Source organism: Scaptodrosophila lebanonensis, unplaced genomic scaffold (assembly GCF_003285725.1).
Source record: "Scaptodrosophila lebanonensis strain 11010-0011.00,11010-0021.00 unplaced genomic scaffold, SlebRS2 tig00000136-arrow-arrow-pilon, whole genome shotgun sequence".
Classification (NCBI taxonomy): Eukaryota; Metazoa; Arthropoda; class Insecta; order Diptera; family Drosophilidae; genus Scaptodrosophila; species Scaptodrosophila lebanonensis.
Genome location: NW_022060586.1, coordinates 1,136,886 through 1,281,064, shown reverse-complemented (window position 1 = coordinate 1,281,064; position 144,179 = coordinate 1,136,886). Strand labels below are relative to the sequence as shown.

The 144,179-nt window shown below is 38.9% G+C and overlaps 7 protein-coding genes across 9 annotated transcripts in view; 5 read left to right on the top strand and 2 right to left on the bottom strand.

Moving 5' to 3' along the window:
- Nucleotides 1-22,336, top strand: part of LOC115629177 (cytochrome P450 4g15) — a 23,631-nt gene extending 1,295 nt beyond the window's left edge. The window contains exons 3-5 of the mRNA XM_030525551.1: nt 34-216; nt 20,966-21,904; nt 22,042-22,336. Of these exons, the coding sequence (XP_030381411.1) occupies nt 34-216; nt 20,966-21,904; nt 22,042-22,253 (1,334 nt within the window). The 3' untranslated portion in view covers nt 22,254-22,336. The remainder of the gene's footprint in view (nt 1-33; nt 217-20,965; nt 21,905-22,041) is intronic.
- Nucleotides 22,337-26,231: 3,895 nt separating this feature from the next.
- Nucleotides 26,232-27,688, top strand: LOC115629121 (ubiquitin-like modifier-activating enzyme 5). The gene is made up of 2 exons (XM_030525458.1): nt 26,232-26,584; nt 26,637-27,688. The coding sequence occupies exons 1-2, from the start codon at nt 26,325-26,327 to the stop codon at nt 27,574-27,576; spliced, it is 1,200 nt and encodes a 399-aa protein (XP_030381318.1). The 5' UTR covers nt 26,232-26,324; the 3' UTR covers nt 27,577-27,688.
- A 64-nt stretch (nt 27,689-27,752) lies between these two features.
- LOC115629120 (signal peptidase complex subunit 2) lies at nt 27,753-28,820 on the top strand. Its single transcript, XM_030525457.1, has 2 exons — nt 27,753-27,884; nt 28,001-28,820. The coding sequence occupies exons 1-2, from the start codon at nt 27,846-27,848 to the stop codon at nt 28,541-28,543; spliced, it is 582 nt and encodes a 193-aa protein (XP_030381317.1). The 5' UTR covers nt 27,753-27,845; the 3' UTR covers nt 28,544-28,820.
- Nucleotides 28,821-31,408: 2,588 nt separating this feature from the next.
- On the top strand, nt 31,409-33,254 carry LOC115629131 (probable tubulin beta chain CG32396). 2 transcript variants are annotated; one of them, XR_003995867.1, is made up of 2 exons: nt 31,409-31,696; nt 31,759-31,903. XR_003995867.1 is itself a non-coding variant. In XM_030525473.1 (2 exons), exons 1-2 carry the CDS (start codon nt 31,640-31,642, stop codon nt 33,178-33,180), a joined length of 1,374 nt encoding a protein of 457 aa, XP_030381333.1. In that variant the 5' UTR covers nt 31,409-31,639; the 3' UTR covers nt 33,181-33,254. The 2 variants fall into 2 exon arrangements, 1 of the variants encoding a protein (XP_030381333.1); XM_030525473.1 differs by having other exon boundaries at nt 31,864-33,254.
- A 5,855-nt stretch (nt 33,255-39,109) lies between these two features.
- On the top strand, nt 39,110-111,705 carry LOC115629184 (death-associated protein kinase related). Of its 2 annotated transcripts, XM_030525568.1 has the most exons (6): nt 39,122-39,142; nt 39,832-40,221; nt 106,899-107,111; nt 107,196-107,371; nt 108,326-108,644; nt 108,707-111,705. In XM_030525568.1, the coding sequence occupies exons 2-6, from the start codon at nt 40,091-40,093 to the stop codon at nt 110,178-110,180; spliced, it is 2,313 nt and encodes a 770-aa protein (XP_030381428.1). In that variant the 5' UTR covers nt 39,122-39,142; nt 39,832-40,090; the 3' UTR covers nt 110,181-111,705. The 2 variants fall into 2 exon arrangements, with proteins under 2 accessions (XP_030381427.1, XP_030381428.1); XM_030525567.1 differs by having other exon boundaries at nt 39,110-40,221.
- Nucleotides 111,706-112,465: 760 nt separating this feature from the next.
- LOC115629205 (cubilin homolog) lies at nt 112,466-131,110 on the bottom strand. The gene is made up of 12 exons (XM_030525604.1): nt 131,037-131,110; nt 130,662-130,973; nt 125,909-126,092; nt 125,085-125,852; nt 124,278-125,024; nt 122,861-123,568; nt 120,998-122,710; nt 120,768-120,930; nt 119,664-120,713; nt 115,011-119,563; nt 113,337-114,012; nt 112,466-112,732 (listed from the first exon to the last, which is right to left on the bottom strand). Exons 1-12 carry the CDS (start codon nt 131,108-131,110, stop codon nt 112,485-112,487), a joined length of 11,196 nt encoding a protein of 3,731 aa, XP_030381464.1. The 3' UTR covers nt 112,466-112,484.
- A 1,967-nt stretch (nt 131,111-133,077) lies between these two features.
- On the bottom strand, nt 133,078-143,116 carry LOC115629113 (lysophosphatidylcholine acyltransferase). Its single transcript, XM_030525442.1, has 9 exons — nt 142,668-143,116; nt 140,054-140,199; nt 137,210-137,695; nt 137,007-137,144; nt 136,820-136,945; nt 136,603-136,753; nt 133,696-133,797; nt 133,494-133,635; nt 133,078-133,431 (listed from the first exon to the last, which is right to left on the bottom strand). The coding sequence occupies exons 1-9, from the start codon at nt 142,887-142,889 to the stop codon at nt 133,295-133,297; spliced, it is 1,650 nt and encodes a 549-aa protein (XP_030381302.1). The 5' UTR covers nt 142,890-143,116; the 3' UTR covers nt 133,078-133,294.
- Nucleotides 143,117-144,179: the final 1,063 nt, after the last annotated feature.

Sequence of the window (144,179 nt, the reverse complement as noted above, 5' to 3'; positions counted from 1 at the left end):
TGAAGCCTGATATTTTTTGTTTCTCTTCGGCAGGTCAAAAATGGCGTTCGCATCGCAAACTAATCGCGCCCACATTCCATTTGAATGTCTTAAAGAGTTTCATTGAATTGTTCAACGAGAACTCGCGCAATGTGGTGCGGAAGCTTCGTGCGGAGGATGGACGCACTTTTGATTGTCATGATTACATGAGTGAGGCAACTGTAGAGATTCTATTGGGTAAGTGACAGACAGTGGCTGTTGTTGTAGTTGTACTTGTAGTTGCTGTTGTCGTTCCTCGTTGTTCAATGTTGTGATTCTGATTGTGGATTGTGTGTGCGTGGAGAAGCAGCCAATTCACACGCACGCGCGCACATCAGTGTTTTTTTGGTTGTTTTTTTTTTTTTCGCATTGCAGACAAGCTAGAGGCAGACACACAAATGGACAGATGGACTGCTTTATGCGATTTATGTCACATAATCATATATACTATGTGCTCTACATACACACATACATACATATGTACATATGTAAATATGTACGGCATTTGTATCTGACCACTCGAAACCTACAATTGAGCACAGACAAAAAAATTTGTGTATTCATTTATACGCTCGTTTGGTCATTCATACTTTTGTCAAATCACGATAGTGAGTGGATCGTTAAAAACAAAATTATTGAATTTACTGCAGGCTGGAGAGAACGGTACTTATATATACATAGTGTGTATGTAGATAGTGTGTGTGTACATACATGTTTCAAAATGCGCTAAGATTCGAGCACATCCTATGTGTGTGTGCACATGTACGTGTACATACCCGTATCTATATATGTAAATACATACATATACTCGTACATACATACATATGTATTCAGAAATGTGCAGAACTTTTGCTTCAATGTAACTCGTGGTCGCATTCATGGGTGTAACGAAGGGGGCTGCTGCCCCATGCTAAAATCCGAACCAAACATTAATATTGTTGCCCATGAACTTAGTTGTCTCGACATTATTTATTAATAATTATTAGAACGAACTTTCATTTCAATAAGTACCTATTTCTTTATTATGAGGAAAATATTTTCAATGAAAATTCATAATGATTATGTTGTAATTTCTCGACATAGGGTTGAGGGACTATTTCGAACTACATACTTACTTGAAGAACGCTACAGTCGCGTAAGCCCGACAGTTAAATACCCTGTACTCATAGCAGAAGAAATTCCCAAAAATAAAATAATCTCGTGTTGCCTGGATATTAAGAGAGTCTATATACGTACTTTTTATTTTATACAGAGTATAAATATCTATAGTAGCAGCTGATAAAATGTCATTCTTCGTTACTTTAAATTCTATTTTTGTTTCAATAAATATTAATGATATTTTTCCCAACCTTTTAAACAACATATTGAACAGTCCAAAGTTATTAATCCATAATAATAGTTAAAATATAGAAGCCGCAGTTTCAGATCTTGCTTCTAGTACCTTTTGTTTCTGCAAAATTATGTATATCGAGCATTGTTTATATTGCTATTTGACGTTCTCCAGAAATTGCATTTTTTATAGCCTGTACCCAAAGGGTGAAAGGCTATACTAGTTTTGTGCGCATGTATGTAACACACAGAAGGAGGCGTGGCAGACCCCACAAAGTATATATATATTCTTGATCAGGATGAGAAGCCGAGTCGATATAGCCTTGTCCGTCCGTCCGTCCGTCTGTCCGTCTGTCTGTCCGTCTGTCCGTATGAACGCAAGGATCTCAGAAAGTATAAGAGCTAGAATAACCAAACTTGGTTTCCATATTCTCCAAAGACCGAGAAAGTACGAGTTTGAGTTTTTTTTCGATGCACCCCCCCACTCACCCGCAATTCGTGTTTTTTCTTATAACTTCCGTAATTCTCGGAATTTTGAAATCAATTTTGGTAGGTACATCCAGTTAGTACTAATGTGTCCGTATGCCAAATTTCATCATGATAGCTGTAGAAAGTTATAGCCATAAGTAAAATCGCTGCTCATGCGCTGCCTGCAGCTCTGTCGGCAGCGCTGCCCGCAGCTGTTGTTGTTGTTGCTGCTTTGGTTCAACTTTGTGCTGCATACATACACGCATATAAACACGCATAGGTACGTGATGTAAATGTATGCTGTTTAAACTGAACATTAACATGTATTCTAATTTAATTTAATTAATTCATTCATTCATTCATTTTTTTTAATAATTTAATTTATTTTTTTATTTTTTTTTTAATTTTTTTTTTTTTTTTGTGGAGAGTACAGGCTATTTTACTGTCGGACTTGCTCGACTGAAGCGTTCTATCTTGTTTTTTGTTGAAACGCATGAGTAATGGCAGAAGTGCAATAAGTGTATCCTAATGTTTTTTTATATATTTTAATGATATATGTACATATGTGTGTATATACAAGTAGTACTCAAAATTGCGCGATATTCATCCATTTATTTAAACATTTGTGTCTAAATAATTTGTCGGTCATACTGATGTACGATTATGTACATATGCATAATATTCAACGTGGTAAACTTATTCGGGAACTCCATCAGAACTTTTTTGTGACGTAACAAGTTTTGCTCTCATATTCGCAAACACACATATGTATGTCTTACGGTTCAAAAACATCTTATTTTCCCCTAAATGAAATCCAGTCCTCTCCCCTGATCACTTTTATTAATGCGGTGCATTAAAAGTTTGTAGTTAAGGTTATTTTTTTGCAATGAGATGTGACAGACCCCACGGAATATACTTATGTACATATGTCTGTAAGTCGATACATACTTACGAGTACAGACTTGTACGTACATTTTTGATAAGATTGACAATGCATGTCGATCTAGACATGCTCATCTGTCAGTAAAATCGTAAAATATTGAACTTGGAGTCAACAGTTGAAGGTACATACATTATTATTATTGTTATAGGAGATTGAGAAGCTTACAAATAGTGTTGTCTGAATATATTATATTCATATATATGAATGAGAGCTGGACATGAATTTAGATGGGATATGGTAGTGTTGTTATCTTTCTTATCTTGGCAAAAGGGTAGGGTGGTGGTTGTTACGGTTAAGATAATGCTGATGAGTTAAATTAGTGTGGTGTAGCCGAAGTCGGACTATTTTGGACCGATCCAGCCTGCTAAACTTTTGGTGGCAGGAGCCGAAGTAGTCAATGTTTGAGTTATCCAAATTTATGTTACGGTACCATTGACTTCCGTATGTAAGGCTTAAGATTTACATATGTATGTCTGTTGAATTTATGTTTGGCGTAAAAATAATAGGCATTTTATTTGCTGTGTTCGCAGCTATATCGGCTAGTTCATTCCCTGGAAGGTACATACATACATATAATTATTATGTATGTATTTTCATATGCCCAAATAATATTTGAAATATTTTTCAAATGGTGTAAAAAGTACTTTCAGTATCAAGAACTTTCTTGTTTCTTACGATGTCATGTTCGAAATTAGTATTTTTTATAACCTGTGCACAAATAAGGGTGTACTAGTTTTATGCGAATCTGTGGAATACACAAAAGGTAGCGTAGAAGAGCCCTTTAAAAATATACAGGTGGAAAAGCTAAAATTGGGTGTCTTGAATATAATATATGGTGTAGATGTGTGTGGAATAATTAAAAAAATTGTAAAATTTAAGAAAATTGAAAAAAATAACGAAATTATAATATTACAAAAAAAATTTGCTGATCGATTTTACCTCCTTGGGCTTACGAACTCACGTGTATATCTGCGCATTTAGAGAGGAGATGAATCCAAGGATATTGCATAACAGCTAAATTCACCCAACATGGCTTTCATAAACATTAAGCAGAAAAATATTCCTATAGTATGATTATTAACGTTTTGCAAACCTTGCAATGCCTCAAATTTCCAACAATTTCATCTTCTTAGAGCTTCTAAAGATAACTTTTTCTGTAAAATTTCGTGCCGCACATCTAAACATAGACACAAACCTGATAAAAAATGTATACCATTGTAAAATTATATTAAAAGATTATATATTATATTATGTCATTTTTGTCTGGTAGTTAGTAATATGATGCAGGCACTGCTATCGAATTTACATGTATTGCGCCTTATCCATTCAACAAATGATGTTACAAAATATTCTTTTTTTTTTTAATATTTTAATGAATGCATATATGCATTTAAAGACAGGTAATTAGTCCCTATTTTACATTTTGACATATTCAGGATGTTTAGGACTTATCACATTTATCTGCCAAAGAATCGATTTGAATTAAACATGTCTTTGATCGAAAAACTCTTTTATTTGCTGAACCAAATTGGATGCCAAGTAGCTGCTATTGCATCACTGATATACATACATATGTAAGTCTCCGCTTCGTCCTCAATAAATTGATAGATGTTTTTTGAGACATTTTAAGCTTAAACAAATTAGTATGCATCTTGAGAGCGGAGAAGAAAAAAACCAAAACACTATTTAGGCGATTAAAACAAATTGACTTAATTCAATATAAAAATTCAGTTATGAAGTTATGTAAGTACAAACATATAGCAATCGAAATTTAATTAATAAAGAAGATCCAAATTAATACCGATTTGAAATACATACTTGTATATAATACGTAATCATATATGTATGTATGTAACTAAATTTTCGACATTCTTATACGTTTTTCCCTTCTACATCAATTTTTGAGTAAGCGCACACTGTTAGGAGTGAAATAAATGGCTCTAACAATAGTAGAAAAAAAACTGACTTTAATATTGATCACAAGCTATTGTAAATTATTATAAAATAACATAATCATAATTATCCTTTCGCAACCTTTCTTGAGCTAAATGACCACACATTTAATTTTGTTGTTGTCATATTTGTCATGTGAAATAATCTGTGAAATAATTAATTAAAATAAGAGGATATTGTCTTATTGCCCTCTCATATAGTACATGGTGTAATTTATATTAGTGATTTTTTTTTCAGTGAGTTGCGTAAGATATTTTATTATTGTCCATATTAGTTTAACTGTTGTTATTTAATAACTTGCATAGGAGTGTCCGGATAAAAGAGGTGTCCATTAAGAGAGTTTTTACTGTGCATATAATGTGTACTATATGTTCATACGTTGGAAGTACGTTCCATAGCCTCAATTCAAACACGGCCTCGCACTAAGTGTTTCGTCTACGCTAGAGCTTGCCAAATGATTTTGCAATATTAGCATATCAAAGTGATATATTTTTATATGACTTTTCCAAATGAATAAGTATTGTGATGGAACTTTGCTGAATAATACTATCTATTTGATTTGATTAGGCAATATTAATATGATACAGACACAACCCTAATGCAGTATGTATCTGGCACACAAATGGGCAGGTCGTTTGTTTTCTAGGTCATTGCATAGCCTACCTTCAATGACTACTAAAATAATAACAAACCATGCGCTTACCTTCATCCATAATTGAAATGTTGCCAAAACGCGCAAAAGTCGCGATAAAGATAAACCCCGCTGCCGCTGCAATTAAAACGTCGCATTGCCATTAAAAACTTAATCAGCGAAATTTGAATGCAACTGCAGTGGCGTCTAGTCATTCAAATGACGCAAACGGTCGCAAAGGCAATCGCAATATTACAATGAAAATGGGAAAATGGACAAATTATTTATTATACGAGTACCTAATGACATATATACACGTACATACGTACATATGTATGTATATTCCCGTATGTATACATGTTATGTACGTACGATTTTCCGAAGCGAAGAGACAACCTAAATGTCATTTCATTTGTTGCATTACATAAGTGCAACTCAAGCCAGGTGAGCAGATAAAAAATGGCTAGCGTTGGCTTTCCACATCTGCAACAAGTTTTTCCAGCCGTCAGTCAGGCGGTCGGTCACTTGGCCAAATGCATCCATTTATGAGTGCCTCTCTCTCCCTGTGTGTTTGTGTGTGTGTGTACTTGCAATGATGCAGTAGGCCAAACCGAAAAGGAAAGTTTGTGAAAACTTGCATTTTCACGGTTGCATAACAACGCTGAAGAGTATTTACTTGTATGTGCAGCTGTGCGAAGCAAAAACTAGCACCGACATCGATCTCAATGGAAAGCCTACATCGTTATTATGGAAATTTTTTTTGAAGTTACGAGTAGATATGTGTCAGTAGATAAGTTTATCTAAACTTAGTATTATAAAGAGGAAAGATTTGATTGTTTGTTTGTTTATTTGAATTGAAAAGGCTCCAAAACTACTGGACCGATTTAAGGGATTCTTTCACTGTTGGGAAGCTACACTATCCCCGGTTAACATACAAAAAAAAAAGGGATGCTTACTAAAAGCCAATAATTTAGCCCAAGGTGGAAATATTAGGGAAATATTATTCAAAAGTTCGCAAACAAATAAAAAACAAGAAAGGAATGCTAAAGACGAGCAGGCTCAACTCTTAAATACCCTGTACCACCCCACAAAAAAGTTATAAATAATTAAATTTATTAATTAAATTAAAAATAAAATATTCAATACATGCATACAAACTTGAACATCAGAATCGTGTCAGTGCGTGTTTGTGTACTTGTACATATGTATGTGTGCATTACATAATTATGTCATAGCAGCAACAACAACAGCTTCGGGCAGAGCTTGGGCAGGGAATATTTTTATGGCTACAACTTTCTTTATAAAAGGCCTATCATAATGAAACTTGGCATACAGCATACACACAATCACTAACTGGATATGACTACCAAATTTGAATTCTAAATTCCAAGAATTACGAGAGTTATGGAAAATCGCGAATAGAGGGAAAGTGGGAGGGGGGGGGGGGGGGGGGGTTGGGTGTATCAGAAAAAATGAACAAACTTGCCTTTGCGGGCTTAGGAGAATCCACATATAAAGTTTGGTTATTCTAGCTCTTATACTTTCTGAGATCCTTGCGTTCATACAGACAGACGGACATGGATTCTGAATTAAGCGTCAGTACCAGCGCCCCAGCTAACAACCACCAGCAAATACAGTGGGAGCTTCGCCAGTACCAATTCGGAATGCATGTTTGTCGGACATGCATACCCTTCTTGGGTAGGGAACGAAGTGCATCTAAACACCTCTGCTGCTCTCTGCGTCGCAGCGCAGCGCCCGGTTGGAAATCGCAACTCCACTCCGGATAAAGGCCGAATCCATACCATACCCGCGATGTAGGTGTCAACCACAGCCATTTCGATGCTGCCATAAGGGCGCCAACCTCAATCCAGTACTCTAAGTACTGGAATCCGTAGTATCGAAACTTAAACCCATATCGTTCGGGTTTACCCGGTGCGCCCTGACCCTTTTGCCCGACAGCACGGATGGGCTAACCAGGTTTGTATCACATCAGTCGCCTCATACGAGAAGCCGTGACCGCTGTGATGGTATTCTAAGCCCCGCCATCACACAGGGGAAGTACCAGTTTTGGCTGATATTAGCCCGGGACTGGCCGCCCAACGTTCACTGGCTGTTCATCACGTTGCCGACGCCGTGCGAACACAGCACCAGCGAACGTTTTCAGCCTAGTTATTCTCTTTGGGGTCTCTAAGATCCGCATACAGCGGGCATGCACACAAGATGTGTAGTCAGTCCTCAGATTCAGCGCCGCATGAGCATGCCGGCGTGTCAGCAATACCTCTATTGTGGAGGAACTTATTCATGGAGCCATGACCATGAGTCCTGCGTAGATTGTCCTCTTTGCCTGTGGACTGAGGCCCCAGTCCACATGAAAATCTCTCGCCAACTGTCCGGCCACTCCCAGCATCCTCCCTCGCAGCGACACTATGTGTAGCATGAAATTCATCTACTCGCCTACCATTATGCCCAGATATTTACATATGGCAGGGCTGTTCCTCGATACCGCACCCAGGGAGGCCTATTGGACGATAATATGCCCTTGAGAACCATGATGCATGTCTTTGTGGTGGGTACAGAAACGCCTGTTTCTGCACCCCACTCCCCAACAATCTCCATCAGCTGTTCACCTTTCTCCTCCAGTTGACGTCGCGCGTTGCCCTCTACGGTAATGAGCAGGTCGTCCGCGTATGCGCTAAGCGCACAATTCTGCTCTACGCTCCGAAGCATCGCCATGAATCATATGTATGGACCACTGATGGAGCCCTGTGGGCAACCTCGTGTCACCGGAACAGATGCTTCACCGCAGCTGCTAATCATGCACGCGCTTCTGCCAGAGAAAAAGCTCCGCCACAAGCTTATTTCTCTGTACCCCACGTCGTCCAGGTGTCGCAGTGCGTAATCCCACTCCAAGTGGTCGAAGACTCCTTTGAAGTACATGAACATTCCAAGCACGTATCGGGCCGAGCTGGCCGCGATCGTACTTGAGACGTGTCTCCATGCGTTCTCTACACATCGTCCAGGCTTAACCATACTGCCATCTGCAGCCCTCAGGAAGCACCTCCTTCAAACGGTCCACCATGATCGCCTCCAGCACTTTACCTAACACCGGCAGCAAGCAGATACCTTGATATGAAGCAGGATCGCTTCAGTTTTTATCAGGCCCTTTGAGCAAAGCGACCACACGTGGCCGTTCTTCTGGGAAGCATCCGCTTGCTAAACGGCGGGAATATATCGCTGCCAAGTGCTGGGGGATAGCTCTCCAGACCGCCTTTGCCACCGCTCCAGTGATCCCATCTAGACCAGGCGATCGTCTGCTCTTCAACCTTGCAACGCACTCCGCCACTTCCGAAATCTCGAGAGCTGCCGAAGTTGCCCTATGGGACCTATGGGAGCTCCAGACTCCGCAACTGGGAAAAAGTTGCGGAGGAGCACACGCGGACAGTCGTGCCAAGACACGACTGTCTCGCCATTGGACCCATTCGACCCTATCTCGGCATTTCCCCTGTGTCGGTTGTTACATATCCGGTATACGTGTCCCCACGGGTCGTCTCTATGTCGTTCACGATTCGCCGCCAATCGTCCTCCTTTGCCTTTAGCATATGCTTCTTGTACTGAGCCAAAGAGATCCTTAGCTCAGTGGGAAGAAGCTGCTCATCGCCGGTGTTGTACCGACGAGCATACTGTCTTCGTCGCCTCAATCTCTTCACCTCTCGGCGCATGGTGCTCATGGCGGCAGTCATGAGATCTTCCATCTGGATGCATACGGCATTTGGGTCGTCGACGGTGACAGCTGCCTTGTTTCTTCTATCCGCGTACACCCGCATACTGGCTGGGAGTCCAGCAATGCGCTCCAAGCGGGGACTCACATAAGGTTCCTGGATTAGAGCGAAAGTATATCCAGAATTCCTTATCCTAACCCCACACTCCACAGTCGCGTCGGTGCTTTGTCCGCAGTTTGTTTGTAGGACGCTAAACTTATTAGTGCCTAGATTGCACCCTCGCTAGCACTGCTGCGTAAATCGGACATACCCCTGAGAGCGTGCGATGCCCCGAAGTCCACCGGCTTTTTACATTTGCCCGCATACCGTGGCTGCGCTGCATTCCGCCACTTTGTGGCTAAAACTCATGCACCTGTGGCAGGCATATGTGCGTATGAGTTTGAGCCATCTGTATGACTGGCAAGTGACAAATACTCTTCCAGCCTTCTCCAGCATGGCCGCTGTTGCCTCATCTACGTCGAGTGTGAGGTTAATCATCCCTCCGTCGGTGACAGACCACCTCTTGGTATCCAGCTTCACGGCTTCTTTGTACAGCTCTGGAGTCATTTCAGCTCCTCCATCAACTGATCGGGCGACATTTCTGTGTCTACGTCGTATACGATGATTTTCTGACGCGGTCCTTTATTGGGCTGGACGACCAATCCGGCTTCCTTGAATTTCTTGCTTCTTACAACACCCCACATGTCGTTCTCTGACATCATGCACAGCACCATTTCACCGCGCTTGGTTTGATGAATGCCGTGTACGCGGATATTCATCCCCGGCATCACCCCCCAAACCGACTGATCACGTCTCAGCTGGCTTGCTGGGACGTGGCTGGGCCGCGGGCACCACTTTGGCAGCAGCACTGGGCGTCTTTGGCATAGTTGATGGCAGTTGACGGCGCAGTTTGTTTAAGCCTTGTAGCTCCTCCGGCTCTGCTCTCCAATTGGCTGTGGCTGTGGCGTCCGCGACAGCTCTTGATTGCGCTGGCTCTATGCGCGCCTCAAACAACGCATTCCTAATCCTCCGCTGAATGCTGGACAGCTCTGCTATAACCGCAGAGGTGCCACCAGACACGATACTTACGGCAGAGCATCGTGGCACGGCGGGAGCAGCTGAGGCGTCAGCGCTCGCAGCAGTGGCTGCATACGTCGCGGCAATGCTAGGTGGCAGAGCAGTAGTGGCAGCTCTTTCAGCGGCAGCAGCGTAGGACGACTTCGCGACGGCAGTCATCGGGTATGGCTTCTTAAAAGTGGCCTCGTGTTGGGCGACGATTGAAGTCGCATTTTCCGCGGCATCGGCGGCAGTGGCGGCAGTGGCGTCAGTAGCCGGTTTCGCAAGGGACGAGGAGGGGGAAGCTATTACACCTGCCTACTCCTTGCTCCTTTTCTTGGTCGGCGTCACATCCTCTGCCTCGCAGTATACAGGCGACGTCGTTTTCGGGCGAGCGTTGTTACCGACCTTGCGACGGACTAGAATGCTAGTTGATAATATATTCGTACAAATTTTGAATCCTACAATATTAGGCTAGCCTATATAAATCATTTCAAGGACTGACCGTTTGTCCGTCTGTCTCTTTCAATCACTCTTCCCTCCACGTGGAGATATGTCGAGCCCAAAGGGTATACATATAAGGTTTGTGCAAAGTATGTAACAGGCAGAAGGAAGCAATACATATATTCTGAACCAGCATAAAGAGACGAATCGATCCAGTCGTGTCCGTCTTTCTGTCCGTCTGTCTGGATGAACACAAGGATCTCAAAAATGATAAAAGCTTCTTCCAGGTCTTCTAGGTATATTTTGTAACTTTCCCCCCTTACCCCGCTGCAGAACTTCAATACTGTCCACATTTCAAAAGCTATATAAACCGAACTCTGCCCACGTAATTAATATACAATTACCTATTTTTGTTTTAAGCTGCATCAAAATGGGTCAATTCTAACGGGCTGACTCTTCCTATTCTTCTATTTGCTTCTGACGTAGAGCACAGTGAAGAGTATATTTAACATTAACAGTGTTAAATGTTCAAAATTTTTTATTTTCCTTGAGTATGAGAGTATGACCTTCTTTTTCATATATATAAATATATATTTAATACAATAATATACCTGAGGATAAGAGTGCTAGCTACAGAGACCTATGACTGTACTTATTCTATGTGGAGACATATAAATCTCAATTCTAGGTTTAATCAGTTGTTACTAGCGGAAGTTTCTTTTAGAAAGTGAGATAGAGATCTCTGCACCTTAACTCAACAACGGTGTTGTGTCATACTTTCAGAGTTCCACAGGTTGACATAAAAGGCCATAAAAAAAGCGAGTACTCAATACGTTTAAAGATTTAAAATTTAGATTTCTGATTATCCTATTTACGAGTTTTCAATCTGTTTTTGTTAGTATCCTTCAAAGAGGTCTCTGTCTCGGGCAAGTAATCGCTGATCCTTCTGCCCGTTTCCCAGCGCTGAGCAGGTATCCTAATGACTGGTGAGAACGTGATTTGATCGTAGGGCCTTCGAAGCGTATGCACAGTGGGCCGTACTTTCGTTTAAGTACTCCGACATTAATGTAGGACTGATTAGTTCCTCTCCAAAGCTTATTGTTGACAATTGTATTGGGCCACTTGATTTTCAGTTTATTATTGCTACTTATGTAGTTTTAGAGGTTCTAGTGTTTCTTTCGTCACATACACACACATTGAATATTGTAATTTTGGAGATGGTGATAACGTTTTTGCAGAGAAGCTAAAGTCGAGTGTTCCTACTTTGAAATACTCTGTACATATAAAAAAAAAAAAATTAAACAAACTCGTATATCGTAAACACATAAGGCATCTTTGTTCAAAATTTGGTATCTCTGGCTCTTATAGACTCTAAGATCCAGGGGTTCATACGGACGGTCGGACAGATCGCTATAAGAATATATATACTTTGTGGGGTCTGTTCGCCTCCTTCTGCCTGTTCATTTTTCATGTATAGAGTATATAAATCCAAAAACTACACGAGTTATGGAAAATCTGCAATAGCGGTTTAGTAGGGATTGCATCAGAAAAACGCCCCCAATTTTGTTTATTTTTCTTAAAGTTATAATTATTGTACGCATATGCACAGCGTATTTCAAAGCTGGGACACCCGGCTGTAGCTTTCCCACTTGATTAGTATATAACAATTATAACATTTCCATGTTCAAATTGCATTTCAATTGTTTATTTTAGTTTCTTGGGAATTATTAAAGTTTTACAGGTTGTCTAACTTTTGATTTTAACAGAGATCGTCAGTTATCTAATTATGCCCTTACAGATGCAACACAGCCGTTTCATTAAGAACCAAGAAGGCACACCAGGATAAGTGAAACCATTGTCGACAACTTAATTTAGCATAATGATTCAATATAGCCATGTCCGTCCGTATGAAATCCAGAAAGTAAAAGAGCTAGAATAACCAAACTTAGTACCTAGCCTTCTCATAAGCCCGGGTAAAAATACAAAAATTTTGTTGTAAGAGTGAGTACAGAGTATTAACGAGTTCATTTGGATTATTGTTAAAATAAAGGTCTTTCGCAAACTTAGAGAAAACATGTAAGTTAAGTGATATTCCCACCTGCTTACAAATACAGCGAAATTATGTAAAAAGAAAACGAGTCGAATGATAGAGGCGTAGAATTATTTCGCTGATAACTTTGAATATAATTTAAAATAGAGGTTGACATACTTGTATAGTTTAAATTGTGCATGAAAAGTTAAGTTTTCGAGTATGTAGCTTTGGAATTGTGGAAAAATTTTAAAAATTAATATACTTTGTGAAACTCTACTTACCAAAAGTTGTCAGGATAAGCCCAGTCGTTTCCGAAACCCATCCAGGTAGAAGGACGGGCGGACATGCCAAACTCGATTTGCCTCGTCATGCTGATAATGAATATACTCGTATATGTATATCCTTCTGTGTGAGACATACACTGTATCCTTTTACCCTTTAGGAACAAGGCATACCTTTAAAAAAATGCTTAAAACATGCACACTTTGATTAAAAACATGTAGAAAAGCTAAAGTCGGATGTCCCGACTTTGAAATACTCTGTACATATGTTTAGAATAATTATAGAAATTAAAAAAAGAGAATTAAAAAACATTTTTTGATCGATTTTACCTCTTTTTGCATTCGAACTCACGTAAAGGGTGAATAATTGCACATATACAAAGCAATTGCGTCTATGTGAGTGTACGAATGCCTATGCGCATCTATTCGTGTCTGTGTAAACATGTTTGCAGTCAACCAAACAGCAACATCAGCTGCGGGCAGCGCTTGAGCAGCGCTGCAGCAGCAAATATATTTATGGCTATAACTTCTTGTTAAGTCGGTCTATCATAGTGAAACTTGGCATACGGACACATAATAACTAACGGGGGGTATTTGCAAAATTAGTTCGAAATTCCAAGAATTACGGTATTTCTAGAATTTGGTATTTCTAGGTCTTATAGTCTCCGAGATATAAGGGATTATACGAATGGAAAATCGGGAAAACCCCCATAGGGGGGAAGTGGGGGGAAAATCAAACAAATAAAACAAACTCGTATAGCGTATAAAATTTGGTGTCTCTATCTCTTATAGTTACTGAGATCAAGGTGTTCATACGGACGGACAGGCGGGCAGACAGACAGACAGGGCTAGATCGACTCGTCTTGTCATGCAGATCAAGAAAATATATACTGTGTGGGGTCTTCCATGCCTCCTGCCATGCCTCCTTCTCCCTGCAAACCTAATATACTCTTGTACATTTCATGTACAGAGTATACAAATTTAAACAATATAGAACGCTACAGTCGAGCAAGCCCGACAGTGTAATACCCTGTACCCAGGTAAACTTCCGTCACTGAGTTATATGCGCCCAAAGCAGCAGCAAAAAGAGAAAGAAGAAGAGCGAACTTTTTGCTGCAGTTTGTGGGGGTTGTACTGGCGAGAATTTGTTTCGCTAATAACTTTTCTTAGAATTGACAGAATTGAATAAAATTTTAAGCAACAGTAGATAATTATTTATAAATTATGTGTGCAAAGTTTGGTTTAGGTAGCATTTGAAATGTGGACGAATTTCTGCAGCGGGGGAAGGGGGGGAAAATTAAAAAAAAAAAATAAACTCGTCCTTACTCGGACCTAGGAGAATCTGGATGCCAACTTTGGTTATTCTAGCTTTTATAGTTTCTGAGATCCTCGCGTTCATCCAGACGGACGGACAGACGGACGGACATGTCTAGATCGATTTCTCTCGTCATGCTGATCAAGAATATATATACTTTATGGGGTCGGAGATGCTTCCTTCTGTATGTTACATACTTTGCACAAACCTAATATACCCTTTTTACCCTACGGGTACAGGGTATAAAAATGAATGAATTAATTAATTAATTAAATTAAATTAGAATACATGTTTATGTTCAGTTTTAACAGCATACATTTACATCACGTACCTATGCGTGTTTATATGCGTGTCTGTATGCAGCACAAAGTTGAACCAAAGCAGCAACAACAACAACAGCTGCGGGCAGCGCTGCCGACAGAGCTGCAGGCAGCGCATGAGCAGCGATTTTACTTATGGCTATAACTTTCTTCAGAATTGACCTATCATGATGAAATTTGGCACACGGACACATTAGTACTAACTGGATGTACCTACCAAAATTGATTTCAAATTTCGGAGAATTACGGAAGTTATAAGAAAAAACACGAATTGTATTAAAGGCTACTTAGATTTTATTCTGGCTTACAGCATCACAGTTCCCGATGATTTCAGTACCATAGAAAATAAAGTAAGTCTTAGCAATTACGAGCTTGAGTGGAAGTGCAAGGAAATGCTGCGTCAAAGACAGATGCCTTAGCGAACTATAAAGCTTTCCAACTGTTTTATATGGTCACGCCGAGATAATGTTTGATTCATGGTTATCCCTAAGTCGGTTACCCTCTCTACGTATTCAATGGGTTCGTTGTTTAGCCGCACTTTCTCTAAATTGAGTGTGTGTACTTTCTTTTTGTATATAACTAAGCATTTTTACTTTTTTGGGTTAACTTCCAATCTATACTCGCCCATTAATGTATCTTCGAAAGATCGTCATTACAGGCACTAACTATATACTATATACATCTGTACATCATCTTCATACATGTGTAACTCACAGTTTGGCACAGTTTGGTTTTTATAGCCTGTACCCAAAGGGTGAAAGGCTATACTAGTTTTGTGCGCATGTATGTAACACACAGAAGGAGGCGTGGCAGACCCCACAAAGTATATATATTCTTGATCAGGATGAGAAGCCGAGTGGATATAGCCTTGTCCGTCCGTCCGTCTGTATGAGCGCAAGGATCTCCGAAAGTATAAGAGCTAGAATAACCAAACTCGGTATCCAGATTCCCATAAGCCCTAGGCAGGTCAAGTTTATTTTTTTATTCTGATACACCCCCCACTCCCCCGCAATTCGTTTTTCCACAACTCCTGTAGTTCTTGGAATTTATAAAATTAGGTACCTAGATCCCGTTAGTGATTATGTGTCTGTATACCAAGTTTCATCATGATAGGTCAATTCTGAAGAAAGTTATAGCCATAAATAAATTCGCTGCCCATGCTCTGCTTGTACCGCTGCCGGCAGCGCTGCCCGCAGCTGTTGTTGTTGTTGCTGCTTGGGTTCAACTTTGTGCTGCATCCATACACGCATATAAACACGCAGTGTAAATGTATGCTGTTAAAACTGAACATAACATGTATTCTTATTTAATTTAATTAATTAATTAATTTTTTTTAATAATTTCTTTTTTTTAATTATTTTTTTTAATTTTTCTTTTTTGTGGAGAGTACAGGCTATTTTACTGTCGGTCTTGCTCGACTGTAGCGTTGTATCTTGTTTTATTTTATTGATATGTAATGTGTATTTTGGAATTTCCCTCCCTCCCCCCTCCCCACCGCAATTTGTGATTTTCCATAACTCCCGGATTTCTAGAAATTTTTCATTGAAATTCGGAAAATACCTCCAGTTAGTGATTATCAGTCCGTATGCCAAGTTTCATAATGATAGGCCGATTAAACAGGAAGTTATAGCCGTATACACAGATACACACAAACAAACATACACTAAAATGTGGTGTCCATAGGACTTATAGTCTCCGATATATAGGAGATATAACTTATATATCTTGTACATTTCATGTACAGAGTATAAAAATGTTTCTAATACTTATTACAATTTCGTTACTTTTTTCATTTTTGTTGTACCCTATACCCGTAGGGTAAAAAGGGTATTTTAGGTGTGTGCAAAGTATGTAACAGGCAGAAGGAAGCATGTTTGACGCCAAAAAGTTATATATAGTATTCTTGATCAGCATGACAAGAGAAAGATCGACTAGGATACGAGTTTATTTTATTTTTTCGATTTTCCCCCCCACTACAGAGTTTCGTCAATACTGTCCACATTTCAAAAGCGATAGAAACCAAACTTTGTACACGTAATTTATATACAAATATCTACTTTTGTTGTAAATTTAATCTAAATCGGTGAATTCTAAGAAAAGTTAATATTACCGCCCAAAAACTGCAGCATAAAGTTAGCTCTTCTTCTTCGTTTCGCTGCTGCAAGAGGCGCATATAACTCAGTGTGGGAAGTTTTTCTGGGTACAGGGTATTTTACTGGCGGGCTCGATCGACTGTAGCGTTCTCTCTAGTTAAATGTCTATAATTATTCTACACATATGTACAGAGTATTTAGAAGTCGGGACACCTGACTTTAGCTTCTTCACTTGTTTTTAACTCAAATTTGCAATAACATCCCGTTAATGCTTATGCATTCCTACTTTAAGTTTCATCATGATTTAAATGTAAAGGAAGTTAGTGTTATAAGTTGTTGCTGTTTTGGCTCAACTTTCTACTGCACACATATAGGTACCCTTAGATATTCTTTTAAAACCGTACAAATCTATGTTCGTGTTACATATTTCTACAAAATTAATTGTTTTATAATTATACCCTGTACCCGAAGGGTACAAAGGGTTTATTAGGTTTATGCAAAGTATGTAACAGGGAGAAGGAAGCATCTCCGACCTATTAAGTATATATATGTATATTCATAATCTGCATGACGAGACGAATCGATATAGCCAAGTCCGTCTGTCTGGATGAACGCCTGGATTTCGAAAACGACAGACCCCACATTGACTTAACTAGGTATGTAGACTCTCCTTATATCCAGGCAAGACGAGTCTATTTTCCTTTTTGATGTTTTCTTCCCTTTTTCCATATTCCCAAAACCATATAAACAAACTTTGTAATTTATACTATACACTGCGCGTCATCAGGTTAGCACACCTTCATCACCCAAATATAATTGCTTCTGATTTTGTTGTTGTTAAGTTTAGGCAATTTTTATACTCTGTACATGAAATGTACAAGAGTATATTAGGTTTGCGGGAGCTGAAAAATGTAACAGGCAGAAGGAGGCGTGGCAGACCCCACAAAGTATATATATTATTGATCAGCGTGACAAGACGAGTCGATCTAGCCCTGTCTGTCTGTCCGTCTGTCCGTCCGTATGAACACCTGGATCTCAGAGACTATAAGAGATAGAGACACCAGAGAAGGGTGAGGGAGGGAAATTCCAAAATACACATTTTCTGCGTATTCACATAAGGCATCTTGGACTAAAATTTGGTGTTCCTACGTCTTATAGTCTTTGAGATATAGGCGATTATACGAATGGAAAATCGGGAAAACCCCCATAGGGGGGAAGTGGGGGGGGTCCAAAAAATAAAACAAACTCGTATAGCGTACATATATAAGGCATCTTTGTGCAAAATTTGGCGTGTCTATCTCTTATAGTCTCTGAGATCCAGGTGTTCATACGGACGGACAGACAGGGCTGGATCGACTCGTCTCGTCATGCTGATCAAGAATATATATACTGTGTGGGGTCTGCCACGCCTCCTTCTGCCTGTTACATTTTTCAGCTCCCGCAAACCTAATATACTCTTGTACATTTCATGTACAGAGTATAATTAAATGGTTTATAATCGCTAGCATTTTTAGAATTTTCAGAAGTGTGCATTATAGCTCTCAACCGTTTGTGTTAAATTTCCAAATTGGTCAATTCTAAGAAAAGTTATTAGCGCGAAACAATTTCAGTCCAGTACTACGCCCACAAGCTATAGGAGTTCTTCTTCATTTTGCTTCTGCAATCGGTGGATGTTTGTTTGGGTACAGGGTATTTCATTGTCGGGTCTGGGAGATCTAAATAAAACAACTATAATTCACAGAAAATCTATCGGTATTGTACATTCTTTTCTTTGTTCCCGAAAGTCACCGATACAGTATACTAAAATTTAAAAACGCGAAATGTGTTGAAGACGTGTCAGTAGTTCTCTCCGTATTAACCATAAAGTAGAATGCCAAATAACTTGAAATGTGTAATAAGCAGAGGCATGGGCATAGGCAGCTTTTACCAAAGGGGGGCCAAAAAATTAAAATTTTGATAAAATAATACACGATGCATTTAAAAAACAAGTAAAAAAGCTAAAGTCGGGTGTCCCGACTTTGAAATACTCTGTACATATGCTTACAATAATTATAGAAAATAAAAAAATTAAGAAAATTAAAAAAAAACAAAAATTGATCGATTTTACCTCTCTCGGTATTCGAACTCACGTAAAGGGTTTATAATTGCACATTTACATAGCAATTGCGTCTGTGTGAGTGTATGTATGCCTATGCGCATCTATTCGTGTCTGTGTAAGCATTTTCGCAGTCAACCAAACAGCAACATCAACAACAGCCGCGGGCAGCGCTTGAGCAGCGCTGCAGCAGCAAATATATTTATGGCTATAACTTCTTGGTAAATCGGTCTATCATAGTGAAACTTGGTATACGGACATATAATAACCAACTGGGGGTATTTCCAAAATTGTAGTTCGAAATTCCAAGAATTACGGGAGTTACGATTTCCGGGGTAGAGGGGGGAGGGAGGGGAATTCCAAAATATACATTTTCTGCGTATTCACATAAGGCATCTGGGACTAAAATTTGGTGTTCCTAGGTCTTATAGTCTCCGAGATATAGGCGATTATACGAATGGAAAATCGGGAAAACCCCCATAGGGGAGAAGTGGGGGGGAAAATCAAAAAAATAAAACAAACTCGTATAGAATACACACATAACGCATCTTTGTGCAAAATTTGGTGTCTCTATCTCTTATAGTCTCTGAGATCCAGGTGTTCATACGGACGGACAGACGGACAGACGGACAGACTGACAGACGGACAGACAGACAGACAGGGCTAGATCGACTCGTCTCGTCATGCTGATCAAGAATATATATACTTTGTGGGGTCTGCCACGCCTCCTTCTGCCTGTTACATTTTTCAGCTCCCGCAAACCTAATATACTTCTGTACATTTCATGTACAGAGTATAATAACTTATGCATATGATCAATGAAAAAACTTCAACAAATCCATTTTAAGACGAAATAGTGCGTCATAATAATGAACGTGTGGTCGACTTTATGTGGGGGCCGTTGCCCCCTCCCCCACTGCCTACGCCCTTGAGTAAAGGTAATATATTAAGGACCATAGGCATTGTTTTATAAACATAGACTTACACGATAAATATGTTAAGAAAGCACATGCGGAATTTTTTATAGCTTGTAAAAGGCTATACTAGTTTTGTACCAATGTAAAAAGCATATATATTATTGATCAGTATGAGAAGACGAGCAGATATGGCTATGTCCGTCTGTCCGTCCATCTGTCTGTCTGTATGAACACCAGCAGCTCAGCAAGTTCAAACTTGAACTTCAGGTTCTCCTGAGCCCTAAGTCGACCAAGTTTGTTTATTTTTTCTGATACACCCACTCACTCCCCAGCAATTCATGTTTTTTCCATAACTCCCGTAATTTTGAACTCAAATTTGGTAACTACATCTCGTTATTGATTATATGTCCACTATAGGTTAATTATGAAGAAAGTTGTAGCCATAAATATAGTCTCTGCCCAAGCTCTGCCCGCAAATGTTGTTGTTGTTGCTGCTTTGGTTCAATTTTGTGCTACATACATACTTATATATAAATGAAATTGTACATAAACACGTATGTATGTATGCATGTGTTGAATATTTAATATAAAATTTGGTAAATTAAATAAAGTTTTTTTGTATTTAAATGTTGTGTCCGCTCAAGTCTAGCATTCCTTTCTTGTTTTAGTTTCTTATAATGCCTCACAATAGGTGAAAAAAATCACTCTCGCCAAAATCCTTTTTCATTCAATAAATATGTCTGGACCAAATTTTGTACTTGTAACAGTTTTGTAAGGCCTCATTATAATTTGAATTTTCGTTTGAATCGGTGCATTATCTTTCGTATATTAGCGGAATGGAAATTGTTGGACCTAAGCTAAGCTATGTTTTAAAACTCACAAAGACGTGTTTATTTTGTATACTGGTACAAACTATATATAAGAAGTTTTTTTTAAGTTAAGTTAGGTTAGTTTGAATGCATATGTATGTACATATATATAAGAGGGGTTACAATTTCTTGCTTCTGTACCCACTTCATTCATTATTTCGTAATTTCTTATCTGAGCTTTTTCTGACTGCTATGCTAATTATGCGGATATTGCACATACGCCACACTAGACGAAGTCTTATTTGGTTCTGGAGCGCTGCCTCGTTTACTCATTGTACCTACAATTAGACAGCCGCAAGTCAGCTTTTGTTGAATTCAATTGTCCATCTCTATGCCCTCATGGGTCAGTTGAGTGCATTCCACTTGAACAATCTAACCACAATAGCATTCCGTATACACGTACTTATAGACATACGTTCATATGTTTATGCTTTGACTTGCAGAGACCGCCATGGGCGTATCGAAGGAGACCCAAGACAAATCGGGCTTTGAATATGCGATGGCTGTGATGCGCATGTGCGACATATTGCATGCGAGACATCGCAGTATCTTCCTACGCAACGAGTTTATCTTCACACTGACACGATACTATAAGGAGCAAGGTCGTCTGCTGAACATTATACATGGCTTAACTACCAAGGTCATTCGCAGCAAGAAAGCAGCCTTTGAGCAAGGAGCACGGGGCTCATTGGCGCACAGTGAATTAAAAGCAGCTGCCCTGGAATCGGGAGCGATGGCAGGAACAGCATTGCCAGCCGACGATCAGGAGGGTAGCAGCGTTGCAGGCCTTTCGTATGGGCAGTCAGCGGGGCTGAAGGATGATCTTGATGTGGAAGACAACGATATTGGTGAGAAGAAACGATTGGCGTTTTTAGATTTAATGCTGGAAAGTGCACAGAACGGCGCTGTAATTACTGATACGGAGATCAAGGAGCAGGTGGACACCATCATGTTTGAGGGTCATGACACAACAGCTGCGGGTTCTTCATTTTTCTTGTCGCTGATGGGAATTCACCAAGATATACAGGATCGTGTGATTGCTGAGCTAGACGGCATTTTTGGGGACTCCCAGCGACCGGCCACCTTTCAGGACACTCTGGAAATGAAATACTTGGAACGCTGTCTGATGGAGACCCTACGTATGTTTCCTCCGGTACCTTTGATAGCACGCGAGCTACAAGAGGACTTAAAATTGGCATCAGGAAATTATGTTATACCACGGGGTGCGACCGTAACGGTGGCTACCATTAAACTGCATCGCAATCCGAAGGTCTACACTAACCCCAATGTTTTTGATCCCGACAATTTTCTGCCTGAGCGTCAGGCGAATCGTCATTATTACGCGTTTGTGCCATTCTCTGCAGGACCGCGGAGTTGTGTGGGTGAGTTACAAATTATTGGCCACACATTAAATCAATACCTCCTAATACGTTTACTATTAATACTTAGCTAACTTAGCTGCCGACTAACAATTCAATAACTAAATTGATGCTTTTCCTGATACTTTTATCGTTGTCAGGTCGCAAGTACGCCATGCTGAAGCTGAAGATTCTTTTGTCGACCATTTTGCGAAATTATCGTGTGTATTCGGATCTCAGCGAGGCCGATTTTAAGCTGCAAGCGGACATTATACTAAAACGGGAGGAGGGCTTTCGCGTTCGTCTGCAGCCGCGCCAGTTGGTGACGGGAAGATCGAGCAAGGCGACGGCGCAGGACACAACTTCATCATAAAATATGCATACAAACTATATTTTCGCAAGTGATAGTCCCGGTCTATAAATATAATAAATAAAATCTCACACATATACCCCATACTACTAAAAATAGCATGTAATTTTATTTCTAATTGATGTGTTTTTTTTATTCTTCTTTTTCTTCTGTCGTTGCAAGTGTAACGCATTGCATTTAAAATTAAGAAATTATGACAGCAACAAGAACCGCACCGACACTATAAAACATAACTAAAACGAAAGAGATGTAATATTTTGTGTATTTAATTAAATGAATGGCTTAATAATGGAAACAGTGTCTATTATTTTTCAAGGCACGGCATTGAGCAGATCTCTTATTCAGAGCTCCTTTATGACGTCACCAGTTACAGTTTAGATTTAAAAAATATTTGTAAAATTCAAAAAAATAAACAAAACACTTGCATAGCGTACACATACTCGTACATATAAGTCATCTGTATGTAGCTCTCTTATAGGCTCTGAGAACGAGGTGTCCGTACGGACAAAATCGGACTAAATCGACTCGTCCTGTCATGCTGATCAAGAATATTTGTGGGGTCTGCCAGACCTCCTCTGCCTGTTACATTTTTCCCTCTACACTAATCTGTTATACTCTTGAACTTTTCAGGTACAGATTATTTAAAGTATCAACACAAAGCCATACTCAAACCATATGTTTATGCACAGCTTCATTAACATCTGAATTGTGAATGAGACAAACCAGCCACAGCTGCGGACGAAGATTATATTTACGGCTATAACTATTTTAACAATTGACATTTCATAATGAAACTCCACATGAGGACACATAAGTTACTTACCAGAGTTGGAGAAAAAATTCCAGGAATGGGTTATAGAAAATCACATTTATCGGGGGAGTGTTATGTTGTGCATCAGAAATAAAAAACAACTGGAAACTGAAATCGGGTGTCCCGACTTGAAATACTCTGTACATATAGTATGTGTACAGAAATTCCAAAAATTAACAAAATTATCGGACCAGAATTATAGGGATGTTCTGGTCCCAGGAAAAATAAAAAAAATTATTTCATTTATGGATATAACTTCCTTTCAAATGGACCTATCATAATGAAACTTGGCATACGGACTCATAATCACCAACTGGAGGAAGGCCAAATTTGAGTCAAAAATTCCAACAATTATGGGAGCTATGGAAATTGATTTTCCAATTGCAGGGGAACGGGGAGAAGGTTGAAATTTGTGAAATACAATAAAATACAACAATCTTGTCCAGCGTACACACATAAAGCATCCTTGTGAAAAATTTGGTATCTCTAGCTCTTATAGTTTCTGAGATCCCGTTGTTAATACGGACAGACACATATACTCGTCTTGTCATACTGATCAAGAATATACATATACATATACTTTAAAGAGTTTGCCACGCCCCCTGCGTGTTACATTTTCACCTCTCGAAAACCTAATATACTCTTGTATATTCATATACGTACATTTCATATAAATACCCAAACTCTTCGTTTCTGGGACTGAGGGACTTGGCTATATTGACTCGGCTTGTCATACTTATCAAGGACATATGTACATACATACTATATCGGCTTGTTATGCTGAACATCAGATATATGTATGTATGTATTCGCCGTGGGATTTGCCAACCTAGCGTGTTTCATACATTCGCACCCTTTTAGGTACAGGGTATTTAAACATGTTTCTTTGTTTTTTGGGAGCTGGTACAAGGTATTTAAGAGTTGAATTATTATTAATAAAATGCAGTTTTTTTCTCTTACTACTTAGTTTCTACGGATACTTTTCCTTGCGAAATGACAGTTCGATTTTTAACATTTTTAGTTGTACATATTAAGTTAAGGTAATGACTTAGATTAATAACAAAAAAATAAAAAAATAAAAGCTGATAAAATGTGTTATTAATATAAAATTGAAAGAATGAGGGTGATATCTTCACTATATCATATATATCTAGATCCATAAACTTATGCATTGCTCTTGCTCGCATAGTTTTTCTGGTAAGTATATGTATATACATACACTAGCAGGTATTGCCCGTCTTAACCCGGCTCAATATGTTTCCAATTGTATTTATTTTGTGTGTGCATAACCTACCCATATGTTTTCACCTTAGAGGTTACCAGTAGGAAGGCATTTAAGGTATTTAAATGAACATTTTCTGTTCTTGACAAAAAATTGTTCAGTAGTCCGTTACATTTTTGTTCTTGACAAACTATTTCGTTAAACGAACATAACTAATATTTTTTAAAGCTCGTTTTCCCCCCGTTGGAGCTAGAATTTTCCAAAAGCCTTTCTTAGTGTGCTCCTACACTATGATGGATACTATGAAAGGATACTTGAGTCAAAATTTCAGCTTCCTAGCCTTTACCGTTTGGGCTGTGCGTTGATCACCAATCAGTCAGTCAGTCTGGACAAACTGTTTTATATATATATAGATATTTATGTACATGTTTGCCAGGATTTATATGGATGTATGTACATATGTACATATGTATGTATGTAAAGTGAGTCACAGCTTATTTCGTGCAAGCGTTGTACAAATCTTTAAAACACCGTAGAAGGTAAACGCATTGTTGTATCAAAATGTTTGGAATGCAGATATGTAGGTACTAATTTAGAATATATAATTAACATGTTCAGTGATTTTCGAGCATTACTTCATTTTTCAATAAAACATAAATGGATCATATTGCAACCAAAACCAAGTAGAGAAGCTAAAGTCGGGTGTTCCGACTTTGAAATACTCTGTACATACATATGTGTAAAATAATTATGCGTCTTATCTGCCACGCCTCCTTTTGTCTGTTACATTTTTCACCTCTCGCAAATGTAATATACAGAGTATAAAAAAGGTTACAGCTTATTTCGTGCAGTGACTTCCGTTCGTGAGCAAAGTCTAATGGTTAACCGAAAAAAAAATGGCCGAACCAAATATTAAATATTAATTTCGAATACTTTTTTTTAAGTCTGAAGCCACTGCACGAAATAAGCTGTGACCTAAAAAATTCCCACCTTTTTAGTTGTTGTTATTTTGTATAGCCTGTACCAAAAGGGTATACTAGTTTTGTGCAAATGTATGTATGTAACAGGCAGAAGGAGGCGTGGCAGACTACACAAAGTATATACATACATATATTCTTGGTCAGGGTGACAAGCCGAGTCGATATAGCCATGTCCGTCTGTATGAGTGCATGGATCTCAGAAGGTACAAGAGCTAGAATGACCAAACTTGGTATCTAGGTTCCCCTGAGCCCTAGGCAGGTCTGTTTGTTTTTTTTTTATTCTAATTCACTCTTTCGCAATTCGCAATTTAATTAATTAATTTTTTTTAATTATTTTTTTTATATATTCTTTTTGGGGGGAGTACAGGGTATTTTACTGCCGAGCTTGCTCGACTGTAGCGTTTTATCTTGTTTTATTCTTGGTGGGAGGTACAGGGTACTTAAGAGTTGAGCTCGCTCGACTTAAGCATTCCTTTCTTGTTAGTTACATATGATTGATAAAAAACAAAGCAACTACTTTTAAAATAAATATTTAGTTATCAAAAAATTGGCGTTTAAATTTGTTGGCTATCGTTCATATTTTGCATATAATGACATTTCAAATAAATTTTAGCGCCTGCACGAAATAAGCTGGGACTCATGCATAGGTAGGGTAGATACATACGCAAGACAAGCAACAAGTCGTACGTTTTAATATTTGTACCATGTACTCTGATAGGTTTACACCAACCATAATAACAACCATCTAAATACATATGTATGTATGTAGTTTCTGCCATCAAGAAGGGGATGAATGATTTCTGAATGATTTCGTATGCAACTGATGTTGAACTGGTGATTTGATAATACAGACCTTCGACAATTTAGAAGTTGCTGGGTACCCAAGCCGGCATCTCTTCGCAGAATATAGTGATGCCATCAAACATAACTAGACGCTCTGGCAGCACCGCAAACACAGCTGGCAAACGGACAGTTTATAGTGAAAGTGACACGACGACAAGCAAATCATTATTGTACTCTGGATTAAATTTATTCGAATTATTTGCCTACTATATGCGAAAATGGCTTCTGTTATCGACGATTTGCGAGGAATTATTGCAAAGCTGCGTAGTGAACTAGAAGAACAAAAGAAATCTACACACACAGCACGCGAGCGAATTGCTCATATGTCCGCTGAAGTTGTTGATTCAAATCCTTACAGTCGCCTTATGGCATTGCAGCGCATGAACATTGTAAAGGAGTATGAGCGCATACGTGACAAGACTGTGGCCATTGTGGGAATTGGAGGCGTGGGCAGCGTCACTGCCGATATGCTGACACGGTGGGTGCAATCTAAAAGAAATGAAATCACACTCAACATTTTCTTACTCCAGTTGCGGCATTGGCAAGCTAATACTCTTCGACTATGATAAAGTAGAGTTGGCGAATATGAATCGGCTTTTCTTCACACCCGACCAGGCGGGCCTGTCCAAAGTGGAAGCTGCTGCTCGCACTCTAAGCTTCATAAATCCAGATGTGCGCATCGAGACGCACAACTACAATATTACAACAGTGGAGAATTTCAACCATTTTCTAACCACCATCTCGAAAAATAGTCTTGAGGGCAAGTCCGTAGACTTGATACTCAGTTGTGTGGACAATTTTGAGGCACGCATGGCCATTAACGCGGCATGTAATGAGCTAAATCTATTTTGGTTTGAATCGGGCGTTTCGGAAAATGCTGTGTCGGGTCACATTCAATTCATTCGTCCAGGAGATACAGCTTGTTTTGCATGTGCTCCTCCATTGGTCGTGGCGGAGAACATTGACGAGCGTACGCTCAAGCGTGACGGAGTGTGCGCCGCATCTTTGCCAACGACCATGGGTATTACAGCTGGAATTTTGGTGCAGAATGCGCTTAAATATTTGCTGGCTTTTGGTGAGGTATCCGACTATTTGGGCTACAATGCAATGAACGACTTCTTTCCCAAAATGGCACTAAAGCCGAATCCGCAGTGTGATGATCGTCATTGTCTTCTGCGACAAAAGGAATTCCAAGCTCGTCCTAAGCAAGTAGCAGCTGTTATCGAAGAGGCCCCAAGTGAACCCTTACATCCCGTTAATGAATGGGGCATTGAGGTGATGGGCGATGACGAATTATCGCAGGAGGACCAACAAAAGGACAAACAAACAAGTTTAGAGGTTGGTGCTGGACTGCGGTTGGCCTACGAAGCACCGGAGAAGACGGAAACTGACGTTGCGGCGCCAATAGCGGGCGATGTGGGCGCAGATGCCTCCCTAGATGATTTGATTGCACAAATGAAGTCCATGTAGATGAAAAATTCCATTATTAGTAATTAACTATTATTATTGTTTTGTACTGTCTTTATTTTTTTTTACATATTAAATCACTCAACACAGTTGAGTGCAAGCATTTGAAACTGGGTATCGAGTATAATGCGGCGTTTTAGTTTATCGATAAAAATACAATCGCTAGGCTGCGATACATTTGCTACTCCGTTTCGTTGTCGCGTTGTCAATTGCAAAGTTTTTTTGATACAATTTTGGTTGAGAAGCAGTTTACTTAAATTGATTTCGATTAAATGGCTAAAAAGGAAGACAAGTCCCTGCCGGCCGATGAGGTTAGTAAAAAATACTTGCTTTGGTGGTACACGCTTGGGTTTGCCACCAGATTTTTAGTACACGTCATTCGGCGATTCGATTTATCTGTAATAATTGCATATATCTTATAATGCAGTTGGTGAAAGTCAATAAATGGGATGGCTCGGCGGTGAAGCATGCCCTAGATGATGCGGTCAAGACCTGCCTCCTAGGCGACCGCCCACAGTTGAAGGAACAATTTGGCTTGGTCAACGCGCGTTTAGCACTTTGTGCATTGGCCGTTGGTGTTGCTGTCATGGCACACGCCTGGGACTTCACGCATCCCTTTCCGCAATCTCGTCCTGTGCTGCTTTTAAGTGTGTTGGCCTATTTTGCGCTGATGGGTGTCTTGACGCTGCACACAACATTCCGTGAGAAGGGAACATTCGCGGTGGCCGTACAAAAAGAAACCGGTGGCAAGCAACAAAGCGTCTGGGAGGCAAGTTCGGATATGAAGAAGTACGATGACAAGTACCTGCTCACACTGACCGTTAAGGATGCAAAGGGAACACGTGAGGTATCAAGCAGTAAATCCTGCGCCGCTTTCATCGACAACAATGGTATCATTCTGGACCATCTGGTAGCCAACGAAGTGAACCGCCTATACAATTCACTGTCCGCCGAAAAAAAAGAAAAATAGCTCATTGAGGGTCTGGCGGGGCCTTGAAATGCCAAATATGCAAGTTGCCAGCCGGTGGTTGTTTAGCCCAAAACAATTTAATGTGCATTATCCCTCCAGCAATCTATCACACGGAGCTGAGCCTGACCACGCCTTGGTTAAGCAATTAAACCCATACACATATAAAAATATTCCCCTTTCATTTAATTTGCTGTAATTTTTTTTTATTAAACTAATTGTAGTAAAACTCTAAAACGTTTTAAAAAATTATATTCTGAGTCAACTGATGAGAAAAGCAGCACTGCATTTAGAATCTTCTAATTAATGGCTGACCTCTACAGCATTAAAAATGTATAATAATGCTAATTCACATTGTCACAGTAGTTTTACATAAGCGTACGTATTATACAGTGCAATGCACCCAGTACTACAAAAAAAAGTTTTTTGCCAAATCGATTTTTTAACAGGATCACTGACTGTTGGTGTTTCTAGTCATTTCTCTAACATGACCATCAACATCATTCTACCCTTGGGTAAAAATTATATGGCGTTTGGTGTAACGCCTACAGCGCTCCGTAATAGACCCCATGTGTGTACTATATATTCGTAAACGACCAGCTCGATGAGATGAATTTTTGTTTGTTTCTATGTCTATACCTTGTACTCACAACGTTGTCCGCCGAGATTGGACTGCTCCGTGCTTGCGTTATATCCACGCCTTAATGTTGGCGATTAGACGAGGCGTCCCTCGACGTTCTAGGCTGCGACACCTTGCGTCCTGCCGTAACGCGGTCGTTGAGGTGCCTGCCACCGAGCCACCGACAAATCGTCTTGAACCCAAAGCAGATCCTCATGGTTCTGAGGCCGCGTCTGTAGGACACCTTCTACATGACTGAGCGCGCCACTCTTGTGAGCAGTGCTCTGCGATTCTGCTTCAGACCTATTGTATACAACATATCAGTGCAAGCGCCGTTATGCCTGTGTGTGCCTACGCGTATTTGTGTGCGTGTGTGTGGGCTGCACAGAGTTAAAGCAAATCACCAACAATTACAATAGCTGCAGGCAGATTAGACTCGTACTCCGAGCACATATTTATACTTTGTACTTGTATATGAAATTTACAAGAGTATATTGCGGAAAGTGGAAAATATAACAGGCAGAAGGAGGCGTGGCACACACAAAGTATACACACACAGGCACGCATAGACATTTACAGACTTACATGAATCAATCGAAAATATTTTTCCTTTTTTAAATTTTCTTAACATTTCTACTTTCTATAAATATTCTATTCTGTACATATACGGAGTGTTTTAAAATCGGGAAACCCGACTTTAGCTTTTCCACCTGCTTTTTATACCCTGTACCCAAGGGGTATACTTGTTTGCTGCGAATGTATGCAACACACAAAAAAGGTATGGCAGACCCCACGGGGTATTTTTATTTTTGATCTGTTTAATAAGCCGAGTCGATACAGCCATGTCCGTCTTTCCATCCGTTTCAGAAAGTAGACGAGGTAGAATAACCAAACTTGGTATCCATAAAAAGAACGGCAATTACATACATATGTACCTTTAATGCTTCATTTATACCCTGAACTTAAAGAGTAAAAGGGTATACTATATTTGTGCGAATGTATGTAGCAGGCGTGTCATATATATATGTACATATGTATATTTTTGATCAGGTTGACAAGCCGAGCCGATATGGCTATGTCCGTCAGTCCGTCCGTCCGTCTGTCTGCCCGTCTGTATGAACGCAAGGACCTCAGAAAGTGTAAGAGCTAGAACAATCAAACTTGGTATCCAGATTCTCCCAAAAAATATAACAGTCAGAAGGAAGCATCTCCGACCCCATAAAGTATATATATTCTTGATCAGCATGACAAGACGAGTCGATGTAGCCTTGTCCGTCTGTCAATCTGTCTGTCTGTCCGTATGAACACCTTGATCTCAGTGACAATAAGAGCTAGAGACACCAATTTTGCGCAAAGATGCTTTATTTGTGAACGCTGTGAAATTTTGTTATATTTTTTTCCCCCCACTTTCCCCCTATGGGGTTTTTCCCGATTTTCCGTTCACCTATATCTCGGAAATTGTATTCCAAGATGCCTTATGTGAATTCGCAGAAAATGTGTATTTTGCAATTTCTCTCCCTCCCCCCTAGATTAATTTATCAATTGAATAATGTACGAACGTACGCAAAAATCGATGGACAATATCTTTCAGAATGTCTGTGAACCACGGACGAAATTTTTATAATGAACGATATCGGACGGATAAATAAAGGTTTTCTCGATGCCTCAACAGTGGCAGAAGTCTTCACAGTGGCTTTGCATTCAAAAAAGAAAGCATTCAGCGAAATATCATTAATTTTTTCAAATAGCAGACTTAGTTGGTCGATTATCTGGAGGAAAAATCTGATGCAACGCTTCATTTCAACAATTTAGAATCGCTACACAGCATTTTTATTGCTAAAAATGATATACATACATACATATGTTACCTTCCTTTTTTTAAAAAAAGGGGCAATGACCGTGAATTCAGGTCATATTAATCTCGTGCATACGTAAATGGAGGACATTTGGAGAATATTAGTCTAATATGGAAGAATTCAATTTCAATTCTTGCAACCCCCAATTTCCGAATCCATCTTATCATAGCGGGTTAACGCCTCTTAATTTTGTATCGTCCTTTTTAGCCATACTTTACTTTGGTTCCCAAAACGCTGAACAGGCGATTATTTAATTATCCCTATTTACCAAAAATTTCAGCAATTGCTCCAATAAATGCAATGGATTCGGACACCCATCCATTTCGAGAACTCGAAAAATGTTGTTCGAAATATAAAAATAGCGTGCTTAGACTTTTGATTTGCACTCAAATACGCACAAGCAAAAATTTAAACGAAAATCTGGGGGGAAACTGTTAGCAAACGCAAAAGGCCGGGTCGAAATCCCAAGGACTAAAATGCAGTCCGGTGGCCAAAATTAAGCGGAACGCACACCCAAAAAAAAAAAAATCTTTTCGGCCATTTCTGAAAATTTGGAAAGTTATCAGCCCAAGGCTTCTTCAAGTCGTTGGACAACACTAAGGCTTTGGCGGCGCGAGGCCTGCAATGCGTGAAATAGTGACATTACAAATCGGAGGCGCTGGTAATGCCATTGGAGATGCGGTAAGGGTAACTCCAGTATAGCCTAATAAGCACTATTTTTTACTGCTAGCGTAATTGAACAGCCGTACAATATACATAGTGCTTACCAGCATGGGCTAGTTGACCTAACAAGTGTTGGCACTGATCTCAAGACCTGACCACCACTTTACTTTACGTTCATTCCTTAGTTCTGGCATGTCATCTCGCATGAGCATGGTGTTGATTATGCTTCTGGGCGCTTCGGTGGCACGAGCCCGTTGCAGCTGGAGCGCATCAATGTATTTTTCAATGCTACCGCCAGCAAGAGGTTTTATGCCCGCACCATTATTATTGATACGGAGGCGGCAACCATACAGAGGCTAAATGTGAGCAGCCAGCTCTATAGACCCGAAAACTTCGTAGCCGGCTCGGAGAGTGCGGGGAACAATTTTGCGCGCGGCTATCATACGGATGGCGCCGAAATTCTCGATCAGGTTTTGGACAATACGCGAAGGGAGGTCGAGTCTGTGGATTCCCTTCAAGGCTTTCAGCTATTACACTCTATTGGCGGTGGTACGGGATCGGGACTCACGTCGTTAATCATGGAGGCACTTGTTGAACAGTATCCAGACAATTTACTTTGCAATTATGTAACCATACCTTCGCCCAATATGTCGCAAGTTGTAGTGGAGCCCTATAATGCACTGCTCAGTATTCCGGCCCTCGTGAACAATTCCCATTTGACCTTCTGCCTGGACAACGAGGCGCTATTCCAGATATGCAATCGCAATCTCAAGATCAGAATGTCCGGCTATGAGCATATCAATCACATTGTAGCTTTGACCATGTCTGGAATTACGACTTGCTTGCGTTTTCCGGGTCAATTAAATGCGGGTCTGCGTAAGATCTATGTAAATATGGTTCCCTTTCCGCGTCTACATTTTCTCATACCTGGTTTCGCGCCCCTGGTCACGTGCAAACAGCAACAGTTCAGCAAGGGAACTGTCTCCGAGCTAGTCCAGCAGATATTTTCGTCAAATAATTTGCTCTGTGCCATTGACCTTCGCAAGGGCAAGTTGTTAACCGCTGCCGGCATCTTCCGCGGGCGAATGTCTCCACGCGAAGTCGACCAACTGATGACGGGCGTGCGCAACAAGAACTTGCACAATTTCGTCGACTGGATCCCAAACAACATCAAGACCGCCATTTGTGATATCCCACCCCGGGGACTTAAGATGTCTGCGACCTTCATTGGAAATACGACGGCGATTCAGTCCCTGTTTCAGCGTTTGCTCGACGGGTCCACAATTATGTTGCGGCGCAAGGCCCATTTACACTGGTACACCGGTGAGGGCATGGAGGAGCAGGAGTTCATAGATGCCCAACAGGAGCTGCAGGCGATCATCGATGACTATCGTAGCAGTGGTGGCGATACCTCTGAGGGCGGCGAAAATGATGCGGACAGCGGTGACGATGCTGCCGCCACTAGTTCCGGAGCACAGTGCCAATACTGTGGTGGTGATTGAAACCAACCGGTGGGCTCTGAATTCCCTTTGTCTAGGCTGCTGTTGCAAATAAAGCGTTGTCTTAAGCACTTGAATCGTATAATTTTATTTCTGTAGCATATAAATACCAATACTATGTGCATATGTTTATCTCAAAATGGTTTATAACATTGGAACAAAACTAACATTTAAATTGATAACTTGTAACTGCTAATATTACATCCAACAGGTTGGGAGTTTTTTATTTCCAGTCAAGCACACTGTACCTCGTCTGGCAGCCTTCGTTGTTAACGACTATGAAGAATTAAAATTGTTAATACTATACTTACAATGCAAACACTCAGACTAACGGTATATTCATGTATATATACCATATAAGGTTTGCGGGAGGTGAAAATGTAACACGCAGAAGGAGACGTGGCATATATTCTCGATAACCATAGACGACTCGATCTATGTCTGTCTGTCCATATGAACAACTCGATCTCAGAGACTATTAGAGCTAGAGACACCACATTCTGCAAAAAGCTGCGTTATGTGTGTATGCTTTACAAGTTTGTTTTATTCTTTTGATTCCCCCCCCCATTTCTCCGATAATGGTCTTTCGCAGGGACTGTAATCATTATAAGTGTTATTAAAACAATTACAAAATAATGATTGTTTTTTAATTTTATTAATTCGCTCACAATTTAATGATTAATTTTGAGTTTTACTTTAAAAATTAACCAATAACCATTATTGATGAGCAAAAATATAAAATTTATAAAATAATGATTATTCTTTGAGTTTTATTTTTTTGATTAAAACTAAAACTCAAGCTGAAATTTCGTCTGTTTCATAAGGAATAAGGCCAAATTTATATACAAGTATATCCTTAATCAGTGAGTCAATGCGAACATTTTTAATTATATTCAATATTCACTAGAAATTTTTGGCTTCATAGCTCTTGCCGTTTGGACTGTGCGTTGATCACCAATCAGACAGTCAGGACAAACTTTTTATACCCTGTACCCGTAGGGTAAAAAGGGTATATTAGGTTTGTGCAAAGTATGTAACATGCAGAAGGAAGCATCTCCGACTTCATAAAGTATATATATTCTGAATCAGCATGACGAGAGAAATCGATCTACAAGTAGCCATGTCCGTCCGTCCGTCTGTCCGTCCGACTGGATGAACGCAAGGATCTCAGAAACTATAAAAGCTAGAATAAACAAAGTTGGCATCCAGATTCTCCTAGGTTTTTTTTTTTTTAATTTTCCCCCCCTCCCCCGCTACAGAATTTCGTCAATAGCGTCCACATTTCAAATGCTACCTAAACCAAACTTTGCACACATCATTTATATATAATTATCTACTGTTGTTCAATTTTATCCAATTCGGTCAATTCTAAGAAAAGTTATTAGCGAAACAAATTCTCTCCAGTACAACCCCCAAACTGCAGCAACAAGTTCGCTCTTCTTCTTCCTCTTTTTGCTGCTGCTATGGGCGCATATAACTCAGTAACGGAAGTTTACCTGAGTACAGGGTATTACACTGTCGGGCTTGCTCGACTGTAGCGTCCTCTCTTGTTTATATATATATATATATGTTTTCCAAATGTACTTTTCAATTAGATATAAAATCAGTGAAAAGGCTTAGAAAAAAAATGATCTCGATTATCTGCTGACGATGAAAGTGATTACTTGTCAGAGAATAACCATTATTAGCACGGAAAAGGAGAGTGGAGCTAAACGCCCACATGAATTAGGCGTGGCAGTGGTACTCCCATCATAGATGTGGATTCTGACCGAGCTCCGCGGGAAGGGGGGAAAAATTCCAAAAAATTAAATAAAGTCGACCTTTCCCGGACCTAGGAGAATCTGGATACCAACCTTGATTTATCCAGCTTTTATGGTTTCTGAGATCCTTGCGTTCATCCAGACGGACAGATGGACATGTCTAGATCGATTTCTCTCGTCATGCTGATTCAGAATATATATACTTTGTGGGGTCGGAGATGCTTCCTTTTGCATGTTATATACTTTGCACAAAGCTAATATACCCTATTTACGCTACGGGTACAGGGTATGAAAAGACAGAAGGGTCCCATACAATAAATTCCAAATAAAATGTTACTCAGTTTAGCCATTGGCCTATTTGGACCGAAAAAACAATTTTCTTATATGTATATGTATACCCCAAGTGCACAGGATTCTCTCAAGAAGAGTGGGAAAAGTGTGGAGGTCCACTGTATTTTAACAACAATTCCTTGAGTTTTTACTTAAATTAAATATGTATGTTTATCAATGTTTTCAAAGGATTTGAAGTATGTACGTTTAATACAATTTGTTTATATTCAATTAAAACATTGCAACCAGCATATTTGTTGCATACACTAAGTATTTAATATATATTCTAAAACACAGTAAATCAAAAAATAAAATGATGTGTATTTCTTATTTTCACTTTCCTATTGAATTACAAACAAGAGAGAATGCAACAGTCGAGCAAGCCCGACATTAAAATACACACAAAAAGCAAAATAAAAAAAAAAAATTATTTAAAAAATATTTAAAAAATTAAATTAATTACTTTAATAATATAACAAAATTTTAATACATATGTACACACATACATACAAAAGTGGAGACATGTTTATGTACAGTTTCAATAGCATACATTTACATTATCGTGTCTATGCGTGTTTATAATAAGGCGGCCAACTTTTTCAAAAGCCAATGCTGGACAATTTAAGGAGGTGTTATTTTCGATGTGTCATATGTACACACGAGTGAAGGTAGTTGCGAAGGTAGTTGTTATTTATAATGTCATTAAATTGTCCGCAACTGCCATTATTATATTTTAAAAGAAATCTGTCCACTTTTAGTGACGTTTGTCCACAAAACAATTATCAATGAAAATAAAAACATAGAAGGTACTGGATTATCATCCAGTAGGCAATTTTGCATTGGTATTCCTTTTTCTCTTAGATTATTAAGCACCTCAATTCACCGCTGTTTTGGCAAACAGGAGAGCAGGAGGAGGAGATGCAGTAGACAAGAACAATGGTTTTCTATCTCTTACTCTATTATATTATGTATTTTAAATGTCATGTTGGTAATGCGGGACATGCGGGACGCGTTTCAGGTTTTTCGGGACTATTTTATTCGATTTTTCAATGCGGGACAACACCTGTCAATGCGGGACTGTCCCGCACAATGCGGGACGGTTGGCCGCCTTAGTTTATAAGCGTGTATGTATGCAATACAACAGCTGCGGGCAGAGCTTCGGCAGAGAGTATATTTATGGCTATAAGTTTCTTAATAATTTACCTATCGTAATGAAGCTTGGCACAGACTCATAATCATTAACTGGAGGTATTTGCCAAATTTGAGCATCAAATTCCAAAAATTACGGGAGCTATGGAAAAAGTACGAGATGCGGGGGAGTGGGGGGTGCATCGAAAAAAAACTCAAACTCGTAGTTTCTCGGTCTTAGGAGAATCTAGATACCAAGTTTGGTTGTTCTAGCTCTTATACTCTCTGAGATCCTTGCGTTCATACGGACGGACAGACGTACATAGCTATATCGACGCGGATTTTCATCCTGATCAATAATATATATACTTTAGGGGGTCTGCCACGCATCCTTCTGTCTGTTACCTACATTCGCACAAAACTAGTATGTATACCCTTTCACCCTTTGGGTACAGTGTATAAAAGGACCATGCAAAAACAGAATTAGTTGTATACCCTTTAGGTACAGGGTATAAAAAATCATTAAAATAGGCGATTGTGTCAAACAAAGGGTTAAGACAATATGTAAATTTAGGCAGCCGTTAAGAAATGCATCGACATATATCGATTGTGTTCATGGCTCTCAATTTCTCAACTTTATATCTTCACAGCAACTTAGCTGATCAGTAAGCGTTGACATATACATATGTACCTACATAATTGATATGCCTTTTATTTAGTGATTTTTATACCCTGTACCCGTAGGGTAAAAAGGGTATATTAGGTTTGTGCAAAGTATGTAACATACAGAAGGAAGCATCTCCGACCCCATAAAGTATATATATTCTTGATCAGCATGACGAGAGAAATCGATCTAGACAGGTCCGTCCGTCTGTCCGTCCGTCCGTCTGGATGAACGCGAGGATCTCAGAAACTATAAAAGCTAGAATAACCAAAGTTGGCATCCAGATTCTCCTAGGTCCGAGTAAGGACGAGTTTATTTTATTTTTTTAATTTTTTGTATCTCTTGTAATTGCTGAGATCCTTACGCTCATACAGACATAAATAGGAGCAAAGTATTCCAAGGTATTGGGGTCAAAATTTAGCACGATTTAAAATACCATATGATCCATTATTTTTTACACGGCTTTTTTCTGGAACCAATCTACCGTGTAAACACGGAATAAGATGTCGTATAAATCGAGCATATCTGTAAGAATTTTAAGTGAATATCTGTTATGGGGTCGAGGATGCCTCCTTCAGGCTTTTTTCCTTACGGGCACAGGGTATAAAAACAAAACCTTCTCGAGCGTCGCCTTTGGACCGTTTCAATATTGGATGTAGCTTGCAAAAAAATCGAGCCATGCGTGACCGATACCGATAATTTATTTAATATCGGTTGTCGTGCTCAAGGGTTTCAAAGCCGCAAATTATTCTTGATGTGGTAATTGGAATACAAAGGAACCAACTAAGTCACTATTGAAGCGTCCACTTGACATCAACGAAGTTCGAGTAATAGTAACCCTTCATTTGTTTCCAAACCAGCTTATCAAATGCATTAAAATACGGTTTGGCCTTTTATCTGCAAGTGACTTCAAGCAACATCAGTTTGCCGATCGTTTGGCGTGTAGGTCAAAAGCCGGATCTTCTAAACTTGAAAAAATGGCGGCACTTTGAATTTCGCAGTAGATGCCCTTCGCCGAATGTGCTACTTGAACTAAATCGCTGTAGTTGTTGAGGGCTGTTGTTGTCGCTACATGCTACCAAAGTGGCACACGACATTTAACGCAATTGAAGAGATCTAAGTATTTTTAGTTGGTATGTACATATGTATATATGTATGTAGCTTCAGGCAACACCGGGATGCTTAAGAGGGCATAGCGTAAAGTTCAGCGCACTGCACACATATTAGGCAAAAGAATAGGATCAGGCTGATCTTGGTTCTTACAATGATGCTGGCGATTGGCGTTGGACGAAGGTGTAGCGAATTTCGCATCTATAAATAAAATGCATAAATATGAAGCTGAAAACTAATGCGTTGTCTGACTTTCTGGCTAGCTGCAAAGGTTTTTGCACTTGGCTATTTATATGCGCCGCATTCCTGAGATGCCTGCGACGCACGGTGTGGCTATCGCGATGGCTATGGCGACGAGCTGACAAAAATACATAAAAAGCCAGCGACTACAGCGCTGGCGACAAATACGCCCTGAAAATGCAGTCGACGGCTGCGCAAGTAGAGCACGCACGCAAACACACGCCACGTAATAAACAGAAACATAATGCAAATACAAATGGCTAAATTAAGAATACATATACATATGTACATATGTATAGACGACGCCAAGTATTTGTAACGATACGCAAAGCTGAAAAAAGGGCGCCTATTTCTATGTAAATATGTGTGTATATGTATTTTCTTCCTGCAGCAGCGGCATCATTTCATACTATTCCACTTTTAAACTTTGCACAGGCAGGCCGGCAGCACTCGCTTTACTTATTACATTCAAAATAAAGAATCACGCGCGCTCTAAAGCCACGCTTAAAAGTACCAGAGACTCAGTGTTGCACAGTAAGCAGTGTTGTTAAATGGCAGTTGTGTTAAGCTGCAATTAAACACAGCTGGCCAAATTCACCACCGGCATATGCACCACACCATCGATATTTTTAAAGTCCCTGCTTTAAGCTATCGATACTCCAGTGTGGAGTCAGTTCATTTTTAACCGTGGTTGTAGTGGGAGCGTGACTGTATAGATTTCTGCGTTAATTGTGTGCGTGCGTAATGCCAGAAATTCACCGTAGCAACTATATATTTTTTTTTAATTTTTTTTGGTTGTATTTTAAGATAACGGTCTAAAGCGGCGTTCGTAATTTGCTGCAGAAAAAAATTAGCTGGGAGAACAATACAATACAAATACATTCAACACACACATGACACATACACATTGGCCGCAGACAACATTATAGTCTATAAAGTAACGCGAAACGTGTTGTGTGTGCGTAACTCGTATATCTCGTACAGTGCGTGAGTGGCGTGCGTGTACAAAACTATTTGTGCGTTAAATCAAATGGCATTTTGTCTTTAAACAATTCATTTCGAACTTTAATATCGAGTGGCGGACGTTAAATAAGTAGTAGATTCTAACAACTGACAATTTTCTTGGGCTGTTGTTGGCCCTGTTAGCTGCCTGCATAGTTTCTGCGCGTATGTGTGTGTATGTGTGTTTGTGTGTGTGTGTGCAGCATCCCTATTGCTATCACGCTTCAGCACAAAGGCTATTCTGATATCTGACGACTGCAGCGTGCGTGCATCACAAAGTGCTGCTTTAAAGGGCGCACTAAAATTTTTGTTGCCAACAACAAACAAATTTTTTTTAATTGGCTAAACGCTCGCGCTCTTACCGAATTTGTATGCACCCTTTTGTCTTACCAATTCTTTATAAAAGTATATTTTCTTCAGTTTTGCTTGAATATCGGGTCGCCTCGTAACGTAAGCAACCATAAAAACCGTGGATCGGCTAGGCGATTGCAACAACTAATAAAGAAAAACGTCTACTTACATATGTATACATAACTACGACGCAAAAACAATAATTGAAAGAATAAAACAGAAAGGCCCAGAAAAACACAATAAAATATATAACAGTAATACAACAGTAATAGGACGGAGAGCGAGCGAGCGAGCAAGCATACCACAAACAGAACAGTCAACAGTTAAAATGTTTACCGAGGAGGGAATTTTTTCCATAGGCGATGGCCTACTGGACGTGGAGCCCGAACGCTTGAAAGGATTGGTTGTCGCGAATGACATCAATGAGATTTACGATGTGGAACAGGCGCCATTTGCCAGGTGAGTGATCCAGCTGGACACATTCATACATAGCTATACACGTACATTTGTACCTACATGCGATATGTACATTTGTGTGTCTTACATGTAGCTTTGCTTTTGCATATACGTATGTATGTACATATGTATGTACGTACATACACGAAGTATGCGTGTATTTAGTATCTGGTATAGAGTATGCAATGGTGTGTGAGTAAGTTTTGTGCCGTGGTCACTTACAAACACACAAACGAGTTTTGTGCTTAAAGAGAGCGAGAGAGGTAGCCAGGAAGCGAGGTAGCGAGGTAGCGCTCTTCAGTTGCAACTCTAAGTGGTGGCAGCTGGCTAAGTTTATAAAGCCGCTTGTCAGTCAAGTTTCTGTTGTGATCTTTTTTATTTCATTTTTATTTTTCCCTGTGCCAAAAAAGCGAAAACTGCGAAAGCGGTCGCGTTGTCGTTGTCTGCAACATGTTGAGCACTAGCAGCAATAAAAGCAACAACAATGCTAGCATCAACAACTACAGCAAAATTGTTAAAGAAAGTCAGTTTTTCTTTGATTGCATCGTCAAAATGCAAAAGAAGAGAAAAACAACAAAACTTCTGCGCCGTCAGAAAAAACTTGTTCTGCACTCTTGTGGCTGTGTACGTATGTATGTATGTATATGTGTGAATATGCAGCTTCTACTTCACACATACACACACATATATACAGACACATGTGTGAGCCAGTGCGGTCAACTTCCCTGCAGCGTAAAAGTGGCAATTTCTACCCTTGTACTAGTTAAAAAACTAGTTTTTGTTACCTTAAGTGAATGAACAACTTACGAATTCTTTAATTCAAAAGCGAACCACACTAAGAAGTGCCTCATTTATTTTAAAAGTGTATATTATTTGGCGATGTCATATGTTTCGTACTTTAATTGAAAATATTTCAGTTTTTGCCTATTATTGTACGCTGCACAATAAAAATAACTGTTTTTTCTTTCTTAAAAGTAGAAGTTTAGTTATTCGTACATCCAAACACCAAACATAAGTGAGCGCAGTTGCAAAAAATTGTTTCCATAATATACAAATATGTCCGTGTCCACTATTATTTCAAGAAACAAAAACAATAAGTCTGTAATAATTTAAATTAGAGGTTCACACAAAAAAAATATGTGCATAGCGTGAAAACAGGCGAAATTTGTGAAGAAATCACTATTTACGACTTTACAAAAAGTAACGATCACCAAAATTTGAAAACCCCAAGAATTCTCAATGTCGGCATTCTGTTAAGAAAAATTGTGGTACATATACTTTTAAAAAAAATCCGTTTCACAACAAAGTTTGTCCTTCGATTACCAATATAACAGGAAAATTATCTATAGACACTTAAGAGTAAAAATCAAAAATTACAGACAACTCAAAACAGTTTTTGTAGCAATTAGAACCGCAGCGTTTTTGTAAATGCCTCCCGTCTACAACAAATGACATTCAGAATTAATTTTAATAACTTGCTCACTGTATTTCAAACAAATTGTAAAAAGTATTCCAAAAACGTGCCGCGTTTCATTCGTCTTGGCGAATACATTTTTCGCTGTTAAGCGTGTGACATTTTTACCGGTTCAGAAAGGCCCACGTTGAAATCGACGGTCGAAACCATGACGGTGCACTAGTTCGGCAATTGGCACGGAACTAGTGTCGTTCGTTGAATGCATCTGGTCTGCAGCCCTTGTGGTATTTGCTTTGCTTCATCTCTCTTCACTCTTCTTCCTTGCTATACTTTGCTAATGGAGCAGCTGTTCATTGAGTCGCACTTATTATTGTTCTTTCCTACTGTTGCCCTTTATGTGCTGGTACCCTGTACCCAAAACTATTTGGAAGGGTTTAGTTTAGTGCGAATTTATGTAACACTGCGAAAGATGCATGGCAGACTCTGCAAATTATACTTACATATGTACAATGTATATAGTATATTCTTGATCAGTATGTCTGTTCGCCTGCATGAACGCAAAGATCGCAGAAAGTATACAAGATAGAAGTGGTTGTTGCATACCACAGATTCAGCTTTAACATGCTGTCAGTGACTCTAAAGGAATTTATAGCTATACATAAATGTGAGCTCATTGTCTTGGTTTAAAATTAATGCAATTGAAATGTATGTACTTGGGTGTTATAAATATTTTTTAAATCTTAGTCTGCAATTTAATTTAAATTGAAAAAATGATTTGATTAAAGTGGGTGCAAGGTTTTTCAAATTTGCTAATTTTGCAAATCTATAATTTTCGCTTAAAGCACTGCGACGATCTGCAACCTCAGCCACTGTCGCCATCTCAGTGTCATATTTGTTTTATTTTATTTTTTTAGAATAAAAATAAAAAAGTCACGCTCAAAGTTCTCATGTGATTTTGATGTACATACTTGTACATATATCGCTGACTCAATCTACATTTACAATTATTTGTATCTCTTAGCGTATATAAAAAAAGAACAGGCAAACTTCTGCATAGCACAGCTGCTTCCGTACTGCATTTTCTTCTATAATCATTTTTACAAGTACATAACCGACAGGTTATTGAATGCTTGTTCTTTACAAAATTATCTCCATTGGGTTGTTTCCTACGTTTTAAATTTAATGATAAATTTAGTAAACTAAATCGAATTAGACCACAATTCCTAATTCTTTCATACATACATATACTTTTGTCAGCTGATACACGAAGAGAGCGTAGTTTTTTCGTCGTCTCCAATTTTAAAGAACGAATTTCTCAGTCGAGCGATTAAGACAATGAAATGCTTTGTACAAAACAACAACAAATCTATAATTATAGCTATAAGGAGGAGAAGAACAACAAAGTAAACTTGCTTCTCTAATAACTTTACTTACAATAAAAAACCAAAGAATAAGGAGAAAAGAGAACTACAGTTACGTATGTAGATGATACTTGTGAAAAGTCACCTTTTTGGAGGATTAATTGAAAATGAAAGAGAGAATTTACATTTCAGGCGTACATCAGGCAGACGGACGGACATGGCTAGATCAACTTTTTCTATGGATATATTTGTTTGTAGATCCTTTATGAGTGGTTCGTGTAGGCCTGTACCTTTATGAATGCTGCATTGACATATGTACATATGTATGTGTATCACTTATGTGCACTTGTTTTTTTATGGATTGATTTAATTTGTTATAGAATTTCATCTTGTTTCTTCGGGTTGCACCGCTATCTCTTTTGAAGTTGTGACCTTCTGAGCCACCAGCTCACCAAGGCCTTTGCGTTTGCGTCTATGTATGTGTGCGTGCTTTAGTTACACTTCCCCACTTTTCCCCCTTATTTTGCCGCTTGCTATGCCAACTTTCTTGCATTCGCTCTCAAAGCCGGAATCGCAGCCACAACACCGAGCATCGGCAGCTATACTATACAAAGCCGCTTGGCATTCGCGTGAATAAGTCAGTCAACCTGAACGCTGGTTTCTCTTGGCTAACACACCAAGCCCCAACAACAAATCAGCCAGCTAAATAAAACGGATGAAGCTAAGGCAGAACAGTTTCTCCAGCCTACGCTCTCTCTCTCTCTTTTTCAGTCCACTCTCTACTCTGACCGCAAATTGCTCTCCAAATACTATGAAGGCCGTTCGCTGGAAAGTATGGAGTCGAGAATAAAATGCCAGACACAGAGACGGCGACGATGTCGTATATTTTTCATGAGACTTTAACTGACATTGTCAATGCTAGATGCCAGAAAGAGCTATATGAATGCATCTATATACTTGTACATATATACTTGCATATACGTACATATATGTATATATATATATATACGCACGTGCTTATCAGTGTACTGGGCAAAACAACTTATCAATATGGCAAAGCTTAATCGATGGGTTTCGTAAGCGCAACAAATATAATCAGGGGTAGAGTTGTTAGCGGTTTGAGGGCTGGCGTTGTTTGGTTATCAGCATTGAATTTACTCGATTTGCTCATACATATGTATGTATGTGTATATTTTGAGCTCTGGAAAGCGTTCCAAGGACTACTACCACCTGCTGATTCATACAAGTATTAATGATTTTTTATCACGCTCTTAATACAACATTTATAAATAAATTAATTATAACGGAAAAGGGAATTTGAATCGATATACATATACATACACAGTTAATGTGTACATTTGTTATAACGAATGCATATATGTAACATAATATTTCCAGAATATCACGAACCACTTGATTCATGGTCCAATCTGTACACTTATTTACTTAAATGTGTAATATATAGTACATAGAATATGTATTATTCTACCTTATTGCTATTCGATGGGATAGGTCCAGATATTTGCTTTGTTACGTTTAGATTAAGATGATCTTTCATCTTTATATTAAAAACCGCTAAGCTTCCATTGTTCGCTATTTTCTTTTGATAATAAACTGTACATTAATTCATTAAAATATTCTCCAACCCACGTTTTTTGACTTTAACTTGAACCAATGTATGTAAATAAAAATTATATTAATACGGCAATAAAAATCTATTTAAATATACATATAGAACAGTTTGTTTTACATGACGTTTTGCCATATTTTTTCCTTAATTATACCATATGTGCATATTGCTTGTAAATACATAAATGAGCCATCAGCAAATATTTGTACAAATGATTCAAAAATTGGAAATCGTAAACAACTTATGTCCGTTCAAATGCACGTCCAGTTTTTATACCGTGTACCCGAAGGGCAATGGCGGTATAATACGTCTCAGCAAAGTATGCACAGTTTATAGACTCTCCTTGACCCTAAGGAACATGGAACATTTTTATACCATGTATCCAAAGGTAAAAGGGTATTCTAGTTTTGTGCGAATGTATGTAACACACAGAAGGAGGCGGGGCAGACTCCACAAAGTATATATATTATTTATCATTATGACTAGCCGCGTCCGTATGATCTCAAGGAACTCTCCTAAAGCATAAGAGCTAGAATAACCAAACTTGGTATCCAGATTCTCCTAAGCCCGAGATAGGAGTTTTTCTTTCTTTTTCTTCTGAAACAGAGAAAACAGTCTGGGTTCGATTTCACCACCAAAGCCCAAGCAAATCCTCTCAGTGACGAAGTACATTTTTGTTTTGGGCCTGACCTAAGGAGCAATGTGGTAGACATTTTCTTGTCTAGCTTGTTGCGTCACACACAAAGCAACCCCTAAAAGAATAACAAAAACCCAGGCCATGTCCTAAATTGCAACAGCTGATAAAGGTCAATGTTGTTTATGCGTGTGTGTGTTTGTGCCTCTGTATACCCAATAGGACTGCGTAGTATTGTTCCATTTCATACATTTAGTATACTATCAAGTCTACTGGTTTGGGTGTACACAAGATTTATTTGGCGCAAATGCCGAAGTTGATGTTGATTCTGCGTGGGTGCACGTTCGCAGCTACATACACGAGTATATGTATGTGCTTATGTGTATCGTTTTTGGGCAGCCCATTTGTTTGGCTGTCTGACCAAACAAATTTGTGCGTGGGCGAGGTTCAATATGCTTGCTTAATGCCGCCCTTATTCTCGTACAACGCATTCGAAGTATTTGCTAGTACTGGTGTTGGTGCTGACACCCTTTTTGCCTCGCTCGCATTCGCTGTTGAAAGTGGAAGGGGACTTAGTAGCCATAGACGCCTGTCGCCAATATTAGTTGCAACAAAGAGGAAACGGCAAGCCAGCAACAGCATGGATTTTTAATTCAGTGGCATGTGGACATTCCTTAATATTGAAATATTACGCCGTTAGTAGATCACAAATTATACTCCAAGAATTCATGCAACTATATGGCCCGAAAATGGCAGCATAAATGCCAAATCTTCAGTGCAACTCTGCTCTCCACTGGCTGCCAGAATCTTAGTTTGAAGTTAGCGAAAAAATTGAACGGCTTCCAATTTTTTAGAGTCTTATGATAACAGTAAGTAAAATTGAGTCCCACTGTAAATATTAGAAATTCGAATTTGCGTGTGTTGGCTAGCACAGGCGTAGTATTAGTTAGGTGGCCAAGGAAAGTGTCTCAAGAGGCTCTCTCAGAGTCAACAAGGGTGGAATTGTGGTGATTGTAAGATTTCAATATTGAGATGCTGGCAATGCGAACAGAGGTAGGGCGGACAAATTCTTGACATGCGTAGTAGAGCGAATAAACGTACACTCAATACATCGAGAATGGCAATGGACAGACATTTTTAAACCAATACATGCATTTATTATATACATATTATCAAAATACGACGAATAAATTACCACAATTCAGTACTCAACAAACAAATTGTTGTATTAATAAATACGTCAGAGGGTTTTCAGCATTCCCAATTCAACGTAGTCTGAACTCTACTTAAATAATAATTATACAAATGCTTACATATTTTAGGTGTACAGTTTTGAAGGACGGTCATTTATTCCATCTCTTTAAACAAGAAACTCTAAGCCCCATCATATGTTTATTGGTCTGCGATGGGAAGTTACTCAATAAATACGCAGCAAGCACGCTTCAAATAGCGCTTGTGTCGGTGCTTTCGGAATAATTGCCATCTGCTGTCGTGTATGTTTGCATCATTTGTTTATTTTTACAGTACAGCATTGTATGGCCATACTTATTGGGGATCCATTGGTTGTTTATTTGATGACTGCCCAATTAGAACGCGTGGAACCTAAAAGTAATTCCAGCCCAGCTCTTGAATACCTCGCACCCACCCTTTTTCCCACTACAGCCCTTCACTCCTATACGCTCATTTTGGTTTTACTTTTTGATAATACTCTCCATTTTTATGTGAGGCATTATAAATATCCTTCCGATAAAGGGTAAAGGAAGTAGTTGTGTTCGGAACAGAGGCGGTCCAGCTGCTCATTTTTATTAAATTATACCTAGTATTGCATAACAAGGGATGGATATACTGAAATATTACTGAACAATCTGTCGACAACTGCATCCACAGTTTTAAGGCTATCAAGGTGACTTTTATACCTGACTTCATACCCGAATTCACTTCTGAAATACACATTTTTTGTATCAAATAAATACAAATAGGCTCAAAACTGCATATTTATCATTGTTTTCTTCTATAAATTAATTAATATCACGACTAAAGTAAGGGCTTTAAGTAATTTCGCTCCTATTGTTGGGTTCATTTTTCCATGGTCTATTCGATCGATGATTATTTATTTATATTAAATGGATGAACTATACAATGAACCCAAATCGCCAAACAGTATTACGCATTTAAAAATCTGGCTTCTCCCATTATAGACTAGGGAGGCTGCAAAGATAAATGATAATAAGTAGCTTATTTACCTTTGCTTCTCAGATACTCGTATATAGTATATATACATTGTTCGCATATAGGCAGATGAATTCATGATGAGTTTGAAATATACTGCGTAACGGTTGCGCTTGCCATTTGTAGCGTGTCGTGGGTGCAAAAAAGGCTAGATAAGTAAATAGAACGTGTTTCAGTTTTTGTCTTGTCTTTTATGTTAAAGCTACAAAGATGGCTAAGAAATGCGAAATGAGTCTTGATTCATTAAGTTAGTTGGTATTGGACTTCGGACAGAATTAGCTCAGTGGTCGAGTGACCTCCTCCTAATCCTGGTGCTGGCTCCTCGTGTACGGACAATTTTAACAACGATTCTTTAAAGGGAATACTTGGAAGTATCCGAAATATCACTATCTAACCAGTAAAAATCGTCCGGCGGACAGACGGATATGACTATATCTAAGTATTTGTCTCTTGAAGATTGTCATATGTACTTGTACAAATATACGTATGTATCTAGTGTGTTTTAAGCGAACTGATAATTGTAACATCGGGATAACGTCACTCGCGTCTCGTTCAAATAGTTTTGAGTGAGGACAACTGTCGCTGCATTTGTGTGGGGCTACAGGCTTATATGTTTCACCCTCGACAAGCTGGTTGTATAGGAATTGTATACATATGTACACATAGTATGTATATATTAGCAGCCATTACACATACATACAGGCCTGTACACATATATGTATATGTATACATACTTACACCATTCAAGGGTTCCATTTGGTCATGTTTGCATTCTGCTGTCGCTGTTTGTTTTCTGTGATGGTTGGGCCAGTCGTAGGTTATTAATTGAAAAACTCTAAAGGGGCTTAAAGTAATTTGCTCAATATGTTTAAACTTAAGGCTCGCCCCTGCGTACTGTTAATTTTGTTTATTGCTCAAGATGTGTTTAGTGCCGCATGCAACATACAGATGCAACACTTTCATTCACACACGCACGCACTCGTTGCTGCTGCTGCTGCTGCTTTTGTTGTTCTTTAATTAAACTCAAGATAACGTCTACGGCGACTGATCTCCCGTCGCGTTTCTCTACAGAAATAGAAAATCTTATTGGAAAATCAAAAGGAAAATAATAAAAGTTGCATTGTCTTAATGTCGTTATTGTTGTTGCTGCTGGTGTTGGTGTTGGTGGTGGTGGTGGAGGAGCAGTGGTGCGACAACCCTATGAAAAACAATGTGCCACCACATGCGTCAACAGCAGACTCAAAAGAAAAATTAGCGGCAAGGAAATGCGCAGCAACTGCAACAAAAACAAACACAACGACAACAATAACAACAATGGTGGCGTACTATAAAAACGAGTGAAATTGCAGACAACCAACCACAAAGCAAAGCAACGATAGTAACAACAACACAGAATCTACAACACAACAACAACAACAAAAACAAGGAAATGTTCACATTTTGGTGAGCTGCGCATCTGCTGCGTCGCCGTCGCCGTCACCGACGCCGACGCAGTCCCCGACGCCGATGTCGCAGCTGCTATCTCTGCATGCTGTTGCATTTTTCTTGTCATTGCTTTTACTGCAACAGAGAAAACAACAAGAATGTAGATTGCACTTTCTCATGCGAGCCTTAAAGCTTGTTTTCATTTTATTATCTGTCGCTGTGCGTCGTTGTTGCTGTTGCTGTTGTTGTTATTATTATTGTTGTTGTCAACGCAGTAATTATCTTAAAAACATTTATTTATTATTAACACATTTTTTACTGTTGACTGACAATCACAGAATGCAAACGAGTGACAAAGCCTTAACTAAAAGATAGTGTCAGAAGGGCACAGTTAAAAGTTCTCCCTAGATTGAGACCTTTCATGTACAGTGGAAACTCCCTTAATGGACACCACTTTTATCGTGGACTCTCTCTTCGACGGACACTTTTTCTAAAACATTCGATCGGTGTATAAAGTATTTAAGTATCCCCTTAAGCGGACACTCCTCTAGGGCGGACAGAAATTGGCCGACCGTGAGTGTCCCCCCAAGAGCGTTATCACTTTATTGTATTGTATGCATAATTCAGAACTTCTTCCTGATATTATTTTGCTTCGAATTCCTGAAGGTCGTTGCTACGCTCTTAAAGTTAAATAATAACTACAATAAAGAAATAAGATTCTCGACCGAACTGAACTACCCAGCTTTGTTTGTATGTCTATAATTATATGTATGTATGTACATATGTTGTCTTTAACTGAAACTAAGCCGGATATTATGTTTGTTATATTGCTCAGAGAGTTGAAAAATTAAGAAGACATTTATGGTCATCTGGTCATTTATGTATCAAACAATATCAACCAATGCGAAATATGGAGACATTTTAATAAATAGGTAAATAATTCTAAACCTATTTAGAAAACGACTTGTCTATTTCACTCAACTACAACTTGTATTTTCTGGTAAAAGCCTAATGCACTATTGATATACATAAGTAGTATCTGTTATTGCGGCTTCTGGTTGGCAATGTGCAGAATATCAGCGGAAGTGCGCCACGTAATTCCAATAAAGTAATTTACAAAGATCTTGTAGAGAACCAATACAACACTTCATGTTGCAGTGGCAATTGTGGTTATTTTTGTATGCGATTGTCTTTATTGCGTTTTTATTGCCTGTCTTTTATAGTTGCGTTTTCGGTTGCTGCTTCGTTTTTAGAATTTGCATATTTTCATTTATGTTTTAGGTTTTTGCAGCTAATTCGTTTTGTGCCCATTCAAACATTAAACATACCGAACAGGCAAAAAGACAAACGACGCTCTCAAAACTATGATGGCAAGAGGCAGATACGTTTTCATAACTCTCTCGAGATTTAAGTATATGCATATATGTATAGTCGTTTATAATGGACATTAACTTGTTCTTCTTGAGGCTTATGGGAGTATGGTTCATCTCATACTTTCCGCTCTGAAACTATCCCCATTTTTAGCTTTCTGATTTAGGGTATACGAAACTAAAGTCAAGTCATCAATTCAACTATAATTCGTGTGCTCATTGCTTTGAATACAGGATAAAGCCGTGTAAGCATTTATTAATATACGAGTATTGCTGGATATCTGACGTGCTCCTCGAAATCTATCATTTATCTATCCAAGCTCCAATTTATTGAATTGAATTAGCTGCCAGACAGCTGTCGTCTGGCACACTTTTTAAAGATTTATGTTCCTCAAAAAAATCAAATATAAAAAACGTAAATTTATCTAAAAACATATTAAGTTAAAAGTGTTTTTCTTTGTCAAGTATATTCAATTTACTGTTGAACCATATTACATTTTAATATTATGTAGTAAAGTTTTCTCAACTTTGATTTTAAGTTTTTGTAGTAGATTTGAATATACTGGAAATGTTAGATTTTAATATTTTCAATAGTTAATTCGAATATTTTCAATGGAGTGCAAAATTGACTGATTGATTGAATTCCCAAGTCGGGTTTCAGCGGCTGTGTGGTATAAATACAGATGCTTTGCCATTTCCTAACAATTACCAATTACTTACAAACAAAATGAAATACAGACTGATTGATTAATCAAAATCTAACAGCACCACATTAGGTTAAATGGAAATTAGGAATAATAAATGAACAATGTAGGATATGCTGTGCATCTTTCGCACAGTGACTGATTATTCAATTGAGGCACGTGATATTTTTACTCTTTTACTTTACATGGGCTTTACGGGTTTTGCATGCTCAGTGCGCATGCCAGCAAACGTGAAATGGCCATGCCTTACATTTCGCAGCTTTAGCGCATTAGTAAACACATTAGCCTCATACGCCCCACGGCATCGCATTTTATTTATTACAAAATTCTTGAAATGTCAACACGCGACCGCCTCTTGCAACCGCTCCCCCACGCTATTATACTATAGTATTTTCAATTTTGTGGAATTTTATCTTCGCCAAACAGAGCAGTAATGGGGATAAGGGTATCTTATACACTCAAAGTTCCCCAGTTTGGTTATGTCAATACTAGGTCGTTGCTTTGGTTGGCTTTTTACTCTGTTCCCCAACTTGTCTCGCATTGCCAGGTGATAAGATAAACGTATCTTGTTCTCATCGCGTATTTGCCAAGCATGATGAAATTTTGCTGTTATCTTGGCTCAAGTTATAAAATTATAAGTTACCCTAAAACTAAAGCCTAACAAATTCTTCAAAATCGGCAAATCTAGTCGCCGTGGAAATAAATTGATGTAACCCCGACAGGTGATGTAGTGTAGTTTTCCCTGAAACAGACATATACATTTGTATGTATGTATGTGAATACCTGTAACAGGAGGTATACCATTCCTCCTTCTCGATATAGTCATGTCCGTCTGGATGAATTGAATATTAAATATTATATTTAATTAATTAATTTAAAAATAATGCATTTTAAAGTATTAAACAGGAAACTTTGGCGGCGATAGTTAGCAGTATAGACTTTTATTTATACATACTCTTACATAGATTGTGCAATAGCTATTTAGTATACATACTTGTATGTATTGCAGGCACTTGCAATAACAACAACTTCAGCATTAGTTATAACAACAAAACCCCTATGTACATGCATGTATACGTGTATATTCACGTTCATATGTATTACAGGTTTATGCTGAAATTTAGTTTCCGGTGTTTTGTTGTTGTGCATTAAACCGCAAACGTATACATACAAGTTTCGATTTATGCAGCGAGCTACAATTGTTTCATTTTGGTGTTGGAAAAGTATAAACAACAACGACAGTTAGACAAGGGTCGGCAAGGGGTTAAAGCCGCGAGGCGACGCGAACAACTTAAAACAAACGATGTCACGTTTTTTGCGCCGTTGTCGTTGTCGTTGCCGTTGTCGCCAACTGTTGCCAAAAGAAGTCACAAAAAGAAATTAACATAAACATACGAAATTATAACAAAACAAGTCATAAAGCGGCTCACAGAACTGGATGTATGAGCAACAACAACAATAAAGTTGTTGAAGCACGACGCAACAATAAGAAGTTTATTTACCCCAATGCTTAAAGAGTCAAATGGGAAGCTAAAGCCCCAATATGGAGAGCTTAAGTTGCCTTCCTCCCTCAACAACAAAAACAATAACAGCGTCCACACCGATCTCCAAGCCCCATACCAACAACAGCACCAACATCAAGCGATGTTACGCGCTACAAATTTTGGCTTCAGCTTTTCTTTCTTTTTCGTTTTTTTGTTCAGGTTTTTTATGCAAATCACGTGTGTTAGGGTTTTTCAAGCAGTAAATGCTGCGCAAGTGCCATAAGTTTTTTTTATTGCTGCTCTGGCCATGGCAGCAATTAGACAATAATTCCATTAGGCGCCCAGATGCAACGGTACAACTTTTATACAAAAATAGTTGCACAGTCAGTTACTACAGCAATGGAAATAATTCGCAATAAAATTAGGGTCGAAAAAGGAAAGAAACAGTATCGAAATTCCGTCCGATTGCAGAACCGAACCGATATGCGAACTTATGTTGTGTGGAGTGTATACTAGATGTAAAATGTAAAATGCTCGGGATCGCGAATTTTGTGAGAAATTGTAGTGATGCGCTATGAAATGCAACTCTGAGCTAACAATCATTTGTGATAGAGAACAAACCTTGCACACGTAATCTAGATTATTATTTTATTATCTAGAGTCTAGATTCTAGACTATAATTATCTACTTTGAATCCAATTCGGCCAATTCTAAGAAAAGTTATTTGCGAAATAATTTCACTCCCGTACTACGCCCACAAACTGCAGCATCTAGATCGCTCTTCGTCTTCTTTTTGCTTCCACTATGGACGCATATAACTCAATGCCGGAAGTTTGTCTGGGTACAGGGAATTTCACTGTCGGGCTCGACTGTAGCGTACTCTCTTGTTAACTACTACCTTCCCAGACTTTGCCCTTCTCTTTCCACACGTGGCACCCTGCATTTTTTCTCTTATCAAAACGTTAAGCCCATTCACGAGCATTTGTTCTTTTTAAATATTACTCGTACATATTTATTTATACTGATATTTTATTTTTTGCTTCGTGCTATGAAATTTGTCATTGCAACAACAACAAGAACAACACTACAGTGAACGCCATTTACAAACTGATTGAACTAATCAAGCAAAAATAAAATTGATTGACACTGAAATCGAATACACAAAGTTCAATAAAAAAAGTTCGCATTACAATTTGATCGCTTTTGTCATAATGAGGCGCTTAAAAACTAGAAATGTTATAATAACAAAAGACCAAAATTGGGCAGTATTACAAAAAGGCAAAAGTGTCGAGTGTGGCAGCTGCTTTGGTTGTAAAGGAAATGAGCTTAATTAACACAGCAACAATACACGTACACAACAACTTATAACAACAAAATGCGAGACGATGACAACAAAAATGTCATGAGGAATGACAGACAGTAAAGCAAATTTGTAAGCGTTCGGCGTTGGCTTTTTGACAACAATTCCGTTTTTATTAATTAAAATGTTTGTGTGGATATTTAGAGATAAGATACGCGTACAAACTACATACATATGTATACTCGTATACTATACAACCCAGTTCGTAGCTGCAACTAAATTAAATGCATGCAAGGCATGTGTGCATACTTCTAGCAATAGTTACATACAAGTAGGTGGCTTCTCTACAGAAATATAGCAAGTGGAAAAGTGACTAAGCAGCCAATAGGAACATGTAATAAAAAATGAAATAAAATTTATAAAAATGCTGAATAGAACTGAGATAATGGAAAGTTATAGCGACCAGCATTGGCATTGTCATTGAAAGCTTTATGTATATACCTATGTACGGACACATATACCTACATATATACACGACTGTACAGATAAAAGCGACTCATTTACATAAACTACGGAATAGAAATAAAATTGAATAATATTGTATAGTATACAGAGCAGATAATATGTATGTATGTATGTACATGGGGGGAATAGCCTTGTTCAAACGGATCTAAAGTAAATATGTGAATGCATTGAAGGACCCAATCCGGGCATAGTTTTATACCACAATTTAATATTCCTTCATTTTAAAAAGAAGAATTTTAATTGATTATGTACTTAGTGAGTTCAAGTTTGCAGCACTTTATATAAAGTGAAGTTAAGAAACGTGCATAAAGAGAAATGGGGAAGCTAAAGTACCCGCCTTTAAAATACCATATACCTACATATGTATGTGTAGAATATATTGATATATAAACACACAAAAACATTATTTTGATCTGCCTAGGGGTTAGGGGAACCTGGATACCAAGTTTGGTTATTCTACCTCTTGTTCCTCTTGAGATCCTTGCGTTCATCCAGACGAACGGACAGATGGACCTGGCTATAATGATCAAGAATATATGTATATACTTTGCGGGAACTGCCTCACCTCCTTCTGTTTGTTACTAAACTTACTTCGCCCCTTAAATGTTTAAGCAAACTAATTATCCAGTTTAACATTATGCGTCATAACTTATGAGATTACAAATCTATACTCATATTTGTATGTATCTATATCCGCACATGTTATAAGCCGAAATATATGCAACATAATGTACACCGAAATCAATGCGTTGCTTTGCGAATTTTTAAAACAGAAGAGATAAATTGGAGGTGTTCGAGGTTGTAACTTATAGTACCTTTGATAGGCCACTAAACGCACATTTCTACATTGGGAACATACATATGTATGTACATACTTTGGCAATACATTTTATACAGATTCTCTTAATGTGGATGAATTGTCATTATCATTCATAGCTGGTGTATGTACAAGTATGATATAAATATAATAGGTATTCGTTTTGAGTGAGAATTGTCGTAATACAAAATATTTATTCAATCGTCTGCAATCGAAATAATTGAAAGATACAGTTAGTTTAATCAATTTTGTTTAAAGACTGAATAGAACGAATCCCATTTCTAATGAAGGTTATGTCAACGTTATATAAATGTTAGGCGCGTGCATGTAAAAAATGTTAAATGGACAAAATTACTTGGTTAAAGATTTCCAGTTGTTTGGATGCTGTTGTTGTTTCGCATAAAATTAATTAAGAACTATTTCGCAATTAGTTACAATCGTTGTTGTTATTGCTGTTGCTGTAATTGTTTTAATTGTTATTCAAGCAATGCGCCGCTAGCGGAAGACAATTAATGGCTTATTTTCCGAAGGGTAAAAGCGTGAGCCATATTGTTACGAAAGTATGTAGCATCCAAAACGAGGCGTGTCGGACTCAGCACTATATTCTTGATCCGATTAATACGTACTCGTATATGTGCATACGTATGTGCTTTAAACAAAGAAACAGCTGCTGGAACTGGTTAGATTAGGCTGCAAGTTGACAAAGCTCCTCCTCGCGAGTTTTGAGAATTATTCCAGCGGGACTAGGGAGCAGTCCGAGCAGAGTAAAGTAGTCCTAACGTTGTAGTGTCAGCGGCCCTTTCGAGTACAGGGTATAAAAGAGGATGTGTATACTGAAAGTGAATTGTAGAAGAAAACGTTGCAGAAGCTCTCTCTCTCTCTCTATCTCTCTCTCTCTTTTAAGTTTTAAGTAATGAACAGTTAGAGCCACGAGAATCAATAAAATAAAAAGGTCTCCCACCAATCTAAGACATTAAGTCTGAAGTCTATTCGCGAAAGATGTTCGAAATAAGGGGCATCAGAGACTAAAACGAACAAACGAAAGAGCGAACGAACGATCGTATGCACTGGCTGCTGCGTCAAGGTCGTTTGCAATAACACCTTGAGTTGTTCAGTGACGGCGATAGGGGGGGTGAGAGAGAAAGAGTGAACGGAATGCAAAATCAGCGAGAAGAAAGGCGAGACTGTAAAGATGAGCTGGTCACCCAGAGTTGCTGAAGTCTGAGATGCACTGATGCCGAACTTCGCTTACTAACATGGCTAACAACATTACAACAGCAGCTTCAATATGCAGCTTTCAGGGGCGAATTGTTTTGTTCTACCTAAAAACCCGAACATGCTGTCCCATTCACATTACCATTTAATTTCATTGTCTCTGTGTCCGTACTAGAGTGTATTGAACTTTTCATATAAGGTACACACACATATACATATCCGCCGGGCTTTCAACTTGTTTGTATTTGCTTTTCGGGCACATTTACAAAAATTAACTAATTAAGAGAATTTACACTACATCATGAGCAATAACAAAAGCGCAGAATACAATAACAAAGACGTTTACTGAAACAAAAGCGATTGTACTTTTCCAATGGGAAGCATTCAAAAGTGATCAATGCCAGAAAAAAAGGTTGATAGACCACACGGAAGAGGTACAAATATATGTGTATGAACAACAAGACGATACGCATCCAAAACACTACATACATATGTCTCACAATAAAACTGCTTATATCTATGTAATTCAAGGAGAAGTTCCAAACTTCAAAACACTTTCAAATCTCAAAAATAAAACATAAGACTTATGAGTATGACCATAGCAAGAGTGCATAAAAATAAAAGAAAGTTGCCCTTTCTGCATGCCGAATTTTGGAGTTTCAAGCTCGTAGAATTTTAGAGGGGTTCATGACTTTCAAGGCGAGCAAACACCAACGAATTTTCAGATTGTGTGCATCACGATAAAATTAGAATTTCAGCTGGACCCATCTTTTCTTTTAAAATTGTTCGCAGTTATGTGCATTGTGTGGCCGCTTATTAATCATCATCTTTATAAATGTTAATACTTTTTTTTTGCAACACAGAAATCTGTTTAACTGCAGTAATCTTGAAATCGAAACTATGATCTGAGCTTAAGACATTCCAAACTAATGACAACAATAAAGGCGGACAAATATCGTATATTTTACAAAAAGCCGAAAAATCTACGAAACAACAACAGCATGCTCGTATGTACAGTTGTAGTTGAGAATAGAATAGGTATTCTATTGCTATTTTCCAATGGGAAGCATTCAATACTGATCAATGCCAGCAGTCAATGTCCAACAGTGTTCCCATGTCTTATTCACTGTGCGGTTAGGGGGCTTAGAGCAGACTTTGCCGTTCTGCATGACTTCACAAGTTATTGACTGGTTGGTTTACTGACAGCCAACAAAATCAATCATCATGGGCCTTTCCAAGTGCGACTAAAGAGGCCTTCACAGGCGACAAAATAAGTATGGTGTGATCTAAGTAGTTTAATTAAAGATACCTATGTTTTACAAGGCTTTACTGAAGTATGAAATGAACCCAAAGTGCAAATATACGAGATTTTTCGAATGTATTCTAAATATAACAATAATAGCTTCCTAACTACGAGCATAATTGCATATATCCATTGAAAGGCATTTATTGGATAATGAACCATTTGTCAGCGCCATCCATTTTATTCCTGCTGCACCTTATTGGTATTTATGTTATCATAGCTTGCTGATTATATGATTATCACCTTACAATATCTTTGAACTCAATCGAATTTCTATAAAATAAAATGAATAATGGAATACTATAGTCGAGCTGACTGAACTCTTAAATACCTTTTATATAGATTTCAAACAGCCATGTACTTAAAGGGTATATTTGTTCGGCTTAAATGTATGCAATACCCTAAAGCACGCATGGGACAAGAAATAGAAAATATACTCGTATACTTTTGTGCAGTTCTTTTGCCTTTATGTATAGTATGTACGGAAGGATTTTAGAGAGTTCTATTATATTTGTCATGATGGGTGTCCCCCAGTCAAGTTTCATTGTAATAAGTCAACTCCAAATGTGAACATAGTTATGAATGAATTGCTCGAAAAATGTACATTTTAATTGTGGCACAGGGTATTTCACGATCGGGCTAACTTGACGGCAACATGGAAATGGTTGTTTGTTTTTTACACCAAAATTTTATTTCATATGCCTTACATGAATACGCAGAAAATGTGTATACCGATATTTCCCTCTCTCCCACATGCATAGACTCTAATAGACACAATTCTCACGTAAATGTGCAGTTATACACCCTTTACGTAAGTTCGTATACCCAAAAAGGTATAATCGATACAACAAAAATTGTTTTTAAAATTAAAATTTTTATAAATATCACACATGTACAGAGTATTTTAAAGTCGGGACACCCGACTTCTGCTCTCCACTTGTTTTGTTTAGAATTTTCGTGTTCATTAACTAACTGGGTTGCTCTCAAGCTGTTGTTGCTTGTTGTATTGTTGTTGGGACTTAAGCGCTTCTGTGAAGAAAGTACTTGCTTACAATTTGCCGCATACATAAGCAGTCTACCTAAGCACATGAAGTCGTACATACAAGTACGTACAGGGAACTTATTGTGTACTTTTGTATATAAAAATTCAAAGTGCTTTGACTTCCCACCATACTTTATGTGAATTGACTGACTTTCCTCGTTTGTTCCGCTTGTTTTTCATACTCTGTACTGAAAGCGTGATACATAAGTATATGATCAGCATGCCGATTCGAATCAATACGCTCTGGCCATTCGTAGGAACACGGATATTTTTCGAACTATACAGTTTAGGAGCAGCAAACTTGTAATGAACACTTGTCTTATCCGTGATGCTAAATTATTTTATATAGCTAGCATAGGACTGATTACTCTTACTAGAATAAATAATAATAAATCCAATTCTCGGTGTCTTTTGGCTGATTTCAAATATCCACTTTGGTTAAGAAATTTGGTTGAAAACAAAAACATTTCTTCCTCTAAAAAACAATCGTATTAATATACAGTAAAATGTTTTTCTTAACAATTTGCATCAAAAAAATGTTTCACGTTGTCTTTTTATATTATCAAATTAGCTAATTACTAAATCTCTAGGTACAGTAGAACTCACAGTAGTACTCATACGCCGGAACCAAAAAAACCGGACAATAACTAGAAAGGGATGCTAGAGTCGAGCGGGATCAACTCTTAAATACACTGCACGCACTCCCACAAAAACAAATCTTGTAAATTATTTATAGAAAAAAATAATTAAATTAATTGAACCAAATAATAAATATTCAATGTACAGTTTCAACAGTATACATTTACCTCAGAATCCTGTCGATGCGTGATTATGTGCGTGTATGTGTTCAGTACAGAATTAAGTCAAAGCTGCGGGCAGAGCTTAGGCAGAGGTTTCATTTATGGGACTTGTATGCATTCATCAAGTTTAACGGGTGCGTTAATATGTGAATCACTCCGACGATCAGGAATACTTGTACTTCGTTCAGTTTGGGAGATGGACTACCAGATTGGTATAAACAAAGTCTACTTTTGATCAAATAATCAACAGAGGCGGCATCGGTAGTATTTATATTTGCAACTCTGATGGAATGCAGAGAAGGTGTTTTAATTAATTTGGAGTAAGGCATAATTTGATTTTGAATTATTACAAATAGTTTTTATATTGCGAGAGTGGACACGGAATTTGTCCGTAATAATAACTATAGCTTTGATTGGTGTTGTTGGTGCTGTGTTGCTGTCATTACCAGAGGCGCGTTCGTTGAGCGCACCAAAGTTCATTACCATTTGGAAAACCTTCACTTGCCGCATTAAAGTATTGTGTTTCCTATATGGGCAGGCATATCAAAACTTTCTAAGATAAGCGAAGAGACAGACGGCCAACCTGGCTGGCTGGCCAATCACTGCCACAATACGATACCCTATGCCGCCGTCCTCACTACTCTGTGTCCATTCACTTGTTGCTGTCGCAATTTGATTCTTTACGGCCATGGCTCGCTTAAATGTGTCTGTGTGCAAAACGAAGTGATATTGCGTTGGTATGCGGTATTTTGCGTTATTTTCATGGCCAGCCAGTCGTTGAGTACGTCGCTGATGACTTCTAATGCCTAGACACGATTTAATAGAGTTTTGCTGCCTTTTTTTTCATCTTCTTCTTCTTCTTCTTCTTCTTTTTATACGTATACTCGCACGTTTTGATGTTTGCCTGGTTGTGCGTTTGTTTTTTGACTGGTTGGATAGTTTGTTTGTTTGTTTGTTTGCTGGTCGCCGGTGAAAGTTAATTTCTTCTGCTGCTTTGCGCTCAACATTTCTGCACATTTCGAACGGCCTGCTGGTGCTTCAGACGCAAGGCAGAAAATTACTTTCGGTTATACATAATTGTTGGCCGCAAAGCGAGCCCGTTGCTCCTCACACATAGTGTGACAATCTTCCAGGTCCTACTTATGTATGTAGACTATGATAGTGTTGCTATTTATTGTTCTCGATATGTATGTTGGTCAACACAGAACACTTACGTATGTACATATGTATATTCCCATGTTAATCTAAATTCACGATACACGTTATATGTGCATATAAGTAGTGCATGCATACGTATGTACTATATAGTAAGTAGTTTATCTTGACTGATTCACTGGCTGATTTATATTAAAGCGCAGCACATACGCCGGCTTAATATGTAAAATTAAGACGAGTTTTTTTTTATGAAAACAGTTTTGGAAAATTCGTATTTCAAATAGGGAAAAATGGCGCTAAAAACTTAGTTTGTGTATTTTACATAAGATATAAAACCAACCTTTTCACAGTCATTTGCCTGTGACGGAGTTATTGGGGGTTTGCAATTTTTTTAAAATATTTTTGTTAAACGTTGTTCCATGAGATACAATAAACTAGGTTATGTGAATAAAAATAGTTTAGATTAGTGTACCGTATAATGGAAACAACATTTCAATGGAGTGGCGCAAAAGGGATCTTCTTTTGAAACATATTATTAATTGTTTAAGATATGACAATTTAATTATTTGTAATCAAACTATAATATACATATATCAATAGACACAAATTTTCCTTTATTATACCAATAGAAATAGCTATCAGAATTCAAAACCTTCTACTCGCGTGACACGTAAAAAAACATGCGAAATTTCGTAAATATGACAAAAAAGTCAGTACCTTTATGTTCCACATTACCGCTTTCGTAGGAAATAAAACTGCTAGCCATAGACCCGCTACTGTTTTTAAATTTCGCCCATTATGTCGTGTTGTTTTGTTTTGGTTGTCGTCTTCCCCTGCACTTACGAACCTACAACCACTTAGGTAGCCGCAAAGACCAAGAACTTATATTTGGCAATTGCCTAGTAACACCGTTATAAGGCTGCTGAAATACTTTTAGAAATGACGTCAATAGTTGTGCGAACTATAAAATGCATGTTTGTTGGTGTTTTTATACCCTGTACCCCAAAGGTAATAGGTTATACTAGTTTAGTGGGACTGTATGAAACACACAACTAGTACACCCATTCACCATTTGGGTACAGGGTATAGAAAGACCCACAAAAGTAGGCATACTCCTGATCGTGATCTAGTCGCGCCTAGAACTTAAATTATCTTAAGTTAGAAAATTGTTTTTTGTGGGAGTGGGTATAGGGTATTTGAGAGTTGAGCACGCTCAACTTCAGCATTCCATTCTTGTTTTTCTTTTGAAATTGACGGTGATGACTAACGTCGCAAAAAAGCTGCGACTTCTAGAGAAATAAACATATATTTATCTGTATCTTGGGACTCTTTATCTTGCTGTATCATTGGTACAGACATGTACATACTACATATGTACATACATTCAGACAGACATACATATGTATTTAAAAACTCGTCCATGCTCATAGCAAATATGTTGTGTTTTTCTTCCCATTATTCTTATTGTTTTTATAAATATGTACATGTACAATACAAGTAGTATGTATGTATGTACACATGTGTTAGTCTATGTAGGTGGTGTGCGTACGAATCAAGAGTTGAAGCCATCGTTTATGACCACTTTTGGGCTTAATTCAAGCCACATATGTATGCATGTATGTATATTGATAAACAGGTGTTTGTTGAGTCTTTTTTTTCGAAAATGAGCTTGCTAGCAATTAATATGGTAATATCGCATGCGCGCTTGATCCAAATGTGTTTTGTGTGATGGGTGTTCATACAAACATATACATACATACATAAGTATGTATATGTATGCATAGTATGTACTGATTACTGATGTACGATTCAGAAGTGCCGAGCAGATAGGTACATACATATACCTAACGTATGCATGAACGTATACCTAACATACATTTATATGTACATATGTATGTATATATGTATATACGACAGCGAAAGAGCTATTGATATCTTACAAATAAAATAAGAGAACATAATCCATCATCTGTCATTAATTATGATTATTTATTATCTGTAGAAAAGAAAATAAAGAATGTAAGATCGACAGCACAGTGAAAACAAAACAAGAAATGCTAGAATCGAGCGGACCCACACAAAAACAAATTAATATACATATTGTATATAGTAGAACTAATTTATTAAAAAAAATTTAAAAAAAAAAAACAAGTGGAGAAGCTAAATTCGGGTGCCCTGGCTTTGATATACACTCTGTACATTATGCGTGTTTGTGTGTGTCTGTGTATGTCTTGTGTGCCTGTTGAAAGCAGCAACAACAGCTACGGGCAGTGCTTGAGGAAAGGTGACATATGTACATATATGGCTATAACTTCATGTTAAATCGGCCTATCATAAATAATACGAAACTTTTCATACGGACTCATACTCACTAACTCGATTTTTTTCCGAATTTCAATGAAAAACTCCAAGAAATACGGGAGTTATGGAAAATTAGTGATTAGGTAGTGAGACGGGGGAGGAAGTGAAATTCCAAAATGCACATTTTCTGCGTATTCACATAAGGCATCTGGGACTAAGTTTTATAGTCTTTGAGATATAGGTGCGATACGAAAAAACCCCATTATCGAGACAGTGGGGGGAAAATAAAAAAAAATAAATATAAAACAAACTTACACGGCGTATCCATATTGTGCAAAATTTGGTGTTTCTAGCTCTTATAGTCTCTCAGATCCAGGTGCTCATACGGACAAACAGACAGACAGGGCTAGATGGACTCTTCTAGTCATGCTGATCAAGAATATTGTACATATGTATATGCTTTATGGGGACTGGCACGCCTCCTTCTTCCCGCTAAATTTTTTGCGCAATATAAGAATGTAAGACGTTAACTTTCAAGAACAGAGTGTAAAAATCACAATTTTGATTATTTTTTTATTTGAATGTGTTCGAGCACCCACCTCTTGTAGCCGGACTGGTCCGTCTATCCGTGTAACTACTTTACATATACTATATGCTAGTTTATTGAAGCTCCGTGCCGATGGCCACAATACAGAAGTAAAAAGAAGACCGTTAATTGACATAGAATTTTTGTTTTGTTTCATACAAACACACTTTTATGGCGCACGACAAGCGACGTGTTGTTAGAAAAATTTTATGTTCCTTTTGATGTTGTTCTGCCTCTCTGTCTTTCCCACACACTTAAATTCGGATGGGTTGATGTTGCTGTTGTTCTCAGCAGTCCCAAATATATGCATAACATTTTCTGTTTAAACAAAAGCATTCATTTGATAGTTCAATAGACTCTAAACATTCACATTTTTTACAAATTACAAACTTCTATAACTTCTTTGGCTTTTAGAATACAACTTCATATGGGTAATATACATATACTATATGGGTAATAAATTGGCTAGAAAGAAGGCGATTACAAAATTTAAAATCGTAATTCCCGGAGCTACAGGAGTTCTAAAAAACGTCTTTAGCGTGGAAAATTGTGCTTGTCTATGCATACCAAGTTTGGTGACTCTAGCTTTAATATTTTCAGTTATCTGAATTGTAAATGTTGTAGTTTACTAAAATCAGTTTAGAAATTGATTGCTATTTTTAAGTTGCAACTTCTTTTTGTTAGTCCTGCACAGCACCAAAGCCACAAAAGTAATTAACATTATTAGAAAATGGGCTTGTTGTTGTCCTACATATTTTTAACAAAAATTACGTACAGTTGCGGCCACTCACCACAATTTTTTTGGTTGGGTGCTTTTATTGTTTTGTTAATGGTTTGGTCGATGTCTTTGTACGATATTCACGACAATATGACCAATAGGTATTTCATTTTTTGGGTCAATGGAGCGAAAACTCAAACGGTTTATTGAACTACCTGTTATTGTTATTTTTGTGGTTGTTATTATTATTTTTGGCATGCTCGAAATGTTGAAAAGGTTGCCTTTAATGTTGCCTCATACCGTTTGCAAAACTTTACTTGATCTTTTCCTGCTTTTTTATTGTTGCTTTTATCTTTTAGTTGCGTTCATATCAACATAAAATGAATGCCACCCCAAATTATGAAATATAGTTAGACAGGAGCTCTTATAAAAATACAAGTATGTGTATACTATGCACAATATAGTTTTTAGGGGTTCTTCAAACCAGCGGACACTCCAATTATTAATTTTTGAGACTGAACTGCATTAGTGTTCAGTTTTATTTTTAATTTTAGAGTAGTTTGCACAGCAATTACCAGAACATTTGTACTTAAGACTACCGAACAGCAAATAAGATCGTAGGTTACCAAATTGTCGGTTTGGGATGAGTCATGTGCAGTTATCAATAATATTTACCAAATTTTATCCATTACAAAAAACAGAATGCTCTTTTTTATACCCTTTACTGTTATTTGAAATATTCGCGAAATTCGGGCAAAGTGCGAATGTATGTATTAATGTTCCTGATAACGACATAAGTCGATATGACCCTATGCATCTGTCCGCCCATTCGTATGAAAGCAAGGATCCCTTTTTTCAGAATCATTGGAATACATGGCATATGTTGTTTTTTTTTTTGTGATTCAGCTATCCCGAGTCGAAACTTAAGCAGGTCGCCCGCTTCCTCAGTGGTCTTCAAATTTCTCGACAAGCATATTCCATCCAACACGTGCGTATATTCTTGATCAGGATGATAAGACGAGTCGAAATAGTAATGGAGTGGGTACAGGGTATTTAAGAGTTGGGATCGCTCGATTCCAGCACTCCTTTGTAATTATAATGAACTTCTGCTTCAGATTGTCCCAAATGCCAAACATGACGCAAGAATTTCGCGAATATTTCAAATAACAGTAAACGAATGGCAGCACAATGAGTGAAGTAAACATAAACAACAATAAGCACAATCGATCCATACCGATCGGATTGGTATTCGTGAAATTATTGTAGAAATATTGCGCCTCAAACGTGCTCCCACAATTGATGCGTCACGGTCTGAAAGGGTTATACACGTTCCCTAGTAAGTGCATACTATATGTATGTAGATATGTCCGCAAGGCAAAATGGTATTATTTGTTTCATTGATTTCCCCGCTATTAAAACTATTATAATTTGTAAAACACTAGTGGCGACCCCATTGTCTAATGTTAGCGCTTTACTTCATATTTTTGCAATGTGCATTCCATACATATGTATATCGAAAACATGAAATATAATTTCAATCGTATCAGTTTGCAGTTCTGTAATTGATTGTTGTTTGCTAAGTATGTATGTAAATGGGTGAGTAACGCCGGAAATATTATTACACCGACGTATGAGTGTGAGCGTGTACGTGTGTGGAGATCTAACTGCTTAGCCAGCTATGTTTGGCTATCGCTGCAGTGTATCGTCAATCACATTTGCACATTGAAAGCAGCGTCACCGTACACACGAGTATGTAGTCAATAATTGAGTGCGATTGTCATTCAGCGGCGACGGCGACTGCTTCAACGCCCACACCGCCGCTGAAGTACCACGGCTTACGAGCGTAAGATTTATAGTATTCGTACATACGGTACGTTTAATTATTTTATAATGACCAACCACCCGGATAGCCATCATTCGGGATAAAAGGATGAGGGAGAAATAATATATGCGCATATACCCATACAAACACACACACACACACACGTATACTATACATATAAGATGTAGAAACAGATATAAACAGCAACAGCAAAAAGTCAAGGTGTAGCGAAAGTTTACTTTATTATACCCTGTACCCGAAGGGTAAAAAGGGTATATTAGGTTTGTGCAAAGTATGTAACATGCAGAAGGAAGCATCTCCGACCCCATAAAGTATACATATTCTGAATCAGCATGACGAGAGAAATCGATCTAGATATGTCCGTCCGTCCGTCTGGATGAACGCAAGGATCTCAGAAACTATAAAAGCTAGAATAACCAAAGTTGGCATCCAGATTCTCCTAGGTCCGAGAAAGGAAGAGTATTTTTTTTTATTGCTTGCTCGACTGTAGCGTTCTCTCTTGTTTTTTTAATAACGATTTATTATCTTTATTATTATCAGTTTATTATCTTTTTTATGGTATTTAAACTGGAAATGTTGTCTAGAATTTTCGACAAATTCAAATTAGGTATTACCATATGATTTTGTAAGTAACTCTTAAATGACATATACCCCCAGCAATAAAAACAAAAAATAGTTTGTTAAATCTAATTTTTTAAATATATATAATTTTAATATATAAAATAAGAAAAATAAAAATGCATACATAGAGTCTTACAATTTCAAAAGAATACATTTACATAAATATTGTGTCTGTGCGTGACTGTGTGTTCGTATAAATGGGTAGAACAGGGTTGATTCAAAGCAGTAACAGCAATAAGTTTCATCTTGATAGGTTAAGTTTAATGAAAGTGATAGCCATAAATGTAATCTCTGCCCAAGCTCTTTGGCTCAACTCTGTGCTGCACACATTCTCCCACACAGACACACATACACATATACAGAAATACGATGTAAAGGACGTATAATTAATAAAAACCGATTCTACTTATTTTATAGCTCCAGGTTTCTTAAAAATTCTAGTTTTAATTAAGTATTGTTAAGTATATGTCATAGAGCAGCTAAAAATAATAAGGCTTTAAATATTATAAAATCATTGACAATTGTTTTATTCTTATTCTCTTTGCAGGTAATTTTTACTTTACTGACGATTTCAACGTGCACATCTATATCAAAAAGTGGTAAATGGTTAAGTTATATTTATACTGCATGCTGACCGACCACAATCAAATACACCAGAAGCTTGAATTGAGTTGACGCTTGTGAACCATATTCGTTTTTATTGTTTATTTTTTTTTTTTAAATGCAACTTTTATTATTTCTCAATATTTTCTGAAACTAAGGCAATGTGATGGGCATAATAAGGGTAACTGAAACAAATTTCTCAATTTCTGTCCATTTGAGTGACTCCTAAAAGAGGAAAACAAATTTTTTTAATGTACTTACATTTTTATCAAATTATTAACTGCTCAATTTTTTCTATGGGAAAAGAATAAATACAGAGGAGTGTATGAATAAGGAAACTCATCATATTTATTTATATTGTGAGGTCTGCCAAGCATCCTTCTGTGAGCAACACACAAAAACTGGTATAGAATCTTAGCTTGGCAACGACGATCAATATCGGCAAGTCCATTTATAGAAAAGTGCTTTTTTAGGCAGAGTGTGAGAGTCCAATTGAGGTGAATTCTGGCTGATGTGGTGTTAATCTGGTTTTTATAACCGAGCTAATTTATAGCCGATTTGAATTGGTTTTGTCGACACCTTCTCGAATTGTTCTTTCAAACTAAGAAGCTAAGAAACACATTTAAAACATAAGTATTTGATGCGTTTACGATTTAAAACTTTATCATGAAAATGAAATGACAAAGTCAATCAATCAATATTTGAAAACAAAGTCTTAAAAAGTCAGACTCAGTTTTAAAACCGTAGTTTCTGAACTGTAATCATCACTCTTTTCGTACAAGAGCTGGCCGATAGTTTATTCTATTCAGAAATAAAATGGTGTGACAGACATTAATGCTTCTATTTGGGTAAGAAATTTGTTTTTTGTTCAATTGTTTCAGATCAATTAAGTCTAAAGTTGTAAAAAAAAATAATAACATTTCAAGTAGCGTTTGCAAAACTAGAATGTTTGTGCTCTGAGTATTTTTAGACAAAAAAAAAAAAATACAAAACTTCATGATGCAAATATCGAAAATGATTTGAAAACCCTAGAGTGGCACTTTCTGAAGACCTATAAGGTATGTTTTGGCACATCTATTAGCTTTGTCGTACTAATAATTAAAATTCGACAATATTTGTTGTATGTTAGTTGCAGCTATTTTTCAATTGTTAGTTCCATTTGCGATAAGTGAAGAACGCAATTAATTCATTTTTACTATTTACAAGTGCTTGTGCATAGTTTGGTATGCAAAGGTAGTTGTAACAAACTACAAAAGCTAATTTGTAATACCATTTAATGGGCGTGTTGGTAAGTATGTCGATATCTGTATATATTTTCTGATGCGTTTACTCCATTGCCACTCACGTTGCGTATACGCAGCGTGCGCCGTTTGCATTTTAATTGTGTCTACACATCAATGCGTTTATCGTTGTTGTTATTGTTGCTACCGTCAAATATTTCTAGCCTACCTTGAACGGCCTTGCCGTCGCTTAGGCGCCCGCATTAGTCGTCGCTTTTTTAAATTTGGTTAAAATGTATTAAGCAACAAACTAAAGTATATTGTGTGCTGTGCGTAGTGTCCAGCCTCGTGTCTGTCCCGATCTGTTCAATTTTATTTTGTTTTTTGGCTTTGTTGTTATATATAGTATAAATGAGGAGACAAAATATATGTATATATATGTAAAGTGGCATCCTTGTGCCATTATCATCAGTTGGCACCCCCGATCAGGCGAAGGTGTAATTAAGAAGAAGTCGTGGGATAGTCGTTTTTTCAACAGTCGTAAGCAGCAGTCGTGGCATTCAGTCGTCAGTAGTAAAGTTGTACAGCAGTCACTAAAGTTGGTCAGAAGTTGCAAAAGTCGGCGTCTAAACATATTTTTAAGTCTTATGTTATTATATAATACTATTCTTATTGTTTGTCAAATACTCGATATACTTTATTAAACGATTTATAAACCTAATAAATCTTACATGGGGGCTCAACCGTGTCGAGCAGCCGGACAAATATTCAGAACAGTTCAAAGTTTTTAAGTGAAGCATTCATAAAAAATGATTCTTACATAAGGGCTCAGCCGCATAAATTTTCATACGCAGTCAGTTGAAATAATACATCTAAAAGTTGCAGTGCTTAAAAATGATACGCTCAAGCAGAAAAAATAAAAATGGCGCACCAAGCAAGAAAAATCTGTTGCCGGTGGCGCGCATGGAAAATGGAAAGACATCACAAAGTGTAGACGATCTCGATCTAACGTTTGAAATGGTAGAGGAAAGCAGAGCAGTGGTAAATGATGAACAAAGTGTAAATCATACGTGCGAAAAAGAGATAAATATATACAAGTGCGAACAAGGCACAACGGCAGGAATAAAAGAAAAAGGTGCGAACGTCGAACTACATGATAATTGCGCAGTTGAAAATACCGAGAAAAGAATGTATTCTGAGGAGACACACACATGTATACAAAACCACGATTTGTCAATTTTAATTAAAATGCTGAGTGAAAAGAACGATTCTAACCCAAACAAGAACAGTGTGTCGGTGGAAAGCTTTGCAAAAGTAGTCCCTGATTTCGATGGCATAGCTATACCAGTTAAGCAGTGGGTAAATAATTTCGACGAAAACGCCGAGGCATACGAATTAAGTGAAAAACAAAAGTATGTGAATGCAAGAAATAAAATGGTTGGCACGGCCAAATTATTTGTGGAAACTATTACTGTATCAAATTATGAAATGTTATGTGCAGCCTTAATAGAAGAATTTGATAAACAGCTGAGCAGTGCCGAAGTACATAAAATGTTGCAAAAGCGGAAAAAGCGTGTGTCGGAAAATTTTCATGATTATGTGCTCCAGATGCGAAAAATAGCATCACTTGGACAAGTTGAAGATCAGTCGGTTATAAATTATATAGTTGATGGCTTAGACGTGCGTGACGATCTAAAATTTCCGTTGTACAGTGCGCCCACGTACAAAGAACTTCGAAGTCGGTATGAGCTTACTGAATTAGTGGCAAAGAGCAGTTCGTATAACAAACGTCGCGAAAACGTTGATAAAGTAGGAGACAAACAACAACAACAGCAGCATTGCTACAATTGCGGTTCAACAGAACATAAGCGGGCAGAATGTAAACGAGAAACAAAATGTTTTAAGTGTAACGGTGTCGGTCACATAGCGAAGCAGTGCGTGGCAAGCAAACAAAGCGTTAACATTGTATTAAAGGAAAATCGCGTTAAAGAAATAAAAATCGGGAAAGCAGTTGTATCGTGTTTGATTGACACTGGCGCGGATGTTTCACTTATGCGAAAACAAAAATATGAAAACATTTTCGGTGACCAAAAGTTGCAAAAGAATTTTACTAAACTGTTTGGCTTAGGCAATATTGCCACTGTCGTGTTGGGTGAATTTACAGAAACAGTTGAGGTCGATGGTTTTGTGACAAATCATACATTTCTTGTTGTACCAGATGCAAGTCTAAAAGTTGAAATAATTGTTGGCTATGACTTTTTACAGAAGTTTACTGTCACACTAAATTCCAATGGTTACACGTTCGTACAGGCGCAAACAAAAGCTGATGATGAGCAGTCTGAGTTGAATGTTTTTAACGTGGTAAGTCCAGCAAGCGAGATCGATTTAAATGTTGAATCCCAGTATGCCGAACCAGTCAAACAAATGATCGCCAATTACAAGCCGGTGGACAATGCAGTAGAATGCCCAATAAAAATGACCATCATACCGAATGTTCCAAGCATCGCTTTTCGCGAAAGTCCAAGCCGATTGTCTACAACAGAACGTGAATTTGTACGAAAACAGGTGGATGAATGGCTTCACTGTGGCATTATCAGAGAGTCGTCGTCAAACGTTGCAAGCAAGGTGGTGTTGGCCAAAAAGAAAGATAGGACCTACCGATTATGTGTGGACTATCGTAAGCTGAATACCCTCGTACTTAAGGATAGGTTCCCAGTACCAGTTGTCGAAGAAGTACTCGAGAAGATGCAAAATGCGAAATATTTTACTGTTATGGATTTGCGAAATGGCTTTTTTCATGTGCAGGTAGAGGAGCAAAGTCGAAAGTATACAGCGTTTGTTACCAAGGAAGGGTTGTATGAATTTAATAGGGCACCCTTTGGATTTTGCAACTCCCCAGCAGTGTTCGTACGATACGTTAATTACATATTTCAAACATTGATTAACAAAGGCATAATGGAGATGTATGTTGACGACATAGTTATTTTCGGAGATTCAGCTGGTCAATGTTTGGAAAATATGCGAATTGTACTGAAGCAGGCAGAAATGTATGGGCTTGATATAAAATGGGCCAAGTGTCAGTTCTTAAAGAAGAAAATAAATTTTCTGGGTCATGAAGTAGAAAACGGACGTGTTTGGCCAGGTCAAGAAAAGGTAAAAGCTGTGAAGAATTTTCCTCTTCCCAAAAACATACGGGGAGTACAGGCCTTTCTTGGACTAACGGGGTATTTTCGAAAGTTCGTTAAAGATTATGCATTACTAGCCAGACCGTTGACACAATTGTTGAGAAAAGAAGCCGAATTCAAAATTGAAGGGTTACATGTACAGGCGATAGAACAATTAAAGAATGCTTTGACGAATGAACCAGTATTGAAGATATTTATGCAGAATGCGGCAACACAGTTACATGTTGATGCGTCAAAAGATGGGTTTGGTGCTACTCTTCTCCAGCAGCATGATGGCAAGTGGCATCCTATTCTGTACTGGAGTAAAAAAACGACACCTCAAGAAGAAAAGTTGCATAGCTATTTTTTGGAAGTGAAAGCAGCATATTTAGCAACAAAAAAGCTACGACATTATTTAATGGGCAGTGAATTTGTTCTCGTTACTGATTGCGCAGCGTTTAAGATGACATCAACGAAAAAAGAAATTCCCAGAGAAGTAGTGCAGTGGTTAATGTATCTGCAAGATTTTACGTATACCATAGAACATCGCGCTGGTATAAGGATGAAGCATGTCGACAGCCTCAGTCGATTCCCAGTCATGATCGTAAGCACAGAAGTTCAGGCACAATTTTTAAAGGCCCAACGCAAAGATGAAACCTTAGTTGCAGTTGCAGAAATTTTAAAACTGAAACCATACGCAAACTACAAGGTCAGAAATCAGCTGATTTATAAACAAGTAGATGGTATTGATTTGCTAGCCGTACCGAAATGCATGGAAAAAGAAGTTATCAGGAATGCTCATAACTTTGGTCATATGGGTGTGAAGAAAACCATGCATCACATTCAGCAGGACTATTTTATAGCACACTTAGAGAAAAAAGTTGTGGAATTTATCGCGAATTGCATTGAGTGTATAACACATAACAGAAAGCTGGGTAAACAAGATGATTTTTTGCATTGTATCGACAAAGAAGATCAGCCGCTGAGTACACTCCATGTAGATCATTTGGGATCATTGGACCTGACTGCAAAGAAGTACAAATACATATTCGCTGCTGTTGACGGGTTTTCAAAATACACATGGTTGTATCCAACAAAGTCTACCGATGCGCAAGAAGTTGTTAAACATATCAGCTCGTGGGTAGCTATCTTTGGGAATCCACGGCGTATTATCAGCGACAAAGGAGCAGCATTTATATCGAAGCAGTTTAAAGATTTTTGTGAGGAACACAAAATAGAGCACATCGAGACTACTACAGGGATCCCAAGAGGAAATGGGCAGATAGAGAGAGTCAACCGAGTTATTCTGTCTGTTTTGTCAAAAATGTCTGCAGCCGAGCCGTCAAAATGGTATAAATATACATCACAGGTGCAACGATCTATTAATACACATGTCCACTCATCTACGAAGTACACTCCGTTTGAAATTATGTTCGGCGTCAAAATGCGTAATGAATCTGATCTGGAAGTGGTGAAAATTCTTCAGGACGAGCTACTGGAAGGCTTGCAGGATGAACGCAACCAAATCAGAGCTGATGCCAGAGTACAGATTGAAAAAGCTCAAAGTTGCTACAAGAAGAATTTTGACAAAAAGCGACGTAAGCATAGTGGTTACCAATTAGCAGACTTAGTAGCCATTAAAGTAACACAGTTTGTAAATGGTAAAAAGCTGGCTCCGAAATATATCGGGCCATACGAGGTTACCAAAATAAAACGTAATGGAAGGTTCGACGTGAAGAAAGTTGCAGAGTTCCAGGGTCCGAATCAGACTTCAACTTGTACTGATTCTATGAAACTGTGGCGTTACATGGGTCAAGACGAAGACGATGAAGCTGGAGAATCATCTGAGACAGATGATGAGCAGGATGGCCGAGTGTAAAGTGGCATCCTTGTGCCATTATCATCAGTTGGCACCCCCGATCAGGCGAAGGTGTAATTAAGAAGAAGTCGTGGGATAGTCGTTTTTTCAACAGTCGTAAGCAGCAGTCGTGGCATTCAGTCGTCAGTAGTAAAGTTGTACAGCAGTCACTAAAGTTGGTCAGAAGTTGCAAAAGTCGGCGTCTAAACATATTTTTAAGTCTTATGTTATTATATAATACTATTCTTATTGTTTGTCAAATACTCGATATACTTTATTAAACGATTTATAAACCTAATAAATCTTACATATATACTTTATTTGGTTACGGTGTGATTTGTTTTTTGGGAATTGAGCTTTTGCTACCTATTGCGTGTGGGTTGATATTTGCCGCATCAGCTTGGTCAGTGACGCGACGTGGCAGTGCTTTGCTATTTTGGTGTCACTATTGACACCAGCTAGCCAGCCAGCCAGTCAGTCACTCATTCAATTGTGCAGACATGCGCCCACATTTACGCAAAGCCCCAATAACTATTGACATTACATAGAGTGTCGTATTGTCTTGAACTGTGACTAATAGTTAATGGCGGCAAAAATTACGGGTAACGTCAACGTCACATTTATAGTATTGTAAGCCTATACCTGTTGTTGCTACTAAAATACGAACTGTTGGCAACACTTGGCACCACTTGCCTGTTATTAAGAGTTTGCCAATAATTATGTGCGGGTCTTAACGCTTTGATAACTTACTTGTATGCCTTGATAAGCGACTATGAATTTGAAGCAGATAGACGAGGGCCACCACGTTGTTTGAGACATTATTTGCAGAAAGTGGGTCGCCTGCTCGGGAAACGACATTAAGAACGATCCTAATTTGACTGAATTTTTAACACTTATTGAAGAATTGCACTCAGGAATGATTCGAAAAAATGATCACTTGTTACACCGATTGTAGTACTAAGCCCCTCTTTGCGCGAAATTAACCAGCATGAAGAAGACAATTTATCTAGTCATGTCCGTCTATGAAGGCAAATGCCTGGATTTCGGAAACCGCTGACCAAAGGAACACGAGTTCATTTTATTTATTTATTCCCAAATTCATCCCTCACACCACAGAATTTGGTCAACGCTGTCTACACTCTCAAAGCTACATAAACTTAGCGTACATACATACAGGCATGCATGATTTATATTTAATTCTGTACCAACATTCAAATTACATTCCTATGAACAGAAGTTATTATTATACCCTGTACCCGTAGGGTAAAAAGGGTATATTAGGTTTGTGCAAAGTATCTAACATGCAGAAGGAAGCATCTCCGACCCCATAAAGTATATATATTCTGAATCAGCATGACGAGAGAAATCGATCTAGACATGTCCGTCCGTCTGTCCGTCTGGATGAACGCGAGGATCTCAGAAACTATAAAAGCTAGAATAACCAAAGTTGGCATCCAGATTCTCCTAGGTCCGAGTAAGGACGAGTTTATTTTTTTTTTTTAATTTCCCCCCCCTTCCCCCGCTACAGAATTTCATCAATAGCGTCCACATTTCAAATGCTACCTAAACCAAACGTTGCGCACATAATTTATGTATAATTGTCTACTGTTGTTTAAAATTTTATCCAATTCGGTCAATTCTGAAAAAAGTTATTAGCGAAACAAATTCTCTCCAGTGCAACCCCCCAAACTGCTGCAACAAGTTCGCTCTTCTTCTTCCTCTTTTTGCTGCTGCTATGGGCGCATATAACTCAGTGACGGAAGTTTACCTGGGTACTTACACTGTCGGGCTTGCTCGACTGTAGCGTTCTCTCTTGTTTTTGTATTCGCTGCTCTCTTCTTATAAACATTGTCTGCAAAGTTGCTCCACTAGCGATGTCATTGCTCATATCAATATTTCCCGACGGCTTAAAAGTTGCTGATTGATAAGCTGTTTGTCATGGATAAGAGTAGCGCATTTCACAATTTAATATTTCTAGGTAGGATGGTAGGACTTTTCCTAAGTATTTGTTGCACTATTACGGTCTTTACGGCTAGAATATGAGATGTGTTTGATCACAAGTTAAAAGGGAAAACTACTTTACTACAAAAACATGGAACACTCACCCCACTAAGTAATTTATATAAGTAAGTAAGTATATTCGTAGCCACTATGTCGAGACGACCACATAAAGCCATGTCCATCTGTCCCATACCATGCCCATATCATCATGTTAATTAATATTTTTACGCGCTAACACTTGCACCATTTTTCAATTGTTGTTGTCGCCTCTGTCGGCAAATAAAAAGTGCCTGCACACACTCGTTAGTTATCCCCCCACCACCCTCTGTGCACTCATATATAGTAGATCGGTTTAACTGACTGTAAATCGAGTACCGTAATAAAATGCGTACCGCCAAAGAAAGTTCCCACTGTTGGTTCCTTCTTTTTCTGTCGCAAATAGACTAGCCTTATTGAACGACCAATTATTTTTGGCGAATTTGTTTTTTTTTTACAAATGTTTTATTTTATTGGTTTTTATACAATTATTTTGCTATATCGAACCATTTATAAATGTACTACAACTGTAATCAAATGTTTGTGACACATAAAAGGAATATGTATCTCAAAGCAATACATTTTTAACCTGTAACCAAGGGGGTAAGGATATATTAGTTTAGTGCGAATGTATGTAACATACAGAAGCCGTGTGAGACCCCACGAAGTATATATTCTTGATCAGCTTGACAAGACGATTTAGAAATGTCCGTATGGACACAAAGATCTTAGAAAGTATAAAAGCTAGAGTAACCAATTTTAGTATCCAGATTCTTCTAAGCCCGAGAAAAACCAAGTTTTCTTTTTTTGATTTTTATTTTATTTGATTAACTAATTTAAAAAAATCGTGTGTAGACCCTTCGGTGTATCTATACTAATATTATTCTTTGTTTGTTTCTTTCCTTGTTTTCCCTTTGTTCTCTTTTGCTTTTGCCATGCACAATAAATCGCATTACCCATTCGTTCTAATTTGTTTTGAGATGCTTCGCTACCAGCTGTGAGGTGCGTTTTTATGGCTGCTCATTAAATTATGTATCGGCTTAGATGGTTTGCTGGCTGGCTGGTTTGGTTATAAGCCAGAACCTGGCAGCTCTCCGATAGTGTAGAAGACTATAGAAATAAATATAAAACATTATTACTCACTTTAGTCATTCATTTGAAATGTATTAACAGAATTTAACCTGCCATGTGCTGTGACTGTATTGATTAATTGAAATTCTACAGAAAATATACTAACTTCCCCGTTTTTAAATTACACATTGTTGCTATGGCTGCTGTATGACAAAGTATTTCGATTGGGCTTAAATTCAAGTATAGTATATTTTAGAATATTTTATAAAGACACCAAAAATAAAATGGAATTTAGTTATAGTAGTTTATTCCCAAAATCGGAAAATATGGCAAATAGTGGTGCGATATGTAAGCTGTATTAACCTCATACCGCGCCTCGGTCAGAATGGCTCCTCCTGATTCAACCTGTTACAGATTTTCATATACATTTAGATTTGGTTATTGCCTCTGTACAGCGTATGTGTGCATTACTTGAGATTAATATTCATTAAAGTTTTTAAAATACTATTGAAAAAAAGTACAACTTTGGCATACAGGGATAGCGGCTTAAATGTTAGTGGCCAAAAATTAAGTAAAACTAGATGCAAGATCAGAATTTTGTTTTAAAATCATTGAAAAACAAGTATTGGTCGACGTGGAGGCTGGAAAACAAAACCATAACCAATAATAGATTTGGAGGCGTGACAGACCCCTCTAAGTATTATTGACCAGCATGACAAGACGAGTCAATATAGGATCTAAGGAAGTAAAAGAGGTAGAATAATTAAACTTGGCATCCAGGTTCCCCTAAGCCCTAGGCAGATCAAGTTCATATTTTTCCGGTGTTTTGTGCATGGGACAGAGCTCTATTCGATCTTGGTTAATTCAAAAATATTCAGCAATCTTATTTTCATTACTTCTCTTTGCTGTTTAATGCCACGTTAAGCATTGCCACACAATAGCTGTTAGCCACATGTTGCTGCTACTGCCCACTTTTGGTCGTCGGCTTTGTCAGAAACACGGAAAAGGCAATGAAAAAGCGTTTGTGTATCTTTATTTGTATATTGAGCCGACTGCTTGCTGTTGCTTCTAAATGCATGTGCGGGTGGCTTTTGTCAGAGCCGCCAGCGGTAGACAAACATGGCAGTCAACACAAAAAACGCTCCAAAAACGCGCCAGGTTTGTGCATTCATACATACATAGATATATATCTATACGTATTTTATAAATGTTGCGAGCGTTATTATTGCAATTAAAGTAATAAATTGTAGTATGTAATGAAATGCGTATGTATGTATGTACGTGTATATGTTGTTTTATGATTTATTATCATTGTTATAAGCTGCCGTCCACGGCGAGGCTGTGGGTACGGTCGACCTTGCCATATACTTGTAGTAGTAGCTAGCTTTATGGCGTCTAATTAGACAAGCGCGCAAACATTGATGTTTGCGCAAATATCGCAAAACGTAACTGTCAAATTAAACTTCAACACTTAAAACATGTGGCATAGATTTCACAATTTTGTTGTTGCCGTTACTGCTTCTTTCGCGCTTCTTTTGTATGACTGGCTGGCTGGCTGGATGGCTGGCTGGCCGACTGGTGGACTGGTGGACTGGACTGTCTGAGTGGCGTTGAGTTGACTTAAGCAATAATTCTATTTATCATTTGCATGTAAATTATGCTAATTAAAACTATAAAAAGCACGTTAATATTGGCATAGGTGTTGTTCAGTTGACTGCTTTGTCAGTTGACTTGACTGCTTCTCAGGGTAAAACTGTCGACAAGTTGTTGAAGATTTCTTTTAAAAATACATATATAATGGATGCTGCATCCATGCATATACTCGTATAGTACATATGTACGTATACATACGTGAATAGTGCATATGAAAGGCGTGTGAATGTATTATACTATACTGTATACTGCACTAAGGTCTAACCCCACAGGGCAACCAATCCATGTAGATTCTTCAGTTAAGTAAAGTGCTTCGTCAGATAGTTTCCCCGCTATACAAGTAAACTGTACGATCTTAAATCACGCTGTTTACGATAGTTCTCCAAATTCTCTTCTAATTGTAGCACCATTAAAACTGCCACCACGTCAGTTTTACTATACCCTTCACCCAAAGGGTAAAAGGGTATACTACTTAGTTTAGTCCGAATGTAACGAGGCGTGTCAGACTCCCAAAAACATATGCATTGATCAAAAAGAGCTAGAATTACCAAAGTTTGTGTCCAAATTCTCCCAAGTTCGAGAAAGGAAGAGCGTGCGGTTTTTCTGATGCTTCCCCACCCTCTCTTGCTGTAACGCCAAACTACGGCCTAAGCCGAACAAAATCCTAGGAAAATGATCTATGAATTAAACCTGGTATTTTGGGTATTGTATTTCTGAAACTTTCACCATAGCTCTTTTAAGAAAATATTTCCCCGTCAACTTTTGATTTAGCCAAATTCATAAAATTGGCTTTCAGTGTCTGAAGCTCACTTAAGGAAGGTCAAATAGCCATGCTTAGGGCCAATTCAAACGGTGACCAAATGCTTTGGCTGTGAACAGAATGGTGCAAATCAACCAATGGGCAACTAACAAAAGCAAATTTAGACAGCCACAACAGCTCTTTATCTAAAATGGCTGGCTGAAGGCAAAACTTTCACTAAAAGACAAGCTCGCAAAAAAATTGGAATTACTACAAAATTAGAAACAGATAGCCTAACAATAAAAAATATTACTAACAATAAAAAATAAGAAAGGCCGTTAGAATTTCTAATCACATTTGGGCGGCAGCGGTCGAGTCAGACAACCTTAGACTTTTGGCGTCAGCTGGCCTTGAGCTTGCTCCCAACTGGTTTTAAATTGAATTTCAGCAACAAAAATATGTACTATATTAAGAAAATTATAAAACCAATTGACACATAGAATTGAGACAAAATATTTGGCAAGCGCACGAATGCTGGCAGCGCCAAAAAAGGGGACAGCGCACAGTGTGAAACAAATCCAAATGCTGTCAATAGTCTGAGGAGGGTGCGCCAAAATTGGATAATACAGAATCTTAGTGGCCTACCAGCTTGCCTTGACTGTTTATAGAAGGCACAAATAATGCCGCCGCCGTTCTTTACTATCGGTCTGATTGATCATTTAGCGTAGATTTAATCGTAAAAACAAAGCATCAAATCAATAATCCTATGTTATGTAGAAACTGTGTTAAATTGGCATCTCCGACCCCATAAAGTCTATATATTCTTAATCAGGTTGAAGAGGGGAAATTAATACAGCTATTTCCGTCTTTCTGGATGTGTGGCTCACTTCTAAAATACATTTACTTGCCAACCATGACAAGACGAAGCGGTAAAATCTACCATACTGTCCCTCTATATCTCGATATGTACTATAGGTATAGTACAAGTATATATAAGATTGTTTTTTTTTTTCGAATTCAAAGAAATAAAATAAACTCGTGCTTTCTCGGACCTAGAAGAATTTCGATATTCCAGCTTTTATAGTTTTTGAGATCCTTGCGTTCATCCAGGCGGACGGGCATGTCTAGATCGATTTCTCTTGACATGCTGGTTCAGAATACATATATATACGTTATGCGGTCGGTTGCACAAACCTAATATACCCTTTTTACCCTATGGGTACAGGGTATATAAACCGATATTTGTGTACCCTGTAGCCATGTCCGTCTGTGTAGTTTATACCGTGTACATGGTATAGAAGAGTCGGGTGCCACGCCCCTTAAACGTTCTACATGTTATAACGCGTTTGTTTCTCAACCAACAACAACTAACCTAATATACTAGGACATAACAAGTTCATAGAAGAAAACGTGCTGCTAACCATAAATTGAATTCGTCGTGGCGGTGCCAATAAATAAAGCCCATACTAGTAGTAGTTGCTGTTGCTCTTGTTGTGTATATTTTAAATGCACATGTATGTATGTATTTCATATAGGAAAAAGTCTCCATGTCTTTTGAAGTTTAGCCGCCTCAATGACAGTAACTTAAACTACATTTTCTAGCCGTTGGTGCTGTTGGCGTTGCTTAATGCAAATTTAAAGTGTAGCGGCAGCAACAACAGTCATTTGCACACACATTCCTAGTCTTGTGGGTGACACAAGAGGCTTTTAAAACTGAAGGAAAATTATATCGCTGACAGAATGACGAAACAAATACAAATGCATAGTATATCCAGATATGTATGTGTTTTGTTATCAAACTATATTTACTAGTATATAAAACAACAACAAAACAAGCACACAAGCACATTTTAAATTGCGCAAACGTTAGGCGACTTTGTTATTTATGGATCGTTAATTCACGTATATACCCTACAACCACATATGTATATACTTACATAAATATATGTATTAACGCGCATATGGCATACATATTGTAAACATTACATGGTTCAATATATTGTAATCTACAATATAAGTTGTAGATATAGGTATAGGCAGCAAATAAAATCTATGAGTAATATTGTACTATATATACCCTGTATCCGAAAGGTAAAAAGAGTATAATTGTTTAGTGCGAATGAATGTATGTATGTAACACACGGGGGGAGGCGTGGGTGACCTCACAAAGTATACTCGCAATCAATTATTGCCATGACAAAACGAGTTGTATGAACGCAAGGATCTCAGAAAGTATAATAGCTGGAATAACCAAACTTGGTATCCAGATTCTTCAAGCTTGAGAATGTATAATACCTTTTTTTTCTTTTCTTCCGTCTTCGTGTTGAGATTCATCATTATAGCTCAAATCTAAAGAAAGTTATACCCATGGGTAAAATCTCTTTTATGGGAGTGGGTATAGGGTATTTAAGAGTTGAGCCCGTTCGACTCTAGCATTCCTTTCTTGTTTACCTTGGTATGTACATACATACATACATGCAAGTATATAGCAAGCATGCATATGTGCATATGTATGCAGCCCCAATATTTATCCGTAAGTGCGTCAGGGATACAAAAAAAGGTTAAATAACCTTTTAATAATTTCATTAACTACAAAAAAACTGTTCTCAAGTGCTTCCAATGAGCATACGTACTTATATGCATACGTACTATACATAAGTACATATTTGTGCTGTGGTAACTCTGATATTTGAGGATTATGGCTACCATAGGAACAAAGGGGTCTGTGTATAAAAAATTGCTCTTCAGAAATTTTGTTTGGGAGGTACCCGATTTTCTATGCAGTGGTTTAATGTTTCGAACACAAATGGGATTACTATATTGGAAAGTTTAGTTTTATCAGAACTGTATTGTATTAGAAAGCGGCCGCTGGATTGACATGTCGGTTTGATATACATAAAGTACATTTGTGTTCGTTTTTAGTACCAATCTGGTCCCACAAAAGAATATATTTTTGTTTGAATTTGAATTAACTGTGCACTAAAACTGAAATTTTTAATTAAATTTGTCTAGTTAAGAAAAACCGGCACACAAATTTCTTGATGTTTCCTTCAATTACAAAATGTCTATGATGCTGGGTGAATGCCTTGTCAGAGTGCTTCCATTTATAAAGGCCTCTTGGTTATTCATTAATGGGCATATTTCTCTTCTATTTTCTTCTATAAACCTCAAGAACTCTTAAATCAGGAGCTCAAAGCAGCAATAAATAATACTATGTTTGTATGTATATAACACTATTTTTATTCTCCTTAAGCATATTGTCAGCTCGCCGTTTCTTTTCTCTATAGTTATGCCAAACTGAAAGTTTCTACGCTGTTTTTTTAACTGCTTTCTTTTTAAAGCGCATAACATTGCCGGTTGAAAAGCATTGGCCGTCTCATGAAGCTGTGTGTATTTTTGTGCGCACATTTTCGCGCTTTTCATTTCTGTTTGGTCTATTCGCATGTTATTTCATTGTTTTTCAACGCTGCTGCGATCGCGATCGTTGGTGTTGTTGCTGTTTCGCTTTTACCTAACGTGTTGCGGCTGCCAAAAATAAAATCGCATAATTAGCAATTATTAAGGGTAAAACGGTATATTAGTTTAAAGCGAATGTATGTAACACACAGAAGGAGGCATGACAGACCCCCCAAAGTATAACTATTCTTGTCTATCTCATCGCCGGTCTGACTGTATCTATAAACGCAAGGATCTCGGAAAATATAAGGGGTAGAGATAAGAAACTTTGTATGTTCTCATATTCTTCTTATTTCGATAAGGGATAAGTTTGTGTTGAATACGTGGATCGCCGAGACTATAAGGGACAGAGACACCAAATTTTGTACACAGATGCCCTATGTGTGATACACGCCCCTCCACTCCCCCGATATTGGAGATTTTCCTTAACGCCGTTCGTATAATCACCTTTATCTCGGAGACTATAACAGCTAAACACAAATTTGAATCCAAGATGCCTTATATTTTCTTTTTTCCCCGCTCTCCTCCGCTAGAAGTGATTTTCCAAAACTCCTGTAATTTTTGGAATTTTTCAATTAAATTTGAGAAATACTTGTACCTACAGCCATTTTATTGTGTTCGTAGTGCCAAGTCTCATATTTTTTGTAGGACAATTCTTTTTTTTATGTTTTGTTGATTTGTTTCAATTTATTTAATTATTCTACACAAAGCTACAGGGTATTTCAATATTAGTTTTGCTTTTATTTATTTATTTTGTTTTTTGTAGGTACGGGGTATGTAAGAGTTTGGTCCGCTCCACTCTAGCATTCTTTTTTTGTTTCGTTCTTCACATCTCTAGTGTTTATTCTACAGATCAACAACGCGTAACTTTAGCAGGTTGGTTAGTGGACTTGGTAATATTTAAAGCTGATTCTTTTGAATGGGGTCGCACAATACAAGGCCGACTTGCATGATCTTCACATCAGTAGTATATAGAAGTATGTACATACATTTACTTGCATATTGCTATAACAAAAATTTAATGAATTAAAGGAAAAGAAAAAATTGCTAACAATATTCCCTCATAAATTATGCAACATTTCCTGCTTACGTCAAGCTGCAAGTATGCAAAGCAAACGAGATGCAAGAAAAAACGTACGAAGATGTTGTTGTTGCTACTGAGAGCAAGACTTTTCGAATAAGCTTGCCTTCGCCTACAAAATACGAATGCCTCCGAATTGGTTGCCGACTTTTGAGGCGACTTAAACCACGCAGTGTCTACGATATATATATATATATATATATTTTTTTTTCAATTACTAGGCAATTGCGCGAGTCGCCGTGGTTGTTGTTGTTTGAAAGCTCCATTTTGGATCTCATCATTCCATTGTCTGCCTCGTATTGCTCTTTGTTTTTTCCCTGCCGATACGTATGTAGGTTACACTGCGCAGCTACCTATATTTTATATATATATTTTGTCACATTTTGTCGTTGCTGCCACTGTTTCTGTTGTCATTGGTAAATGGACTGCAGATTCGTGGTAGCTCCAACGTCACTTTAACACCCTAAGCCAGAAAAGAAGAAATCCGCAAGGGTTTCCCCTCTTGGCAATTCAAGCGCAAAAGTGTGGTCCCGACAAACTTTCCATTTTCGCCGGTTCAGCACTTGATGTTTCTCAGCAGCAGCAGCAGCAACAACAACAACAACAAAAACGTCCATATGCTTGGAAACCTAAGTGGCTTTCGGGTTAGTCCAGACACAAACCATATAGCAGCAACGACACCCACACTCAAAGACACGGTTTCATGTCTTATGTGTAGTACGCACTTAAAAGAAATTGCTGGTGTAACCAAAACAAACCTATGTATACGATTTTTGGCATGAACACATTTTCACACTCTGCACTGCAAAAAAAATCTTAGCAAGACACAAAACAAGAATGGACTCTGCTAAAGTCGAGAGGGACCAGCTTTAAAATACCCTGTATCCGCTCTATGTGTGTATATGTTTTTATTCATGTACTCTTGTATGTGTGCAAGCAGTACAGAGTTGAGCCGAAGCAGCAACAACAACAACTCATAACTCCAAGAATTACGGGAGCTATGGAAAATCATTAACCCATCTGTCTGTATGAACGCAAGGTTCTCAGAAAGTATAGTATCCAGATTCTCTTAAGGCCGAGTAAGGACAAGTTAGTTTTTTCTTCTGATGATGCAAATCCCGTAATAAGTGATTTTTCATAAATCCCGTAATTCTTCGAATTTTTCAATCAAATTTGGCAAATATTATTGATTATGTGTCGTTATATTAAGCTTCATAATATAAGTATAAATAAACAAATTTCTTTTTTAAACTAATTTTTGATTATTACAATTATTTTTTGTGTGTGGTTACAGGGTATTTATTTCACTTATTGTTATTATTGTTTTTGGCTCTGCTTGCTTAAAACAAAATCGCCAAAGAGTTTCAGATTCTGACTCAGCGGCGGAAATGCTTTTGGGTACAGGGTATTTCACTGTCGGACTTCCCAACTGTAACATTCATAGCCGATGCACAGTGCTGTTTATCGTCATCATTTGAATTTAGTAAGATCTTGCCGTTTACCATTCAACTATTTTACTTATTACTCATGCTTATACATATACCGGATTTTGACTGGGCTCAGGTCAGCGAGCTCCATGCCAACTAATCAGCACTCAGCACCACTCTTTACTCTTCTTCTCGCACCTTACCTCACTTTCATACACCGAAACAAATTTATACCCTGTACTCGTAGGGTAAAAAGGGTATATTAGGGTTGTGCAAAGTATGTAACAGGCAGAAGGAAGCATCTCCGACCATAAAGTATATATATTCGAGAGAAATCGATCTAGACATGTCCGTCTGGATGAACGCAAGGATCTCAGAAACTATAAAACTAGAAATACCAAAGTTGGTATCCAGATTCTCCTAGGTCCGGGAAAGGACGAGTTTATTTTATTTTTTTGAATTTTCCCCCCTTCCCCCGATACTGAATTTCGTCAATACCGCATTTCAAAAGCTCCCTTAACCAAACTTTGCACACACAATTTATACATAATGGTTAACCTTTGTTTTAAATTTCATCTAAATCGATTAATGCTAAGAAAAGTTATTAGCGAAAAAAATTCACTCCGGTATTACGACCACAAGCTGCAGCATCAAGTTCACTCTTCTTCTTTTTGCTTCTGCTATAGGCGCATATAACTCAGTGATGAAAGTTTGTCTGGGTACAGGGTATTCCACTGTCGGGCTTGCTCGACTGTAGCGTTCTCTTAATAATCCGTGGCACTACAGCCGATACGATAGGGCCCATAAAGTAAGGCCCCCTTAGTTAGCAGTGACCCCTGGTGGCAATTAAAGGTGCTTCTAACTAGTTAAACAGAAGAAAGATATTTTGGTGACGTTTTAGTATTTGGTATCACTTCGTAAGGACAATAGAAATTGCAACGTTTTACCTCTTCTATTCACAACTCAACCTTGCATGGGGCGGCAGACACTTTTCGTTTTAATGCAACGAAAGTTCGATGGCGTTTTGAAATTAAACTTCACTTTTACTGTGGCCGGTTGCGCCAACAAAAGCAACAACAGCATCCGAAAACTATGGCGCAAGTTGCATTTTGGCCAACTTTTTATTTCTGTGGCAGTAAGCACAAACCTGTAATGTAAAAGCTGTTTGCCTCACATGTTTGACCCATTTTCAAATTGTTGGTTGGCTGCGACTATGTACATATCAGCTACTTGGCAACATTATTTTCATCATTTCATCGTTGTATTTTCCTACAATAAATTAAATAAGCTGTCCTTGTTCGCCCTTGATGGCTTTTCTGCCCTTAACTAAGTCTTAATTTTCGCCATTATGTAGTGGCCAAGATACCAGAACTTAGTGAAATGCACACTACCTCCGATAAATAGGACTTGGGATATGTTACTTCTGTTTCTTCTTCTTTGAATTTCTTGGCATCTCCTATTTTGCAAGAGCATTCTTCTATAGCCCATTTATCAAAGTGTCAGCTATTATTTTAATATAATATTATTTTAATATAATTTTGATTCATAAATAAACTAGTGTTCCCTAGAGAAAGGGTGAGTCTTCATACCACATTTGATCAACTTGGGTTAAGCCACCTCCACAATACCATAGTTCCAAAGGTACTTCCATGAGCTGACTAACTACAGTATGTTAAGTAAGAGCATGTGGCGCGTAATTCGAAAACGCTTTATTTTTAAACAATTTTTGAACATAATCTTCTAAATTTGTCAAATTTGAATTGAATCTAAGAAAAGTTGTTATCGAATCAATTTCAATTTCGCTCTTCTTCCTTCTGCTTCTGCTATGGCTGCATATAACTGAGCGCGGGTAGTTGTTTGGGTAGAGTAAAGGGTATTTCTCTCTTGTTTATTTTGGCATGACTTTTGTTTTTTGGCGCGCATGAAAGCTATGAAATCGAAACTTATCCCAATAGTAGCTCAACACTTTCTTTCTTATTTTCGGGGCTACAAGAGGGGCGAGATACCCAACTGCGTGCAAAATAGCATCAAGGCTGATAGTCAGTCATGCAGTCAGTCAATCGGTTAGTCATTGAGAGACAGACGTTAGACAGGCCTTGCGTGTTTGTTGCTGCCGTTTTTATTATTTTTTGTTTATTATTATTTTTTGTGCATGTCTGTCTCTGTCTGTGTGTGCTGCTTGCATTACACAGTTGCAACTTTTCATTATATCGTGGTACACGTTTTAATATGAAAAACTCCATGAAAAACTTAGTGGCGAAAGTGAGACAGTTATTCACGAAATTTATGATATGAATGTGTGTCTGTTTAGTTCTAGTATTACTATAAACTAGCTGTCAGTAGGGAAAATATATTTCAATATTCAAAATGTTTAAAAGACAGCATTCATTTACTCACCACGAAAACATATTGTTTATGAATTACACATAATTGGTTCAAATATTCGAACGGATGGTCGCGGAATCAAACTAAAAATGTTTGCTTACACTACAAAGGTCCTGCAGAATCCAAAAACCGCTTTATGAGCAACTATAATAATAATTTTAAATTGGAATCCCAATTCTGAAAATGTGCCTCAATACCATTCGATTGACACATCGGCCATCTCGATAGATGCAGCTAATCAAAATCTTATAGTGTAGTGTAGTGGTGCTTTCGCCACTACATGGACAGCCGCCTTGGTAATGTGTAATGGCGGGCAGTAGTGCGACGCACGCATATGCTGTACATTTTTTCAGTGCCTCAATACATTATTATCATATTAATTTATAGTTATTACTGAGCTCGCGATTGCATGTGTGCTTAATATGTATTTGACTTGATAAACAATAAACATGTCTTTTTATAAACTTATCTTAAAGTTTATTTTGTACTTTTTGCGACAATCCACTATCTATCTTATTAGTCTCCAAATCGGCTTCTGTTCTTGAGGAGGAGGGAAGTGTCAGCCAGTCAATTTTCAGCTTATAGAGTAGTTATTTACGAGCCGAGCTGCGAATTCCCGAAGCCGCAAAGAAAAAGAACGCAAATGGCCAAAGAATGCATTCAATAGATGATGGATGGATGTGTAGCTGAATGGTTAGATGGTGGTCAGTCATTCGCCTGTCCAGACGTGAGAACCCTAATCGTGCAGTCGGCATGCCAAGGGAGTAATTAACAAAAACAACAACGCAAGCGATCATGCTGAGTGTGCAAACATCTACTCTATAAATCGCACATTGTATTTCATTATACAAGCATTGGTGTCTTGAATGCAATGCTGTAGACGTCAACATCGCTTCGCCATCATGGTTAAGAGCCTTTAACAACAAAAATTGTTTCCATGAATTTCCCACATTTTCAGCTTGACGTCAACGACGATAACAGCGGCGATGCACAGTGGTTCAGCAGCCAAATCTATCGACCAATGTTGTCTATTATTTGTGTTTTCGATTTCCGTTTATCCTTGATAAGGGTAGCATTCCTTATTGCGTATCATAACTATATAAACGAGTAATATAACGAAACCTACGATATAGCTATGTTTGTTTGATCGTTTGAATATTTCTATGCAAATAACATTCCAGAATCCCAGCCTTAAAGCTATCGAGGTGAAGTTGTGCACAATTTATATTGGTACGATTTGAATTCGAATCACCTATTATGCTTAGATACAACACATTCAAGTCTATTTAAGACGTATATAAGTCTATAGTATATAAGTTTTCCTTTAAAACTTGGTAAAACTAAAAAATCAAGGCGTTATTCAGAATTGTTAAGTATTGTACTGACCTCCGCCACTGCCGAGTAATTTCACTAAATTCGTGGGTGTCTACTTACAGCAGATTTCAATATGGGTTCTGACCTAGATCCCAGAGCCTAGAAGATTGTACACAGACGCCTTATATATGTACGTTGTGTTTATTTTATTATTTGATGGATCCCAGGATTTTCCAAACCTCCGTTTGTAACTTAACCATGAGGAAAAATAAATACGTAAGCTTTAGGTACTATAAACAAATTATTAATCAAAAACTGGCCAAATGCAGGCCCCTAATTTTGCGCCACTTAAATGATTATCTTAACAAAACATTACACATCCGATTTGGAAAGGATGCATACAAATTGGACAAATAAATAAAATGAATAAAAATTTCCCTAAATCGAACTCCAGGCTGATTCGATGGGATAGTTGGGATATTCGCGAAAATTGTTGTCCTTCACCATATAATTGACGAGTCGACCATCTAACTAACTAACTTGCCTGTATTGGCTCTTATTACAGAGGTCCACAAAGGCTAATTACTGAAACCCCTTTTTCATATACCATCGTAAGACAACGTATTCATTGTGGTTGGCAAAAATTGTAATTTCAGGTGCCATACTACGAAATGGCACCCTATATCATTGCAGCTCCAACTCTATTTTATTTTTTCCCATTTAAGACTCATTACTTAAAAATATGGATATAACTTGTCGGTTCTCCTTGATATTAATGGCTATTTTGGTAATATATAGTCTTATGTCCTTTTAAGATTTCATTTGTCCTGTTTGATGTTGTAATTAAAATAGTATAAATGAACATAAAATTCAAGTTGGGCACAAATTTTGTCTTCATTTAAATAATAATGGCTCTTTTAAGAAACTTGAGATTTGTCACAGAGAAAGAGGCAGTTGCACAATGTGCATCGGGAAAAATGAATAAACTCGGCCTTTCTCGGGCTCAGGAGAATCTATATACCAAGTTTGGTTATTCTAGCTCTTATACTTTCTGACATCCTTGCGTTCATACAGACAGACAGACGGACAGGCGGACATGGCTTTATCGACTCGTCTTGTCATGCTGATCAAGAATATATATACTTTGTGGGGTCCACCACGCCTCCTTCTGTGTGTTCCATGAACACTCGCACAAAACTAATATACCCTTGTACAAAAATAAGACAATCCTTCACATCGTACACACACACACCTTAGGCATCTTCGTGAAAATTTTAGTGTCTCTAGTTCTTATAGGGCTTGATCGACACGTCTTGACATGCTGATGTACAGAGTATAAAAATAGCGTTATTTTATTAATCCGCTTTTAAAATTTGAGCAGTTGCAAAGCGATCATACAGGGTGTGTAGAGAAGTGAATGGCTCTCTAGTTGTTTTAAATGTTAACAAATTGAGTTGGCCAAAATTTCACCCTAGAGCTTGCTCAAATTTATTTTTCCATATTTGTCCGGCCTTGTCAATTTTAATTTGGTTGACGATTACTTATTTTTCTACAAAACCTCGGAAGTTAAAACGATTCTGAGCCAGTGTGCGATGGCGACGCAAATGCGCAGAAACTGGTCGCATTAAAACATAAACCGTTGGCGGCATTTGGTCGACAAAAAACTTTCAATGGTTGCAGAGCCAACTTTGCATGTGGCCGTCACAGTCTGCGCTGTTGTCGACTGAAGTCGCACTCATGTGTGAAATCATTTCCACTTTTCCCAGCAAGTGGCAGCCATTTTGAAAACGCGCCCACGTTGCAGCAAAAATTAGCATAATTGCCCAACGAAATTGGAGCAACGAAGCGGACAAACGAAAAGGGTTCTACAACTATACAAACGCACATGAACCAACTCGTATTTACAAACTTACAAACATACGCAAATGTAGATTAGCGCAAGTATGCCAGAAACTCGGCAATAATTTAAGTGCCAGTTACACATAGTGCTGCACATACAAATTGCTAATTTCAAAGCTACTTACTAACGAAAAAGTTATTAAGAACAACAGAGCTTTTCCCTTAAAAGTAACAAATAATTAAAGTTTCGAAAACATGTAATCTTGGTATTTCATGTTTAATATTGACAATTCTTTGGATATAAAAGAGTCCAATGGTCATATTTCTTATAATCTTATATAGTACTTGTATATCTTGTACCCGCATATTTCGATAAACCTGCAGATAAACACGTCTATCTCTGCTGCAGTTTGCGGCGAAGTAGCTTTTCCTAGGAATTATACGTCTAGTTCAATTTTGAAATGACATGCCAAATGCCAAGTTCAGTTAGGTAGTGGGAGGTACAGTTAGTATGGGGAGGATCAATGAAATACCCTTGTGTTGCCTCGGGACTAGCCTACGAGTATATACCAAATTGGTACTTTAGGGTTCATCCGTCTCCGAAATCCATGCATTCATCCAGGCGGACGAACGGACATGTGTAGATCGATTTATCTCGTCCTGCTGACAGAAACTCCACTATATACTTGTATACTTTATTGGGTCGTAGAAGCTTGCTACATAATAATACACAAACCTAATATACCCTTATTCCCCTTCGGGTACAGCGTATACAAATTATGTATATATATGTAGTAATAACCTAGTATATGGTATAACAGCGGCGAAAGTTTTTTCATATACATCACACCGTATTTCACGGTCGAGACTCTTCGAATGTAAAATTCTCCCTGGCAAATATTTTTATATTTTGTGTGTTGGATTTTTTTTTATTATGACTGCTTATTGTTTACTTTCAACAAATTTGCGTTTAATAATCGCTTTTTCACTTCGGTGCTTCAGCGATTAATTGAAGGTTACAGCTCTTGGCTTCACACTTTTGCACATATACTTATATCTATATATAGTATATATACTCGCCTACTTTGCCTTTTTATGTATGTGTATGCATGCGTTCAAAGCGTGTCGAAAACGTGCATTCATAACGATTCGTTCACTTTAACGTAAGACTCTAAAGATATCAACTTACAACTCTGCACCTTGACCTTAAGAGATATTCGCGCGTAGCCGGCTGACCAGTCGGAAACTCTGGCACCATTTGGCCGTTTACTACGCAGTCTAAGTGGAAAGATTTGTAGACGTCTGGCCAAGAGATGCATCGGTTGGCATAATAACATTTTTTTTACCGAGTAAGTGTGATAAAGCCGTGTCCGTTTATTTGTGTGAACTGAACGCAAGGATCTTGTAAAGTATTAGGGCTAGAACTACCAAACTTACTCATATTCTGCTTAGCTAGAAGCACGACGACTACAACGAACAGTCGAACATGTCTAGATCGAATCGCCTTGTCATGCTGATCAAGAATACATATATTTGGTAAGACCTGGCTCTAGGTTGATAACCAATCTGAATGGTTTCAAAATACCTTTTACCCTGCGGGTCGGGTACAGGGTATAATGGCATACAGATATGTGGCGCTATGCATATGCATAGCTTTGGCCTTTTGCGGTTTAACTTTATCCAGTCCGTTGGCCATTGCTCGGTATACAACAAAACGCTTAGCACCCACAAAAAACTAAGTTGATTGACAGAATTGGGGCGCTGAATACACGCGCAGAGACACATACACACGAGCGCACGCATATTAACATTTGAAATCTGCATGCGTGAAACTTAACGAAGCGTTAAAGTTCAAAGCGTCGAGTTACAATTTAAAGAACGCGATAATACAAGTAAGAGAGAGAGAGCACGCGGGCGGGGGTGTGGTTAAGAAAAAATGTTGCTAGAATTGCCTTGAATTTGACTTTGGGCTTAATTTGGCAGCGCCGACTCAATTGCAGTTGCAATTACTTCAAAGTCCCTTTGTTCTTCTCGTCGCAACAGGCTTGTTTATGTGTACCTTTATATAAGTAAATCAATTTTCGAGAAGTGATTGCAGTTTGATTAAATGCATTTAGTACCTCTGTACGATTTCGACCATATGCCCAGTATTTCGGACGATCTATCCTACACCGATACCGAGAGCAAGATGTCGATGTTGGCGCCATCACCGCTGGTGTGCGATGGAAGCATGACATGACTCGCGATGATTTGTTCCATGTCAATGCTTACGTCATCTAGGACATTGCCTAGAACTGCCCGAAGGCCATCATTAAAAATCCCGCGAACGCATGTGCTATATTCTCAATGCTGCATTCTATATTTAAGGGTATTTTCAAGGGTATATAAACTTCGCCGCAACTCTTTGAATACCACGTATTCGTGTCTTGCCCGACATTGCATCTACCCTATATTTAAAATATGAGTTTCTAACCGTTAATATTTAATTCCAATTTTGAATTGTTTTTTCCAATTTTATGGAAATTTCACTTTTAAAAAATCTACTTATCTACCTATTTTTAAACAAAAAACAGCCTTTTCGGAACCCGGTTTTGTAACTTTGCTTATGTAATAGGATTTTTGCTTAAGCTAAAAGAAATTGCTTAACAAGAGTGGGACAGTGGAACTTAGGCCTAAAGCTTAGAATCCCATTACTGTAGTACGTTTTCACCATCCTCTTTACTTTTTGTTTTGTGTTCAGATTCTTTTTTTTTAAAGAGCTGTTTCAACCAGTGCACTATGGTTTATTTCCCGTTTTTTTGGCAGAAACTCGAAATTTCAAGATATTTACCCCAACTTTAGTTTGTACGCATATTTTGGTACCTCAAGGCGACGTACCAAGTTTGGTTCACTATTTCATATAGCTGCCATATAACCGATATGGTCGAATTTCACTAACTTCAGTATTTTTAACTGTATCGAACCAGAAACTGGCCTTTATTTTGCTCTCATGCAATATATTTTAGTTCACAAAATATAAACAATTTAATATGAATTTATTTTATTTTTTTGATTTCCCCCCTCCCCTCCCTTACAGGCTACAGAGTTTCGTTAATACTGTCCACATTTCAAAAGCTACATAAACAAAATTTTGCACACGTAATTTATATAGAATCATCTATCTTTGTTTTAAATTTCAATCAAATCGGTAATCGGGTTTTTAGAAAAGGTATTAGCGAAAACATTTCACTCTAATGCTACGCCCACAAGCACAGCATCAAGCTACCTCATCTTCTTCTTTTTGCTTCCGCTATGGGCGTATATAACTCAGTGCTTGAAGTTTGTCTGGGTACAGGGTATTTCACTGTCGGGGTTGCTCGACTCAACAATGCTCAGCAATGTTTGCATGCCCAAACAGTAGTTTTGCTGCAACAAACGCAATTTTACAGAAAACGTGCTAATTGGGACGAAGTTCTTTATAATTCCATAATAAACATATATTAGTTAGTATTTCCACATTTATTCCTTTTTGCAACTCTTTACCTTTCAAAAGTACTATTGAAGGAAACACAGCGCAACTTATAAAGGTTAATTAAAAAAAAAAAACACATGAGCAACACATGGCACTGTTACACGAACACACTTTATCGCTTAAAAAAAGTTTTGGATTATAATTTTACATACCTTGATTGACGTTTTCCATTATATAACTTAACTTTTGTGGGTTCTTTTCTTAATTTCTCTCTGAAAGTTAACCAAAAATCACAAATACATATGTTTCACACAATCAGGTAGATTTGACTGCGCGCCAAGAAAATGGTGTTGTCATATCAGCAGGACATAATTTAATTTTCGCCTAATTAAACAATTTATAATAAAATAAAAATATAATTTTTTATATTTGGACAAAAATTTTTTGCACTTTCTGCCAAAAAAAAACGGGGAAAAAAACCATAGTGCAGTGTAGGGAAAGAATTTATCGCTGTGATATAACTCCCAAGCGGACAGGCATCGGTCGAGGCTAAGATAACTGTGATTGCAAGCCAACAACAACTTGGTTTATCAGCAACCTTGGTTCCGACTACTAGCCTCTGACGCATAACAAAGAGGGTTACTAATACAGATTCGTCGCAGCATGGACCAAACCATTCTTGGCACCCTCGGAGAGGATTCAGTTTGTTGATTTATCAGCCCTCCAAATACATACTTATATAGTACATTCGCACATTGTAATCGTACCTTTGTATTTGGTTGTTGCGATTATTGGTGTTACTGGAGATCTTTAACTTCTTTATAGCACGCGCTTTATGACTATGTACATATATGTATACTACATTCATACACTTATACGGCTTACGGCTTAGATTTGTGAAGACATCGCAGCATGAGGTGAAAATAAACGCTCTGCGTGCTTACAAATATTTCCGTCAAAGACGCAGTTTAATGTTTTTATTCATTTTTCCGTTGCCGATGCGTAACAGATGATCACAAATCAACAAAATTCGAGAACAGGCAGCCGCAACTTTAGTGAAGCAACATACAAAAATGTTGTCATTGCTTCGACTTGCCACAGTTGCTATCTCTCAAAACGAGCAGGCTCTGGAATTTTTACTCACATGTGTATGTGTGTGGCGCGATACGAACAAAGCTGCTGCGCATTGCAGAACTTAAGGCCAAGTCAAACACATATCAGCAATAGCACAAATCCGGGCAATAGTCATCCTTAAGGTCGACTGAACATCGCCCATTGCACTATGGTTTTTTCCCCGTTTTTTTGGCAGAAAGTCTAAACAAAATTTTGTCGAAATATAAATTTTTTTTTTTTTATTTAGTATAAAAGAGAAGGTTAACAATTAATTCTTAACCTACATAAATTTGGAGCACTACCTGCCAGGGCTTTCAGCTCGCGTACGTATGATTTTTATCATATTTCGGAATAAATGCCTATATTTGTGAGGAATTCTGTTATTGATTGTATGTTGTCTATTGTTGGTGATACTTGAGTCCAAATTTCAGCTGCTTACCTACCTCTTACCGTTTGGGCTGGACTTTGGTCACCAATCAGTCAGTCGGGACAAACTGTTTTATAATTAAAAGTATATAGGTAGTTCGATGAATACGTTGAAGTGTGAGTGTGTGCCAAAAAAAATGTCAGAATTTTTGAATTGTAACATCTACATATAATACAACTACAGTTAACAGGCGTACTTAGGTAATGCAGACATACTTAGGTAATATTGGGGTATTTTAGGAGGAATGAAGTCTGGTGTTGCATACGAGCGCCTCGTCTTCCGCTTGCAATCGTTGTGAGGGCAAGTGTTTCAAGAAAAGCGAACTGTACATGTCAACTGGTTTACAACCCCGACTAAGAGGGATTATGTACACATGTACGGGTTTTTTTTATGAAAGGCTAATTAAAACATAGCTCAGCTGCAGCTCTGAAGCCTACACACAAGTCGCACTCACACACACACCATGTACGAGTATAAGAAGCTGACAACAAATCCTTGCTATACAAAACTTGTCGATCGACTATCAGCAGCATATCATAATATTTTTCGCATTATGTTCTCGCTTGCCTTTTCGAAAATTAATAAATGAATTTAGCACAATAAACGCAAATCTTTTGCGTTTCGCTTTTTTGCGTGTGTTTATTTTTAGACATTTATTTCTTTTTTGCGTTAGGCATTCACCAAATTTGTACACGACTAAAACAAAGCCGGCAAAACCCGTGTGGGTGTATCGCGCGCGTTTTATGCGCGCTACGCGTCTTAAAGCTCACCAAAAAAGGCGCTTTTGTTGCTGTTGCTACTTTTTCCTTTGTCGTTGTTGTAGCCGTTGTTGCTGCTAGTAATTTTTGAGGTTGACTCGTCAATTTCGCTCAAGTAAGTCGCTTTAAAAACACCCGCACAACATTTCCAGAATAATTGCCACTTTCAACGGCAGCTACTTAGTACGTTTGTGACTAAAGCACAAAGTGAAAAGCGGCTTCAAATCCAAAAGCGCATTTATAAGTTGGTGTGTAGTCGGCCCTGGTCCCCTTTCCCAATCAGACAATACTTCGCAATTAAATTGAACTGAAATTCAATGACATCTTTGAGAGTATTTTGAAATTTTGTCTTTAAATGAATTACTTACCAGTTAGTTGAGTTATTATTTTGTTAACCATGCAACAAATTCGAATTTTGATTTAAAGGCACGTGTTTTTAGAGAAGAAGAAAAAGACAGTACACAAAATTGAAATAAAAACAAAAATGAAATTCGATTATACCTCCTTCGGGATATGAACTCACGTAAAAGGTGTATTCGTCGGGATCGTATCAAAAATTACGTTTATGGCTACAGTTTCCTTACACTTGACATCATGATGAAACGTGACTAACCATAAGTAAATGCCAAATTTGAGTAAAAAATTCCAAGAATTACTGGATTTATGGAGGAATCACTAATAGCGGGCGATAAGTTCTTATAGTCGCTGATATCTAAGTATGTGTTCTAACGCTGAATCGACCCGTCTTGTCATGCTGATCAGGAATATGTATACTTTGTAAAGTCTGTCACGCCTCCTTCTGCCTCTTATATTTCTCACATACCCTTCAGGCAGGTACAGGGTATGAAAATGCAGTCCACCTTTGGACTCGTTGTTGGTGCTCTGGATTGTTGACATTTTGTGGGTCAAAAACCGAATCATGTAATGGGCCTTGCATTTGCTTATTTTCTTTCTACCTTGTTGTCGTTGTTCTTGTTTTTGCTGGTATTTGTCTTGGGCTCTTCGTTGTTGTTATTTGCATAACAAGCTGTCATTGGTGTTGCTGCTAGCATGCGTCATGCGTGTTGTGTCAAGCGCCTCGTTGATGTCATTGTCTTGGTAGTGTTGCTGGTATTTCGGGTGCTGTTGTTGTTGTTGTAGTTGTTGCTTGACTGGCTGGTTGCACATTTAATTGTCACATTAGGCAGCGACAGGCTCCATTTGCCTGCATGCATCGCATTACCATGCGTCTAAACATTCTCGGAGTTGGGAACTCACTAAGGCATTCAGTCCATACAGTCAGTCGTACAGTCATTTCGCCCAGAAAAAAGCAGGCTTTAGGGCTCAGTGAAAACTATTAGCTGACTGTTGCCAAGTTGAATGAACTCTACTAAAAGCAACAATGGAAACAGCAACTGCAGCTCTTCAACTGCACTTTAGGCGACATCATCATCGGCGTCCTCGTCGCTGTCGCTGTCGCTACTGCTGTCAAAAGCAAAAGATTCCTCTGCAGTTTCCTGTTGAAGTACAAGTCGCAACAAATTGTTATTGTGTTCAAAGTGGCATAAGCATTGGACCAGCAAGGAAGCGTTGGTAATGGTTGGAGGTTGGGGGAGTTGCTAACGAGATGGCGACTGACTGGTGAAGTGCACTTGAAGGCAAATGCATTTTAGCTTGCCAACAACACACACACCCACACAAGCGTAATAAAACACGCTTGTGTACATACATACTATATACATACATACATACATACATGCATACATACAAGTATGTACACAAACTATTTATGCCCGCAACACATTTAAATTAGGCAACTGGCTGACCATCTACTCGCATAAATTTAAATAGAGGCAACAAACGCTCCAACCAGATAGTGGGCACCTTATTAAAAATACAATTAAATTATAGTAAAAATTCTTGTCAGTAACATTCAAATGCGTTTTCTTCCTATATTACTATAAGCGTATAGTTTCAATGTGCTGAACACTTTAAATTCTTTTTATACTCTGTACATGAAATGTACAAGAGTATATTAGGTTTGCGGGAGCTGAAAAATGTAACAGGCAGAAGGAGGCGTGGCAGACCCCACAAAGTATATATATTCTTGATCAGCATGACGAGACGAGTCGATCTAGCCCTGTCTGTCTGTCTGTCCGTCTGTCCGTCTGTCCGTCCGTATGAACACCTGGATCTCAGAGACTATAAGAGATAGAGACACCAAATTTTGCACGAAGATGCGTTATGTGTGTATTCTATACGAGTTTGTTTTATTTTTTTGATTTTCCCCCCCACTTCCCCCCTATGGGGGTTTTTCCGATTTTCCATTCGTATAATCGCCTATATCTCGGAGACTATAAGACCTAGGAACACCAAATTTTAGTCCCAGATGCCTTATGTGAATACGCAGAAAATGTATATTTTGGAATTCCCCTCCCTCCCCCCTCTACCCCGCAAATCGTAACTCCCGTAATTCTTGGAATTTCGAACTAAAATTTTGGAAATACCCCCAGTTAGTTATTATGTGTCCGTATGCCAAATTTCATTATGATAGACCGATTTAACAAGAAGTTATAGCCATAAATATATTTGCTGATGCAGCGCTGCTGCAGCGCTGCTCAAGCGCTGCCCGCGGCTGTTGTTGATGTTGCTGTTTGGTTGACTGCGAAAATGCTTACACAGACACGAATTGATGCGCATAGGCATACATACACTCACACAGACGCAATTGCTATGTAAATGTGCAATTATACACCCTTTACGTGAGTTCGAATACCGAGAGAGGTAAAATCGATCAAATTTTTTTTTTATTTTCTTAATTTTTTTTATTTTCTATAATTATTGTAAACATATGTACAGAGTATTTCAAAGTCGGGACACCCGACTTTAGCTTTTTTACTTGTTCATTCTGTTTTTTTCTCTCTCTTGTTTTTTTTTGTTAACTGCTATTTACTATATTTTAATGCCGATTTTCTTTTTCTGTCGTTACAGGTAAACTTAAAAAGTTCATCACAATTGCTGTGATGAAGCAATCACAAGCAGTGAGTGAGTTGATTTGTCTGTCGTTCCGTCTATCTGTATGAGTATTTAGTTCGATATTTGAACTGACCTGCGCAAGCCTTGTAACGATGCTGTGCAAAAATACCGGGCGGTACCCTCCAATATCACTTTTGGCGGTGGTCCCCAAAACAATGCAACGCAAAAATGAAAATATCGGAAATATCAAACACAGTGAAGTTGGAGCAATACCATTTGCCTATTTTATTTGGAATGTAAACAATTGAGGCAACAGAAAACAAATCGGTCTATCATAATGAAACTTAGTAGACGGACACATAATCACCAAGTGGAAGTATTTGCCAAATTGTAGTCAAAAATTTCATGAATTACGGGAGTTATGGAAAATCATGAATTGTGGTGGAGAGGGGGGAGGGAAATTCCAAAATACACATTTTCTGCGTATTCACATAAGGCATCTTGGACTTGCTCCTAGGTCTTATAGTCGCCGAGATATAGGTGATTATACGAACGGCGTTTCCGAAAAAATGTGGTTTTATATGTATATCTTGATGATCATGACAAGGATCCACTCGCCTTGACATGTCTGTCCGTCTGTCTGTATAAACTCACGGATAGTATAAAAGCGAAAGTCCTCACATCTGGTATACACGTTCTCCTAAGGCAGGGAAAGGAAAAATTTATTTTATTTGTATACTCTGTACGTGAATTTCACCCCCACACTCCCCCTTTACGGGGTTTTCTGTAACGCCATTCGTATAATCACCTATATCTCGGAGACTATAAGAGGTAGGGACACCAAAGATGCCTTATATGAATATGCAGGAAATATGTATTTCGAATTTTCCTCCTTCTCTCCAATCCCCAGTGATTTTCGGTAACTCCTGTAATTCTTGGAATTATTGACTGAAATTTGGCAAATACCTCCAGTTTATTCACCATGATAGGGTAATTTGAAAAGGAAGTTATAGCTATAAATGTTTTCTATGCCCGCAGCTGATGCTGTTGTTGCTGGTATAGTCAATTTAATTGAACAAATTTAGATACAAGTGAATACCGGACTTCGAAGAATTGGTCGCGCTCTAGAACTCCATTCATGTTTTTTTATACCCTGTACCCGTAGGGTAAAAAGGGTATATTAGGTTTGTGCAACCCCCACAAACTGCAGCAACAAGTTCGCTCTTCTTCTTCCTCTTTTTGCTGCTGCTATGGGCGCATATAACTCAGTGACGGAAGTTTACCTGGGTACAGGGTATTACACTGTCGGGCTTGCTCGACTGTAGCGTTCTCTCTTGTTTTTATATCAGCTTACCACAATGTGAACTTTCATTTAAATCGATGCACTCATAAACTGTCGATTGAAACAGCAAAGCCTTTTTTAGTTGGAGGACTTAGTAAAACTGTCAGGTCGAAATTAAGCTCTCCAGATCGAAATCAAAATTGATCCTACATTTTAAGTTGAGCATTGTTAGCTAAAATATTTTCCATTTAGTGTAAATCTCGGCCCGAGAGCTGTAATTCTGTCCCACTATACTATAAAGATACAAATGTAAATGTGTATGTATAGAAATTTTTTTTGTAAATTTAAATAATTTTTTTTAAATGAACGTAAAAAAATATATTGTGTGAGTACAGGCTATTTCACTGTCGGGCTTGCTCGACTGTAGCGTTCGCTCTTGTTTTAATACAATTTTTTTTATTGTTTTTTTTTGTTTTTTTTAAATTTAATTAATAAAAATACAAAAGCGAGCACGTGTTTTTATAGTGTTCATCGTAACGTTTGCGGCCGTCAGAAGTTATATTATTTACAGCTTGAACGATCTGCGATAAATCGTTGATAAAGCTCTAACGGTATGATGACTGTAGCAACATTAAAAGGTGATGATGATTCCATCCGTACGGTCCATTTAAGTGCAAATCCCCAGAACCATTGCGGCAGTAAAATTCACACCCGTTCAGTGTCACCGCTGACTTAAAAAACATAAAAATGTGCTGTATCAACTAACTTTTGCGGTGTAGAGAATGGTGCGGCCAGAGGGCATCGTGCGTGGGTGTGGTCGTGTCCAACCAGCCATGAACTTTTGTAATACATATGTATGCATGTATGTATGTATGTTTGTATGCATGTATATATGTTTGTATGTGGCTAGAGCTGGAAGATTGATGCTCATTGTTTAGAGCTCGGTGTTTTGCTTCGTGTCCGATAGCCCTTTAAGGCCTCGGCCCTAAAGCTTTTTATGTACTCGTATGTACTATTTCCATTTTAAGATGTTTAACCTTCTAAAGTTCAATAACTGCTAAGAACGCACACCTCCGCCTACACCATTTGGTGGTAAAACTGCGTCGACTCATCACCAGAAAATCGTGCGAATGGCATTTAACTGTATTACGTAACGGATGATGCGATTGTTTTTGTTGCCGTTCTTGATGTTGCCAGAGAGGCCAATAACTTTATTACGGACACTTTTCGAGGCTTAGCAGCAGCAACAACACAAGCAAGACCTTGCCCAATTAGGCACGCCGCCAATATGTTGTTTTTTTTTTTTTTATTGTTGCAGCCGAACCATTTTGCTTTTGTTGTTGTTGCTGCTGCTTGATATATGGCAAGGGAACTTGAACAGGCAACGAAGAGTTGCCACATCATTATTTATCACACCAGCCTCGAGAATCAGCATTACACTCCATATACGGCAACAACAACGAAACCTGAGGCGCTCTGTCAGCGGGCAAGCAAAGCGAAAATTTAATTAAAATTAATGCACAGGCAGGCAAGGCTCGCAAATAGTCGTTTATTAGGTCAAGCAAAAACACAATTGTCCTGATAAGACCTAATTTCACAATATAATCGTCTTTTAGAACGCAAGATTCTACTGATACTATACATATGAACATACCAAAAGTGAAATGGTTCATCGGCAAAATAAACAGAAATTTGTCCTGCATAATGTTCTAGTTCTGTAACGTCCTAAGATTCTTGAATTCATACAGGTGGAGAACAAACGGGAATGGCTATATCGCCTCATATCGTCATACTAACCAATGGTATATGTATACTCGTACATCTGAGGCGTCTACCACATTTACTTTTGGGTGTTACCTAAATTCGCACTTATCGAGTATACTCTTTTACCATTGAAGGGTCCCAGGTATACAATGAATATATGCTTCTCTTTTTAAACCCTGTTCCCAAAGGGTAATTTTCCTTTCCAAATTTGCAACCCGCATGGGGGCTAGAATGATTGAAATCATGGTTTAGCTTTGGTTAATTCGAGGTCAAGGCTGTTATGCAAAACTAGCATACCCTTTTACCTTTTGGGTACAGTGAATAAAAAGTTAGAACAAAGAATAAGTGAACTATGTCTCAGAGGAGTACCCCTCAAAGATATCCTCCTCGTCTGTGGCGGCTTTTGTTCTTGCGCTTTGGGGATCGACCGGATACGTGTCTTCTAACTTCGCGGTCTGCGTGGTTGGCTTGCCACTCGCTGCATCCGATCGGCAGACCCGTACTGCTACTGTCTTGTAGCCATTTTTGGTCAGCTCGTCCACCGATCCCTTGTTGACGATCTGGCGTGTGGTATTTACCAAATTTCAGAATTTCTCGGTCTGCTGGGTACGTCGCACCAGTCAACCGCAACTAAAATCTCACCTGGATAAACCTCTCTAAGCGCTGCTATCGATTTCTTATAGGCCTCGGCCGATCGCTTATCGTGACAAGCAATGGCTTTGACCCTATCCTGATGCCAGCCTGCATCATCCTATCATCCCGTCCTCCACTCGACGCCAGATCCGTCAGAAACCGACCTTGAAGCTGATTCTCGACTCCAGCCCATCTGTTCCTTGGGATAAGACCATCCTCGCTGTCTTTGGGTCACGTCTGCGAAGATCCGTTGTAGCTACATCCTTGTACCTCTTTGCTGGAATAATGGCTTGAATTCCGGTAGGATTTTTTTCGCCCACTCTACCATCTTCCGGCCGCCTGGTGACGTCTACGAAATTTGCGTTTTTTTTTTCTAGTATGTCGCTGTGCGTCTCTTGTCTTGAAACGACGATTTATATTTCGGTGACATCATCGCCGAAGTACTTGGCTCTGAGGGCTGGCTCGACACTTCGCCTTCGAAGTGGAAGGGATCTGAATCTCCCCAAAAACTGAGACAAACGACCTGCACTGCGGCAATGGGATGGAAGTTGCTGGAAGCTCCCATCCTTGTGACTTACGGTCCCATTCGGATTATGCTGAAATCCGGTTTCATTTGTTTTTGTTTATTTTAAAGAGTTTCTCAATTTTTGTTCCCGCGAGTAGACGGGAACCCTAAGCTGTTGCCGTCTTCGCAAGGAGAACATAGTCGTACTACAAGTGTTATATCACATTTACGGCGGGTATGCCCTGGCTGGGTGGTTACACGTGATCCCCTGTGATACCCATTGGCTGACGGCCAAATATACTTTTCGGCGTTAATCTTAATTGGCACAAAGTATATTTGGGACTTGCCTTTTGAGCTAAAGGTAACCTATACCAATAGCGATCCTCTCCCAGTTTACGTTTGTAGCAGGTCTGTCTGGGTTTCCGAATATCCCTCCAATATTTGTGGTGACCATCAGGACCGCCCAAGTTAAAATTTTTTTCGTCGCTGAATATGACATCCTCGAATTCTTTTTCCCAAAATCGGTTTTATCGGCAACTTTGTGCCTTTGCTTTGACTCAACTTAAGCCAAGGTGGTGCTTCCTTGTCTAGTGATAGTCAGCTCGAAATCCCCTGCCTGCAGCTCCTGCTAACTGGCGGATATGTTGTTTGGTCCGCTCATCTACTACCGCTTGGCAAGCCATAATTATTGTATTACGATGGCCAGCATGGCTCATGTCACTTATCCTACCGCGTTCTTCATCCCACAATTTCGTGGCAGTTCCCAGTGGCACTTCTTACAGTTAAATTAACTAATTATTAACGATTTTTATAGTTTTACTCAATTTTTAACTATATGTAGTTGCACTTGAATAAATAAATTTAAATTATTTGTCCACTTTAACGCAGACAGAAGGCAACTAAGTTTTTTTTGCACAGTTTTTTTCTGCAAAGCTCAATCGTGTCGACCTACATACATATGTCTTGGTAGTTCCTCGGATTTGGACATTTTTTTTTTTTTTTTTTGCATATGAAACCACTTGTGGTGAGCTTGAAAGTATTTTTACACGTCGTGTGGCAATCGTTATATTAAATTCCTGATTGCGTTTGCCATGAATTTCCGGATTTTTAAAAAAACCAAGATCTAAATCCAATGGAGAACCTTTGAGGAGTTCTCTCAAATCAAATAAATTCCATATAATTAAGGTTATAAATAATAAAAAAAACAACGATTTTTTGTTATTTGTCCCAGCTACTTATTTCGCTCTAGTAAACGAAGCTGCAAGCTATTGCAAGTAAATAGTAGCGGAAAAATTAACGGAAAATAAAAGTCGAAAAATAATGCAATATAGTTTTTACAGCGAACCCTATTTCGCACTCGTTATAATTCTTTTACATGGGTATGTACATATATTCGTGAGCGCGTGTCCAGTATAATGTTGAGGCAAAACCACAACAACAACAGTTGCTGGCAGAGCTTGGAAAGATATCACATTTATAACTCTTTTTAAATTAGTCCTATACATATGTATGTACATCGGGCATACGGACACACAAAACACTTACTAAAAGTAATTGCCAAATTTTATTAAAATTTTCCAAATTTATGGAAACACAATGAAATTGTACTTAATTTTAAATTTATATTCTCAACACTTCCAAATAGTTTTAAAAAAATCAACTTGCAATATATATATTTAAAAATATTTCTAATAATTTGTTCTTGCAATTGGAATGCTTTTCTACTGGGAAGAGAGAGAGAGGAATTTTTTCCGCACAGGGCGTACTAAATAACTGTATAGAGTTGCAGCTGATATAACATTAGGTTGTGACATTGGTTTTATTGTCGGGACTGTGAGTTGAGACGTACGTACAAGTAGATGTGCCAGAAATAAAGTTATGTGAACAGAGCTCATCTCTACCGTCAACATCGGTACCGAGCTGCCGGTATTCGCTTTAAAAGCACGATGCTGCCGGAAAAGCCGACAATGTTGGCACTGGACTTGAAATTGTCAAGCGTTGGGCGCTGTCACATGGCAGACAAACTTCAGTTGCTGGGCCCAGCTTCGTCTAGTCTGCTCTGCACCGACGTGCAATTAGAACCGAGAACGAGTCTAGGCGATGATAGCGCGACGCGCTCATTAGAGGCATCGGTAACCGCCTGACAAGGCTGAGAGACTATGTGTGTGCTCGTTAGCGGCGTTGCCGCCATTATTTCATGTCGCAGTGGAGCTTTAGAGCTGCTGTTTTTAATGTGTCGTCCAGGAGGAGACGCCAACTATTTGGTATGCCAAGTTGGTAACTGTTTCGGTTTTTTGTTGCTGCAGTTGCTGTTGCCGGAAGCGCAATTGCTTCATTATGGCACGTACATGTACATACATACAAGTATGTATGTACATACATACTTTGTCAGGCATTTCAGTTACAAGACCACGTCAACGTTCACGACCACGTTAACGTCCTCATACTTATGTATATGCATACTATATACTTGTATGTATGTATGTACATACGTGCAGACCACTTCGAGGCGTCTGACTCATTTTTATGTCACATATGTGTGACGGACAGTGCCGGTTTTTGACCATGGGCCAGTTGCTATCTGCCGGCCAACCATTTACATTTACAATAATATATGCATTTGGGCAACTTTATGAATGAAAATTGGTATTCGTGTCAAAATACGCATTTGTATACCCTTTACCCAAAAATGCAAAGGTTCATTATACTCTGTACATGAAATGTACATGTACATATGTACATTGCGGGAGCTGGAAAATGTAACAGGCAGAAGCAGTCATGGCAGACCCCACAAAGTATATGTATATATTCTTGATCAGCATGACAATACGAGTCTATCTAGCCCTGTCTGTCCGTATGAACACCTGGATCTCAGACTATAAGAGCTAGAGTTTGTTTTATTTTTTTGAAATTCCCCCCCCCACTTCCCGATCGTATAATCACCTATATCTAGGACTATAAGTCCTAGGGGCACCAAATTTTAGTCCAAGATGTGAATACGCAGAAAATGTATATTTCAGAAATTCCCTCCTTTCTCCCTCTCCTCCGCAATCACCGATTTTCCATAACTCCCGTATTTCTAGGAATTTTCATTGAAATTCGAAAAATCCCCCCAGTTAGTGTAAAGCTCATACTTATATGTATCTGATCAGCATTCAAACGGTCCATCTTTCTGCTGCAATTAGTACTTCCCCCTCCATTTAAAAGTCCTTTGTGCAACACAGGTTAAGCTCAGATTAGACTACCATATATCATAAGTATAAGGCGGTCATCCTTGTAGAAACCATATAATTTGCATAAAATGCTTTTGTCATTTTGTAAAGAATGCTGTGGAATATATACATATATAGCTCGGGCCCATGCATATTGCTTTTGTTGTAAGGCACTGAGAAGAGTATATATTTCAGCAACGCAGACGAAGACTACTTCTTGACTGCTTTTACTAATTTTTTCTCATCCACTCCACAGGGGCAAATTCGCTGCAGTGCGTCGTGCAATACACAAAAATAGCGGTCTACATTTCGCTGCAAAGTTTTTAAAACGACGCCGACGCGCACAATCTTCAGACAAGGAGATCAAGCATGAGATTGCTGTCTTAATGCTATGTGAGGGCGAAGAGAACATTGTCAACTTGAATGCGGTACATGAGACTCGCTCGGACACGGCTCTTCTGCTGGAGCTGTAAGTTCAATTGTTTTATGTTAAAAACCCCCAAAATTGTGTTTAAATTATGTTAATATTCAATTTTTGTCCATGTCGCTACAGCGCCACTGGAGGGGAATTGCAAACGATATTGGACAACGAGGAGTGCCTTAGTGAGGCGCATGCGCGCATTTGTATGCGCCAAGTGCTCAAGGCTCTCAAATTTCTACATGAGCGCAGCATAGCCCACTTAGATTTAAAGCCTCAAAATATATTGCTCGCCGGTGAACGCATTGAGGGTGAGTAAAATAAATAAAATCCTGTTAAAAATGCAACATCGATTTCAGTTTTATCGAATCGCAACTGAAAATGACTTATTCTATTGTTCCATATAATTAGTAATATCAACCAACAAGTCTAGTGTCATAAAACCAGACAACTAGCCCAAGTTCTTCTACATTAGCATCATTTCCAGTGAAAGTGAGAATTGGGGTACGACTTCTTAGAGCACTGTTTAATGTACACTAACGAGAATATATTAAAATACCGATGATACATATGAAAATAAAACACCTTCTGTGCTGTGTCAACACTCCCTCTTCTGTTTTTGACTATTCGATGCAGGCTTATCGATTCTTGTTTAGTAGTCCCAGAGTCGAAATTATGTACATCGGTTCGTCAAATCCTCACACCTGTCTTATCATTAAAAATTTTGATTACCGTTCCGTACGAGTCTCAATGACTTCACGCTCTTTCCATCCGCGATCACCGAGAATCATGCCATCCAACATCATATATATATATAACCGAATTACCGATCGATAATGCGCTTTCTCCATTTGGCGATAAATGCAGAATATGTATGTGAAAGGAATCGATGAATTTGTAAATTAATCTGTTCTGTAGTATGGTAGCTTTTAATCGATATCTGAATATGATCGTAAGGTTAACAGCTTTCAGCTTTCAGTCCCCTCTCAGTTTCAGTTGAAAATTTCTCACACGTTTATTACGTGAAAGAACTAATCGACTATACACGTACATATGAGGAAATTAATGTATATACTTATATACTTCTGGTCCAACAAAGTTTCACAGAGACGACGGTTACATCGGCTATGTTGTTGTAGACAGGACATTTTACCCGTTACATCGGCTATGTTGTTATAGACAAGACTTTCGCAGACTGTTGCTCGACACTAACCTTCTTTATTGTTGATCATTTGGATTAATTTACACATTGCTTATCATTATAGATGGGCTCAAGTTATGCGACTTCGGCATATCGCGCGTCGTCTGCGAGGGTATTAATGTGCGTGAACTGGCTGGTACGCCCGACTATGTGGCGCCCGAGGTGCTGCAATATGAACCGCTCTCACTTCTCACCGATATTTGGTCTGTGGGCGTGCTGGCATATGTGCTTCTATCAGGATTTTCACCATTTGGCGGCGACACTAAACAGGAGACCTTCCTCAATATATCGCAGTGTGCGTTAACATTTCCCGATAACTTGTTCGGGGGCGTCTCTCAAGCGGCCATTGACTTTATACGCTGTGCACTGCGAATTAAGCCAAAGTGAGTTTACAATCCTTCCTTATCTTACTTAGTTATACTAACTTCATACGATTTTACCCAAGCGATCGCATGAGCGCCGCAGGCTGTCTGGACCACATTTGGCTAAAGGACGAATGCGCGCTAATCAGACAGATGTATATGCAAACAAATACGGATGCAGACTTTGTCAATGAGCCGGGTGAGGATGATGACGGCGAAGAAGATGTTGACGAAGAGGATGTTGAGACTGTGGAGTCCCAGCAGAGCAATTATAGCACAGGCAGCTCAGCAACAGCGGGAACACAAATCAACGGCAACAGCAACTGTAGCAGCAGTAGCAGCGATAGCAACAGTAATGGCAGCAACAAAACAACAACTCACAATGGCAGAATGCACAGTAATGTCTCCAAAATACCCATAGCTGCCTCAAAATACAACAATAGTAACAGCAACGGCAGCAGCAGCAGTAGCAGCACCAGCAACAACAGCAACAGCAATAACACCAACAGCGGTAGAAGCAGCACAAAATCTAGCCCACCATCAGAAACTACAATGGCCATATACACAGTGTCCGGTCTTGCAACTACAAAAGCAACAACAACAATAGCTACGACCAAGTCAACGCAAATTGCAACACCCACACGTCGTGCGTCCGATTCTGATAAAGAGAATACTTATACGGCTACATTTGTTAAGAAGCCGGCTAAGCCCAATGGCATTGGAGTCGGTATCGGCAGCACGGCGACCATTTTGATAGGCAGCAGCGGGGAGGCAGCCATTGTATCCACTGCAACAGTGCCAAATACTGACAACAGTTCGAATGTGACAACGCCATGTCTATTTCCCGATGCCCCTACTACACCCAAAGTTATACGCAAGGCGCCGTCAGTTGAGACTCCTGGGACCTCCGTCAAGGCACTGGTGAAGAAGTTTCAGCTGGAGAACGGGAGCAATAGTGACGGTGAAACTTCACAGCACCAGCAGCAGCAGCAGCAACAACTGCAGTCTACAACATTAAATAGTATTCGGAAATGCTCCATGGGCACGGTGACGAACATGCGGTTCATCTGCAATGCTGCCAGCAGCTATGAGAACAGCAGCTATGAGCACAGCAGCAGACACAACAAGAGCCTGGCCAGCAGCAAATGTAACCTAATCTTTAGTCCCATACTACCCGTAAGGCGACGCGCTTCAGAGCCACTGACAACAGGTATTCACAGACCGACCCAGTCAACCAACGGCTTCATTTGTGGCCCATTGCATCAGAGTCAGAGTCAGAGTGAGACTCAGGATCAGAATCAGCTTCCGAATAGTGGTAGAAATGTAGCCAATGTAGGAGCAGCACCCGTCGCTACTAGCAAAAGCTCTAACAGTAACAGTAGCAGTAGTAGCAGTGGAACTACAGGTAGTAGTAGCACAAACTTGCTTTTAAATGGACGACTGCCTTTTCACCATCATCATCATATGCATCACCATCATCATGTTGTGATTGCCACCAAGAATGCAGCTGCTGCCGCAACCAACAATTTGAGTCTGGATCAGGGCATCATCTGTTAGCTAAGGGCCAGCCGAGCGCGTCGCAATGCCAAAAGTTTGTTTCATCGCTTACTCTGCTGCATGTAGCAGTGTATGGACGTGTAAGCCCAACGGCTCGTGTATCTTTAGCTGGTTTACTAAAGGCAGGAATGAACACGATGGACCGACAGCTTACTTTCTCGCTCTGGCGTGCACGCCGCCTCGCTCTCGCTCGCAATGTTGAGCACAACGCACATGGACACAAAACCGATAATTTGATCAAAATTATCAAAAACTAGAACATAAAAACAAAAGTTAACTTTCCCCTCTTTTCGCTTTCGTCGGCTTATACAAAACCTTTTTGATTCGCATGTTAAGTTGGCTTACTAAAATGGACTTACTCGTATTAAAGAAATATGTACATCTGTGCGTGTTTAATTTCTTTATACATATGTACATCTATACATATATAGATAAATACATAAGAACATAAATATACATACATACATACATACATACATATCAATCAATCAATGTTGTTGTTACAGGCCCGTTGAGAGTTTGTTAAAAATTGAATTGAATAATTGGTGAATGTGCAAAAAGTTATTATACAAAAATACATACATACTATACCTACAAATACATACTTACTTAGTAGTATGAAGTTTGCTGCCCAATAATTGCCAATTGGCGAAACCAGGGTGTGAAGGCAACAATAAATGTGATGCATCAGGCAATGGTCAGAACAAACATTTTTGTTTTTCCTTAACAACAAAAATAATTCAACGAATCACATACATAATTGTCAATTCTATTATTAAATGTCTATTGCTTAGCATAAATTTTATAGTTACATTTATATACATATACCAAAAAAAAAAAGAAAGAAAAAGAAAAGAAATACAATGGCTTAGGAAATTAAGGGAGTCAAGCACAAGAAGAAATATTTACCACCAAGCAATGAAAAGGTTAAGAATTTATCACTGTCATGGTTTCCTAACTCGCGTTCTGTTATGACTTTTCTAATGCCTGTTTTAAATAAACATACATTATGCAGATATACATAAGTGTAGCGCCAATTACAATTATATGATATGCAGTTATTTCATGAATGTTTAGATACATGCGTAAATGAAAATGTGCGAACAGGAAATGAAAAATATAAAAAAGGTATATTTTAACTGCTGTTAGAGTTGCAGATAGTTTACCCAATGTACTTGTATGAGTGTGTTATAAGACTTGGAACATGCTGCAACTGCTTATGCATATGCTTACTAAGTATGTACATACATGTACATATGTATGTATGTACATGTGCAAAGTTAAGTGCATACATTATACATATTGTCAATCAACCAATCAATCAATCGATGAATCATAAATAGCAAATTGTTCACGTTGTTTTTACAAATTGTTAAGGATGTGTGTGCGCGTGTGTGTGCGTGTGATTGTATTACATTTTAGAAACCATATCGCGCATACATATTTTAAATGTTATCCAAATAACTACAGTACATATAATCATGCAATCATTATTCCGCACACGCATGCATATAGATATATACATACACACACACATATATATATATATATATATATACATATATATATATATATATATATAAATATAGGCCATACCTTGCATTTCTTTTGATTTTTCGGCATTGCATTGATACACTTATTTACGTGACTATTCAATGACAATCGGCCAACCCTTCGCCCTAGTCTTACCCATTTATTCGTTCGTCCCCTCCCTATGGATACGTCTTAGTTCAAACTTTGAAACCTTAATGCCAGCCAATTTTGTACATATGTATGTATTTTGTGCTCAGCTGTGGGCTGCGCTGCCCCGCCAAGATTTACGGCTTACGTTTTTTTTTTTTTACGCGACCATAAAAACAATAATAAATTAATATCATGCATTAATTACTTACATATTACATTGTATGTTTTTATTACGACAAGATTGTGGTAATCGATGGTCAGTTAATTGTTAAAGTGAAGTTAAAGTGTTAATTTATCATTTATTGCTTCTTTAAAGCATTTATGCGTATATAAATGTAATTTTTTTAAATAATTTCCGTATGTGACTATGTAGTTCAATACAAGCAACAAAAGCAGTAACACAAACATGAAAATACGAACCATGTATTTGAATTATACAATCCCTTAAATTTCTTTTTTTATTATTAATGTTTAGTGCTAGTGAAAGCAAAGATGCAAATTCTATCGTATATACGGATATTTAATAATTAGAACTTATTTTTTAGTTAACTAATTTAAAGCATTTTCAATAAAATTATGAAAAAAGTCATGTTCTGGTTTTAAACGAAATTCAAAAGATATTTAGTGCAGCATGTAGCTGGGTATATCATAATTGGAATAGACGCTCACAAACTTAATGACCCAGCCGATGCCATCGTAATTGACGGTCTTGTGGAAATGGACGATAACCTCGCTGCGGGAGCTTTTATAAACCTTGGGCTTATCTTCACCACAAAAGCGCCGAACTTCCTGCTCCAGGTCCCCTTTCGTGCGCTCCAAAATTCGCACGTAGTCTGTGTGGCAGGTGCTCTTAGATCCCAAATCAAAAACTATGGATACGCAAAGTTAAGAAAAAGGCAAAAAAAAAAAAAAAAAATGGATAAAATCAGGGTTTTGTCACAGGTATGTAAATACTAGATATGCCTCTTTATGTATAAATGTTAAAAGAGTTAATAGTGTACTATGTGCACTTGAAGGACTAGTAGTGGGGATACCCGGCCTAAAGTCAGGACAAATGAAAATGTTAATACATGTTTGTGAAAAATAGAAATGTATTCGGAAAACATCAAAAACCCGAATCAAAAGAGCGAAAAGTTCACCTGTTGGTAACCCTGCTGCACAAATAATTGACTTAGTCGTTGGTTCGATCGAATATGGTGGCTATAGAAGTAAAAAATGGAAATCTATCAATCGTAGGATAATAAGTAGTACGTTTTGTATAGTGCTACTCATTCTGATATTGGGTATTGAAATCAAGAGATACACGTTCATATCTTCGAAACGAGTATTGAGGAAACATAAGAAAGAGCCACGCCATTAACTGACTGTTCTTTTTATACCGAAGATTCATACTTGTGTTCAAGAGGGTTCCTAGACACCATATTCGACGAGATACGGACAGAGACAACACAATATTATTGCTAGTGCACTTACATTCAAATACAAGCAGTACGTGTGTGTTGCTGGGAACCCGCACTCGCCACCGGCAATCGGAGTTGTTGCGCACATTGCGTGGATAGAATGCATTGGAAAATATGCCCTCCGTATTGTACAGGTCACCACCGCATCCGGGGCCATCACGACTCGCCAAATAGGTGATGTCGTACGTCGAAAAATGCCCGCTCATTTTGATGCGCATGCGCAGCTGATTTGTGGTACTGAACAGACTTTTTGCCGCATCCTGGAAGAAACACACCTTCTGCAACGATGTGTTCGTATGCGCATCGAACACTTCGACAAATTCCATTTCGCAATCGTAGGTGCCATACATCAGATCGTTGTAGTACAAGCTTAGCGAGTGGTTGTCGGGGGCATTTATGAAAATGTCGCAATGGTCCGCCGTATCCTTGACATATATGCGACCCTGCACACCGCTGAAGTTACGGAAACAGCCCTGGGCCTCCATGGCCGTTAGAGAGAAGCCCTGCTTTGTGATTGTTGCGTCGCTATGGAATTTCACAATCACCTCCTTCGAGTTGGAATAGTAGTCGTCAGGAAGACCGTTGCCGCAATATATGTGCTCCAATGCATAACTGTTGTAAGTCTGACCGGCAGTGTGACCATTGAATGTTAGCTCGGAACCCGTGCCCAACTCTATCAAATGGGAATCCTGAAGCGAAATTGGGGGGAAAATTAAGCAAGAGAGAACGTTACAGTCGAGCAAGCACGACAGTGAAATACCCTATACCCAGGTAAACTTCCGACACCGACATAGCAGAAGCAAAAAGAGGAAGAAGAAGAGCGAACTTGTTGCTAATAACTTTTCTTAGAATTGACCGAATTGGATAAAATTGAACAACAGTAGATAATTACATATATATAAATTATGTGTGCAAAGTTTGGTTTAGGTAGCATTTGAAATGTGGACGCTATTGACGAAATTCTGTAATTTCCAAAAAATAAAATAAACTCGTCCTTTCTCGGACCAAGGAGAATCTGAATACCAACTTAAGTTATTCTAGCTTTTATAGTTTCTAAGATCCTTACGTTCATTCTACCTGTTACATACTTTGCACAAACCTAATACAAGTATACCCTACGGGTACAGGGTATAAATAAACCAAATTAACAAAATTGTAATAATAAATGAACTGTTTTTGAGCGATTCGGGTTTCGAACTCACGTAAAGGGTGTCTGCACATTTACATCTGAATTGTGTCTATGTTGACTACAAGTATGTGTGTGTGTATGTTTGTGTGCAGTACAGAGTTGAGCTAAAGCAACAACAACAACAACAACAAAAGCTCCGGGCAGAGATTACACATAAGTTCTTTTGAAATTGACCAATCGTGATGAAACTTAACACGAGGACACATACATAAGAACTAACGGATTGTAGTTGCCGAAATTCCAAGCATAGCAGGGAAATGGGAATAAGCTTGGTTACCAGCTCTTGTACTTGCTGTGGGTTTCGTACAATTGCACTAACCTAGTTGACCCTGTTACCCGCTGGTAACTGTCAAAGTTTCACAACAAGCTTTGGCGCCACTAACTGGTTGACATTACAATTATTGAAAGTTGTACATATATGCCAAGAATATGATTTAAGGTCAAGTCAATTCAAGACTTTGTGCCAGAGTTCTGCTGCTTACGAGTAATCCGACTTACCTCGCGGTTGTAAATTTTTAAATAGTCCGTATCGCAGGTTCCATTAGAATTGGGCTCCTGTAGATCAAAATTGTTGAACTTCAGATGTACTGCTTGCTCACCCACAATACGCCAGTAACAGAACATATTGTTTGGATAGTGACCCTGCTCATCCAGCGACGAATTGAGTTCGACGTGTGCATTGCCTTCCAGCTTAAATTCTTGTTGACCGCAGACACTGCGAATGGCAGTCACAACAACTTGGAAGCCCCTATCGTTGACTGTTGTATCGCTGACAAAGCGCAAGAAGAGCGCATGCCTCGAGGACGTTAGCTTCGGCGGTAAGACCTGCCCGCAGAATACGCCCATCGAATCTGCAAATGGACCGGCGCCATCACGTATTTCTAGGAAATCGTTGCGACACTCTTCTGTTGCTTCAACATGGAAACTGCGAAACTCGAGCTGAAGCTGCCAGCCTGGCTCAGCTGTGAAAATATAGGTACAGTCCAAATCGTCTGTGTATCCATCTGCATATTTATTGAAGGTGTACGAGCTGTTTTGTGCGCTGAGCAGAATCTTCTCATCACAATTGGGGATTACTCGCACCAATGCGCGAAAGCCACGGGAAGCATCTCGATCATCCGAGTAACTGTGTATAAGAGCTTGGTTCGAATCAACATTTAAGGTTGGCAGCTGACCAGTCAAGTCACCACAGAACTGCCCCAGGCGTGATTTTGGATCCGCAACGGGTCCCTTAAATACCTCAACTCCATCATTGCTGCAACGCATTTGACTTTCAAAGTCCAGATATTCGAATTTTATGGTAAACTTGTGACCGACAGGTGCCTTCAAATTCCAATAGCAGTGGCTGTTGGGCGGAAAACTGTTGTCTGTATGCTGACGCGGCGATTCTACCATGGAAGTTTGGGTGATGTTGCCACCACATAAATTAGTGCTATAGTCCAGCTTGAAGCCCTTGCCGGAGAAGGACATGTCTGTGCGAAAAATTAGGGAGATAGCCTGTCCGCGATATTCGTGCTTGTACTTCACGCCGCAGAGTACGGCTTCGGTGCGGCGATCCTTGCCGACCTGTACGGTAACATTGTCAAACATACAATTACTAATAGGTGGTTGTTCAAGGTCAAAGTCGAGGAAGCGCACAAGCACCCCTGGCGCACTCGACTCCAATGGAATAATGGTGTAGTTACAGTATAGATTTTTCATGTATTGCTGCGGGTAGCCTGGACTAGTCAACACTTGGTTGGTGCTCGTGGCATAGAGAAGACCACCACAATTTCGATCAAAATGGGCCATAAAGCCATCTCCTACTATGTCCCCGTCCGATCGAAAGATAACTCGCATGGCTGAGGTACTGGTGTTTATCGCATTGGGCGGCTCACGGCCACAAATCGTCTGCAAGTCAATCCACTCGCCAGGAGTATCGCCGCGCTCCTGTACCTTAATATAATCTTTGCTACAGTTCGTGCTTGATTCAATGTAAAAACGATTGAGGAAGGATAGGCCCACATGGAAGCCCGGCTCAGTTTCAATTTCCCACACGCATTCAACATTGTTCTTATACTGTTCGTAAAATGCAATATTTCTGTAAGGATATACAATCTTCCCTCCGCAGCCGCTTCCATGCTTAAGCGTCACATTAAAGGTAGAATTGCTCTCATAGTGCTCGGTGTGGTATTCGAAAAATAGGCCGCGCTCAACTACGAAATTCAACAGAGTAGCTTGGTTACAGAAACGACCCAGATGAGGTGAGTTCTGATCGGGTCCATTGTAGAGCACCAAGTAGTGTTCCTTGCAATCGCCTGCAAAATCGACACTTAACGATATTTCAATTTGTACATCATCTGCCCAGTACTCCAGTTCATTTAGATCCTCTTCGCTGAACGAAGGTGGCCAAACGGCCCAGGCGCAGTCCAAGCTACTATTTCTGTACTCATTATCCATGAGCGGTTGCTGTATAGTTACGTTATTTCCAAAATCAAGGCGCCAGATGCCACCGCAATTATGCATCTTATAATCCACCACCAGCTCTTGTAAACCGTTACGGCTATTACCTGATATTTCGAGTTGTGTTGAGAAAGGTAATCGCACTATCGGCTTGCTGTCCATAATACTACTACTATTGTTACAGAGCAAACGGGGTAAGAGCTGAACGCTGTTGAGATAAATTCTCATCGGCGAAACAATGGCACAGACATAGGGGTTAAGCATCAATGGTGCTCGGCTCACATGCGAGCGCACTGAGATAAGCAGTGTGCTATTCACAGGAACCTTAAGTTCATAGCTGCAATGCACCAGGTTATTTCCTGCGCTCAGCGTACCATTTGCCCGCCTAAAGCTCATCGTACCCTCTTCGATGGGGCCAAGACGACATTCTGATTCGCCGTAGGCGGTGAAGCGTAACTTGAATCCGCGATGGCGATTTATAGGTAATAGGAATACATCTATCCCCATGGTATTATCCGTGGAGTAGATATCACCGGGCGGGCTTTCCGAATACCGTCCAATAATAGACTGCATTTTAAAATCGTTGGCAAAGGAGAGACGTCCTCGAAACGAAGACACCTGGCTGGTGTTTTTAGCGCCCATATCAAAGTCAAGTACCTGGACCCTAATACGCCGCCCTTTAGCCACTTGCAGGCGCCACGAGCAATGCGTTGGGGTGGTCACGCCATCCGGGTAGCCCGGTGATTGCAGAACACCAGTCATTGCCACAATGGTTTCAGAACAGCGTGAGCCAATAGCCTTGTATGACACTTTGAAGCCTTCATCCGCACCTAGCGGGCCATCCAGTAGGCGAAGACGCATTATTAGCTTATTCGTCTCCACCGTATAGTGTCTAGCCCCATTTCCACAAAGCAACAACTGATCGCTAACCTTTTCTTCACCATCAAAGCCAAAAGCTTCGATCTCGTCCAGCTGAAGATGCGTGTGCTCGGAGCAGTTTTCAGAAATAGGTAGATGCATGCTATCGAACTTTAGATTTATGGTGCTGCCCTTTTCCACCTCTATGGTGTAGACGCACTCGAAGTTACGATAATCTCTATCTATTTGTAAGTGCTCCGGCGAATTAATAACGCCCTCATTGCTGTAGTAGGTGCCACCACAGCGGCCCAGTGAAAGCCGAGCTCGGAAACCCTGATGTGGCTCAGATACATCCGTAAAGTACTTTAAGCGCATCGCACTGCCAGTAGAAAAAATCGAGTTCGGCTTCTGTTTTCCACAGTAGCGTCCGAGCATGGGCATCATTTCAGTGCTCCCATCATTCACTTGAATGTATTCGCGATCACAGGAATCTCCAGTAGATCCACTGCCGGGCGTTAAGTCGAAGGTGCCTAAGAATTCTACGGCTATTGTATGATGCTGCGGTGCGCTGATTTTCCACACGCACTCGGAGTGAGGATTCGGCAAATTAGGAAAGTTTGGCGAAGTTATTTCACGTCCGTTACCATTAAAGACATATTCCTCGGTTAGCACTATTTCATCGGAGCACGCATGACTAATCTCTTCATAACGGAAAGCGGCCCGGAATCGCAAGAAGCCCTTAAATTTGACGTATGCGCGATTGGACGATGTTTCCAATATATCGGTGATGTTGTTTTGACAATACTTGCCACGTCCCAAAAAGGGGGAGTCCTCTGCAAGTCCATTGCGCACCAAAAAGTATGTCCGGCAAGATTCTGACTCTGATGTGACCACAGATGTATCGCTTCGAAGCTGTGATTCTAAGAATGTAATACGCACGCGTCGACCTCTTCGGACGTGAATTTTCCACTCACACTCATGTGTTCCGGGCAACATAATTCGTGTAATATTTATGATGCCATTAGGCGCATTGAGCTCAGAGCCGCAAATGGTTCGCACTCTTGTGGAAAAGCCGGTTTCATTGATGCCCAAGTCAGTGACGAAATCTAAACGCAGATAAGGTTTGCCATGCCAAGTGCTGGCTTCCGACGCATTAGGCTGATTGCATGTTTTGATTAGGGGCTTCCATGTTACTAGATCGTTGCTGGACAAGACCCGAACATAGTCTCCGAAACAGCCATGCAAACTCTCAAGGTCTACTTTAACCAAATCAAGAACGACGTGCATGGCCGGATCTCCAGGCACAAAAGTCCACTCGCATTGCAGATTATCTGCATAGCCATGTGGGTAACCCGGCGAGTTGAAACTTATTGTATTGTTAATGGTAAGTAGCTGTTTACCACATTGACGCGCCCGCTCTTCGGCTGTGCGATTTGAACGCAGTGCTTCTTTGGAGAGTCGTTCCCATTGAAACTGGAACGGGCCACTCGTTGCAGTAACATACAATATGTTTGTGTTGGAGCGCACCACATCGCTCTCGCTCAAATCGAGTTGTGCACCAATATCGGAGTAGCCATCGTAAAACCGAACATGTGGTAGATTTATATCTATCATATGTTTCATGCGTATCAGCACCACATAGTCCTTTTCCACTGTAATACGCCAGCTGTATATATCTTGTGAGTGAAATTTACTTGGATATCTCGGCGATTCCACCGTTCCATTTGTGCCCGAAAGCTCGTTATGACGCTCTAAAAGAACATTGAATAGCATTTGGAAAATAAGGGGTCTTCAAGTAAGTTGAAAGTTGCATGAAGGACACACTAAACTAGTCATTAAATGTATGCTTACCGTAATTATAGGATGCAATGAATCCTTCTCCTACGATGTCATCGTTGCTCTTAAACTTGATCCATACCGCACTTTTACTTTTGACTGGTGTGGGAATGTTATTACCGCAGTAGACTCCAAGCAAAGTGCCACGCTCGTCATCCTCCCTTACCTCTAGATAATCATTATTGCACCCATCTGATTGTTCCATGTCCAGAGACTCAAAGGTCACAGTAATAGAGTTGCCAGCACTAGCTTCGATCCCCCACTGACATTCTATATTCACCGGATATGACTCGGGGTAGTAGGGCGAGGTAAACTTGCCATAAAGGGAGTAATATAGACTCCCACAAAGCGTATCCATGGTCATATAATGACTCTCAAACTCGGACACTAAATTGAAAGGAACGCTGATCGTTAACGCATTACCACTAGAAATTATAGCAGGAGGATGTGAGTTGCAGTATTGCAGTCGGGCCCTTCCTGTCGCCTCTGTGCCTTCGTAGACTTGGACGCCATTAGGCATGCAGTCTCCTTCGGTAGGATATTTAGCGGCAGCTACTGGATTTAACAGCACATGAGTGGGCGTGAAGATAATTCGCTTTGTTGGATCAGCAGCTATTAGTTTCCACACACAGGTTTCGTTGCTCGGCACATGACGCGCTATATCTATGTACTCAAATTCCGTCTCATCAATAAGACGGGTTTCACCGCAGGACTCGTAATAATGTAGCTTGAAGCCACGATGCTGCATTGAGTCGTCACTTATAAAGCGCACCAGCGCCAAATTTGAGCTGGAGTGCATGTTTTCATTTTCGGGTACGTCACAAATTCTAAAAATTCGATTCCCATCGCTGTCGTCTATACCATCTGCCGAAAGGTCAAACGCTTCCAGATAGTCCCAGCCGCAGCTATGCCCGGTCTCCAACGAAATGTCTTCCAACTCAAAGTTAATGGTGTGATGTGGCGACACCTCAATAGTCCACTCGCAGTTCGAGTTTATTGGATAGGGCATGGGATATTGTGGTGATTGAATGATACCTTGCTTAGTGATCATTTTGCCACCGCACTCTAGAAGAGAATATTTGAAAGCAATAGATCAATAGCATACCTTTCCATACATACTGCTCTCTATTATGCGATAGCTGGCATTAAAGCCCCGTCCATTGTGTGATGAGTCACTTATGAAGCGCACGTACAGCCTATGACCGGCACTGGTAATTAATTGCTTGGGAATACTACCACAATGACGTTCTCTGACATTATACTCAGTGGCATGGTTGGCAATCTGAAATGGGAGTTTAGTCGCTTCTACTATGACCAGTACTAAAATGACATTCTACTTGTATGCTTACAATCAACGCATCCTTACTACAGTTGGTGCTCATCTCGACATCCAATTCGAAGACGGTTAGCTCAATGCGCTTGCCCTGATCTGCGTGGATGATCCAATAGCATTCCATATTATTTGGATACATTCCCGGATAGTTGGGTGATTGGAAGTCGCCACGCTCGCCCTTCAGCTGATGCAAGCAGCCCACAATTCGATACTCTAGCCGAAAGCTTATATCCGATGAATTGTGAATTATAGTCAGCGTGTCTCCTGTTATATTATAGGCACCTAGACTAGTGACAGACTGAGCTGTTGAGTTCGCTGACTCCTGCAGATACAGTCCCGAAGAATCCCTCAAATTGTTCTCGAGATGCGAGAATTCCAGCTCTATGTGGTTTCCGGACGGTGCTTTTATGGACCAACTACAATTCACGTTGCGTTCAAACAACCGTTCGTTAAAATTAATGCTCTCGATAACACCCTGTGCGTCGGTAATGTTCCGCCAGCAATCGCTTCTATAGGACATGCGAAAACCACGATCTGAATTGCTGTTATCCGAATGAAAGATTATCGTGGCTTCATTGCTTGTAAGTTCCAATTCCTTTATGTCGTCGGATGCTTGGCAAGGTCTGAACAGCAGTGAATTGCTTGCCTTTTTGTATCCGTCAAAAATTTCTAGATAGTCGTAATGACATTCGGACAGCGTTTCTAAAGAAAGATCCTCTATGGTGAACCGAATTGCGCCACCCGGATGCACGCTAACCTGCCACTCGCAGTGAACATTATTTGGATACTCATTGGGATATCTCGGTGATGTTATGACGCCTTCCTCTGATTGTAAACGGCCACCGCAGCCGTTGGCGAAAACTCGCCAACCTAGGCGAAATCCGCGCGCATTCACAAATGAGTCGGAGTGGAATTGTACAAAGAGCTCATTGGTAAATGAGGGTATGCGCGAAGGAATGCTTGTGCCGCAGAAACGCCCAATAATCATAGAACTATTTGAATCACCGTTTCGAACCATTAGCCAATCACCAGAGCAATTGGATGTGGCCTCTAGCTCAAAGAACTCCAACTGTAGCTCGATTTGTGAGCCCTGGGGACCCGTAATTCGCCACTCGCAGTCCACACCATTTGTATAGTTTTTGGGGAATTCGGGAGAGGTCAGGCGGCCCACGGATGCGTGAATATGCCCACCACAGCTATCGTTGTCCACGAACTGGAAGCCCAACTCAAATCCATCCGCATTGTCGCTGTGATCCGAAACAAATTTGATTGTCAGCAATCGGGAATTGCTCACAAAGTCGGGCGGTGGCATGAGATCACAATAGCGCCCCAAAGGCTCATCCGAATCATTATTGGCCAAATTATCATAGACTTCCACATAGTCAAAGGTGCAGTCGGAGCTCGCCTCCAGGCTAAAGCTAAGCCACTGTAGCATGATGCCCTTTCGAGGCGGTGCCATGATGACCCAGAAACAAGTCATGCTATCTGTATACTTACCATCTGGACCAACTGGCAAGCGTATGGTCTGGTTGGACTTGGTGTACACACCACCGCAATCCATTGCACCCATAGGAACAGCCCTGTATCTGAACTTGTAGCCACGGCCAGTACTGGTGCTGCTCGTTTTCAAGTGGAATATCAGCATATTTGTTTTGCTGACCAGATCCTGCTCGGGCATCGTTTGTCCACAATACGGGCCAAGCATATTTTTATCGAGGTTGTCATTGATCTGTGTGTTACAAAGTCAAAATTAACACGACTTTTAATCTAACTAAGTAATGTGTCTACAGAACAAGGTCAAAAGCCAAATTCACTGACTTATCCTTCACAGTTACAGTTACTTGGCTTCTAACTTACTCTTACTCTTACTCTTACTTACCCGCAAAAAGGTATTGGCACAGTCATCGTTCTCTTCGTCACTATCCAGCTGTGAATTATCATTCAGTTGAAAATCTATTCTGGTAAGCTCTATCACTGTCCTAGGCTCGGTGATAATTTTGTAGGTACAAAAACGATCATTGTTCGTTAGATTGGGATAGCCGGGAGAAGAAATCACACCAGTGTTACTCTCATAAACGTAGGAGCAGTCCATACGATAGGACAGCTCAAAGCGTCCACGACGTGAATAAAACATGATCCGCACCCGATTGTAAAGTGAATTGAAAGCAGGAGGCAGTTCTGACTCCAAAGCATAGCCACCGCAATATTTTGCTTGCAATATGCTGACACTACTGTTGTCGTCGCCTATATCATACAGCTCTATGCAGTCAGTAGCGTCTGGTAGATCCACTGACACAAAATGAATAAACACCGATTCACCAGGGGCCATGCGAATCTCGTAGTCGCAGGACATCATCTCATCGGCATCGTATATAGGAGACTTAATGCTGCCTTGAAGGGTCGTATAGATACCTCCGCAGCCAGGCAACCGTTCCTCCGTAGAGTAGTGTAGTTGAAAGCCCCCATCGCTGCCTTCCGCATCCGAGTGGAAATGCACAATGGCCTCGTGTGTTGGCAAAAGAAGTGGCGCCGGATGTCCACTGGTACAGTATTTGTACAACTCCATGCCCGAGATGGCGTCGGTAATCTGTGGATACATACAAATTCAACAATAAAGATGTTCGATTTTTAGTGCTGACTGTTTCGATAGTTGTCCGTTTACGGGACCCACCCATGGGTTTCACTGCCTAGATGGCCGAACGCCTTTTAAGAATACTTCACAGATGAAAACACTTAGCTGGTCAGGTGCCCTGATTTTGAAATACTCTGTTCCTAGCTGTATATAGTAATAATTATAAAAATTGAACACAATTACCAAAATTGAAAAAAGACAATAAACAAAATTGTAATTGAGTCTCTAAGAGTCTCTAAGATTTAGATTAAAAACGGATTTATACAAAATGCACAATATCGGGGGAGCGTCCTTATACCTTGCAGGTTCAGAGTATAGAAATATTTGGATAATATTTGTGTCTGTTTGTGGATGTGGATATGGGTACAGGGTGCTTAAGAGTAAGGCCGGCTCTACCATTTCATTCTTGTTTTGTATAATATGATGAGAACAACCCGGCAGCAATAGGCGAGCAAATGGAAAGTGCACCTTATTTAGGTCAACTTCGTTCCCGCGAATAGCTTGTGAGCTGGAAGAGTCTATGTACGAATTATGTGCATCTCTCATTGTAAACTGCCCTGAAAACCACTTAATTTTTCAGATAGCCTTATACCGTTTCTGAAATCCATGGAATTTATTTTTGTACCTTGCATCTAATGCCATGAGTTGTAGGATTTTTACTCACCGCTACATAATCGAAGTTACAATTGGCGTGTTGCTCTAGCTCCAATCTAAAGAAGGTCAGTTTGATGCGCTTGTTGCTTGGTGCGTGTAGATGCCACTGACAGTCACGATTGCGCGGATACTGACCAGGTGATCCGGGTGTGGCAATTGTTCCATAAGTATCAAAGTCCACGGGTCCGCCGCACTGGGGAGCTATCGATTCCCATTGCAGATCAAAGCCTTCGCGAGATGTCGAGTTGTCGGAGCGGAACCACAAATATAGATAGTTGGTGGAAGATATGATGTTTCCCCCATGTGGGCGATGGTTGCCACAGTAGCGTCCAACCAGCTGCGCCGCGGATGTGCGTCCGTCATTAATTTGTAGCCAATCGAAGCGGCATTCGGTAGCATCCTCCACATCAAATTTATTGAATGTTACATTCAGCACAAGCGACTCATTGGTTCGAATGACCCAAGCACATTGTGCATTATGATCATAGCCTGTGCCCTCGGGCGGATACTTCAGACTACCGCTGATCCCTGTAAGCAACGCATTACAGCTGTTGAAGCGTGTCTCGCACTTCCGACCGCGTGTGCCCGGTTGGCACTGGCACAGGAAGTCACCGTCATGGGAGCGGCAACGGCCACCATTGTGGCAGGGATTTGGCTGGCAAGCATCAGGAACGGGCTCGCAGCGGGGCAAACGATACCCGTACGGGCAAATGCAAGTGTAATTACTGGGACCGACGTCCACGCATGTGCCACCGTTCTATAATGTGTATAAGATTTATAAGAAAAGATTTTACTCACTTAGTACATCCCTACTTACCAAACAGGGCAACGCGTTGCAGTTATTGGCGGTGCCCGGCAAACAGCCCCTTGGTCCAATGCCGCTTCCCACCGTTCCCGTCGGACAACTGCATACCACGGTGCCTGATATTTCCGAGCATTTCGCTGACGGATGGCATATGAATGCGTGCTGTGCACAGTTCGTGAATCCATTTCCAGTGATAATTCCTCCATTTCCATCACCATACTCGCTAGTGCTGCTGCGCGTGCAGCTGCGTCCATCGCCCTGCCAACCCACGGGGCATTCACCACAATGGAACGAGCCATAGCTATTGATGCAGTCGACATGGGGACTCAAACTGCATCCACCGTTGTTCGTCTCGCACTCGTTTATATCGCGACAACTGACCCCGTTGCCTGTCAAGCCGGCGGCGCACGGGGCGCAGGTGAACGATCCCGGCAAATTGATGCACTTGGTGATGCAGGGCGTGTGTGTCTCAGCACTGCATTCATCCACATCTACGGTGCAGGCAGGCGTCAATCCGTTGGTTTTCCACCCCGGTTCACAGAGACATTTGTACCCAAAACTGTCGCTGCTGGCAACACAGCTGCCATGGCCACACAGCTCCCATGTCGAAGACTGGGAACAGTCGCCCTTCCTCTGAGTGCAATGCACCCCGTACCAGCCCGGCGTACAGATACAGCTGAAGGAGCCTAACTGATTTACGCACTGCGCCCCGTTCTGGCACCCCAGGTCGGTGCCTCTATACAACGTGCACTCGTTCACATCATTCTCGCACTTGGTGCCCTGAATTTGTACACATTAGAGCTGCAGACATGGAAACATATAGACTTCATTTTTACCTCGAACCCACTGCGGCATTGACAACGAAACCCATTGAAGGTATTGTAACAGCTGCCCCCATTCCCGCAGGGATTGCTCTGGCAACTATTCAGCTCCAGTTGACTGCTCAGGCGCTGCACCTTAATCTCCACAGTTCGCAGCCGCTGCTGATAGCGACGCAGCAGTACACGCGCCACTCGGGTGCTGCCAAAAGGAATCGAACTCATATTAGTATTCCGATATTGCTAATTTTTAAATTAGGCAAACTATTAATGATGATTGATTTGGGACCACTAATGAATGCTGGAGTCGAGCGGGACCAACTCCTAAATGCCCACAACCACAAAAAAAAGTGGAAAGGTAAGGTCGGGCTTAATACTTATATAAAACAAAGTGGGGTTGGTTCGAAAAAAATTTCATATTTCAAATTTCATAATGCGCGATGCGTTAAAAAGAAACTTGCAAGAAACACACCTCAACGAATCAGATCAGCAGATATTCGTAAACGATAATCTCATTTGTCGTCGACAAAATATATACTATAGAGAACAAGAGCTACGCGAAAACGGAATATAGACACATTCATTATACCCTATACCAGAAGGGTAAAAAGGGTATATTAGGTTTGTGCAAAGTATGTAACAGGAATCATCTCCGACCCCATAAAGTACAGCATGACGAGAGAAATCGATCTAGACATGTCTGTCCGTCTGCCCGTCTGGATGAACGCAAAGATCTCGGAAACTATAAAAGCTAGAATAACCAAAGTTGGTATCCAGATTCTCCTTGGTCCGAGAAAGGACGAGTTTATTTTATTTTTTGGAAAAAATCATTTACTAATCGTAACTTTAAGAAAGCGAGGAGTTTACAGATATCATATTTTAAGGATTATCTATTAATTCAATTTTAATTTTAATTTTATTCATTCTCTCAAAATTTAATGATTAATATTGAGTTTTACTTTAAAACATATTTTTGAGCAAACAAATAAAACTTATAAAATAATGATTATTCTGAAGATGTATTTGATAAGAAATTCCAAATAGCTTATCTTGCAACAGATAATTATATCCCGAAGCCAGTGGGCATAAATATAAATATAATGCAGTACTAGGAAGGAAAAAAGTTTGATTTTCCGAACTTATACCAACTAGCTAAAGTTGTGCACTCTGTTCCTGCAACGGAAGTGAGTGTCGAAAGATCTACGAACTCTGCAAGGAATTCATACGGGTGTATCATACAATATTTATGGCATTTTAATTCCTTTCTTAGGGTGTTGCCATAGGATTTATGTAGAAACTATAGTTATTCTTCAAGCATGAATTTTCCCAGAAGATTGCATTCCAGAGAGTTTGAATTCACTCTCCGTGTATTTTCTACACTCTGTGCAAACGTTCATAAGATTTTACACAAAAACTAGTTAAAAACGCTAGTCGACAATTTTTCTGAAATATTGAATTTCAACACACACTTTAAAAACATCACAGTGGAAATAAGATGAATTTGAGGAAGCAAACGATGTTCTCACTTGCCATCAATGCCATTAGCACGGCCACCATGAAGCAAATAATAGAGAATGGTCACCACGTGACTAACATGAACCGCTTTAAGAAGTACCTGACGAAAGAACTCAAGAATGCTGTGGCAGATGGGAAAATATTGCGCGTGAACCTATCCTATAAGCTGTCGACGCAGTTTAAGAATCGGCTAAAAGCCGAGAAAAATAAGAATGCAGATGCAGAGAAGAAAGCTAAAGAACCCATTGCAGTGATAAAAAAAAAGAAAGCTGAAGCACTGGCACTCAAAATATGGTAGAGGGAGATTCGTGGAGAAAAAAGAATGGAAAAGGATGCCGAGTTAAGAGCAAAGAGTAGACCAAGTAGTAGACCAAGTAGTAGGATTTGGCAAAGAAACGGGTCGAAGCAGCCACCGTAAAAAAGGAAATCTGTCAAAAAGGCGGCCAACAATGAGCTTGAGGATGACGGTTCAGCAAAGAATAACAAGCATAAAGCTGAAGAAGCACCAAATCGACAAGCCAATGGTGATGCAGATGAGGAGTCGCCTAAGTAAATCCTCAAATCGGCAGCTTCTTTAGATAATTTCCATTTTGGACAATTTTATTAAAATTCTCTGCTAAAAATATAAATAATATAATTTATAATCAATTTTATAATCAGAACAAAAGATATTCACAGACGAGATTCATAAATGAGCCAGTAGACCAGCTGCTGGGCCGGTGATTATGGTCGAGTCAATTATATTGTCCTTCAATTCTTTAATAAGCAGCCTCGTACCATTCCACATACTCGGAGGGCTTAAATTTCTCAAAAGCAGGATTGGAATTTTGATTTTTAACTTCAATTCATGTGGTGGCAGTCCAGAAGGGTTTAGTGAACTTACAAACTTGAACTTTTACCCTACGGGTACAGGGTATCAAAAGTTAGTTTGCACTTAATTTTCACTTTTAACTTTATTTTCGAACCGAGAATGGCATTATATTTTGTTGTTCATTCCCGAGACTAGTTCCAATTCATATTCTAATTCTGTTTTGGTCTTTGCTATTCAGACTTCAACACGGCATGTTACCTTGAGGTTAGTTTTTAAAAGTATTCGAACATTAAAAGTTCTCAGAAACTCCTCTGCTCATATGGGTGAGATTACTTTTGTATTTGCTGGAGATTTCCGACAGACTCTTCCCGTCATTAATAGAGATACGCGAGCAGATATCTTCAAAACATGCTTGAAATCGTCTCCCTTATGGACTTCGATTGAAAATTTAAAATAATAGACGAATATGAGAGCTCATCTTCTTCCAACTTCAAATCTAGGAAGAAATTGTGAGATCCTACTGGATGAATCTCTAGCGACAATAGTCTATAATTTAGAAATGTTAAAGGATGCAGTATACCCTGACATCGCGAATTTACACGGCAAGGACTTTAATTGGTTGTGTTTTAGGGCAATAGTATCACCAAGGAATGATGCCGTTAATGAAATAAACAATCTAATTATTCAAAAAGCCCGCGGCCAATTACTAATATCGATCGGGGTACAGGGTATAAACACTGCACATGTCCATTTCTACGAGTATCTTTTTTGTTATCTCCAAAACAAAATATAACTAACAAGAAAGGAATATGCTAGAGTCAAGCGGGCTTAACTCTTACCTACCCAGTACCCACTCCTACAAAAAAATAAAACTTAAGAAAAAAAAACTTTAAAAAAATGGATTTATATAAATAAATTATTATAAATTAAAATAAGATAGAACGCTACAGTCGAGCAAGCCCAAAAGTGAAATACCCTGTACCCAGACGAATATCCGACACTGAGTTATATGCGCCCCTAGTGGTAGCAAATAAGAAGAAGACCGAACATGATACTGCAGTTTGTAGGCGTAGTGCTGGAGCGAAATTTGTTCGCTAACAGCTTCCCTCCAGTTATACTTGTATATACATACATAAATTTACATATGTACGTAAGCTGATACGGTCAGTCTCGACTCTGTGCATATTTTCTAAATCTGTGGGAGGAGTACTGATGATAACAGACAAATGGACACTACGATTTGGAGTGATTCTGCATTAGATGCGATCCACTAGTTTTCCAAAATGGGTGGTAGGTAACATAAGCTGGCACTATATTTTCCACTAATTTTATATCCTGTTCTTAAAGTGTAAATAGGCCATATCAGGTTTGTACAGGCGGTGTTCGGCGGTGCCAAATAGTGTCACCATGTCGATATAAATCCATCTAGCCATGTTCGTCTACATTAATAGATCTTGGTATGTTAGCTTTCCTAATCCATGAGCAACACGAGGCTCTTTTATTTAATATCTACGCCCCCCAAGCTGCAGCAACACGAATTAATCAGTGTCGGACGTTTATTTCACGAGTCTGTAAATTCTCTACAATACTGAATGCACCGGGAAACTAATGCAGACGAAACCAAACATGTCGAAATCAAAGGTTCCCGGCTTGTGTGGAATAGGCGAAATAATAATATTATATACTATTATTATTCATATATAATAAAACAAGAGAGAACGCTACAGTCGAGCAAGCCCGACAGTGTAATACCCTGTACCCAGGTAAACTTCCGTCACTGAGTTATATGTGCCCATAGCAGCAGCAAAAAGAGGAAGAAGAAGAGCGAACTTGTTGCAGCAGTTTGGGGGGTTGCACTGGAGAGAATTTGTTTCGCTAATAACTTTTCTTAGAATTGACCGAATTGAATAAAATTTTGAACAATAGTAGATAATATATAAATGATGTGTGCAAAGTTTGGTTTAAGTAGCATTTGAAATGTGGACGCTATTGACGAAATTCTGTAGCGGGGGAAGGGGGGGAAAATTAAAAAAAAAAAATAAACTCGTCCTTTCTCGGACCTAGGAGAATCTGGATGCCAACTTTGGTTAATCTAGCTTTAATAGTTTCTGAGATCCTTGCGTTCATCCAGACGGACGGACAGACGGACGGACATGTCTGGATCGATTTCTCTCGTCATGCTGATTCAGAATATATATACTTTATGGGGTCGGAGATGCTTCCTTCTGCATGTTACATACTTTGCACAAACCTAATATACCCTTTTTACCCTACGGGTACAGGGTATAAAAAAAATTGAAAAAGCTTGATAAACCATTAATATGTTATACAGATGCAGTACCTTAACCGGTGATATCAACATTTTGGCTAATTATATTTTTGAATTCAGTATCAAATAAATACTTTGGAGAGGGCTTTATCTCATTTATATGGTTTGCGGCTTACCGATTCATCTGCTGTCGCAGTTGTGCACTAAGCCCATTAGTTCCATAGGTGCGGGTCTTAAGCGACAGCAAATCTTCGGCTAGATCCCGTATATCAGCAGCATCTTCCTGTGTGCTCCACTCATCTTTGCCAATGCCTTGTCTTTTCTTGGCATAACTTGAGCCATTGCTACCGGAGATGGCCAAAAGCAGTTCAAGAACATCGTAGTTCCCATTAATGGTCAGACGCGATTTACCGCTTAGCAGAAAGCTAATGTTGCGATTGGATCCCGATTCAAATATGAGATTTCCATCCTTGTTTATAATTTTGGGACTGTGGGAAGGGTGCGGATACAGAGGTTATCACTTGACTTGTACAATACTGTGCGGAACCTACGAGTTGACAAAGCCATCGACAATGCTTAGCGCAGCCACCAACAGCAATGGGATAAATGCTTCTCTCCCAGCCATTCCAATGCAAATCATTTTTTGCTTGCTCACTGGCACATTTTACTTTCTCTAATGCACTCAACGTAAACCACAGAAAAAAATAAAATTATGTACATATACTTAAAGAGTCCTTTAGAAGTTACGCTTAAACTTCCACTCGCGGCTTCAGTTAATGTTCAACTGTCAATGCCACACATGCGATACCCACGATGTCGATTAGGGGGCGTATCTAAATCACGTCGGCAGAGAACGCCCATTCTAGATTGTCGGATGTGCAGCTGGCGCTTACACCCTTATCCAATCATTGAAATAAACTACTGTCTTTATTGCTGGTCTTAATATAAGCACACATATGTATTTGAGCAGTTTTCGATTGTTTAATTTCGGTTTCGCCTCAAAAGGGCGGGTTTCCCCTTTTCTTGTTTTATTTCTGTGGGATAATATTAAGTGCTTAAATGCTAATAATATCTCTTACATACATTTTCATTATGTGTTTGAATATGTTTTAGTTTTTTTATGAGTGAAATGTTAAACTATGGATCATTGTTTTATTGAAATAATAATAAAGTGCCATCATCTTAAAAGAAAATTAAAGCAAATAAACTCATAACAATTCTTTCAGACCTTAAAACTATCACATTGTCAGATCTTTCAAAAAGTTTGCATTCCCTTTTCGCCTGGGTCTAGCAACTAACTTTGTTTTTATGAAATATTGATCCTGAAAAAAGAATAGAATCTACTTGTATATTTTCAAATTCAAATTTAACAAGTCTATAAAAAGCACAAAAAAATAATAAAGTCAGATTCCAAATCGTATAATTAAAAAAAAAAAAGTTGTAACAGTTTTGCAAATATGTATATCCATAGATTGATTGTAATTGTAGCTCTTTAGTCAAAAAATATCAATAACAAAGGACACTAATTCAAATTTATAATCAATATCAAATAATACCAAAGGCACATTTGGAGAGACCACTTATGCATGATGTTAGTCCGGGTATGAGTTTTAACTTGAAAATAACATTTTTACAACTGTGTATGCGTATCCTATTTGCACGTGTGCTTTTACATACATACTACTTATATGTCTTACAATAAGTGAGTGTAAACCATTTCTATCCATGTATACATACTTCTATATCTTTAAGTACAGCTACGTATGTTTCAGCTACGCTATTAAAAAAGTACCATGGCATACTTGCAGTGTAAATATAAACATATACATATGTATATATGTGTAGTCTATTTGGTTTTAAAGTTGCATTCAACAGTCATTTACCAACACAACTAACAAAACAAGAAAAAATGCCTCTGCCATTTATCAACTACAGAACTTTAAATAAATGTGCAAAGAAATATAAGCTAACTATTTTTCTGGAGTGCACGTTTACTTATTAACTTTCAAGCTGGCCCATGAGAACGGTATTTGATTTTCAAGATAATTATATCCATAATTCATATAACATGATCACAACTGCATTAATTATACAAACAATATATGCAAATGCGTACATCTGAGTGTATGTTTATGAAGGAGGGCTTAACACTTATATGGATTCTTTTATTAATGACTACGGAGTGCGACTGAAAAATATTTATACATTTAATATCGTTGGGGCTATTAATATTTTAGATGTTCTGATATATTTTCAAATATGAACGAAAAACAGTGCGTCGTCTTAGTTATTTATGGGAAAACAAAATCAATACATACATATATGAAATATCTAGGTCGCATATTCATGAAACAAATTCGATAATATTATCTCCAGCCTGAGCGCTAAAAATTTTCTAAAAATCCCTCTCTTCCTCCTAAGCATTTGGCATGGAAGAAACATTATTTATTTAAAGCAGTATTGATGCTTCATAATGTTGTTAATATTTGTTGTATCGTAGCACATGTGTATGCCTGCCACTATATATGTAAATATTTTTTATAACGTACATTATATTGTATGTATAATAAGAATCACAAAGACGAAATGACTTGAGTTTAAGTAATATAATAAAATAGTTACATTAATGGTGCAAAAAAAAACTCGTCAATCTACGCACATACACATAAATAAATATTAAAAATACACAGTTATACAGTTTTTCATATTTCTTCAACTTTCTGCTTAAAATTAACTTAAAGGCCAGCTAAGTTTTGGCGCAGGATCGAATTGTCGGGGTATCCAAGTTGAATGCCTTTGTCGGTCTTCCTTAGTTGGACGACGCCAAGGTTGTTTCGGTAGTTGTGGATGTAGCGCTGGCCGATTGTTTTGGCCGCCTAATATGCTCCGCTTTGTGGTACAGAGATTTGTAGGCTGGCTTTTCTTGTGTATATTGAACAAAACTCTCTGCGAAAAGAAAACCAAAATAAATAGATACAGGCATAAAGTTGATGAGAAATCGTGCTCACCAAACGAAATGTAACCCAAATTGGAAGTGTCTATAGCATAAAAGAGCGATTGAGCCTTCTGCTCGGTAAGTTTTCCGCCGGCATGACGCATCAGCTTGACAAAACTAGCACGATCAATGCACTCCTCTGATTCACAATATATCTGCAAAGCGTTGGCCGATTAGTAAGGGTTGTGAGATTGAAATTAATTCAAATTTATTACCAGAACAAGCGCACGCAAGAATGCTAAAATACAGCTGTTTTTCAATTTACAAAAGAGTGAGCAGACCAGAAAACTCTTGAGACTCACTGTGCCCGTACGCCTCTGCAAAGGAAAATAATATTTTAGAATAGAAAAGTAATATAGAATAGTAATATCACCCCCTCCGCTTACAATCCTACAATGCAAAAAAATCCCAAATTCGGCTATTCTAGCTCTTATTCTACTAAGATCCTTGCGTTCATATGGACAGACGGAACAAACATCATCAACTCGACTCGTCTTGTCAAATTGATCAAGAATATACATATATACATACATATATGACTATGTACGAGTATATACTTTGAGGGGTCTGCCACGCCTCCTCCTGCGTGATAACCTCACTTAACCCGAATACGTTTTTACTCTTTGGGTACAGAGTATTATAGAGTGATACGGCTTAACCCAACTCTTTATGTTATATGTATGTATTTTAACTGGTGAGTTATCGGAGCGAGAACGAAGCAAACATACATTTACATACATATGTATATGTATGTACATATGTATGGAATGTAAGTATATAGCCTTGCTGTGGAATGTGCGATGAAGAAACGTCGTCGTAAAGCTTAAAATGTTGCAATTTCATTGTTTGAGGTCCCTTACCCACTATACAAGTATTCCCGTCCTTGTCTTTAATAGCACAGAGTTATTTCCTCATGAGTCGCAAATCTATCTTTCCCATTCTAATTCATAAATTATAGTTCTCTTAGAATTCCCGAAAATGTTCATTAATGCACCCATCAACTTTTGTATATAAAACTAATTCTTTATAAAAAATCATATTATTTTTAAGTTAAGCTTGAGGCTACGTCGCTATAGCTTAGACCACCATAGCTTATCTGTAATTTTAATTACCTTTAAGCTGTATATAAATAAATAAAAGTTTTCCCTGTCATTCCTATTCCACTTTCATTTTTCCACCCATCGCCGTTAAGTTTCAATTCTATTCTTTCAGTTCAGTATATATCGAGCTAATACTTTATATTCCCGTCCTGGTATTTTACAATAAACAGGAAATGAAATCTAGAGTGAAGCGGGCTCAACTCTTAAATACCCTGTACCTATTCAAAAAACCAAAATCGCGTGTATGAATGAGTGCCTCTAGCTCTTAAGGTCTTTTAGATAAAGGTGTTCATACGGACGGACGAATAAAAAGACAGGCTGACAAGGTTAAATCGACCCATATCGCTATGCTGATCTCTTGATCATATGTTCTTATCTTATATATTTTGTCGCTTGTTGCGTAAATATTTTTGTGTATAGTATGTATTACCGCACATGAGAGAATGTGTAGAAAAGGGGAAGTCCCACTTTCTATACAGAAGCGTCACTTCTTCAAACGCGCACATACATATGTATGTATGTAGTAAGATTAAAGCATCTGTGATAAGTGAAATGGCTTAACCGTTGAATGAAATAAATTGATAGGCAATTTCTACAATGGCCGCAAAAGAAAACAAGAGAGAACGGTGGGAATTAAAAAAAAATCAAATAAACTCGTCCTTTCTCGGACCCAGGAAAATCTGGATACCAACTTTGGTTGTTCCAGCTTTTATAGTTTCTGAGATCCTTGCGTTCATACAGACGGACAGACGGACGGACATGTCTAGATCGATTTATCTCGTCATGCTGATTCAGAATATATGTATGTATATACTTTATGGGGTCGGAGATGCTTCCTTCTGCATGTTACATACTTTGCACAAACCTAATATACCGTTCCGTTTAAACTTTTGAAAACTTAAACAGTAAGACTATTTTTAATGCATTTTTCGAAATCTAGAACCCCTTATTTTGTATGGAGTACATGGCTCGTTTAACACGATTTCGCTTAACAAGACGTTTTCAAGGAACATACCTAATATACTCTCGTACCTTTCAGGTATGCGCAATGCTGCCATGAAACTTGGCTTGTAGATAAATAAGCACTAACAGCAATAGTCGAACTAGGTATAGAACTAGAGTGACGATAGTTATGGTATATCATTAATTTTGGGGGGAGTGGGGTTCATCGAACAAAAAACCACACATGGGATCGACCGACCAAGACGAAGGTACTTCTTTACTAAGCCAGTTCAGGGAGTCTTATTTATTGGCATTTGATTGTTAAAATTCATAATTAACCCTTCATTTTTCTCATCGGAGGAAGAGATTTTTAAAGGGTTATCCAAAGAAATGCTAGGAAAGAAGTGCTCGACTAAACACACTTCGCTAAAAAATAATAGCAAGAAAGAAATACTAACGCAGAGCGTGCAAAGCTCTTAAATACCCCTGCACCCACTAAAGATGGAATATCCAGGTTTCCCTAAGCCCTAGGCAGGTCAAGATCTTTTTTCTGATGCATCCCCAGCTAATTCGTCGTTTTTCATAGCTTCCGCAATTCATGGAGTTTTTTTTTACTCAATTTTGTCAATTACATCCGGTTAGTGTTTATGTACGGACGTATGTCACGTTTCATCATAATATGTACATTGTAAAGAAAGCTATAACCATAAATTTAAGCTCCGCCCGCAGCTGTTGGCGGTGTTGCTGACTCTTTGGCGCAACTCTCAACTGCACACATATTCAGAAACAGAAAGCGTATGTGAAAGCTCATTAATTTTACGCGCCTGACAACTGATGATAATATTTTCCGTACTGCCAAATGTGCTCCCGGAAAGTATTCGTACTCTAACATACACAGTAATTTTCTATTCTATTCCCAATCAGTTTCTATTGAAAACATTATTTTTATCTTCATCTTAAACAAATGAAACTATTGGGGCATTGATGAATTGAGCAAAAAACGTTAAATGACGTAGCTGCTTATTTTAATAAAATTGCAGGTAACGATATAAAAGCAACGCAACTTTCAAGGCAACTTACGTGATCCAATAAGGAGAACAATTTGTGAAGGTGCGGACTCTTGAGATCAATCTGCAGTAATTCAGCGAATGTAATGATATCCAGTTTCTCAGTGTTTGATAGTGCTAAAAATTCATTGCATAGCTCAGCATCACGATTCGACTCAAGCATGCTATATAAGACAGTGGATATAGATCTGTTGAAAAGATCACTGAATATTCATAGTGCAGGCACTCACCCCAAATGATCGAGCGTACGTTCAATTTCCACAATATCACCGGGGAAGGGAACTTTCATATCACGGGCCCTACTCATAATAATGACATCCTCGAAGGAATAGTCGGATGTGGGTACGCCGAGTGCTCTGTAAAATACAAATAAATGTCGTATCACATCACAGTTAATTATAATCCAAAAGTAAGAACCTGGCCATAACATCGCGCACATTATTGGCATACAAGTTTGCATCGGCTATTTCAGCCGGCGAGGGCGTATAGACGGGTAGATATTCAATTTCGCACCGATTATAAAACTGTGTCATGGTCAACCAGAGCAAGCGAAGACTGTAGAATAAAAGGACATATAAAATTCAGGGTTATTTAAGTAAAGCAATATTTGGAGCACTTACACGCCAGGCCCGTCCCAAGTCCACGTAAAAGTGTCAAATTTATTCGGATATTTGAGCAGCACTGGCTGCACAGGTACACCAGGGTAGAAAGCTCCAGGCTTAAACTTGATGAGAGCACTGCGATTGGTGCAGGTACCCTCGGCAAAGATCACCACCTGTGGCCAATTTTCCGGGGAACGGGCACGCTCCACAATCTCACGAATGGTGTTCTGGCGTGAATTCGGATCTTCACGCTGTACATAGATGGGCTGAGCATAGTTAATGATTCGTCCCAGCAGAGGTATGTCAGCCGTCTCACGTTTGGCTACAATCGAGGGTGGTCCCGAAGCAACGACTAGTATGGAGTCCACATAGGAGGAATGTGGTGCAACCACCAAAATGGGTGCCTCCTTGGCCGTTGCCGGGCTACCCTTCATGTTGACATAGTGAAACGAACCGGAGGCGTAGAGCATTCGCATAGCTCGCGCTGTCAAATACTGCATGTGCCTGGAAACGCGTAAGAAATTGGAGACTGTTAAGTGTTTGGCTGGACGAATAGGAGCACCTGGTGTTCTTTCTACAAGAACTACTAATCATGTTGAAAAATAAGATGGAACGCTACAGCCGAGCAAGCCTGACAGTGAAATAAAATTTGTTCTTTACTTGTTATATTAAAGAGAAATATTAAAATTTTATTAAATTAAAGAGTTCAAAGCTTTACCTATTTGCAATGGCAAAATATAGACCTACAAAGTTCAGTTCAGGTTTTCGTCAGCTTCGTATATTTTAAGAGCATTTTATCTTTTCCATTTTCGATTCTAAGAGTTATTGTGCAACTGCGTTTTTAGGCAAAAATCTAGCTACAACAACAAACCTTCAGATAAATGCAGAAGAGCAAACCAATATCAATTAACGGTAAAATTGTTGATTTGCTTTTACCGATCTTCTAATGTAACGTTACGTCAGAAAAATATCATTTATTGTCATTATCTCTACGCTGATGATCGCAAGTGCGTGAAAAGTTTAAATTAAACAAAGTTTGATAAAGCTTATTAGTTGTAATAAAAATATCAGCAATTCAGCAAATAGTTATTTTTATTTTGATTTTCAAAAGTGTGCAACGTCACGTCAGATGGTAAATAATTTCATTGCATGGTATTTTGTTTATTTTAAATTTAATTTCAATTACGGCTTAATCAGGCGGAATCATCAAATAAATTAAAATATAAATATAAGTTCATTGCACGAAGATTTCCTGATTTTGCTTTTGATTTTTTTTTTGCAAGGTTTTTGACTGGAATTATTTTTCAACTTTTCAGGACAAAGGTGCGTTCAAATGGGCAAAACTCATTATCTTACAATTAAACTTGCGTTAAATAATGCTTTTAAATACAATACTAAGTACAAATTTTCCAATGGAAATTATGTAACGTCACGTCAGACCATAATTCAAATTAAAAAAAAAAACAAGCACAAATTTTTAAGTTATACAAGTATAACTTGAATAATAAACTTATTTTTATTTAAAGCCTACTGACAAAAATGCAAGCAAAATGTCCTTCCCATTTCGCAGAGTTTTGCAATTTTGTAATTCAATCCAAAAGCCACTTCCTTTTTTTGTAACGTCACGTCAGGGCTTAATTTGGCTTATATCTTATAAACCTGAAGGTCGAATGCTATAATTTTTTCACCGCACTACATCTATTACAACTATAAAACAAAACATTTTAAAAATTTTACTTTTTCATTTATTTATTTAATATTTTTTCGTACGAATGTCACGTCAGATCGGAAATGCCCATATTGAATACATACATAAATAAGTAGTCATGCATTTATATCAGAATCGTGTCTATGCGTGTCTATATGCAAGTGCCGGTGAAGACAGAGCTTGGACAGACATTACTTATATCGCTATAACTTCCTTTCAAATTGACCTATCATGATGAAACTCGGCATACGGACAAATAATCTTTAACGGGATAATTACCAAATTCGACATTCTAAAAATTACGGGTTATGGAAAATTACTAGTATCGGGGGAGTAGATTAAAAAAAGCAAACTTGACCTTAGGGGAACCTGGATACTAAGTTTGGTAATTCTAGCGTTTGTACCTTCTGAGATCCTTGCGCTCTTGTGTGTTACATACATTCGCACAAAACTAGTACACCCTTTAACCCTTTGGGTACAGGGTATACAAATTAACTTTCCCATTTATTTTTACCGAATGATAAAACAAGACACTAAGTTCACATTCAAATGGACCTTTCATGATGAAACTTCGCGGACACATAATCATTAACAGATAATATTTCCAGTAGGAAAATTCTGAAAGGTGCTCGGATTTGGGCGTTTGGATTTTAAAAGGGCTCAAATTTGGTCATGAACCATACTCAGGCAGCTAGTTCCTTATGCTGATCAGGAACCTATGTACATATACTTTGCGGGTCTGCTATATATGCCTATATATCTAACCATACAAGTAGTACCATGCTGAGCGTAACGGTGCCTTAAACGGCTGGGAGAATTGTTGACCGTAAATCGTTACCTAATAAATTAGATAAGGTTGGTGTATTTATAATTGAAATACACCAACCTCACAATACTATACAGATGTGAGTAGAAAACAATTATTTTGATATCTAAAGGGAAGCCCTAAAATTTGTAGCAGCGCATGGTTTTTCCCATGTTATAAAAATAGTGATACATTTATGTATGTATGTATGTACATATGTACATACATACGCATGACGATTTTGTTCGTGTTATAAGTAGCTACAATACCTACAGTAGCAATAAACTGCAGTTGTTCAGTTTTCAGTACTACAAGTATAAGGCATTGGCTAAGATAATGTTAGACTTACTTGCGCCATCCAGTGAGTGGTTTGGCCTTCAGGTCATCTAATGTCATCCCATATAGTCCAATACAGGCAAACATCCAAGCGGAAAGCAATGAGAGAACGCAACCCATTACCCGAATTGGCAATAACAGTACAGTGAGAACATATATCTGAAAAATTAGTTTAATACATAAAATAATATCATACATAAGTGCCTTGTACCGAATCACACACGTAAGCTAACGGATCGTGGGTTAGTTTACGCCGTCTTCGACGCCAAAGATTTCCAGATTGAAATTATTACTTATCCGACGTCTAAAATAATTATCATGCGATAAGGTGTCGATGGCGGCAATTAAAAAGTGGCTGTCCATAGCAAAAAAAAAAAAAAGAAAAAAAAAGCGAAGCACGAACTTTGTAATTAGAGAATGAGCGTACAAACATTTTGTTTTATTTTTTCGTGTCTCGTAACCTTTGAGCTCTACGAAAATTGTCACATACAAGTATTCGTATTTCGCACACAAATACATACGCAATTCCTTGAATTCTTAAAAAGAGCGAACTTAACATCTTGGACTAAACCGATGCTATATATTCTTCATTGCCTTTAAGAACAAAATTTGAACATACTTTTTTACTTTGTATACCCTATAGCCAAGGGTAAAGCGGATGGAAACGTTGTAGTCCACATAAATACAAAATATGCACTCATACATATATTGCAATCTTTATTCATATGATGCTTGCATGCCGCTCGAGACCGCCAACTCAAGAAAAGCATGCCAATGTCATACAACACGCCTTGACCTTAGCAACATGGTCATTTCAGATGAAGTAGGTAGGCAATCAAATTAAGATACAGAGGCGTGCGCCGTGTGCGGTAGAGGGGCTAAAGAAACGTGTTTCTGGTAGGTCGACTGCCCGCTTCCCTAGTGGGTTATGCGGAAGACTTTCAATTTTAGCGCGCAAGTATACCCCCCACGACATGACGAAAAAAGCGCCAGACCAAGTGTGACTTGGTCATTAGGTTTTCATGGCTCCAGGCCTTTCTGAAACAAATGCCTATGCCTATGCATGGATGCGTATTGCATATGTATGTACATGTGTATGTATAAGAGGGCTTAGTAAACAAAATCACGCCTTATCAACCAGCAGCTTTGTTTTTGGCGTCATCGACAACAGCAACAGCCGATCATTCAAATAAACAAACTGATTCACTGAACAACAAAAACCACAAATAACAATGAATGCTTACGGCACCAAAGCTACGATTGCCGCACTCAATATGTATTTACTAATTGTTAAAGAGTGTGTGAGTTCGTAATAATCACGATAGCAGTATATAACCCGCTACAGAAAATTGGCAATGCTGTGCAAAGCCAGTAAGCTTAATGTTGAACACGATCTGTTTGTTATTGTCTACCGCTATTCAGAATCCCCAAATAACAAAATCAGTTAAACAGGGAGAGTTCTGTAAAAATAGGCATTAAGAATGGAATTCTAGACTTGACTTGACTTGATTCTTCAATACCCTAAAAAATACTCACACAAATAAAAAAAAATTTCAATAGTTTTTAAATTATTTTTTGTTAAATTTAATTAATTTATCCCATTTGGTAGATGTGTTTTTTACATGCAACATACCAAGCCACCCAAATTTGTTTGAAGCCATTTGCAGTGCAAATTGAAACAGGGTCCAAATAGTGCGCAAAAATATGGGCATTTGGTTTTCAAACGAACAAACAAACCTACATACTATTTTACCAGGCCTCCTTTTAGATGCCATTTAACAGATTCAACAGATCGACTCCTTCATACGCTTTCACTCTTCTGCTATCGGCTACAGAAATGGTTAGTTGATTCGTCGGGGATAATGGTAGGTGATGCGTAAGCCCCAAATGGCCACAAGTACACACATACACGCACACACACGCACACACACACACCCTCAACAACAGTAGCAACAATAACAAGACAAATCATACGACTGTCGGCATAGTTGCTTTATTTTCTAGCTAACCCTTCAGACGACTTGGGATAATGGGCAAGAAAGCAGATAATGAAAAATGTAATGTAATAAACAATGGTGCTAACGCCGACTTCTGCATCGGCGCCGACGTTGCTGCTTTTTATGCATGTCAAGTGCGATGGATGCGTACGTGGCCTCCTTCTTATTGGCAAAAGTAAGCCACGGAAGTGCAGCCAACAAGCACGAAAGCGCTCATCTTTGTTTATGTGCGAAATTGTCTCAGAGTACATACATAAGTATGTATGTATAGATAAATACAAAGTGCGAGAACAAAGTTAAATAAAACACATGGCGGGCGTTAAGAGGTGTTGGCAATGACGCAGTGTCAGTGCTTATGTTGTGCGAATGTATTCGTTCAGTGGGCGGGCATTTTTGCTTCTTTTGTTGTTGGCCCTTCTGGTCACGCCACTGCCCCAATGAAATGTACACAGTAATAACAATACAGGTATAAAAACGCTGTAGATGTGCACTGCTCATGAATGAATGGGAGCGTTGCGCCAGGCTTGCGTAGCGTATATATTGTATGTACGCATGTATAATATATGCATATGTATATAAGCAGACATATGTACATACATACATAAGCAGAATTGTTGCAATGTCTCATACCTTGGCTATCTCAATGTGACTATCAATTTGTATGCGATGCACAAACGGATTGATGTAATTGTAGCCCTTAGATGCCCAGCTGTCCTCCTCGGAATCACGTTTGGCAAGGCTACCCGACAGCGCGCCGTCGTCTATGCCATCAGTGTCGGATGGCGGATCGTTGCTTGTTGATGCCGCGTTTGTTGAACGATGTCGTTGTCGATTAACTGTGGACGTAGTCATTCTGACTGACTTAAAATTGTTTTTGCTGTCAAACGTTTTTTATCTGCCTTCTGATTCTGTGATTTTGTTGTTTTGCGTACGGCGCAAAAATAATCATACACACGCGCACTTGCACTTCCGTTTCTTCTGGTTTTCTGTTGCGTGCGTGTACGCTACAAAAAAGGCTTAAAATAAAGCAGCATGCACAGCAGCGTCGAATAACGAAACTGAATTACAATCTCTAATGCGACGAAACTATGTATGTATGTATTTCAATAGCAGCGGAAACAACAACACAAAATGACAACAACAAACATCGGTGATATTTACTGGGCTTGCCATACGCTTTATTTAATGAAGTAGAATTCTATGAGTTGGCAGGCTAAGCGATACTTTCGCACTCGATAGTTTTTCGTAAGTGTGGCAGCCCTTTTAGAAATACTGTCCATAAATCGAAAAAATCATTCAGTGGCATTTGCTTAGATGGCAACTCTAGCTGCTCAGCAACATGTGAAAGTGAGCGAAGCGCCCTCTGCATTTCATTTTAAAAATGTTTTGTAGTGGGACAATAGAAGTGCAGTGTTTTTAAACCTTGTACCCAAAGGGTGAAAGGAATACACCTAATTCTGTTTTAACACGGTCTTTTTTACTCGGATTTGATTTAACACGGTTTGAAAATTAGCACGATTCATTTTGCATATGATCAATGTCTTTTTATACTCTGTACATGAAATGTACAAGAGTATATTAGGTTTGCGGGAGCTGAAAAATGTAACAGGCAGAAGGAGGCGTGGCAGACCCCACAAAGTATATATATTCTTGATCAGCGTGACAAGACGAGTCGATCCGTCCGTATGAACACCTGGATCTCAGAGACTATAAGAGATAGAGACACCAAATTTTGCACAAAGATGCGTTATGTGTGTATTCTATACGAGTTTGTTTTATTTTTTTGATTTTCCCCCCACTTCCCCCCTATGGGGGTTTTCCCGATTTTCCATTCGTATGATCGCCTATATCTCGGAGACCATAAGACCTAGGAACACCAAATTTTAGTCCAAGGTGCCTTGTGTGAATACGCAGAAAATGCATATTTTGGAATTTCCCTCCCTCCGCCCTCTCCCCCACAAATGCGATTTTCTCTAACTCCCGTAATTCTTAGAATTTCGAACTAAAATGTTGCAAATACCCCCAGTTAGTAATTATGTGTCCTTATGCCAAGTTTCACTATGATAGACCGATTTACCAAGAAGTTATAGCCATAAATATATTTGCTGCTGCAGCGCTGCTTAAGCGCTGCCCGCGGCTGTT

Excerpts from the sequence above, each read along its gene's own strand:
- LOC115629121 (XM_030525458.1), top strand. The coding sequence starts at position 26,325 with ATGGCTTCTGTTATCGACGATTTGCGAGGAATTATTGCAAAGCTGCGT. Across the intron at positions 26,585-26,636 it reads ACTGCCGATATGCTGACACG|TTGCGGCATTGGCAAGCTAA; the intron begins GTGGGTGCAATC and ends TTCTTACTCCAG.
- LOC115629113 (XM_030525442.1), bottom strand. The coding sequence starts at position 142,889 with ATGACTACGTCCACAGTTAATCGACAACGACATCGTTCAACAAACGCG. Across the intron at positions 137,145-137,209 it reads ACTTGGGACGGGCCTGGCGT|TCTTCGCTTGCTCTGGTTGA; the intron begins GTAAGTGCTCCA and ends TTTATTCTACAG. Across the intron at positions 136,754-136,819 it reads CGTACGCTCGATCATTTGGG|CATGCTTGAGTCGAATCGTG; the intron begins GTGAGTGCCTGC and ends TGTCTTATATAG.
- LOC115629120 (XM_030525457.1), top strand. The coding sequence starts at position 27,846 with ATGGCTAAAAAGGAAGACAAGTCCCTGCCGGCCGATGAG. Across the intron at positions 27,885-28,000 it reads AGTCCCTGCCGGCCGATGAG|TTGGTGAAAGTCAATAAATG; the intron begins GTTAGTAAAAAA and ends CTTATAATGCAG.
- LOC115629184 (XM_030525567.1), top strand. The coding sequence starts at position 40,091 with ATGTTTACCGAGGAGGGAATTTTTTCCATAGGCGATGGCCTACTGGAC. Across the intron at positions 107,112-107,195 it reads ACGGCTCTTCTGCTGGAGCT|CGCCACTGGAGGGGAATTGC; the intron begins GTAAGTTCAATT and ends ATGTCGCTACAG. Across the intron at positions 108,645-108,706 it reads GCACTGCGAATTAAGCCAAA|CGATCGCATGAGCGCCGCAG; the intron begins GTGAGTTTACAA and ends ATTTTACCCAAG.
- LOC115629131 (XM_030525473.1), top strand. The coding sequence starts at position 31,640 with ATGCGTGAAATAGTGACATTACAAATCGGAGGCGCTGGTAATGCCATT. Across the intron at positions 31,697-31,863 it reads GTAATGCCATTGGAGATGCG|TTCTGGCATGTCATCTCGCA; the intron begins GTAAGGGTAACT and ends TTCATTCCTTAG.
- LOC115629205 (XM_030525604.1), bottom strand. The coding sequence starts at position 131,110 with ATGGCTGGGAGAGAAGCATTTATCCCATTGCTGTTGGTGGCTGCGCTA. Across the intron at positions 126,093-130,661 it reads CTGCGACAGCAGATGAATCG|CACCCGAGTGGCGCGTGTAC; the intron begins GTAAGCCGCAAA and ends TCCTTTTGGCAG. Across the intron at positions 122,711-122,860 it reads GTGCCAATACCTTTTTGCGG|ATCAATGACAACCTCGATAA; the intron begins GTAAGTAAGAGT and ends TGTAACACACAG.